This window comes from Narcine bancroftii, chromosome 2 (genome assembly GCF_036971445.1).
Source record: "Narcine bancroftii isolate sNarBan1 chromosome 2, sNarBan1.hap1, whole genome shotgun sequence".
Lineage (NCBI taxonomy): Eukaryota > Metazoa > Chordata > Chondrichthyes > Torpediniformes > Narcinidae > Narcine > Narcine bancroftii.
Genome location: NC_091470.1, coordinates 113,821,065 through 113,965,243, shown reverse-complemented (window position 1 = coordinate 113,965,243; position 144,179 = coordinate 113,821,065). Strand labels below are relative to the sequence as shown.

Genomic DNA, 144,179 nt, shown 5'->3' with positions numbered 1-144,179 from the left:
TACTGATTCCATATATTCTTTAAAAAAAAAATATATCCATTGTCTTGCCTTTCCCTTCTTCTTCCATTTCTCTATGTTCTTCTTCTTCTTCTTCCTCTGGGTTGGTCATCTGTTGTTTCCTTGTTTTCTTTTAACTCTCTTCTTTCTTGTTCTCGTTGTTTTCTGTGTTCTCTTCTTGTTGCTGTGCTGCAGGTGTCTCTCTCAGCTGTGGAGATCGACTCCTCAGCTGTTCCCCCTCCCGTCAGTGTGTTTTTTTTCATGCGCAGTTGCGCACTTTTACTCGGCTCTGCGAGCCATTTTTGTAGTCCCGAGCTCGGGATTTCCACTGACCTTAGGGAGCAGGCTTCTATCTCCACGGCGGGCCTCCTCGTACAGGTAAGGCCTTCACCTTCTTCCGACGTTCTTTCTTCTTCTCTTCTTCCCGTTGCTTTTGACTTTTCTCTCTTCGCTACCATTTTCTTCCCACCTTTACTTTTACTTTGTTTTAATTTTTATTCTTGTACCTTTGTGTTTTGTGTATTTTTTTTTTCACTTTTCCAGAGAGGGCTGGAGTTCCCTGACCGGCCACTACTCCATCATGTGACTCCGGAAATGAATTTTCAATGGCATGTTGAAGTTCATGGTTTTGTATACTTGAAGCATGTTGTCAATCAGCTGGATGTAGTTTGGTGCTCTGTAGTTGCCAAGAAAATTCTCAACAACATCTTTAAATGCCTTCTATACTATTTTCTCTGGCCTCACTGGCAGATCTTTGAACCTGTCCTGAGTGCATGCCCAGGCTGATTAGACTGACCAAAACAGCTAGCTTTGCGGGCAATATACTAGTAGACTTAAAATATAAAAGGAATTCACCCAAATTGGTTGTAACATTGGAGTATAGAGGAATGAGAGAGGATCTCAAAGAAACATTTCAAAAGCTGAAAGGAATTGAATAAGATGTTTCCCTTGGTGGGTGAATCCAGGACAAGAGGGCACAGTTTTGGAATTAGAAGATATCCATTCAAAACGGATGAGGAGAAATTTCGTTAGCCAGAGGGTCATGGATTTGTGGAATTTGATGCCACATACGGCTGCGGAGGCCAGATCATTGGGGAGTTTATGGAGATCGAAAGGTAATTAATTAGAGTATCAAGGGATTGGGGAAAAGGCCGGAATTTGGAACTAGGTGTGAGAACGGTTTAGCTCAGGTGGAGTTGCGGACCAGACTTAATGGGCTGAATGGCCTACGTCTGTTCCTTTATCTTTATTTTGTGATTAAAAAAATGGTAATGTGATAGGAAATTTTTACAGTGATTTTTGTGATCAGCAGCCCAAAATCCATAAGGTACAACCAAAAGTGTTCAAGAAGCAAAACCTTCATTGTTCAGTGTTATTTACAATCACAGGCATCCCTTCTCTATCTTGACTACAGATGTCATAAGTCACCTCTGAACCCACAGAACTGGATGTAAATCATTCTCAATTCCTCAGGGCTGCTTCGATATAATTGGGCTGGTTTTGAAACCGGTATCTTTGGAAATTAGCAAGAAAAATGACGGGAATATCAATACCTCAAACAAGGCGTGTCACTAGAAAATGAAAAAGTGGTATTTATTGTACAAACATCTTGTGATTGTTTAGTAAAATGTAAATTTTAGACATATCTTCAGAGCTCTCCCACCCACTTCACTCACCAGAGCAAATCACACTGGCATCTTCCTTGTGGTCACAGTCATGTTGGCCTGAAGGAGAGGAGTGGCAGTCGGAAAGAAAGGATTCGCTTCCCGAGCATTTCACCTCATCCAGCCAGATTGCACCATCAGCCTGGGCAAAGGCCGACCCTCCTGCGGCCAATAAAGCAGGGCCGCAGCCCAACTGCCTGCAGACCACGTTGGCATCAGCCAGGTCCCAGGAGTCATCGCACACAGTGCCCCAGCTGTGGTCGGACAAAATTTCAACCCTCCCAGAGCAGCTGGTGTTTCCCCCAACCAGGCGCACCGGTTGTCTGAGTCCTACAAAACAGAGAATCAAGATTTAAGATTCCTTTACTGTCTTGTAATAATACAGAACATGTAATATACACACAATTTCCTTCTGCCTGCTGTAAGGCAATCAAAGATTTGCCATTAGTGTTGTACAGCATCCCTTACAATAAGAGAGAAAGAGAACCAAAAGAGAGTCCCTTTAGAATCACTGAGTATCCGTGGATTCGTCTCCAGAACTCCCGCAGCCTCTGCAGCCACACGGGTTCCTGTTCAATCAATCGGCAACACAAGCTCCAGATCCAAACCTCTGATTCGATCAGGAAGCCTTCTTGCCCAAGGCCCTTCTTGTCATCAGCATGCTCATGAATCTCACTTCCCTGAGTCCCTCAACTGCATATCATAGACCATTTAAAGCCAGTATGGAGCCACCAGCATTAGTACCGGGTGTGGACTCCTATGGAGCAATGCTGAATCCCCGTGCCCCCGGGTCCGCATACCAGCATCAGCACTGCCATTACATAGCAGCTCCAACAGCATCACAATATTCACTCACAGAAATTCAAAGGACTGCATATACCGGAATCTGGAGCGTAAGGTAAAATGCTGGAGGAACTCAGCAGGTCAAGCAGCATCTGTGAGGACGTGGCATATATCAAAACACTGTTCAAGAACAGTTTTGTTTTCACCTACTAACAGGCTTTTGAACCTCCTATACCACCCTCACCCTAACACCCCTCCAAGACTACAAAAGGTATATCTGCACTATTTTAAAATCATTAACTGCATCTGTGAATATTTATCTATCCTTTAATATCCATTATCTTTTTTTTCTCCTGACAATCTAATTTGTACATATTGTTTGTGAGAGTTTTTTTAGAGATTGGTGTAGATGCAGCAAGCAAGGACTTTAGTACATCTTTACACTGCATTATGTTTATGACAATAAACTCTTACCATTGTCATTAGGACTCCACCAGAGAATCTATTCCACCTAGAACCCCCCCCACTGAGAAGCAGGACCATAGAGATGATGCCACAGGATGGTGACCATGTCAGTGGACCAGCGAGGGGCTCATGGCTGAAGGACCCTGCAGGCTGTAGGCAGTCAAAGAACTCGAGAAGTGGGATCCATGAGGATGCTGAGGGTAAGAAGGGCTCTTGAAGGTTCTTGGGTGCTGAGGGCTTCCTATCATATCGGAGGTATGGATCTAGAGCTTGGGTTGCTGATGGTTTGAATTGAAGCCAGAGGCTGCGGGAGCACTGGAGGTGAATCTACGGACAGTCGGTGACTCCGGGGCGAATCGCTTTGGTTTCTCTTTCTCTTTTTGTTCAGGGCACCGGGCAATGCTCATGGTGATTCTTTGTTTGCCTTATGGCAGGCAAAAGTTAAAGTACATCATGCAAATTAAATTTTTAATGTATTATTATGTGACAATAAAAGAAACCTTTGAATAACCAGAGTGTCATACAGCATAGAATCAGGCACTCCATGTTAACACCCAGAGCCCAGGAAATGTACTATAGGTTAAAAAGTACCTGTTGGGTTCTGTTCCTGTTCCAAATCAGATTCTCGAGCGCAGTCTTTTAAACTATGGGATCTTGCAGACACTTGGGCTTCTGTTCAGAAGAAGAACATGCTGAAAACAATAGAGCTTTGGGTTTGAAATGACTCACCTACATTGTGGGGTTTAAACAGGAAGGTCTACAGATTATATGATTGTGGTGCAATCCACAAAGTGCTGGAGAAACTCAGCAAGTCATACAGCACCTATCAGAGGTAAAGTTATGTAACCAATGTCTTGGGCCTCAGTGCTTTGTCAAGGTACGAGCAAAAAGCAGACAGGTGCCTGAATAAAAAGATGGAGGGAGGGAAGAAGGGGCAGGGGTTGGATCACAAGCCAACAAATAAGAGGTCATAGGTGGACAGTGGAGAGACCCTCCAGCACTTTTGCGTATTACAGTGAGGGGACTATTGTGTTACCTTCACAAGTGACAGCAGCGTCCTCTGTGTGGAGACAGTTGTGTTTCCCCCACGGGCTTGACTGGCACTCCCAAATAGCCGACTCGTGTGAAAGACATTCTATGTCGTCCAGCCAAATGGGGTCGGAACCTGCTCCGAAATCCCTGGTGTCATGGTGAATGGAGATTACTGGTCCACATTCCATTTGTTTACAGATCACATTTACACTGATGGTGTCTAGTTTTTCTGAACACACTGTCCCCCAGGTTCCATTGTAGAACACTTCCACTCTGCCCTCACAAGAATGCCTTCCATTCACCAGCCGCATCTCTTTGTGTTCTGTAGGTGAAACAGGAAATCGCCATGGAATTCACAAAAACACAAGAATTAGGAGCAGGACTCAGCCAACTGTTTCTATGGTGTTCAATAAGATCATGGCTGAGCTGGCCATAGACTCATTTACCCGCCTGTTCCCCATAACTCTTAATTCAAGTTTTAAGTTTATTATCAACTGATTGTACAAGTACAACCTGACAAAACATAATACAGTGTTCCCTGGTCCTCGGTGTAAAAACACATAGACATCCATATAGACATAACACATATGCAGACAAATAATACATATTGTGTGTGTGTGTGTGTGTGTGTGTGTGTGTGTGTGTGTGTGTGTGTGTGTGTGTGTGTGTGTGTGTGTGTGTGTGTGTGTGTGTGTGTGGCATATAAAAATTAATACTGTTAAATAAAAAGCAATCTTGGAGGGATGTATGAGCAATTCATTCATCGTTCAGCGTTCTCACTGCCTGTGGGAAGAAGCTATTTCTCAGCCTGGTGGTTCTGTCTCATACTCCTGTATCTCTTCACCGGCAGCAGTAACTGTAAGATAGTGCATGTGATGTGATAGGAGTCCTTAATGATTTCCCTATACTTTTAAAATAAACAATCTCTCTGTGGCTTGAATATATTTAATGAGGATCCTCTACAGCTTCATTGGACAGAGAATTCCTCATATTCACTACTTGGGAGAAACATTTCCTCCTTATCTCCCAAAAATTTGGTCACTAATCCTAGTCTCACCTGTCAGTAGAAACAACCTCCCTGGTTCTATCTTATCTATTCATTTCATTATTTTATATGTCTTAAAAGATTCTTCAAAACTCCTATGAATATAGTTGCAAGTTACTCAATCTCCCCTCATCAACTAACTCCTTCAGTTTGATTGCTATCTTGCTGTAGATATATGGTGACTCCCGATGTTAGACCAGTTGTCCAGTCAGGGGAAAAGTGAACATTGCCTCACCTGAGCACATCACACCAACGTCTTCTTTGTGTCCGCAATCATGTTCTCCCCAGGGCGCAGAGTGGCATTCCCAGAGGTACGATTCATTCCCCATACAATTCAGTTCATCCAACCATATTGGACCCAATCCTTGCCCATAGAAAGTAGGTCCCACCTGCAAAGCGTGTCCACAACCTAATTGTCTGCAAACCACGTTGGCTTCATTCAAATCCCAGGAATCATCGCAGACTGAGCCCCAGGCGCCATCATAATAAACCTCCACTCGGCCGATGCAAGGGCTCCTTCCGCTGGATAACCTCAGCTTCATGTGTCCTGTTGGATGTCACCAGAATATTATTCCATCATTCTTAACCATGGCTTCACCCCAGATAGACAAATATTACTCGCCTTTCACCACCCTATTAAATAGAGTCTAAACATATCCATCTCAGATCATGTGCTGCAATTACATGAAACTCACACACTATGACCCCAGAATATTGTGTGCAGTTATACTGATAATTGAACTTATCCAAAAATTGGCAGCGCTGCCACTGGTGTGGATCTGGGGGAGTGGGAGTGGAGTCACAGCTCAGGTTCCTACCAACCGGTCCCAATGTCGACGGCTTCATACAGACTTTAAATGGCCTGTTAACTTTTTTTTTAAATCCTGCAACCATGGAGGTCAGTGCCAAAGATGGCAAATTCTGAGCAGAGTGGCGAACCATGAAGGGTTGCAGATTCTGGGGGAGCAGTAGACTCATGCAGGGCACCAGAAACAGGAAGAAATACCCACCGTTGAGGAAAAGCTGAGGAAATTACCCTTTGGGACAATGACCACGGCAGTGGACCAGCGAAGGGGTCAATGGTTGAAGGACCAATAAAGGCAGAGGCCAGTTGGTGCTTTGCCATTGAAGGGCCCACACAGGCTGCAGGCTGCCTTTATTGGAATGCTGCCTACTTAGCCTGCCCCCCTCATCCCCCTGTACACCCATGACTGCATGTCCAAACACTGCTCTAGCTTAATTTGACACCACCATTAAAGGCTGGATCTCTAACAATGACACGGTGGAGTAGAACAGAGAAAGATGACTTGGGGACAGGACAACAACCTCTCCCTCAGTGTCAACAAAACCAAGGAGGCGATCATAAAGTTGTGAACGAGGAGTAGTGCTCTCTCCCCAGTCTGCATCAACGATACTGAGGTAGAGATTGTAGACGAGGCATAAACACTTCCAGTGACTTGTCCTGTTGACCCATGTCCACGCAATAACCAAGGAAACGCATTAAAAACCTGAGGAAATTTGACATTCCACCAGCATCTCTTATCATCTTCCCCAGGTGCATCACTGTTTGGTAACTGCTCCACCCAAGTCTGCAAGAAATTGCAGAGGGTTGTGAACGCAGTTCAAACCATCACACAAATCCCCTTCCCTTTTATGGAATGAGTCTGCCTTGGAAAAGCAGTCAATGTAGTTTCCTCGACCACACTTTTTCTTCTCCCTGCCATCAGGAAGATTTGCAACTAAGTTAAGTCAAATCACCTTTATTTGTCATTCATACCACATGGAAAAGACGAGATAGCCTTTCTCCAGGACCACGGAGCAGATTTTACATAAATATAAGTTAAAATATTAAGACGTACACTATCTACATATGCTCTGGGAATTCCGGAACCTGATGGCTTGGGGGGAGAAAAAAAAACTTGCCCAACCTGGACATAAGGGCTCAAGTGCTACGGTACTTCCTACCAGATGGCAGAAGGGAGAACAGTTTACATGAGGGGTATGTGGAGTCCTTCACAGTGTTTATTGTTTTGTAGGTGTTCATCATGGTAGGAAGAGAGCCCCAATGATCTTATCAGATTCAAGGACAGTTTCTTTCCTGTTGTTATCAGACTCCTAATGAACCCAAAATAGTAAAATACTTTCCCTTTGCTCCACACCAATTGATCTCTTTCACTCTCTCCACAATTTTGCACTGGTTGTACCAGTATACTATGTATGAGAAGTCCAACTAGTCTGCCTGTAAATCACTGCCTCTTTGCTACATATGACAATAAATTTGAACTTAAACTTTAAATTTAATCTGTATGAAACTCATATTTAAGATGCCAGAGATTTGAGTAACCAGATGGAACTCATTCATTATGAATCCAGGACATTTGTCTGACTTAGATACTACTTGATAGAATTCACATTTTATGGTTCCAAGACATCTGTCTGCAGAGTGGAACACGGTCCAACTCTAGAAATTACAACAACATTCTGTACAAGCCAGAAAACCTGCTAAGAATTGTCTAGATCGGCCATTCTCAACCTTATTTTGGGTATGGCCTCCTTTGGATTCTCCTCAAAGGTTATGAGCCGCCTTCCCCATGAAGCAGTCACATTTTGGTTTCTCCTGTACTGACAGCATAAAAATAAATATTTTATGTGAGATTAAAAGAAAACAAAGCTTTTGCTTCAATGTTCTGCAGCCTTAGGGCTCTGTTGAGAATGGCTGGTCTAGAGCATCCCCAGACCCCTGTTTAGTTCTAAGATAATGAACCAGGTCTTCACCTGAACACAAAACCCCAACACTGCTGGTGTCATTGAGGGAGGGACTGAACGTGAAGGAGCTGCAGTTCCAAGTCTGCTTCTCATGTCCTTCACACTGGACGTGATTCACCCACACGGGCCCCTCGCCGTCTCCATACTTCGATGAATTGTAGGCAGACAGCACATGACCACAGCCCAACTGCATACAGACCACATTTGCATCATTCAGGCCCCAGAAGGTGTCCTGCACCAGACCCCATCTGCCATTGGAATACATCTCCACTCGCCCGTCACACAGACTTCCTCCACTGTTCAGTCTCAGCACCGATCTTTCTTCTACAGAAAGGAATGAGAGAAGAAGTAAACCGCAAATACTTCCTGGAATAAATTACATCTAGAAACACAGAAGACTGCAAATGCTGGAATCTGAGGCTAAACACAATCTTCTGGAGGATGTCAGCTGGTCGAGAATCATCAATGGGAGAAAAAGAATGATTGATGTTTCGGGTTGGAAACCTCCATCAAGACGAGAGAGAGAGAGAGAGAGAGAGAGAGAGAGAGAGAGAGAGAAGTAGGACAGGGTCATGTGGACCAGGGGGAGGTGAAGCTTGATGGATAGAGGAAGGAGATTGGCTGATGCCAGACAGAGGGTGAGAGAGATAAGTAAAACAAAAGGATCGGGTGCAGGAAGATGAATCATATCTGATGGAGTGAGTGTTTAGAAGATAAAGGCTTCCAGTACTGGAATCTGATAAGAGAGGGTGACAACAGTGCTCTTAACATGTTCTTTTTGGACAGTAGCTTCATGCCAAAAATCTCTAATCAATGAAGTGTCCACAATGGAACAATTTCCCAAGTGAACTCAATTTGACCAAAAGAATAATCTCAGTTATACAGCTCTTATGCATAATTTGTGCCCAAAAAGTGGATGCCAATGGATCCATTTTCCCGACAGGAGTAATTGAAATGATGAACAGGCTGTGTGGACTCACCTGAACAGATGACACTGACATCATTGGCATGTGTGCAGGAGAACTTTTCCCAGGATGAATTGGGACAATCCCACACTTTGGACTCGTTCCCCCAGCACCTGTAGTTCTCCTTCCACACTCGGTCACTGCCCTCTCCAAAGTGAGCGCCTCCCAGCACTGCAACTGCTCTCCCACACTGAAGATGTCTGCAGACCACCGTAGCCTCTTCCAATCCAAAGTACATATCACAAATTGTCCCCCAGTGGCTTCCATGTAGGACTTCCAACTGGCCAGAACATCTGCCACTCCCGCCAACCAATCGCGGCCCATGGTTCCCTGTTTTGAAAGCAAATGCAGATGCAATTACATTTTGTAATCATTGCAACTTACACACGTAACAGTGCAAACAAAGAAAAGAGTCACTATTTCCCATTGGCAGTTTATCAATTTATCACTCGTTAATAATTATTGATCCTTATTCAAAAGCTAGCATTGGATTACCTATGATAGATTTTACTTATTTATCTCTTCCTGCGGATCGTATGATTGCTTTTCTTACACTAATGGCTAGAAGATCTATACTATTAAATTGGAAAGAGGTAAATCCTCCCACTGTTTTCCAATGGTATACCCAAACTATACTATGTTTAAATTTAGAGAAAATTAGAAACTCTGTCTATGAATCCCCTTCTAAGTTTGAGTTAACCTGGCGACCATTTATTCAATATTTTCATTTGTGGTGAGTTGATCTGGCTCTGTTTTCTTTTTATGATTATGTATGATAATTGGGCTGTAAGATGAGATCGGAGTGATCGGCGTGGTTTAGCTATATCTGTAGGTTTTTTTTTAAGTTTTTTTTTAAATTCAGATTTGTTTTTTCTTCTTTTTTGGGTTTTTTTTTCTCTTTTTTCATATATTGTTATTAATTATATCTTTTTTTTTAGAGATAGTTCACACCCTAAACTGATCAAAAAAAATTTTTTATGATATATTTTTATTCTGTAATATTATTGTTTAATATCTCTGTATTAATTCATTACTTACTATGTATTTTTTTATATCTCTTTGAACTGTATGTGTTTATACATTATAATAATAATAAAAAGATTGAAAAAGAAAGAAAAGCTAGCTGATAGCTCAAAGTTGACAGCTACTCCTGAGAAAATAAAAACAGAAGAGAGAATGTTGTCCATTTTCCAAATGGTTCGAATATAACAGGGAGGCAGAAATTATTCAGTTGATTTGAGCATTGGCATTTTTTTTAAAGCTTTGGACATGTCACAATGAAGGACGTACTTGCTTTGATATGAGTATGAATACAGCTTACATTAGGGACATTCAGTTTATCTTTCCTTGCAGACAGAAGAATTAGCATGCATTTATTGCGAGAAAATTTATTAGCGGGTTAAGGTCAGATTTGACAACGAATCCAGAGCAAGGCTAGTCAGGAGATGATATTATTCATTCTAGGGCCATTGTCCATTTCTGTTGAGGGTTTCTGAGCTCCATATCCCCACTAAACTCTCCTCCAATACATCTATTGATTATCTTAGGACCTTTAGTTATTGTCTCATCTACTAATGAAAATAAGTTGTTCCTTTTCACTCCCATAATTTTGTAACTATCAGTCAAATTTCCATTCAGTTGCCAAAAGAAGTATAGGTCCAGCCTGGAGCGCCTCTCCTTATCCTAATCATTCTCAAGCCCTGAGAAGAATCTTTCATATCTCCTTCCCAGGAATTCTACATCACAGCATTTTTGTTGAGTGCTGACCTGAATTCACGGTGTTCAGGTTTGGGAAAACTAATTTGCTACGTGACCTCCCTGCTCTTGTATTCTTCAACTTGGTCAATGAAGACAACTATTCCATACACATTCTTTACTAAATGTCCTCTTGCTGTCGACATGCACTCAGATTCCCTAGGTCCCTGAACCTTTCTTAATAATCCACCATTTATCTCATATCCCCTTGCTACCTTTTAGTCAATTCTTTGACATTTGCCACCTCCAAATGCCACTAACATATGAACAAAAGATACAGGAGCTGGAGTTGGCCGTCCAGCCCGTCGAGCTTGCTCTGCCATTCAATGTGATCATGGCTGATCTGATGATCCGCTCATCTCCATCTACCTGCCTTTTCCCCATATCCCCTAATTCCCCAACTCTGTAAAAATCTATCCAACCTTTTTTAAATATATTCACTGAGGTCTCCTCCACTGATTCAATGGGCAGTGAATTCCAGATTCACCACCATCTGGGAAAAGCAGTTCCTCCTCATCTCCATCCTAAATCTAATAACCTATTTTTTTTTTAAATTTTTCACACTGTGAACCATATCAACCAAAATATGTACAAACATTTCTCATTAAATTTACTCAGTGGTCTTTTCTCCCCTTTTATCCCCCTTTTATCCCCCTTCCCTCCCCTCTACCCACCCCCCTCCAAAACCCATAAATATTCAACATATACAATACAATAAAACTATAAAACAATATCTTCACACAAAGGAAAATAAACCAAAAAAAATGTCATCTATTGATTACACACCGAATCTAGTCATTTTGTCTTCTTATCATTTTCATTCTCATTTTAGCGGATAGAGGTCGTAGGCAAGCTCTGATAAGTTCCATGTATGGTTCCAAAATTTGTTCAAACATTGTGACTTTATTTTTTAAATTATATGTTGTTTTTTCCAGTGGAATACATTTATTAATTTCCATGTACCATTGCTGTATACTCATGCTCTCTTCCATTTTCCAAGTTGACATTATACATTTTTTTGCTATTGCTAAGGCTATCATAATGAATTTTTTTTTTGCATTTTATCCAATTTGAGGCCTAATTCTCTACTTCTTATGTTACTTAAAATAAATATCTCTTGTTTTTTTGATATGTTATTTTTTTGTAATTTTATTTTGTATCTGATTTAATTCTTCCCAAAACATATTTAATTTCGTACATGCCCAAGTTGCATGTAATGTTGTTCCCATTTCCTTCTTACAGCAAAAACATCTATCCGATAATGTTCAATCCCATTTTTTTAAATTTTGAGGAGTGATGTATACCCTGTGTAACTAATTATAGTGTTTCATGCGTAACCTTGTGTTTATTGTATTCTTCATAGTTCCAGAACATAACTTTTCACATACTTCATTTTTTATCTTTATGTTTAGATCCTTTTCCCACTTCTGCTTAGGTTTATAGTTTATTTCATTTTCCTTATCTTGCAGCTAATGTACGTGTTGGTTATAAATCTTTTGATTATCATTTTCTGTAATCACGTATTCAAAGCTGCTTCCTTCAGGTAATCTCAAGCTGTTTCCCAATTTATCCTTTAAATAAGCTTTCAATTGATCATATGCAAACATTGAACCATGAGTTATTCCATATTTATACTTCAAATGTTCAAATGTTAATAAATTATTTGCCAATATAGTTTTCTATTCTTTTGATTCCTTTTCTCTCCCATTCTCTAAAGGAAAGGTTGTCTATTGTAAAAGGGATTAGCGTATTTTGCATCAATAGTAATTTTGCTATTTGATCATTTGTTTTTTTCCTTTCTAAGTGGATCTTCTTCCATGTATTAAGTAAATGATGCAGTACTGGTGAGTTTTTATATTGCACCAGCTTTTCATCCCACTTATAAAGTATATGCTCCGGTACCTTTTCCCCTATTTTATCTAGTTCTATCTTAGTCCAGTCTGGTTTTTCCCTTATCTGGTAAAAATCTTATAAATACCTTAATTGTGCGGCTCTGTAAAAATTTCTAAAATTTGGTAACTGCAAACCACCTTGATTTTATCTCTCTGTTAATTTATTTAACGCTACCCTTGGATTCCTCCCTTTCCACAAGAATTTCCTTATTATTCTCTTTAGTTCCTTGAAGAATTTTTCTGTTAAGGGAATTGGTAATGTTTGAAATAAGTATTATATCCTTGGGAACACGTTCATTTTAAAGCAGTTTACCCTCCCTATCAACGTTAGCGCTAATTCTTTCCAATGTTCTAAGTCTTCCTGCAATTTCTTTATTAGTGGCTGATAATTTAGTTTGTACAAGTGGCTTAAGTTATTACCTAACCTGATCCCTAGGTATCAGATTGCTTGTGCTTGCCATTTAAATGGAGATTCTTTTTAAAATTCTGTATAGTCTGCGTTACACATTGGCATCACTTCACTTTTCTCCATATTCCTTCAATTTCTTAAGTAATTATTTTATTGATACCTCTGGTTCTGTTAGGTATATGATTTCATCTGCAAATAAGCTGATTTTATACTCCTTCTTTATTTTTATCCCTTTTATTTTATTTTCTATTCTTATCAGTTCTGCCAAAGGTTCTATTTCTAAGGTAAACAATGAGGGGGATAGTGGACATCCCTGTCTAGTTGACCTATTTAATTTAAAGTGACTCAATACATATCCATTTACTGTTACTTTCGCCAACAGTCCATTATACAATCCTTTAATCCAATTTATACATTTTTCTGGTAGATTGAACTTCTGTAATACTTTAAATAAGTAATTCCACTCTACTCTGTCAAAGGATTTTTCTGCGTCTAGAGCAACAGCCATTGTTGGTTTCTTATTTCCTTAAATTGCGTGGATTAGATTAATAAGTTTGCAGACATTGTCTGCTGTTTGTCTTTTCTTAATAAATCCAGTTTGATATTGTTTTACTATTTTAGGTACACAATCGGCCAATCTGTTTGCTAATAATTTCACTATTATCTTATAGTTTAGGTTATGTAGAGATATTGGTCTATATGATGCTGGTGTTAATGGATCCTTCCCCATCTTTGGTATTACTGTAATTATTGCTGTCTTACATGAATCTGGCAAATTTTGTGTTTCTTCTCTGGTTCATTGTTTCCAGGAGAGGAGTAATTAATTCTATTGGAAATCCATCCTCTCCTGGTGTTTTATTGATTGGCAGCTTTTTTTAATATATCCTGTATTTGCTCTATTTCAAATGGTTTTATTAGTTTGTTTTGTTCATTTTCTTGCAATTTCGGCAGTTCAATTTTAGTTAAAAATTCCTCTATTTTATCATCTTTCCCCTCGTTCTCAGTTTGATACAATTGTTTATAAAATTCCTTAAAATTTTCATTAATCTCTGTTGGATTATATGTAATTTGTTTGTCCTTTTTCCTTGATGCCAGTATTGTTCTTTTAACTTGTTCTGTTTTAAGTTGCCAGGCTAATATTTTATGTGTTTTTTCTCCCAGTTTGTAATACTTTTGCTTTGTTTTCATTATGTTTTTCTCCACCTTGTACATTTGCAATGTTTCGTATTTAATTTTTTTGCCTGCCAATTCTCTCCTTTTTGTTATATCATCGCTTTTTACTAATTCCTTTTCTGTACTTACTATCTCCCTTTCCAACTGCTCTATTTCCCGATTGTAGTCCTTTTTCATCTTAGTCACATAACTTATTATCGGTCCTCTAATTAAGGCTTTCATTGCATCCCATAATATAAATTAGTTTTTCACTGATCCTGTGTTTATTTCAAAATATGTTTTAATTTGGCGTTCAATAAACTCCCTAAATTCCTGTCTTTTAAGTAGCATGGAGTTTAACCTCCATCTATATGTTCTTTGTGGGATGTCCTCCAGTTCTATTGCTAATAATAGGGGTGAATAATCTGATAGTAGTCTGGCTTTATACTCAGTCTTCCTAACTCTCCCTTGAATATGGGTTGACAACAAAAAAATATCAATCCTTGAGTAAGTTTTGTGCCTACTTGAATAATATGAAAATTCCTTCTCTCTTGGGTGTTGCCTCCTCCATATATCCATAAGTTTCATTTCCTGAATTGATTTAACCATAAATTTGGCTACTTTATTCTTTTTGCTTGTCTTTTGTCCAGTTTTATCTAATATTGGGTCCAAATTAAGGTTAAAATCCCCTCCTATCAATATATTTCCTTGTGTGTCTGCCATCTTCAAAAAAAATATCCTGCATAAACTTTTGATCCTCCTCGTTAGGCGCATATATATTGAGCAAATTCCAAAATTCTGAGTATATCTGACACTTCATCATTGCATACCTCCCTGCCGAATCTATTATTTCCTCCTCTATTTTGATTGGTACATTTTTGTTAACTAGTATGGCTACACCTCTAGCTTTTGAATTATAGGATGCTGCCATTACATGTCCTACCTAGTCTCTCTTTAGTTTGTTATGTTCTGCTTCAGTCAGATGTGTTTCCTGCACAAATGCTATATCTATTTTTTCTAAATTTAGTAGCCTCTTCCTTTTAATTTGGTTATGTATTCCATTAATGTTTATAGTCATATAGTTCAACATGGCCATCTCATATCTTGCATACACCTCTTTTCCACCTCTTCACCACCTCCATCCCCCTTTTTCCCATTTTCATCTCTTAGTTTTCTGTTATTACACTTAATGTACAACAACACATTTAAGACATAAAGTACCCCCACAGTTACCACATCCACTAATACCTTAACCCCAAAAGTTCCCCCTCCTCTCTGAGTTGCCCCATACCCCTTGCTGGGCAACCACAACTCCTCTTTTCATTTGGATTGCAATCTTGTTCACAGTGTCAACTGATTTTGCAGTGACGGTTATTCCCCCTCCACCCAGCCCTCTCCATAAAACATTTTTTTAAAACACATATAACAAAGGTCTCTCTCTTCTTCCCCCCCCTACTCCCTTCCTTCCCTTCTCTTTTCCCTCTTTAGTTCTTTACATATACATTGTTTTTACATCGTTATATATACTGTATCACCGTTCTTCATTTTTGTTACATCTCTTCATTTCTTCTCCTGTCCTGCAAACGTTCTGCAAATTCTTGCGCTTTCTCTGGATCCGAGAAGTCTGTTTTGCTCCCCGGGTATAAATATTTTAAGCACGGCTGGATGTCTTAATATGAATTTGTAACCATTTTTCCATAAAGTTGATTTTGCTGTATTAAATTCCTTCCTCCTCTTTAAGAGTTCAAAACTTATGTCTGGGTAAAAAAATATTTTTTGACCCTTGTATTCCAATGGTTTATTATCTTCTCTAACTTTTTTCCTTGCCCTTTCTAGTATACTTGCTCTTATCGTGTATCTCAAAAATTTTACTAAGATGGATCTTGGTTTTTGATGTGCCTGTGGTTTCGGAGCTAATGCTCTGTGTGGCCTTTCTATTTCCATTTCTTCTTGCATTTCTGTCGTTCCCAGGACCTTTGGGATCCATCCTTTTATAAATTCCTTCATGTCTGTGCCTTCTTCACCCTTCTTCAGGCCCACTATTTTTATGTTGTTCCGCCTACTATAATTTTCCAACGTATCAATTTTCTGAGATAACAACTCTTGTATCTCTTTAATTTTTTTGTCACTTCCTTCCAATTTTTCTCTTAAGTCATTCACTTCCATTTCTACAGCCGTTTCCCGCTCTTCCACATTCTCTACTCTTTTCCCTATTTCTGTCATTACCAGTTCTAACCTTTGCATTTTATCTTCTGTTCTTTTCATCTTCCTTTTAATTGCATTAAACTCAAATGATAACCATTCTTTTAGTGATCTCATTTGTTCTTCAAAAAAGACTTTATCTATATTCTGTTCATCAGTTTTACCTTTTATTTCTCTTTGTCCATCAGTTTTACCTTTTATTTCTCTATGAAGATCTTGGTCTTCTTCTTCCTCTTCTTCTGTGTCTGTATCTGTGTTTGTGTCTTCTCTTATTTGTGTCTGTGTCTCTTCTGTTTTTCCTCATGAGCTTTGTCAGAACTTTTCTTGCTGGGCCTCTTCTTGCTGGTTCACCCCTCCTGGGTTGCTCGTCTGTGGTGCTTCCCGACGTTGGTCTTCTTGTTGATCTTCCCTCCGTCTGTCTTCCATGTCTGTTTCATCGTTCGCTCTTCTACTGTCTTCCCTATCCTCCAGCTGAGAGCCCTGGTGTCGGGCGTCACTCAGCTGCTCACTCTGTGAAAGCCTGCTCTTCTTCTGAGCCCCTATCCTGCCAGTGTCCTCTTTCTCTTTTGATTGCGCACTTTTGTTTGGTTCCGAGAGCCATTTTTGTAGTGCACCGGCTGGTGGGTCGCGACTCTTTAGGGAAGGCACTAACCTCGAGAGTCGGGCACTCCTCGCCACCACAGCGTCCTGTTCCTTTGTGCAGGTAAGGCCTTCTTTTATCTTCTCCGGCAACTTTTCTACTTTTTTTCCAGTTGCTTTTACTTTCTCCTTCTTGGAAGTCATTTTCTTTCTCTTCTCTGAATCTTTATCTTCTATTTCTTATATTTTATTTTTTTTTATGCTTTGCTGCTTTTTCCTAACTTTTTTTCCTATTTTCCTGGAGAGGGCTGGTTTTCCCGACCGCCCACTACTCCATCACGTGGCTCCTCTCTACTACCCTGAATCTTGAAACCATATTCCTTAGTTCTAGTCCTCCCACCAATGGGAACAACTTACCTACCTCTATCTTATCTATGCCTTTCATAATTTTATACGTTTCTATTCAATCCCCTCTCATTCAAGTGAGCACAGCTCCAAACGACTCAATCTCTTCTTGTAGGTTTCCTTGAGAAAATTAATTTGCTATATGACCTCCCTGCTTTTGTATTCTTCAACTTGGTCAATAAAGGAAAGTATTCCACACACATTCTTAACTAAATGTCCTCTCACTGTCAACAAGCACTCAGGTTCTCTCAGTCCCTCAGCATTTCTTAGCAACCCATCTTGCTGCATTCGTCACCTCTAAATCCCACTAACCAGCCCATTGCTGACATTTTTAAAGGATGTAGCCGTGGCTGCCAATTCATTAAATATTGAACTGAAGAACTAGTTCAAATCAACAATATGGTGGGTCTGAAGCACCGTTCCCTCTAAGTTGTGTACGTGCACAAACGTTTTGCAACCAGCGCACAACTTAGAGGGAACAGTGCTTCAGGCCCACCAATATTGTTGACTTTGAACTAGCTCTTAAGGAAATTAATGTACGCACAAAAGGTTATGAGAGATAGGCTGTGCCAAATTATCTTGAAACAATTTTAGGTTTACATTTGCAGAAGCATCCTGCTCCAGTACCAGCTGCTGCTGAACTGTAAAAACTGCAGAACTTAATTTTCTCTCTCTCTCACACACACACACACACACACACACACACACACACACACACACACACACACACACACACACACACACACACAGAAAAGCCTGTTTGACTCTCTCTGCTTGCAAAACCACATGACCCTCTTAGAACTGCCAACTGCCCTCGGACAGCCTGCTGCTCCAAACTTAATCCTCCGAGTTCTTTCTTCTTTTGATTTTCAAAACAATAACCCATTAGTGAAGTCTCTATAGGCACTCCCCACAGCTTTTGAAAAGGCCCTTGGAGCCGGGCCTGTCTGGCTTGAGCAGAGCTCTAGTATTTTAAATGAGATCTGTTTTGAAGTGTTTGTATGTGGCCTACACTAAAAACCTGCCACAATTTATCTCCTTTAAAGCATATTTATATACAATATAAAAAACAACATCATCTGTTACACATGCAAATGATTTGACTTGCCTACAGTGAAATTGGATGTTCTCGCCATGTCTTGTGGGTTTCCTCCGGTTGCTCCAGTTTCCCCCCACCCTTCAAAAATGTACAGAAATTGTGGAGGGTTGCAGGTTCTTTGGTGTATTTGTGGGGGTCATGGCTCATGGGCCGGAAAGGCCTGTTACCGTATGCTTAAATTTAAATTTAACCTGTAAAAAGCAAGGGCCTGGGTACAGAGAGAATTTTGCACACTGCACACAGATGTCCTGACATTAAAGCTCCCTTCCCTTCTACATTTACCACAGTTTTGCTTTCAGTAAGGAAGGGAGTTGCCCATTGATCCCCTGTGAGGACTCACCAGAGCAGATGACACTGGCACTGTTACTGTTGGTACACTCTGTGTAATTTGTTCTTGAGAGAGGGCAATCCACCAAAGTTGTCTCCTTTCCTGTACATTCAAAAACATTGTTGTGTGCAGGGATGATGCCTTCTCCAAAGTAAGCTCCTTTTGGCACGGCCACTGCAACCCCACACTGAAGCTGACTACAGACCACGTTAGCATTGGCCAGGTCCCAGTGAAGGTCGCATATCGTTCCCCAGGTTTCACCGAGCAGGACCTCCACTCTGCCCGAGCATGGGGAATGTCTGGATACCAGTCTTAGAACTTTGTGACCTAAGTTAATACAATAATGAACAATTGTTTTCATCAATACTTAAACATATATCTGATCCAATAGGTGGCAAGTTGTTCTGTTCCAGTGCATAACAAATGTAGTCATACAATATACAAATGGTTCATCAAGTTTCATTCTTATATCAATCCCATTTTATTCTCGCCAAATTCCCAGGCTTCACTACTCATGTAGACATCAAAAGAAATTTACAGGGGCTTTAATTACCAAATGTCTTTAGGATGGAAACTAGAATACCCAAAGGAAATAAGAAATAGGAGCAAGAATTGACCATTCAGCCCATCAATGGCTATCCACCAGTGAATGAGATCATTGCTGATCTGATGATGGGCTCATCTCTACCTACCTGACTTTCCCCGCCCCCCCCCCCCATATCCCTTCATTCCCCAACTATGTAAAAATCTATCCAACCTTGTCTTAAATATATTTATTGAGGTTGCGTCCACTGCTTCAATGGGCAGCAAATTCCACAGATTCACCTACGTCTGGGAAAAGCAGTTCCTCCTCATCTCCATCCTAAATCTACTACCATGTATGGTCAAAAAGAGAACATGGAAAGTAAACAGGCAGTACCAGAGGTCAGGATTGACACAGGATGTCTGGAGTTGTGAAGCAGCCACTCTACCTGCTGCTAATGTTCTTCTTCCTCCAATACATTTGGTTGTAGTGAGAATAGCCTGATCACATTATGAGTTGACACATAGCTGGTTGTCTTCTTATAGGCATGCATAATCGTCCAGCAATAAATAGAGAGATTATAGCTCTAAATAAACCTACCACCATTCTACCTGAAACAACTTTGCATTCCCTCTGTTGCTGAGCACCAATCTGTCCTCTGATACTGAGACAGGCCAACAGGAGGCCACTCCACTGGCCACCGCCATCCTCACTTGTCTCCAATGACGGAGACAACTGTCCTGTGCTCACAATCTCCTGTTACCCACCACCACACAAAGTTGTGTTGGATTGTAAACATTTTCTCCAGTAATTCTGTTTCTCAACCAACATATTAGTCCAGTCCTTCATCTCTTTATGTGAACAGATCCTGACATCAGTTTAAAACTTCCCTTCATTGAAAAAATATTGTCATGGTTGAATTGAAGATCTTTTTGTGGGTTCTCCAGTTCTCTACATTCACCATCTCTGCCAGCTCACCACTTGTCCCCATGAATCTTCTTTACAACAGACTGGAGAATTGTACCGTTAGCTTCGTCTCCACACGTCCCAGTGTTAAACTATCCCCCTGCACCTGACGGTCATAGTGGACTCTCGTCTGTATTTTGTGCTTTTGAAGGAAGAGTTCTGTTTATTATCACGTCTCCCAATTTAATGCCCTATTTGTAAACATGTGACTTTTGTACATATTTGTTGTGAAATAAAACCACGAATTTTGTACTTGGAGTTATCCATATAATGTTAGGGTAAAGTGAACCTTATTTGTAAGTGACATTCGGCATCCTAGTGTTATTATAAACTACATGATGAGAAATGAAAGGAATGTTTTACCTGCGCAGATAACGCCGGCACTTTTGTGGTGCGGCCAGGAGTAAAAGTTCCATGGGTTTGATTCGCACTGCCGGAGTGCGGCCTCCGACCCTTTGCATGCCACAGAAAAAGTCACGAGGAGTCCAGTCCCTTCCCCAAAGTAATCCCCCGCCGGAGAACCCTAACCCTTCACCGCAACCCAGCTCCCGACATACGACAGCCACGTCCTCCAGCTCCCAGAGAGAATCATCCACGGTCCCCCACCTTCCCTTGTAGTGGCACCGGCTGCCTCCATTGATTAATCTCAGCCTCACGCTCTCTGTGAAACACCGAGGATATCAAACAGGCATCCTCTCCAGGTACACAGTATTGGGCAAGTAGCCACAGAGCACACAGGTATTACACATCCGCATAGATCCCCCAACAAAGCATGATTTCACACCACTGCAGACGACAGTTACGGAGCTACAGAGTCATGCAAGACAGAAAGAGACTTTTCGATCTTATGGTATTTGTTAAATGTAGTGTGAGAATCTGTCTCTATCCTCTCAGAAAGTGCGTTGCAGGTTCAAACAATCCTCTGTACAAAAACAGGAGGCTACTCCCTGCTTCAAGGACAGTTAAATGGAGGACAGTCCCTGCTACAAGGAGAGTAAAAAAGGTTAGTTGCTGCTCAATGGACAATTTAAGGGTGCCTACTCCCTGCTCGAAGGAGAGTTAAAAGGAGGCAAGTCCCTGCAACAGGGAGAGGAAAACAGAATACTCCTCCTGTTGGGAAGCTCTGGGAAGAATTGGAGTGAAGCACGAAGGACTATGGTCGCTGTGATAGTAGTGAAAATGTAGAAATGCTGGAGAAGCTCAGCCCAACCAACTCACAGTGTCCAGAGTGTAAAGATATATAACCAACATTTGGGGCCTGAAGTCTTCCTCAATAATATGAACAAAAAGCAGGCAGGCGCCTGAATTAAAAGGCCGTGGAATTGGATGTGGCTCATTCAGTCAAAATAATCACCGTGAGTTGGAGGGCTCACAGTGAAACATTTGCAGTAAGGCTTTAGAGGTAAAAATACAGTTATTGGGCCACATTTGTTTTGGCCGAAAGACTTTTGTGGGGTAGATTAGTGAGGAAAATTGTAATTTGCAACCAAATATTTTGTAGCTAGATAAAGAACAGGTCATATTCCTGGCACAACTGGGGCCCGTTCTACCCACAAAATTCAGGCCAAATTCCACACAGATTAACCAGCACTCTTGGGATAATTTAAACATTAAATTAAGCAAGCGCCACGTTTGATATGGATCAGATTTTAATACTCCACACCAGACTTCACACCATCCAGGATATCCACATGAGGTGGTGTCTTAAGAAAGCAGCCTCTATCCTCAAAGACCCCCCCCCCCCCCCCCCCTATCGGGAAGGAGGTTCAGGAACCTGAAGGCGAGCATTCAGCGGCATAAGTTCAGCTTCTTCCCGCTGCCATCAGATTCCTGAATGATCAATGGACCATAGACACTGTCTCACTTTCTCCTATTTTTTTTGTACTATTTATTTAATTTATAGCACCTGTGATGCAGCGCAAAGCAATTAATTTCGCGACGTGTTCTGATTCTGAAAACAAAGGGTAAAGGCATGGAATTGCTGGAGGAACTCAGGCGGTCTCACACCATCCGTAGGAGGTAAAGATACATAACGCATGTTTCAGGCCTGGACCTTTCCTCAAGCATCTGTGTGTTTTTACGATAATCGCAGCGTGGGCTGACTTTCGGGCTTCTCTCTGGTGGATATAAGAGCATCAGCTCTGGTTTTCGTTCCATCGGCACTGCCTCGCCTGCGGTGAATCTCCGGCATTTGGAGTTCTCATTTCAGATTTCTAGCATGTGAACGATAAATGTTTTATTTATCTATCGTCATCGAAAAGGATAGTTCAGAGAAGAGAGATGAGATAGAAGGTGACGATTACCTGATTTATCAGTCTGAAAATTCCCAGGTCTGTCTGAAATGAAGGACACGGAATTCGAGTTAATTGGTGGCAATAAAACAACAATACTGTCAAAAGGAAATTTAAATCAGGAGTGTCGCTTACTTGGATCTCGCGGTGAGAACAATATAACTAGTACTTATTATGTGCTTAAAGTGTGGGAAGAATCATTTTGATGGACTGACCACTTTCGGGCTCTCACGTTTAGCGCCACAAGATTGGAGGGCACATCGAACATTACAGCCCATGATGTTGTGCCAACCCAAAGAGTTTCTTCATAACGCTTTAATTTTTAATCCACCTGCCTCTTTAAGAGTCTCTTAAATGGTCCTATTGTTCCAGCCTCCACCACCACCACCCCTGGCAATGCATTTCAGGCACCCACAACTCTCTGTGTAAAAATCTTACCCCTGATGGCTCCCCAAAACTTCCCTCCCTTCACTTGGGTTTCTTGAAGAGTCGAGCAATAATTTACTCCGCGTATCTGGCCCGATGTCAGCCCTCCTGACTCAGGTCATTTCGCCAAAGCTATATCCGCCTGTTCAGAGCACATCAACGAGAAGCTGGAGGGTCGGCCACATCTCTCTCGATAAACGGGTCCTGACCCCAAAATGTTGGCTGACCGTTTCTTCCCACCTGAGCCGCTCAATGCCCCCAGTTTCTCTTTATTTGCTCGACATCTGCAGACAATGCGACGGCGTCGGGGAATTCCTGTAATAAAACACGTTTGGACCATTTGTTGACCTTGCGCTGATATCTTGAAACAGTGATGAGGCCAATCCCTCAACCGCAGTCGCTTGGTGCAATTCCCAAATAATGTGGCGTGTTTGCTAAATAATGTAGCCTTTGTCCAAAAAACGACAAGCGAACCCGATCTCTCACTAAACCGTCTGAAAACGTGTAAGGTGAAGAAACGATTTGAGGCGCTTCCTGGGTCCGTAGACCAAGTCTGCATTTTGTGACAAGGGACTGAAGATTATAGCGTAAAAATGAATCTGGAAACGGAGAAGTATAATATAAAGGAAACGAATCATATCAAATAGAAATGATGAAAATCAAAAGAAAAAGCCGGAAAACTCTGCAGGTCGAGCAGCGTCTGTGGCAAGAGAAACAGTTAACGTGAAGGCGGACTCGGAATCAGATGTTGAGAGTCGAGCTTCATAATTAATCAGAACAAGGAGAAAACAAGAACAGAATGGCTGGAAATGTTTGTCGAGCCAGGATTGAAAGGCGGGTGGAACTGGTTAGTACTTCAACTGGGTAATAAACATTGAAATCAACATGTCCACTCCTTGAAGTTCAGCTTTTAATTCTAGTCCAACAATCTAAATGCGGTACATGACATAAAACGTGGTAGTTCGGAGTTAAGCAGGTTAAGAAAATTACGCGCCGAGGGTTTAAAGGTGATTTAAACCTGACGATCCTCGCACTCAGACAACGACCGAGCTTCTCGGACTCAGCATTCCGTGCAGGAGGCTCCATCACGGCCTGATGAGTAGCTCCGACATGTTCTGGGTTTTTAAAAAAATTTCAACGACAGGGAGAACGAAAATTCTTCCCGATTCTAAATCCGAAATTTGATTCCAGAGCATCCACCGTCTCTCGTGTGTCGCCTTGTGGAACTGTCCACTTAAAAGTGTAACAAAGGAACAGTTTAGATGCTGGTCTTTTACGATTCCTTTGAATAATAAAAATTTAACAAAATAGCCGTATTTTTTGTCACTTGGCTACGGTTCTATCTATTCTAACGTATTTAAAATGCGTTTTCATTAGATCCATGAACCTGATCTTCAAGTGTCTGCAGACGCAGTGTTTTCGTAACTAATCGGATGGATAAAATGATACACATAAATATGCGCGAATAAACATGGAATGTGCTGAATGACAGTCCAAGAAAAGTCTCTCATTTCCAGGCGTCTCAACCAAGGACCATTTGTACTCAACAAATGGCCGCGCTGAAGGCGTGGGATAAGTAAATAAAAACCTTCACTAACCATCACCCGGCAATACAGAATCTGTAAAAACACTCGTCTTATCAAAATTCCTCAACTACAATACAGTATCAGGTGAGCAACTATTTGGCATGAATGATAACTCACAGCTCAGAGCCTGCAGGAGAAGCGAGATTAGGGTGAAGCGCGACATCACCCCGGGAATCGGTTCCACCGCGATAACAGTTTGCAGACACCAAGTGATGCCCCCAGCACCTTCTCACTCCCGCACAAATCTACTTCCTTCTCTCGCCCATCGAGCTCGAAAGGGAAACTATCCAACCAGGGTGGCTGAATTCAAAACATCCATTTGTCACCCCACTTTTCTCAATCTCTGTCCAACTGCCTCCACACTCTCAGTGGTTCTCGACCTTTTATTCACTCAAACACCACCCTACTAATCACAGAGCACCTATTCGCTTTAGCTGTCCCTGTCTTTACTTCTTCATCATCTATCTACCCTCTCAGCATATTCGTCTCCCCATCTTAAAATCCTCTCGATATATCTGTTTGACTCTATCATCCAGTGGGTGTCTCGGAAACGACCTGTCCCTTCATCTTTTTTTTCTGGCCCTCTCTACCTCCTATCATGTCTGTTTGCCGCTTTCTCTCTCTGTCACCCACGGTTCTTCTCTCTGCATGCCTTAATCCACGTTTCCCAAACTTTGTCTTCTTGTTTGTGTCTCCACTTCAAGTCGTCACGTTTATTGTCGTACAACCCGATGAAACAGCGTTCTCCGGCCCTCAGTGCAAAGCATGCAGACACACACCCAGTCATAACACACATACAGACAAACAAGTACTCAAATATACAAATAAATAAATATTGTTTCATTAATAGGAGAGTCTCGGTTGGTTAATGTGAGCAGTTCCTTCGGTCGTTTGGCATCCTCACTGTCCGTGGAAAGAAGCCGTTCCTCCTGTTTTTTTTTTCCCGATGTGTGTAAGGTGGAATGGGTCCTCATTGATTTTGGGTGCCCTCTTCAAAGATCCCGGTAGTTCACTTCCATGGGGTGGGTAGGGAGACCTCAGTGATCCTCTCTGCCACTCTTATCGACCTGTGGATTGACCATTCTATTTCTCTGAAGCATCTGTACCACTCGGATTCACCCAGCCAGGACACTCTCGTTAGAGCTCCTATAGAAGGCTGACATAATGGTAGCCAGTAGCCTTTCCTGCTTCAGCCTTCTCAGGAAGTGCAGAACTGTTGCACCTTCCTGACAAGTGAGATGTGTGTCCACAATAGGTCACTAGCTAAGTGAACTCCAAGGAACTTGGTGCTTTCCACTCTCTCTACTACAGTTCTTGGTGTATAGTGGAGGGTAGTTGTTCCTGATCCTCCTGAAGTCCAGGACCATTTCCTTCAACTTGTCCAGATTGAAATTCCAGTTGTTACTCTCACATTTGTAATGGATTATAAATATTTGGGAGAATTTTGGTAAGATTAGTGGGTTACATACATACACACATTTTAAAACGGTTCTTATTTGAAAGACTGAAGAATTCATATTCAATAACATTGCAGGATATCTGGAGAATGTGGTGCACATTTCACAAGTAGGTGCTAATTGAACTTGCGTCATAAAATGAAAGACCAATGTTTTGGAGGAGACAAACTGGCTCTGCAAAGTGCTTTCAGAAAGGTCACTCTTGGGGTTTGTTTATCTAAGACAACATCTTGAATAAGAACTCCTGTTGTTTGCTAGAGAAGGTGGGGGGGTTTGTTGCAAGTGAGAGAGTCACATGGGCTTTTTGGCAGTCTCAGTTGGAGAGAGAGAGGGAGAAGAGAAGCCCTCTCAGCTTTTGTGTGTGTGACACTGAAAACAGCTGAAACAAGCAGAGCTGATGGAAACAAAGTTCCAAAGCAGTGGATGGCTGGAAGTGCAAACTGTCTGATGTTTCTCTTGGAATAAGTTGAAAAAAGGAACTCTGTGGTGGCCTGAAAGAAAGAGGTTACCATCTGGAAAATCCTGATGGGGCAAGTTTCATCACCAAGACACTGATGGTGTACTTCAGTTGTGGAAATCCTGGAACAATAAATCTCTCTCTGCAAACCCTACAAGAACTTTCCTGAGCGGTAAACATTTACTTTTTCGAGTACCAAAGCCTGGTGAACTTTATACGTGTTAAATTCTGTGCACAGTATAAGAATTTCCTGCATCCAGAGAACTTGGAAGAAGTAAGATTGAACCGTGAACCAAATAACTTTTCTTAAATTTACACACACATTACATACATATGCACTTAGATTAGAAGGGGGTTAATTTGGGTTAGTCAAGTATAAGGATAAGTTAAAGTTTGATTCTGTTTTTGTGTTTAAAATTGATTAAAAATAACTTTTGTTTTAAAAATCACTTGTCTTGGAGAATGTCTATTGCTGCTGGGTTTTGCGGTCCTTTGGGTTCGTAATACAATTCAAAAGATTTTCCACCTCTTCTCTGTCATGCAACTCATCGTTGTTGCTGATGAGACTGTTGGAGCTGGATCTGGTGATGAAATTATGGGTCAGTAGTGGGAACAAGAGCGGGCATGCTTCAGTCTTTCTCCTTCATATGATCCCATGATCATTGGTCTCTATAAGGAGTTTGCTTCTATGTGTCCGCATTGCCCTTTTTCACTGTTTTGTGCTTATCTGCCTTTTATCTCTTCCCGAAATCCTTCTGTAATTACCAGTGCTTCTGCACTTTGCCTCTGCATACTTGATATCTCCTGCTAGTTGCATTTTTTGAGTGAATCATATATCAATGGATGAATAAATTAACTTTTGGCACCTTTTTCAAAGGCTCTTCTTCTTCAACAGTGGGTAGTTGGAAGAACACCACAGGACAGACAGCACCCAGCAAGAAATGGACAGTCAACATTTTTGGGTTCCGGGTGGAGTCACATGGTGGAGTAGTGGCCGGTCGGGAAAACCAGAGCTCTTGAAGAAAATAAGAAAAAAAGTGAGGAAAAAGCAGCAAAGCATAAAAAAAATAAGAAATAGAAGATAAAGATACAGAGAAGAAAGAAGATAGCTTCCAAGAAGGAGAAAGTAAAAGCAACTGGAAAAAAAGTAGAAAAGTCGCCGGAGAATATAAAAGAAGGCCTTACCTGCACAAAGGAACAGGACGCTGTGGTGGCGAGGAGCGCCCGACCCTCGAGGTCAGTGCCTGCCATGCGGAGTTTCAACCCGCCAGCCGGTGCACTACAAAAATGGCTCTCGGAGCCAAACAAAAGTCTGCAATCAAAGGAGGAGGAGGACACCGGCGGGAGGGGGCTCAGCAGAGGAGCGGGCTGTCACAGAGCAAACAGCTGAGGGACGCCCAACACCAGGGCGCTCAGCTGGAGGACGACAAAGCCAACAGAAGAGGAAGCGATGAAACAGACAGGGGAGATAGACAGAGGGATGACCAACAAGAAGACCAATGTCAGGAACCACAGCAGACGAGCAGCCCAGGAGGGGAGGATCAGCAAGAAGAGGCCCGACAAAGAGATACAAGCAGCTCATCAGGAAAAACAGAAGAGACACAGACTCGAAGAAGACTCAAACACAGATACAGACACAGAAGAAGAGGAAGAAGAGGACCAAAATCTTCAGAGAAATGAAAGGTAAAACTGATGAACAGAATATAGATAAAGTCTTTTTGAAGAACAAATGAGATCATTAAAAGAATGGTTGTCATTAGAGTTTAATGTAATTAAAAGGAAAATGAAAAGAACAGAAGATAAAATGTAAAGGTTAGAACTAGTAATGACAGAAATAGGGAAAAGAGTAGAGAATGTGGAAGAGCGGGAAACGGCTGTAGAAATGGAAGAAAGTGACAAAAAAAATTAAAGAGACACAAGAGTTGTTATCTCAGAAAATTGATACGTTGGAAAATTATAGTAGGCGAAACAACATAAAAATAGTGGGCCTGAAGAAGGGTGAAGAAGGCACAGACATGAAGGAATTTATAAAAGGATGGATACCAAACGTCCTGGGAATGACAGATATGCAAGAAAAAATGGAAATAGAAAGGGCACACAGAGCAAAAATCAAGATCCATCTTAGTAAAATTTTTGAGATACACGACAAGAGAAAATATACTAGAAAGGGCAAGGAAAAAAGTTAGAGAAGATAATAAACCATTGGAATACAAGGGTCAAAAAATATTATAAGTTTTGAACTCTTAAAGAGGAGGAAGGAATTTAATACAACGAAATCAACTTTATGGAAAAAAGGTTACAAATTCACATTAAGACATCCAGCCGTGCTTAAAATATTTATACCCGGGGAGCAAAACAGACTTCTCGGATCCAGAGAAAGCGCAAGAATTTGCAGAACGTTTGCAGGACAGGAGAAGAAATGAAGAGATGTAACAAAAATGAAGAACGGTGATACAGTATATATAACGATGTAAAAACAATGTATATGTAAAGAACTAAAGAGGGAAAAGAGAAGGGAAGGAAGGGAGTAAGGTGGGGGGGGGGGGGAAGAAAAGAGAGACCTTTGTTATATGTGTTTTTAAATGTGTTTTCTGGAGAGGGCTGGGTGGAGGGGGAATAACCGTCACTGCAAAATCAGTTGACGCTGTGAACAAGATTGCAATCCCAATGAAAAGAGGAGTTGTGGTTGCCCAGCAAGGGGTATGGGGCAACTCAGAGGGGGGGGGGGAGGGGAACTTTTGGGGTTAAGGTATTAGTGGATGTGGTAACTGTGGGGGTACTTTATGTCTTAAATGTGTTGTTGTACATTAAGTGTAATAACAGAAAACTAAGAGATGAAAATGGGAAAAAGGGGGATGGAGGTGGTGAAGAGGTGGAAAAGAGGTGTATGCAAGATATGAGATGGCCATGTTGAACTATGTGACTATAAACATTAATGGAATACATAACCAAATTAAAAGGAAGAGGTTACTAAATTTATTGAAGAAGGAAAAAATAAATATAGCATTTGTGCAGGAAACACATCTGACTGAAGCAGAACATAACAAACTAAAGAGAGACTGGGTAGGATACGTAACGGCAGCATTCTATAATTCAAAAGCTAGAGGTGTAGCTGTACTAATTAACAAAAATGTACCAATCAAAATAGAGGAAATAATAGATCTGGCAGGGAGGTATGCAATGATGAAATGTCAGATATACTCAGAATTTTGGAATTTGCTCAATATATATGCGCCTAACGAGGAGGATCAAAAGTTTATGCAGGATTTTCTTTTGAAGATTGCAGACACCCAAGGAAATATATTGATAGGAGGGGATTTTAACCTTAATCTGGACCCAATATAGATAAAACTGGACAAAGACGAGCAAAAAGAATAAAGTAGCCAAATTTATGGTTAAATCAATTCAGGAAATGAAACTTATGGATATATGGAGGAGGCAACACCCAAGAGAGAAGGAATTTTCATATTATTTGAGTAGGCACAAAACTTACTCAAGGATTGCTATGTTTTTGTTGTCAGCCCATATTCAAGGGAGAGTTAGGAAGACTGAGTATAAAGCTAGACTACTATCAGATCATTCACCCCTATTATTAGCAATAGAATTGGAGGAAATCCCACCGAGAACAGACAGATGGAGGTTAAACTCTATGCTACTTAAAAGACAGGAATTTAGGGAGTTTATTGAACGCCAAATTAAAACATATTTTGAAATAAACACAGGATCAGTGAAAGACAAATTTATATTATGGGATGCAATGAAAGCCTTCATTAGAGGGCAGATAATAAATTAGGTGACTAAGATGAAAAAGGACTAAAATCGAGAAACAGAGCAATTGGAAAGGGAGATAGTAAGTACAGAAAAGGAATTAGTAAAAAGGGATGATATAACAAAAAGGAGAGCATTGGTGGACAAAAAAATTAAATACGAAACATTACAAACGTACAAGGTGGAGAAAAACATAATGAAAACAAAGCAAAAGTATTATGAACTGGGAGAAAAAAAAATTAGCCTGGCAACTTAAAACAGAACAAGCTAAAAGAACGATACTGGCATCAATGAAAAAGTACAAACAAATTACATATAATCTAACAGAGATTAATGAAAATTTTAAGGAATTTTATGAACAATTGTATCAAACTGAGAACGAGGGAAAAGATGATAAAATAGAGGAATTTTTAACTAAAATTGAACTGCCGAAATTGCAAGAAGAGGAACAAAACAAACTAATAAAACCATTAAGTGCAAAAAAAATTCATTATAACCTTAGCGATAGTAAAAAAAGGTATAATGTCAACTTGGAAAATGGAAGAGAGCATGAGAGTACAGCAATGGTACATGGAAATGAATAAATGTATTCCATTGGAAATAATAACATATAATTTAAAAAATAAAGTCACAATGTTTGAACAAATTTGGGAAACATACATGGAACGTATCAGAGAGAGCTTGCCTACGACCTCCATCCCCTAAAATGAGAATGAAAATGATAAGACAAAATGACTAGATTCAGTGTATAATAAATAGATGACGCATTTTTCTTGTTTATTTTTCTTTGTGTGACGATATTGTTTTATAGTTTTATTGTATTGTATATGTTGAATATTTATGGGTTTTGGAGGGGGGGGTGGGTAAAGGGGAGGGAGGGAAAGGGGGGTAAAAATGGGAGAAAAGACCACTGTGTAAATTTAATGAGAAACGTTTGTACATATTTTGGTTGATATGGTTCACAGTGTGAAAAATAAAAAAAATATTAAAAAAACACATTTTTGGGTTCCAAAGATTTTCAAGTAAAGACCCAAAACAATGACTTAAGAGTCAGAACCTAAATCATTGATTGCCCCTTTCTCTCTGTGGACGCTGCCTGAGCCAAAGATTCCAAGGAAATGTTGCATTTCTCCAAGGAGGCTTTGAGCACACCCTTTATATCTTTTTTTCCATCTGTCTGGCTGCAAGTGAGCTCAGTATAAAGCATCTGTTTCAAGAATTTAATGTTAAGCATGTGACTGATGTGAACTGCCCAAAGTATCCGACTGTCGATAACACGGACCCTATTACTTGATATGTTGTACACAAACGCTGTAGAAACTCAGCAGGTCACATGGCATCCATAGGAAGTAAAGAGTAACCAACATTTTGGACCTGAGCCAACCGTCCCTTCACCCACCGTTTTTATTCAGGCTCCTGACTGTTATTTGCTCATGCCTTTATAAAGGGTTCAGGCCTGAAATGTTAGTTGCCTTTTACTTCAGTGGTCCTCAACCATTTTATTTCCACTCAGAATCAGATTCAGAATTGTCATGAACAAGTCACAAAAATCATTGTTTTGTGACATGCTGTGCCATAGGTGCTCTGTGGTTATGAGTGGAAATTAAAAGATTATTGCACTTGACCTCAGCATCTGCAGACTTTCTTGTTTAAGTACTGGATATGTTGGCCTGAATAGTTCACGTCCTCACACGTTGAGAATTTTGTGGAGATAATATTGTTGGCAATTTATTTCCAGTGCCATAAGATGCCAACAGTAGGTCATCTGGGTGCTAAGAGGTGGGTAGGAAATCCTGGTGTCTGGCAAACCACGAGTTCTGTGGAGCTCCAGATTTTCAAATAACTTTTTTTTCCATTTGACTGAAGGCTACTCAGTCACATTGAAGGTGGTGGTGTTTCATTGTCAATGTTTGCCTTTGCTCAGAGCCAGTTCCCAAGCAATGAAAAGTAGTACACATCATCCAGTCTTGAACCTTCATTGTTGAATGGCAGTATGGACCAGCAGGGTAGGACCTTTGTCAGGTAGATGTTGTGCGGAAGCCCATCCTCTCGTATCTTCCCTATGACAGCCACCACTGTTTTTTCTAATATATTCTGCTATTGAAAAAACTAACATTCAAAATGAAAGCAATGAATATTCGAAATAATATCCCCCTTTTTATCTTTTGCTCCTTTCTCCCATTTCAACTCGAATGTAAGTTTTGTACACTTATCACATGATATCACACATCAGCAACTTTTATACAAAATATACAAAATACTGAATTTGCTAGTTTTTCATCAGATAGCCCTCTCCCTTTTTGAATGATCTTTATCATGTGTAACAGTTTAATCTGCCTGCAATGCACTCTGCATCAGCCTCTGCTCCAGATCACTATCAGTGGATTAACCTAGAGTATTGAGTGATCAGAATTTAATGGAGCAAAATCTGCAACCCGAATCCAGTGAAAGCACCCAGAAGAGACGAGCACTGTTCTATGTAAAGTCAGAACTGCATTAATCAGGCTCAACTATAGTGGAGTTCCCTCTCCACTTGCAGAGGAATCCCACCCTCCCCATTTGCCTGCCTGTGGGACTGTGCTCCTCCCCCTGCCCCCCACTATTTTATTCAAGCACCTGTGTATATTTTGCCCATACCTCAATGAAGGGCTCATGCCCGAAACATTGGTTCTGTATCTTTATCTTTGCTATATAAAGTACACGGTTTGACTTGCTGAGTTTCTCCAGCGTTGTTTCACAGATAATTTTTTTTATGTATACACACTGGTAACTTAATTTCAATTTAATTGACCCGTGAATTTATGATATTGTGGACATGCTGGGATCAATGTATTTTTTAATTCTCCATGCACCTGGGGTTTCTGATCGTCACCACAATTTCCTGGTTCAGTGTACTACAGGAAGAGCAGTGTACATTCATATTCATTGTCCCACAAAACCCTTTTACCTCCTCATCAGAGTCTTCTTCTACACAGGGGTGGCCAACCTATTTTTTAATTTAGACATACAGCACGGTAACAGATCATTTCAGACAACGAGACTGTGCCACCCAATCAACCTACATTCCTGGTATGTACTCGTGGGCCAAAATGGCCTGTTACCATGCTGTATGTCTAAATTAAGAATTAAAATGTTGGCCACCCCTGCTCTACAGCTTCCAGAGATGAGGGAGTGGGGGGGCAGTCAAGGGATGAAGAGGTTGGTCTATGAGGAGCAATTGAGTCATCTGGGACTGTTCTTGCTGGTATTTAGAAGAAGAGATAATCTTATAGTAACATATTAAATCATGAAAGGCACAGATAAGTGAGGTAGGTAAGATTTTTACGTTGGTAGGGGAGATTTGAACCGGGGGGACATAGTCTCAAGATCCACAGTAGTAGTAAGGATGGAGATGAGGAGGAATTGCTTTTCCCAGAGGGTGGCGAATCTATTGAATTTTCTGCCCATGGAGGAAGCAGTGGAAGTGACCTCAGTAAATATACCCAAGACAAGGTTTTAAAAAAAAGTAAAACATGAAAGTCTGCAGACACCGTAATTGAAGTAAAAACACAATGCTGGAGAAACTCAGCAGGTCAAACAAGTACTTTATAGAGCAGAGTATCATAACCAATGTTTGAGGTATGAATAAATGCCAGCAGGTGTCCGAACAAAATGGTGGGGCAGAGGGCACAGGTCCAAAGGGAGGAGGTGGATAAGGGAGGGAGAGCACAGCAGCAAACAGGGTGAGGAAGAAAGGTTGGATGGATTTTTTACATAATTGGGGAATTAAGGAATATGGGGAAAAGGCATGTAGGTGGAGATGAGCCGATTATCAAATCAGCCATCATCTCATTGCAAGGCGGAGCAGGCTTGATGAGCTCCTGCTCCTATTCCTTATGTTCCTTCCAGTGGCTGAAAAACTCAACTTGTGTTACACAAAGGATTCCCTCCATCTTGGGGAACAATGGCTATGATCTCCTTTGCTTAACATCTTGAAGAATAATACACCTTAATTGACTTGATTAAACTCCGTCAGTCAAGTCTAGCCTTTGAGGTTTATCTCTATTTGTTTTCAGATGGAACTTAAAGCTACGATCTTCACCAATGAGTCCATAGCACAGCCAATAACATCTTTAAATTTATTCACAATATAAACTACTCTTCACTTCCAAACAGCTCCTGCTGGTATAAAAACAAATCTATGGACCCATGGAAAACTCTTCTGTTACAAAAGTAAAACATTAAGTCAAATCAGAAAAAAATGTCTTCTTTTCTCTTCTTTGGCTTGGCTTCGCGGACGAAGATTTTATGGAGGGGGTAAATGTCCACGTCAGCTGCAGGCTCGTTTGTGGCTGACAAGTCCGATGCGGGACAGGCAGACACGGTTGCAGCGGAAAATTGGTTGGTTGGGGTTGGGTTTTTCCTCCTTTGCCTTTTGTCAGTGAGGTGGGCTCACTCACCTCACAGAAAAAAATGTATAATTTGTTTAAATGACATTTTACAAAGATAAAAGAAATAAAATGACATTTTAAAATTTTATTATAGAATGCAATACTTGAGCAACTTAATTTTTTTTTAAAAACACTGGAAAGAATCAGAGTAATCTTCCTGTTGTTTACACAGGCCTTGTTCTCTGACCTTTGAAACTTGTTTCATTGAGAGCTTGATTTCTTACATAAAGCATTGTATTGGTCATTTCCATACCTTCTTTAAAAGAGAAAATCCAAAGGTTGAGAGATGGACTGGATATCACAATGTATGATTTGATTGTTCCATTTGCTTCACAAGAAAGAACAAGTGTACCAGAAGATGTCTGAGTAAAGGTTAATGGAAGTTCCTTCTTTACAGCTCCTAAAGTTATTGACTTGTTCCTCAAATGAACTTTGAGTTCATTTGAATGAACCTTGAGAAGTTCATTTGAATGAACCTAGCCCAATTGGGCAAAAAAAAGTTCTGGTGCAAGCTTCCCAACACAATCAGACTAATAAACCACAAAGTTCTGCAAGAATATCATTCTTGCTACCTGCATAAGTTACAAGTAACATTTGTACTGTACAAATAGCATGCAGTAATCATCTTCCACAAGGTCAAATCCAACCATCTTTATCAAGTCAAGTTTATTGTCATGTGATTGTACAAGTACAACCCGACGAAAGAGTGTTCTCCGGTGCTTGGTGCAAAACACACACACACTCAGACATAACATAGATACAGATGAACAGATACATATGCAGAACAAGTATTCATCGATACAAATAAATAGAGAGTTAGTGTGAGCAGTTCTTTTGGTCATTCAGCATTTTCACTGCCACGGGATGAAGTTATTCCTCTGTCTAGTGGTGCTGGCTCTGAATATGAAGAGCAGAAGTCTCTCTTGTTGGCGATGGCCATTGTCCAGTATTTTTCTGTGCCACAACTATCACTTGACACTTCTGGTCTCAGTTTTGGTGCATGCTGACATGCACTGGCACATCAAACTTCTGGTCCAGGTCACAGCACCAATCCAATTCTATCTGACCAGCAAACCATTCTGCTCCCACCACTGATGGACTTCCAACACAGTACGTACTGCACTGACGAGAATTAAAACAAAACTTCAATTCTAAAATAAAGTATAGAAGATGCTGGAAATATTCAGCAAGTCTGGACTACTATAGGATGTTTGTTTCTATGTCTCTTACACAGATGCAGCCTGACTTGCTGAGTACCAATATTTAGTTATTTTCAGAGGGACTGGCTGGCAGTGTTGCATGCGACTGAGACTAAAACCTGCAGTGATTTTCATGTTGAAGCCAAGACTTTCCAACTGTCTTGCATGTGAGACAATAGTTTAGTATCTGGAGGTAGTAGATACTTATATCTGCCTAGATCGCTGTTACCCAACCTCCAGTCAAATAAGTCATGCAATGAAAGAAGTAGTACTGGTGATGAGCCATTCATACTAAAGAGAGCATGGAGTGAGCATTAAACTGAAGAATTGGAGCAGCTGATCAAAGGTCAGAGAACAAGGCCTGTGTAAACAACAGGAAACTACTACAAGTTGTCTGTGTGTGAGCTGTGGCTGTGTAGATTGCACTCTTGCTACTGTCTCATGAAGTACTAATGTAACGAGATAGAAGTGGCAAAAAACTTGCACCATCAGCTGCAGGATCAGCTGCTACCCCTCCACCATCAGACTCCTCAACAACAAACTCAACCAGGCTCATTCAAGGACTCTTTTGCACTTTATTGATTTTTTTCTTTCTGTATTGCAGTTTGCTTACATTTCTTATTTGTTTACATGTATATACCGTTTTTTGCAGTACCAGTAAGTGGTAATTCTGCCTCACCTGCAGAAAAAAAGAATCTCAGGGTTGTATGCAATGTCATGCATGTTCTCTGGCAATAAATCTGAACTTTAACATTGCACTCAACAAACGTGAATGCTTAAAAATACCAATTGACACTGCAGTGCTCCATTGTGCAAGTGTTTGAAGTTGTCATCTTCAGGGCACAATATTAAACCGCAAGCCAGGCTATCCACCCAGTACTAGACAATTATTTCCAAGAGGCTAATTCTTATTAATGGTCATTTAATTGTTTTGAGACATGAGATCATATTAAAAGACAACACAGAAATTGACGTTATGTGTCTTGATTTGAGGCAGCACAGTTGACTGACATTACTTTATGCACCATGACTTTTTTTTTTGCATTTACTTTAAAGCCAAAATGTTAAAAAGCTGTTAGTGATTAACATTGTTGTTTTAAAATGTTAGCCTTCAGTTTCCACCTTAGTTACACATGCTCCGATTTTTATTGAAGATTTTGGATATTATTGCTGGACCTTTCTATACCCAATTCCACCCCCTCCCCCCACAGCCAGGCTGGAGATCCCGGTCCCACCACGGCCGCCCGCCCGAGGGTATCCAGCCCGGCCCCAGACCCACCTCCACTGCCCGCCCCAGCGTCACCAGGCCGGGATGGACCCAGGATCTCCAGGCCGAGCCCCAACTCCACCGCCCGCCCGAGGTTATCCAGCCCGGGCCCCACCTCCACCGCCCGCCCCAGGGTCACTAGGCCGGGCCGGGCCCCAGGGTCTCCAGGCCGGGCCGAGCCCCAGGGTCTCCAGGCCGGGCCGGGCCCCAGGGTCTCCAAGCCCAGCCGGACCCCACCTCCACTCCAGGTTCTCCAGCCCGGCCACGGACCCACCTCCTCCGCCGCCATCTTGCGAAGCCAATTTCACCGCCGGCGTACATCGGGCCGGCGCCGGCCGTCCACTTCCCTGATAGGCTGCGGCATCCTGACGGACGGAGCGTGCTGGGCGCCCATTGGTCGGGAGGCCCCGCCAGTGGGCGGGAGTTCCGGTGTAGTGGACGAATTTCGGGTGGCGGCGATGGCGGAGCCGCGAACTCCGCGCTTCAGTGACAGAGCGGTGCAAACCCTACTGCAGCAGGTGAAGGCCCGCAGGGAGATACTGTTCCCTTGCCAGGGCAAGAGTGAGTCTAGGGACAAGGTGCACCAGGCCTGGATGGAGGTGGCCCACAGCGTCAATGCCAAGAGCGAGGTGCCCAAGACCTGGCTGCAGTGCCGCAAGAAGTTCAACGGGCTTACCTGGGCTGCCAAGGTAAAGCGGTGGCTTCAGGCAGGGCTGCCCCAGCTCAGGCCCCCCGCTGTGGCATATCCAAATAATGATCCCGTCTCGGCTTTACTCTCCGGCCCATCCCCCCAGACAGACCCTCCTCCCCCCCCCGATGCCTGGGGCCCCCCTCCCCCCCGATGCCTGGGGCCCCCCTCCCCCCCGATGCCTGGGGCCCCCCTCCCCCCCGATGCCTGGGGCCCCCCTCCCCCCCGATGCCTGGGGCCCCCCTCCCCCCCGATGCCTGGGGCCCCCCTCCCCCCCGATGCCTGGGGCCCCCCTCCCCCCCGATGCCTGGGGCCCCCCTCCCCCCCGATGCCTGGGGCCCCCCTCCCCCCCGATGCCTGGGGCCCCCCTCCCCCCCGATGCCTGGGGCCCCCCTCCCCCCCGATGCCTGGGGCCCCCCTCCCCCCCGATGCCTGGGGCCCCCCTCCCCCCCGATGCCTGGGGCCCCCCTCCCCCCCGATGCCTGGGGCCCCCCTCCCCCCCGATGCCTGGGGCCCCCCTCCCCCCCGATGCCTGGGGCCCCCCTCCCCCCCGATGCCTGGGGCCCCCCTCCCCCCCGATGCCTGGGGCCCCCCTGCCCCCGATGCCTGGGGCCCCCCGATGCCTGGGGCCCCCCCGATGCCTCGGGCCCCCCGATGCCTCGGGCCCCCCGATGCCTGGGGCCCCCCCGATGCCTGGGGCCCCCCGATGCCTGGGGCCCCCCCGATGCCTGGGGCCCCCCGATGCCTGGGGCCCCCCGATGCCTGGGGCCCCCCGATGCCTGGGGCCCCCCGATGCCTGGGGCCCCCCGATGCCTGGGGCCCCCCGATGCCTGGGGCCCCCCGATGCCTGGGGCCCCCCGATGCCTGGGGCCCCCCGATGCCTGGGGCCCCCCGATGCCTGGGGCCCCCCGATGCCTGGGGCCCCCCGATGCCTGGGGCCCCCCGATGCCTGGGGCCCCCCCGATGCCTGGGGCCCCCCCGATGCCTGGGGCCCCCCCCGATGCCTGGGGCCCCCCCGATGCCTGGGGCCCCCCTGCCCCCCGATGCCTGGGGCCCCCCTCCCCCCCGATGCCTGGGGCCCCCCTCTCCCCCCGATGCCTGGGGCCCCCCTGCCCCCCGATGCCTGGGGCCCCCCTCCCCCCCGATGCCTGGGGCCCCCCTCTCCCCCCGATGCCTGGGGCCCCCCTCCCCCCCGATGCCTGGGGCCCCCCTCCCTCCCCCCCCCATGTCTGTGCCACTCCGCACAGTGCTCTGCAATCATGTCTTTATATAATTATTTTTTGAATGCTACTGTGGAATTTCCATCCATCAAATCTGCAGGCATTGTATTCCAATTACAACCAAGTGTTAAGTGAAAAGATTGTTTTTCTTCACGTTGCTCTTGATTTGCTTTCCTTTTACTTTGAACTTGTGACTTGTAATTTGGCAATTTCCAGTGGGAGCAGCCACCCACTATCTATTTAAAAACTCCCTGCAAATTTTTCCCCCTCGAAAGAAAATAGTTCTAATTTTTCAAATAAAACAACATTTATGTGACAATTATTTAGTGTGGCGGTTAATGTAATACTATTACAGAGTAATAGTATCTGGCACTGTCTGTCAGGAGTTTGTACAATTCTCCCTGTGCCTGCATGGGTTTCCTCCCACCTTTCAAAATTTATGGGGATTGTAGGTTAATTAGGGTATTTGGACAGTACGGGCTCATGGGCCAGAAGGACCCATAACTGTTACCTGTCCAAAATAAATTAAAACCAGACAGGATGTATCATAGGAACAATATCAATAAAATGTGATCGAGTTTCTGATAGAGCATTTAAATTAGGTGACCAAAACTTTAGACCAAGAGTTGGATTTTAAAGATGGAAAGTGTAGCAAAAAAAATCAAGATTTTTGGATTAAAACGTAAGACTTTCTGAACTTGGTATCTGAGGTTGGTGGAATGATTCAATTAAGTTCTCAAGAGAAGAATTGGAAGTACACAGATATTTTGGGTATTGGAGAAGGGGTGAGACCAAGGAAGGGTGTGAAAGCCAAGATGAGAATTGTAAAAGAGGGTTTGATGATTAAGCATAATGTGTGAAGTGGATTTGGTGCAAGGTCTGTAGAAGGGGCTGTGCGATAGTACCATTGTCTTGACAATTGCAGCCAAATTGGTTGAGTCCTGACCTCTAGTACCCTTTGCTTGAAGCTTTTCTGTTTTCACTGATCACTTTTGGCCATTGTAAATTCACACGAGTGAAGAAGGTGATGGATAATCAATGTGATAGAGAACAAGTGGCAAGGAAATGGGATGACAAGGAAAGCCAGCAGAGGGTAAATGGAACAATCACTAGGATTCAGTTCCAGCTTCTCAAATGCACCCTTGAGAAGCTTGGGGGAAGGATCATTAACATTGTTGTTGCAGATAATGCTGTACACTGTACTTTACACAGTGGGTCCAGTTCATAAGACTTGGGCCATTCAGCTCTCCCATCCAAATTGACCCCATTCTCCTGCCTTCTCCTCATAGCATTTGACGTCCTTGCTAATCAATAATCTATCTACTTCTGCTTTAAATATACCCAATGACATGGCCTTCACAGCTGTTTGTGCCAACAACCTCCCCTGATTCACCACCCTCTGACTGAAGAAACCTCTTCTCATCTCTGTTCTAGAGGGTCATTGTTTTATTCTGAGGCTGGGCCTTCTGGTCCAAGGTTCTCCCACTTCTAGAAACATCTTCTCCATTTATGGTTAATTGGCTGCAAAATTGTCCTGAACATATTTTTTTTTAATTTTTTTAAATTTTTTTTATTTTTCACACCATAAATCACATTAGCCATGATATACACTATTTCTTTTTCACACATATACAGTGACTTTTTCTCCCCCCCCCCTCCCTCCTCCCAAGCCACCCCCCCCACCCCCCCCTCTCATCCATTTTAGGTATACAATCTAGGTTGCATTAAGCCAGTCAGACAATGTTGTCATTCAACAAAAATACACCAGAAATTCTACTGAGTCCATTCTTTTCTTTCCTTCTCCTTCCATCAACCTAGGTAATGTTTGTCCCTGGCAGGTTTTCGCTACTGTATTTAATGTAAGGCTCCCATACCTGTTCGAATATTTCAATATTATTTCTTAACCTATATGTTATTTTTTCTAATGGAATACATTTATTCATTTAAATTTAGTAGTTTCTTCCTTTTAATTTGGTTATGTATTCCATTAATATTTAAAGTCATATAGTTCAGCGTAGCCATTTTATATTTTGTTTATCTTCTCTTTCCGTTTTTCCATCATTACCTTTCCTCCTTTTCCATTTCTGTTTTCTTATTTTCAACTCTTTATAAGACAACATTCCTACAACATCCAACATTTTCCTTATTCTCCTATTTCTATCTTCTTTATCCCCAATCTCCCCTTCCCCTCCTGAGTTGTCCTTTATCCCTTGTCGGACAACCACATCTCCCCTCTCCATTTGGATTTGCGAATCCACTCGCAAGCGTCAACTGATTTTGCAGTGACTGCTATTTCCCCCCACCCAGCCCCCCCAGAAAAGATTTCACTTTTCATATGTCACAAAGGTCACTCTTTTAATTCCCTCCTTATTCTCTCTATTCCATTACCTTCCCTTATTAATTCTTGTCTATACTATCTATATTTTCCTCTAAGTACAGATACATTCACGTATGCACATTGTCTCTATTCACTCTTATACCTCTTTACCCGCATACATATCAATCGTGATCATTTTTACTCTCATTACCCGTCTTCATCCCTCAGTCTATTTTTGTAATTGTTCTGCAAATTTTCGTGCTTCTTCTGGATCCGAGAATAGTCTGTTTTGTTGTCCTGGAATAAATATTTTCAATACCGCTGGATGCTTTAGTATAAATTTATACCCTTTCTTCCATAAAATCGCCTTTGCTGTATTGAACTCTTTTCTCTTCTTTAGGAGTTCAAAACTTATATCTGGATAAATGAAGATTTTTTGCCCTTTATACTCCAGTGGTTTGTTGCCCTCTCTTACTTTTTCCATTGTCTTCTCCAGTACCTTTTCTCTTGTAGTATATCTTAGGAATTTTACTACAATAGATCTTGGTTTTTGTTGTGGTTGTGGTTTAGAGGCCAATACTCTATGTGCCCTTTCTATTTCCATTTCTTGCTGTAGTTCTGGACATCCTAGGGTCTTAGGGATCCACTCTTTTATAAACTCCCTCATATTCTTGCCTTCTTCATCTTCCTTAAGGCCCACTATCTTTGTTATTTCTTCTGTTATAATTTTCCATTGTATCTATTTTTTGAGCTAGTAGTTCTTGTGTCTCTTTAGTTTTTTTATTAGATTCCTCCAATTTCTTTTTTAAGTCTTCTACCTCCATTTCTGCTGCTACTGCCCGCTCTTCCATCTTGTCCATTTTCTTTCCCATTTCTGTTAAGGTCATATCTATTTTATTCATTTTCTCTTCTGTGTTGTTTATTCTTTTTCTTAAATCATTAAATTCCTGTGTTTGCCATTCTTTAAATGACTCCATGTATCCCTTAATAAGAGAAAGTACCTCCTTTATCTTGCCTTTCTTTTCTTCTTCTATTTCACTGTACTCTTCCTCTTCTTCTTCCTCGGGGTTGGCCATCTATTGTTTCTTTGTTGCCTTTCCTTCTCTTCTTTCTTGTTTCTATTGTCTTCTGTGGTCTCTTCTTGCTGCAGGTGTTCTGCAGCTGTCGTTGCCGGCTGTGGAGATCGACTCCCCAGCTGGTCCCCCCTCCCGTCGGTGTGTTTTTTTTCATGCGCGGTTGCGCACTTTTACTCGGCTCAGCGAGCCATTTTTGTAGTCCATTATTTACCGACCTGAGGGAGCGGGTTTCTCTCTCCGCAGCGGGCCTCTTCGGACAGGTAAGGCCTTCACCTTTTTCCTCCGTTGTCTTCTCTTCCTCTCTTCTTACCGTTGATTTTGATTTTTCTTTTTTTGTCGCCATCTTCTTTCCACCTTTATACTCACTTTTCTGTAACTTTTATTTCTGTGCCTTTGTGTTTTCCTTTGTTTTTCCCGACTTTTCTGGAGAGGGCTGGAGTTCACTGTCTGGCCACTACTCCATCACGTGACTCCCCTGTCCTGAACATATTAATGACAGATGAATAGAACCTCCTTTTTCCACATGAAACCCACTGCAGATTGCTGAAATTTGGCCTGCATCACCTCTGGATGCATCTGGATGCTACATTGCAACAATGAAACACTAACTCACTCCCACTATTTCTGCAGGAGAAGTTGGCTCATAAAACAAGGAAACGAACCAGTTGTGGGGAGCGGCCAGCCTCCATTCTAGACCTCACTCTGATGGAGCAAGAAGCCCTGGACATCATTGAGCCAAACAGCAGGAGAAACTTCGAGAATGACAAGGCAGGAAGCCAAGTACCACAGGGTGAATTTCTGTTTCTCTTATCTGCTCTTTTAAGTCATCACACATGCAGCACGATCACCTTAGAGCTATCTGTATGTTTGTTATTATTTACTAGTTGCCATCCCAAGACCCACTAACTTTGCCATCTCTTTCCCCCCCGCAGATTTGACTCGTTACCTGGATTTTATGGGTCAGGAGATGGAGGGCGGTCACTTTGCAGAAGATGCACCTTCACCAGACCCATCTTTCCAATACATCAGTGGAGATATGGACCTCTCCAGTGAGATAGATGGTCAGCTCAATGGATCTGCACACAGCGAAGTATTTGACAGCAATGAACAGCAGCTAAACATAGTGGAAAGGACCATACTAGAGACAGATGACCCAAGTTCAACCTCCGGTCCTAGTTGTGTTGAAGAGGACAAAGATGCTGATTTAACTGGGCCTGCCTTTAAAAGAAGGATTTTCCATGAGCATCATCAGTTGCTCAAAGCTTTGGACAGTCTGCCAAAGAGCTGCCTCACCCTGTCTGAGAGTGTAGAAGAGTCTGCTTCCATATTTTGTGGGGTTGTGGCACAGGGTATCACCACTCTCCAGTCAACCATGGAGCGGGTGGCCAACTCCATGGATGCAGCAATGAAGCCTTCGGCTCTGGAGCCTGTGGAACCTACATTGGCATCATTGATTGAGGCTCAAACCGGAGCTATTCAGGCTTTGACATGCACCATTTCCACAAGTCTGGAAAGGCTAGGTGGACGGATTGATAGAGGGTTCAACCATGTTACAGACCTCCTGCAGTCTGCCCTCCCACAGGCCAACGGCAGCATTGAGTCGCCACTTCATGAAAGTGGCCCAGATGGAGAGGGTGACAGCTTGTCTGTTCCTTTGCCATCTTCTCAATCCCCAATGTGTCTATCGACACCTCTAAACCTGCAGTCAGCAGGCAGATCCACTCGGGTTCTTTGGGACCAATGCCCTTAACATCTTTTGAACTCTGAGGTACAGTTCCTTCTGGTCCTCTGGACAGAAGTGAGATTCATATTGGAGCAACTAAAAATAGCAAAACATGACGATAAAGGTAACTTTGAAATGGCATCTGGGTGAACGCTGCTATTTGTATAAGCAATAAAATGTTTGTCAGTCCAACGTTTTCGGTTGGATATTTCTAACCATGGTGCTGCCATCTCAAAAGTTGGGGTCATCCGTGTTGGTCATTGAAATATACAGCACAGAAATGGGCCGATTGGCCCTACTCATCCATGCCCACCAAGTTACTTGCTTGAGCTAGTTTCATTTCCCTGCATTTGTCCTACATCCCTCTAAAGCTTCCCTATCTACGTACCTATCCAAATGACTTTAAAACATCATAATTGTATCTGCCATTGCATCTTCTAGCAGTAGCTTTTTTCCTAATATCCACCACTCTCTGAGATATCTCTCGTCCCTTTTAAATCTTAGTAAAAACAGAAATGCTGGAGCAGTCTTGCAGCATTCATAGGAGATGAAAATATATTAGCAACATTTCAGGCCTGAGCCCATCTTCAAGGTGTGAGCTAAAAACAGACTGGGGGCCTTTATTAAAAGGTTGGTGAAAGGGAGGGGCTAAAGTAGAGACTAACTGACAAAAGGTGTTAATTTGATATGAGGGCAGGAGAGTGGAGAGGTGAGAATTGATTGGGGGAGGGGGGTAGATTTAAATCTTTGTGGTTGGTATCAAGCTGAAAATAACTCTCTGGGTTTACAGACCTTATTGGCAGTATGAATTCATCTTCCCTCCCAAACCTTGACATCGTCTCCACTTTCACTCCATACATTTCCCATTTCCTCTATAGGGTGGCAGCGGTTAGTGCAACACATTTACAGTGCCAGTGACTCCAGTGTTGTCTGTAAGGAGTTTGTACGTTTTTCCCGTGCCTGCGTAGATTTCCTACTCGTGCTCCTGTTACCTCCAACCCTTCAAATTATATGGGGGTTGTAGGTCAATTGGGTGTAATTGGATGGCACAGACTTGTGGGCCGGAAGGGCGTGGAACCATGCTTTTTGTCTAATTTTATAATTTTTAAAGTTTCTTCGGCATAGCACTTCGTTGAGGATCCTGAAGGCTTTGAAGAGCCTAACAGTAAGAACCAAATCTGAGGCAAGAAGCTTTTCAACGATAAGATAACATTGAATTTGCAGAAGGTGGGAAATGATTGTCCTGTCTGTTAGATTTTGTTGCTTACACAGCTAGTGAACACAACAGAATCTTTATTGAGGGGCAGGAAGATATCAGCAAGGGATATACAGGAGACTTAAACACACTAATTTGTGGAATGTGATATTATTGCAACTTGCAACAGATTCGTCTCCAAATATTGTTTTTCTACATGTTTCACAACTTCCAAAGGATGACAGATAAAACAATTATTTCAGTGCTTAGTACTGATCATGACTTAATGAAGACTGTCCCTCCTGTATAATAAAACAGTAATGTATTTTCAGTGGGATTGATGTCTGTGCTGCTTTATTCACAGTGGTTGTGAGTCTGTGTGTGCGTGCGTGTGTTTTTTGCATAAATATAGTATTATGGATGTTTTGTAGAATTTTTCCTATTGCCTTGCAATGTGGTTTGTTGGGCAGATTCCCCAGGTGTATGGGTACATAGTAGTCTGGATCTCTGTGTCATGTTTGTTAGAATGAGCAATGACCTGCAAAAGCATCAACAGGGGGTGAAGCAGGTTGATCCTGACCCCATTTTCTTTTCCAAAGCCATCAAAGCCTAATTTCTTTGCCGCTTCGGATTGAAGTGTACCTTCAGAACAGTGCTGTGAAGTTAAATCGTATATTTCAACGAATGACCTGTGCATGTTTTAGATTGGACATAAGTCTGATGTGAAGAGACTGTGGAACATAAGCTATACCATAGACCAATGGACTGTAGATTTCCAGATAATATATTTGACTTTAGTTCTGTTTATTTTGTGTTTCTGAGCAGCTGTTGAAAATTATATATTCTCACGCTGTATTGAGTTGAACTTCCCACTTCAATATTGTACAAGCAAGTTAACTAGTATTCAACAAGTTGTTAACCTGTCTAAATATTTTTGCAATCTACAGGCACAGAATAAGACTGACCTTTTAATCTGTCACTGTTCAGTGGTTTTGGATTAATGATTTAATGTGTGTGCCCTGTAAAAATTGTAACTAGGGACTCTGACATGTATTTAAAAATACATAGAAATGCCAAGGAACTCAGCTGGTCTCACCGCATCTATAGGAGATAAAGATATATTGTTGACGTTTCAGGCCTGAGCCCTTCTTCAAGGAAGGATGCTGCAAGGCCGGCTGAGTTTCTCCAGCATTTTCTGCAATCGCAGCATCTGCAGACTTTAGTATTTCAAAGCTTTAAAACTGAATTCTGTCAATTTGATCTTGCTGTAATCATTATTACAGTTGATACTATAATCTTTTAAACTGATGTGGAATATGCTTTTGATTAATGCTTCATTGTAATACTTCTATCTCAAGTGTGCAGGTTGTATCAATATTTGGTTGGAACTGCAGTGTACATGATGGAGGTTATATTGTATCTTTTAGTGATATGCCACATAAACTTTACCTTTATACACTACTGAGATCAATACTGTTATCTTCTATTCCGTGTACAGTATAGGAAGATTTGTGATACTTGGTATTTCTGACTACTGATATTGTATTGCTCAATTATAAATTAAACTTTCAGTGTGCATTTTCAAGATTGTACTTTAATCAGAGTGTTTGTTTTGGAGCAAATGTTAATTTATGTTGTGATTTTCCTTCATTCTGATAATGAATGTTATGATTCTATTGTAGCAATGTCGACATTGTAGCAGACTCCTCAGTCAACTATGAAATCAAATCTATAAGACCTGGTGAATTCATGATGCTGGCTGTTATTGACAGTTGCTATTCTTTCAATTTTGTGGATTGAGTCTTTTCTGGTTTACAATTGGGGGATTTTTTTTGTGACATTTCATTTGCATCTTGATTAAAAATTAGTCATGTGGTTGATGAGAAAAGGTTTTACTCATCAGTGACAAATTAATTTTTGAGGTGAAGGCTGTGAGGTTTTGTTTTTGGGAATTGTAATCAGGCAAGGAAATGTGCATTGCAAAGGGGATATTGGAAAGTGTGAAGGTTCAGAAGGAGTTGGTGGACACAAGAATCATTAAAAGGAACAAGCCAGTTCAGTAAGGCGGTTCAAATATGGAAAGATTTCCTTTATTAGTTGGGACATAAAATATCAGGACCGAGAGAAAGATAATGAAGTATGTAAGGATAGTCTAAATGTGACTGTTTAATGCCCACGTGGCATTCTGTCACTGCCAGTATGTTTGCGGCTGTGGAACAGAGCTCACTTAGTGGAGACTTCATTGAGGGCCTTAGAAAATTGAGTTTTCCTTAAAGAGAGGTCAAGAACCATGAATCTAGATCAGTGTAAAGAGGAAAATATTTTTTTTCATCCAGAGGTCATCAAGGGTCTGGAACTCACTGTCTGTAAGGGTGACAATGCTAGAATACCCTCACTGCACTTCAAAATTGGTTATGCACTTGAGGGAGCAGGAAGTTGCAGGGCTATGAACCAACTGCTGGAGAGAGGATTGGATCAGATGGCTATCAACTGGCACAGATATAGTGGATGGAATGCCTTTCTTTGTCAAATTTTCGGTGACTCTTTTGAAAGTTGTAGCATAGATCATGAGATTGGTCAGGACTGCCAAAGAAACCTTGATGAATTGCCCTCGTCTGTATTGCAGGTGGTGTTCACTATGGGCTAGTGGTTTTTTTTTAAATTTTTTTTATTTTTCAAACCATAAACCACATTGACCAAGATACATACATTTTCCTTTTCAGATATATACAGTGTTGTTTTCTTCCACCCTCCTCCCATCCCACCCTCCCTACCTTCCCCCCCATTCATTTAAAGTACAGAATCTAAGATACATTAAACCAGTCAAACAATGTTGTCACTCAATAAAAATAAACAAGAAATTCCACTGAGTCAATTCTTTTCATTTCCTTCTCCTTCCGTTATTTTAGGTGGTAGATGTCCCCGGTAGGTTTTCTCTATTGTGTTTCATGTATGGCTCCCATATTTGTTCAAATATTTCAATATTATTTCTTAAATTATATGTTATTTTTTCTAATGGAATACATTTATTCATTTCTATATACCATTGTTGTATTCTCAAGCTATCTTCTAATTTCCAGGTTGACATAATACATTTTTTTGCTACGGCTAGAGCTATCATAACAAATCTTTTTTGTGCACCATCCAAATCAAGTCCAAATTCTTTGTTTTTTCTGTTACTTAGGAGGAAGATCTCTGGGTTTTTTGGTATATTGTTTTCTGTAATTTTATTTAATATCTGATTTAGATCTTCCCAAAATTTTTCCACTTTCTCACATGTCCAGATTGCATGAATTGTTGTTCCCATTTCTTTTTTAAAACGAAAACATCTGTCAGATACTGTTGGGTCCCATTTATTTAACTTTTGAGGTGTAATGTATAGCCTGTGTATCCAGTTATATTGTATCATACGTAACCTCGTGTTTATTGTATTTCTCATAGTTCCAGAGCATAACTTCTCCCATGTTTCCTTTATCTTTATGTTTAAATCTTGTTCCCATTTTTGTTTAGTTTTACCATTTGTTTCCTCATTCTCCTTTTCTTGCAGTTTAATATACATATTTGTTATAAATTTTTTGATTATCATTGTATCTGTAATCACATATTCAAATTACTTCTCTTTGGTAACCTCAGACTGCTTCCCAATTTGTCCTTCAAGTAGGATTTCAGTTGGTAGTATGCCAACACTGTATCTTGAGTTATATTTATCCTCCTTTTGTTCAAAGGATAGTAATTTTTTTCCTGAAAAACAATTTTCTATTTGATCTTTTTTTCTCCCATTCTCTAAAGGAAAGGTCATCTATTGTAAAAGGGATTAACTGATTTTGCGTCAGTATTAGTTTTGGTAATTGGTAATTTGTTTTATTCCTTTCTACTTGAATCTTCTTCCAAATATTGAGCAGATGATGTAATACTGGAGAATTCCTACATTGTACCAATTTTTCATCCCATTTATATAATATGTTCAGGTATCTTCTCCCCTATTTTATCTAGTTCTAATCTAGTCCAATCTGGCTTTTCCCTTGTTTGATAAAAATCTGATAGGTATCTTAATTGTGCGGCTCTATAATAATTTTTAAAGTTTGGCAGTTGTAAGCCTCCTTGTTTATACCATTCTGTTAATTTATCTAGTGCTGTCCTCGGTTTCCCCCTTTCCATAAAAATTTCCTTATTATTTTCTTTAATCCTTGAAGAATTTTTCTGTCAAGTGTATTGGCAATGCCTGAAATAGGTATTGTATCCTTGGGAAAATGTTCATTTTAATACAGTTTATCCTTCCTATTAGTGTTAGTGGTAAATCTTTCCAATGCTCTAAATCGTCCTGTAATTTTTTTCATTAGTGGATAATAATTGAGTTTATATAGATGGCCGAGGTTTTTATTTATTTGTACACCTAGGTATCTTATTGCTTGCATTTGCCATCTGAATGGTGATTCCTTCTTAAATTTTGAGAAATCCGCATTATTCATTGACATTGCTTCACTTTTATTTGCGTTAATCTTGTAACCCGAAACTTCTCCATATTCCTTCAATTTCTTATGTAATTCTTTTATTGATATTTCTGGTTCTGCTAAGTATACTATAATGTCATCTGCAAATAAACTGATTTTATATTCCTTGTCTTTTATTTTTATCCCTTTTATTTTATTTTCTGTTCTTATCAATTCTGCTAGTGGTTCTATAGCTAACGCGAACAATAAGGGTGATAGTGGGCATCCCTGCCTTGTGGATCTGCTTAAGTTAAATTGCTTTGATATATATCCATTTACTGTCACTTTCGCCAATGGCCCCTTATGTAATGCTTTAATACAATTAATATACTTCTTTGGTAAACTGAATTTTTGTAATACTTTCAATAAATAATTCCATTCTACTCTGTCAAAGGCCTTCTCTGCGTCTAAAGCAACTGCTACTGTTGGAGCTTTATTCCCTTCTACTCCATGAATTGTTAATAAATTTACAAATATTGTCTGTTGTTCGTCTTTTTTTTAATAAATCCAGTTTGGTCTAGATTTACTATTTTAGGTACATAGTCGGCTAATCTGTTTGCTAATAGTTTAGCTATTATCTTATAATCTGCGTTAAGTAAAGATATTGGTCTATATCACGCTGGTGCGAGTGGATCTTTCCCTGTCTTTGGTATTACTGTAATTATTCTGTTTTGCATGAATCTGGTAAACTTTGTGTTTTGTCAATCTGGTTGATTAATTCCAGGAGGGGAGGAATTAATAAATCTTTAAATGTTTTATAGAATTCTATTGGGAATCCATCCTCTCCTGGTGTTTTATTATTTGGTAGTTTTTTTTTATTATCTCTTGTATTTCTAGTATTTCAAATGGTTCTGTTAATTTATTTTGTTCCTCTATTTGTAATTTTGGTAGTTCAATTTTAGTTAAAAATTCATCTATTTTGTCTTCTTTCCCTTCGTTTTCAGTTTGGTATAATTGTTCGTAGAATTCTCTGAAGTTTTCATTAATCTCCGTTGGATTATATGTGATTTGTTTGTCTCTTTTTCTTGATGCCAATACTATTCTCGTAGTTTGTTCTGTCTTAAGCTGCCATGCTAGAATTTTGTGTGTTTTTTCTCCTAGTTCATAATATTTCTGTTTTGTCTTCATTATGTTCTTCTCCACCTTATATGTTTGAAGTGTTTCATATTTTATTTTTTTAATCTGCCAATTCTCTTCTTTTAGTTGTGTCTTCCTTCATTGCTAATTCTTTTTCTATATTTACTATTTCCCTTTCCAACTGCTCTGTTTCCTGATTGTAGTCCTTCTTAATCTTGGTTACATAACTTATTATTTGCCCTCTGATGAACACTTTCATTGTGTCCCATAGTATAAACTTATCTTTCACTAATTCTGTATTTATTTCAAAGTACATTTTAATTTTTCTTTCAATGAATTCTCTAAAATCCTGCCTTTTAAGTAGCATGGAGTTTAATCTCCATCTATACATTCTTGGAGGGATGTCCTCTAACTCTATTGTCAATATCAAGGGTGAATGGTCCGATAATATTCTAGCTTTATATTCTGTTTTTCTTACTCTGTCTTGCATACGAGCTGATAACAGGAATAGGTCTATTCTTGAGTATGTTTTATGTCTACCCGAATAATATGAATATTCCTTTACCTTTGGGTGTTGTTTCCTCCATATATCCAAAAGTTGCATTTCTTGCATCGATTTAATTATAAATTTGGTAACTTTGTTCTTTCTGTTAATTTTTTTCCCAGTTTTATCCATATTTGAATCCAAATTAAGGTTGAAATCCCATCCTATTAGTATGTTCCCTTGCGTGTCTGCTATCTTCAAAAAAATATCTTGCATAAATTTTTGATCTTCTTCGTTAGGTGAATATACATTGAGTAAATTCCAAAACTCCGAATATATCTGACATTTTATCATTACATATTTCCCTGCTGGATCTATTATTTCCTCTTCTATTTTAATTGGTACATTTTTACTGATTAATATAGCTACTCCTCTAGCTTTTGAATTATATGACGCTGCAGTTACATGTCCTACCCAATCTCTCTTTAATTTCTTATGCTCCATTTCAGTTAAATGTTTCTTGCATGAATGCTATATCAATTTTTTTCTTTTTTCAGTAAATTTCGCAGTTTCTTCCTTTTGATTTGGTTATGTATTCCGTTAATATTTAAAGTCATATAGTTCAACGTAGCCATTTCATACTTTGTTTATCTTCCCTTTCCGTTTCCTCATCATCGCTTTTCCTTCTTATCCATTTCTGCTTTCTTGTTTTGAACACTTTATAAGACAACATTTCTAAAACATCAAACATTTCCCTTATTCTCCTATCTAAAATTTCTTTAACCCCATTCTCCCCTCCCCCTCCTGAGTTGCCCTTTACCCCTTGTTGGGCAACCACATCTCCCCTCTCCATTTGGATTTGTGAATCACTCGCAAGCGTCAACTGATTTTGCAGTGACCGTAACTCCTCCCCACCCAGCCCCCCCCCCGGAAAAGATTTCAATTTTCATATATAACAAAGGTCACTCTTTTAATTCCCTCCTTACTTCCTCTGTTCCCTTTCATTCTCTTATTCTTCTTTTCTTTGGCTTGGCTTCGAGGACGAAGATTTATAGAGGGGGTAAATGTCCACGTCAGCTGCAGGCTCGTTTGTGGCTGACAAGTCCGATGCGGGACAGGCAGACACGGTTGCAGCAGAAAATTGGTTGGTTGGGTGTTGGGTTTTTCCTCCTTTGTCTTTTGTCAGTGAGGTGGGCTCTGCGGTCTTCTTCAAAGGAGGTTGCTGCTCGCCGAACTGTGAGGCGCCAAGATGCACTGGCGGTGGTCAATGTGGCAGGCACCAAGAGATTTCTTTAGGCAGTCCTTGTACCTCTTTGGTGCACCTCTGTCACGGTGGCCAGTGGAGAGCTCGCCATATAACACGATCTTGGGAAGGCGATGGTTCACCATTCTGGAGACGTGACCCACCCAACGCAGCTGGATCTTCAGCAACGTGGACTCGATGCTGTCGGCCTCTGCCATCTTGAGTACTTCGATGTTAGGGATGAAGGCGCTCCAATGAATGTTGAGGATGGAGTGGAGACAACGCTGGTGGAAGCGTTCTAGGAGCCGTAGGACCCATGATTCGGAGCCGAACAGGAGTGTGGGTATGACAACGACTCTGTATACGGTTATCATTGTGAGGTTTTTCAGTTGGTTGTTTTTCCAGACCCTTTTGTGTAGTCTTCCAAAGGCGCTATTTGCCTTGGTGAGTCTGTGGTCTATCTCGTTGTCAATCCTTGCATCTGATGAAATGGTGCAGCCGAGATAGGTAAACTGGTTGACCGTTTTGAGTTTTGTGTGCCCGATGGAGATGTGGGGGGGCTGGTTGTCATGGGGGGGAGCTGGCTGATGGAGGACCTCCGTTTTCTTCAGGCTGACTTCCAGGCCAAACATTTTGGCAGTTTCCTCAAAACAGGACGTCAAGCGCTTAAGAGCTGGCTCTGAATGGGCAACTAAAGCAGCATCGTCTGCAAAGAGTAGTTCACGGACAAGTTTCTCTTGTGTCTTGGTGTGAGCTTGCAGGCACCTCAGATTGAAGAGACTGCCATCCGTGCAGTACCGGATGTAAACAGCGTCTTCATTGTTGAGTTCTTTCATGGCTTGGTTCAGCATCATGCTGAAGAAGATTGAAAAGAGGGTTGGTGCGAGAACACATCCTTGCTTCATGCCATTGTTAATGGAGAAGGGTTCAGAGAGCTCATTGCTGTATCTGACCCGACCTTGTTGGTTTTCATGCAGTTGGATAACCATGTTGAGGAACTTTGGGGGGCATCCGATGCGCTCTAGTATTTGCCAAAGCCCTTTCCTGCTCACAGTGTCGAAGGCTTTGGTGAGGTCAACAAAGGTGATGTAGAGTCCTTTGTTTTGTTCTCTGCACTTTTCTTGGAGCTGTCTGAGGGCAAAGACCATGTTAGTAGTTCCTCTGTTTGCGCGAAAGCCGCACTGTGATTCTGGGAGAATATTCTCGGCGACACTAGGTATTATTCTATTTAGGAGAATCCTAGCGAAGATTTTGCCTGCAATGGAGAGCAGCGTGATTCCCCTGTAGTTCTTATCTATACGCTATATATTTTCCTCTAAATACAGATACACACATCTATACATACACACACATCTATACATACACACACATCTATACATACACACACATCTATACATACACACACATCTATACATACACACACATCTATACATACACACACATCTATACATACACACACATCTATACATATATATATATATATATAAATAAAAACACACCCATATACACACATACATATAGTTCATGGTCATTTTTACTCTCATTACATGTCTTCATCTCTCTGCTTGTTTTGTAGTTGTTCTGCAAATTTTCGTGCTTCCTCCGGATCCGAGAATAGTCTGTTTTGTTGCCCTGGAATAACTATTTTAAGTACCGCTGGGTACTTTAACATAAATTTATATCCTTTTTTCCATAGGATCGTTTTTGCTGTATTGAACTCCTTCCTCTTCTTCAGGAGTTCAAAACTTATGTCTGGATAGAAAAAAAATTTTTGACCTTTGTATTCCAGTGGCTTTTTCTCTTCTCTTATTTTCTTCATTGCTTTCACCAATATATTTTCTCTTGTTGTATATCTTAAGAATTTTACTAAAATGGATCTTGGTTTTTGCTGTGGCTGTGGTTTCGGGGCTACTGTTCTATGTGCCCTTTCTAATTCCATTTCTTCCTGTAATTCTGGTCTTCCTAGGACCCTGGGGATCCAATCTTTTATAAATTCTCTCATATTCTTGCCTTTTTCATCTTCCTTAAGGCCCACTATCTTTATATTATTTCTTCTATTATAATTTTCCATTATATCTATCTTCTGAGCTAACAGCTCTTGTGTCTCTAACTTTTTTATTAGATTCTTCTAATTTCTCTTTTAAGTCCTCTACTTCCATTTCTACGATTGAGCTTGTGCTGGGTGGTGTGGATCCTTAATCATTGCTGCTGCTCTCCGATGGCAGCGTTCCCTGTCGATGTTCTTGACGGGAGGGTTTTACCAGTAATGTCCTGGGCTGTGTCCAGTGCTCAGTTTCCCCACCCCATAAGAGTACTAATTTCTTTATTTACTCAATGGTATCAAATTCAAAATTTTTTTGAAATCTGATTTCCATAACCCCTTTCTCCTGCAGTCTTTCTATTGGGTGTTGACACGTTTAACTCTGAAGAAATCATTTCATAAAGTAAGTGTTATATTGTTCAATGATTTCCTCTCTCTGATTCACACGAATGATTTTGTGTTGTGTTTCTGTGGCCTATTTGTTCATTCTTCAAACACACCCGTAAATATAAAAGAATAATATTCCAATGCTCTTTGCGTGTTAACGGGGGCTGGAGAGTGTTCAAACACAGGGAGCAAGGATGGGAACTGTTTTACTGAGTGGGCCGCTTGGATGAACGAATGGCGGCGTTGTCCGAGGCATCTACATCCCGTGAGTGATGCAATTGAACACTTGCACCTTCTCCCTGCCATCGCCAGTTCCTATCACATGCCAAATATGTGCTGGCGGGTGAAGGCACGAGCGTACCCTCACAGCCCCCCCCCCCCCCCATAGGTATAAAGTGGGAGAAAGCGACTGAGCAGTACAATATAATAAATGAAATTCATGAACATGGTTAACATAAAGACATCGTGCTGGAGAAACTCAGCAGATCAGTGTCCTTCATACAGCAAAGATAAGGATACATAACCAACGTTTCGGACTTGATGACCTGCTGAGTTTCTCCAGCATTGTGTATGTAGTTCAGCTGCGGTGGTTTTCTCCAAGAAGATGGTTGATTGAAGGTCGGTGTTCACGCAATGGGCTAAAGCGTCCCTTTCTCACTTGGTGCAACTAAAATTTGTCAACCTATTTAGACGCTGTTACTTTTCATTGAAGTAAACTTCAAAGAGAAAGTGCATGAACAGGAATTGGAGACATTGTCCGCTTTATTGGATACCAACAGTCCAGTTTTACGGACCAATGAGTCCGCTTTTTCTCGGTGGACAGCAGGGTTGGAAGACAACACAGGAAAACTGCGAGCTGGATGTTTCAGTGAGCACCTCCATCTGACACCAAAAATATACGTACATCAACGCGGGCATAGCTCTGGAGCTTCACTTGGAGCTGGTGTACTTGGTCACCCCCCCCTTTGTCCCTTCGGACGCGGCGTGCTTGGCCAACTCCCCGGGCAGCAGCAGGCGCACAGCGGTCTGGATCTCCCGGGAACTGATGGTCAATCTCTTGTTGGAATGAGCCAGACGCGATGCGCTCGAACATGTCGTTGACAAACGAGTTCATGATGCTCATGGTCTTGGATCGGGGTGAACCTTATAGATGTAGATGAATTAACTCTCCTTCCTTAGCCTCCTGGGCTTTTTGGTACCCTTGGCTGGCGCTTTGTTTAGAGTTTTCTTGGCGCCCTTCTTCGACAACCACTTCTCTTCAGGCATTTTATTTGCTGCCGATTAGAGACAACTCAATATTGCACCGTCTCCCCACTTGTATAACCAGCACCCACCGTCTTACGCTGATAAAGCATCGAGGAAGGTCGAGAATGCAATTGGGTGCTGGTGACATAATTTGTGCCTTTGCCCCTGTGATTGGGTGAAGCCACCAAAACCGAACGAGCCAATGGCCAATTTCCACGCTGCAATCCATCAGAAAAACCCATCTTCCAGCCCTCTGCAGCCGCAATTCGGATTGGAACTGTGGCTTGATTGAGATTTTGATGCCACTCGAAACTTTGGAGTTGAGTTTTGCGAAACAGGCTGTGGAATTGGCAACTCATTGAGGTTAAAAATGTAGAAAGATGATGATGGATGCTAAGAATGCAACAATGAGACACGAGAGCAGAATTAGGGTTTCAGCCCATTCAGCCTGTTTCATTCCCCACTCAGCCCCACTACCCGGCCTTCTCCCCATAACCTGACTAATCAAGAACTTATCAATCTCTGCCTTAAATATACCCAATGACCACAACCACCCGTGGCAACAAATTCCACAGATTCACCACCCCTTGGCTGAAAAAATTCCCCCATATCTCTATTCTCAGCGGACACCCTTGAATGGTGAAGTTGTGCCCTCTTGTCCTGGACTCTGCCACAGTGGGAAACAACCTTTCTACATCTACTCTGTCGACACCTTTCAACATTCAAAATGTTTGAATGAGATCCCCCCTCATTCTCTGAAATTTCAACAAATATGGGCCAATACAACATTGTATACAAAGTACACAAAAGGTAAATGAGCTGATTTTTAAGAAAAAAACTCTTGTTTTCCCTATTCTATGTTTTTATTTTTTAAATTTTGACATACATCACGGTAACAGCCCATGAGCCCAATTACACTCCATTAACCTAAAAACCTTGGTACATTTTTGACAGTGGGAGGAAATCGAAGTCCCTGGGGAAACACACACTGGCACATGGAGAATGTACAAATTCCTTGCAGACAGTGCAGGGTTCGAATCCCGGTCCTGATCGCTGGCGCTGTAAAGGTGCTGAGCGAACCGCGGCACTGCCCCCAAAAAATTATTTAATATATTTTTTTTAAATTATGAACAATTTATATGGGGGTAGGGTGAGTAGGGAACCTCTCAACAACAGTAGGCCCTGAATTCTGAAGTAGGGTTTTGACAGAAACATGGGGTGTGAATTTCACTCGCTGCCACCATCAGGAAAGAGGTGTAAGTACCTCAAGACTTGCACCACCAGGTTCAGGAACAGATGGAAAGCCTCCGCTATCAGACTCTTTAGCAACAAACTCAGAAGGCCTTTTCACACCATGGGTAAGTGGTGACCCTACTTGGACCTGAGTGAAATTCCTGGGAAGGTAAAACCTCCTGGGCCTTTCACACCATGATCCAAATTCCCAGTAATTTAGGGGGATCCCGTTCCCAGCAATAATGTAGTGAGTGACACATTATGCCCTAGAGAAAGTCTACCGAAAGTTGGAAGATGGTGTGTATTTGTAGGCCCTCACAGGATCAGGAGTTCCTGGTGGCCGGGGGCCACAAAGAACTCTGGGAGGTGCTCGACTTCAGAGCTTGGGTGATTGTAACAGCACACCAACCGGAATTATTGAAACTCCTGTGAAGATTCTGTAGCGGTGGCTACATTGCTCCTACAATAACACACACGATCAGATGGGTTGAGCTCAATGAGCTGACTGGTTTATTGCAGGCTGCTGGGCTGCACTTATACTCCCAGCCCGGATCTGGTTGAAAACCGTACTGGAGGGTGTCTTGGGTAAACTTATACCTCTCATTTTGTTCGTTTTAGATTGGTCACAGTGTTTGAGCTACTGAAAGAAAATAGACACACGCACACCGAGAATAATTCAGTTTATACAAGTCTTTATTACTAAATTTAAAGCTGAATTCACACTACAATATGCAAGCCTGGACTGGTCCCAACTGCCGAAGCGAGGCAACAACTGCACACTTGTAGTAGGTTGTCGGGGCGCCGGTAGCAGCTTCTCCACCTCCCTCGACCGGGACATTAGCTGGATTCTTGAAGTTCTTCTTGCTGAGAGATGTTGCCACCTCTTGGAGAGTATCAAACTTCAGCAGTGGGACCATGGCTTATATTACCCAAAAGTAGTTTACTTCAGATCTTATCTCTTTGAACAAAATGATTTAATCATCTTCAAGGTCTCCTGACTGTCTGCGACCAACAAAAGACAACTGCATCTCTTGGCCTCATGGTTGAAGTTGGATAATGTCTACTGTTTCATATGCATCCCTGGGCCCTATAGTGTAAAATTTAGATAAGTCTTCCTATTCAACTGCATCCTGGGACCCATGGTGGAATTTAGATGTGTCTACTAAATATGCATCCTGGGCCTCATGGTGGAATTTAGATTATGTCTTTTGATGCAACTGCATCCCTTCTTGCATAAGCTAGTCTAAATCCTCCATTACAGAGGGCACTGACGTCACCTGGGCATCATGTGGTTCCTACAGTGTGGGTTTCTGAGCCCCGTGCTGGAAGGAAGGGAAACCTCCGACGGCACCATTTTGGCCGGCTGCCCCGCCGTGTGGCTTACAAGCGGGGTCGGTTTGTCTGCCTTGTGGTGAGCCGCCACACGGCCCCCCACCCCCACCCCCAGAACTGGTACCAATGTCCTTTTTTGCTAGGCGGCTTCACTTCTTGGGCTGGGCAATGACCACAGGCTCTGTGGGATTGAGGTGCACTGGCTTCAGCCTGTCCATGGAAAACAGCTCACACCTGCCACCCATGTCAAGCGAGAACATTGAGCCAGAATGCTGTACAACCCTGTACGGCCCCTCATACAGTCGCTGCAGAGGTGCCATGGTCGTGACCCACCGAACGTAAACATACTCTGTGGAAAGCAATTCGCTGGGAACATGAGATGAGCAGGTGCCATGCCTGGGTGGCGGTGGTGGTTCAAAGGGGTCCAAGTGTGCCCTGAGGTGAGGAAGTAGTTTGTGCGGTGACTGCTGGGGATTGTGAGGTGTGCTCGAACTCCTGTACAGGCACCCTGGTGTGCCTGTGCACCTTGGACATCTGGCAATGGGTGCATATTCTGGCCCAGCCCACGATCTGGTTCCACAGCCCATGATATATGAACCGTTCTGCCATCAACCGGACCGTGGACCTGATGGATGGATGTGAAAGGTCATGGATCTGATGGAAGACCTGCCTGCGCCACTGCTGGGGAACCACTGGCTGCAGGGTGCCCAAGGAGATATCACACAGGATGGTTCCTTTGCCGCTCTGAGTCGGGAGGTCTCGGAACCGCAGGCCATGATGGCGGTCTTGAAGGCCCTCATCTCCTCATCAGCTTCCTGGTTCCAGGTGAGCTGGTCAAAGTTGTGAGAGTGCATCCGCAACCACATTGTCCTTCCCCACCTTGTGACAAATGTCAGTGGTAAACTCCGACACGAAGGAGAGGTGACGCTGCTGGTGGACCAACCAGGGATCTTTTGACATCACAAGTGCCTGGGTGAGGGGTTTGTGGTCTGTGAAAATGGTAAAAGTCCTCCCCTCCAAAAAATAGTGGAAATGCCGCACTGCCAGGTACATGCCCAGTAACTCGCGGTCGAAGGCACTATACTTGTTTCGCTTAGCTCTGATGAGAGCAAACAGTGGCTGCATGATACACGCAGCTCCCGGGATGAAGCAGTTATAAAAGTTGACCATACCCGCAAACTCCTGCAGCCCCTTGAGGCTGTCCAGGCATGGGAACTCCCTGATGGCAGCAACCTTTGCAGCGGCGGGCGTGGCTCCTTCGGCCGTGATGGTATGGCCCAGGAACTGCATGAACCCAGAATTCAGGCAGTTTTATGACTATAGCGCTGTTCCCAGGCTCGCTCATGATGGATTCAAAGATGCTTGAACCAGTCGGGGTCACCAATTGTAGCAGTGGCTACACTGCTCCTGCAATAACACACACAACTAGATGGGTTGAGCTCAGTGAGCAGACTAGTTTATTGCAGGCTGCTGGGTTGCATTTATACTCCCAGCCCGGACCTGGCTGAGAAACGCGCTGGAGGGCGCTGACATCACCTGGGCGTCACGTGGTCCCCCAGCGTGGGTTTCTGAGCCCCGTGGTGGAAGGAAGGGAAACCCCTGATGGTGCCATTTTGGCCAGCTGCCCCGCCGTGTGGCTTACAAGAGGGGCTGGTTTGCCTGCCTTGTGGTGAGCCGCCACAATTCCATTAAATAGTTCTATTGGTTCAGCTCACAGACAACTTCTGTTGTGCTTTGTTCATTGCACCACTCGCTACTATATATATATCTGTGTGTGTGTATATGTATCTATATTTATTTATATCATACACACACACACACATATATACATACATAGAGAACAATTAACAATTTGGTAAGACCAAGAAAAGCATACACAGGTATTTAAATAGAAAATAGACACTGATGGTCTGAAAGCTCTGGTGCAACCCAACCTACTGATTAAGCTTTTCTGGAAGGACAGCAAACTGAATGATGATGAACTGCTTCTTAAACAGACGCATTCTTAAATATCGGGTAAATGTGACCAGGTGACCAAAATACTTTAAAATTTTAAGAACAAAAACTATTGCTGCTTAAGTCAGAACTTTATAATTTAAGGTAGCAAGGGTCAGCAGAGTTGAACCTTTATGGTTTGGAAACTATATTGTGAATGATTACATTTTTGAATTTGAATATAGTCTTTAGAAATGCAAGAGGAAAATAGCAGAATGAACTTATTTATTAGGCAAATTGAGGTTGACAAGCTTAAATGCTGAAAGGATGACAGCACACGTTTCACCTGCTTGGCCATTTGCCAATTCTGACCTCCAGGAGAAGAGCAATTACCCAGATATGTGGCCCTACCTCATTTTTTCAGGCCATTATTTTCACATGCCAGTTCACAGGAGAGTTCCTGGGAAAATTTTCTAGGAGTCCCCATTTTAAATGGCAGTGTGAAAAAGCCAAGAGACTCATTTAAGAACTCTAACTTTGAAATTGTTTATTACTGAACATTTTTTCTGTATTTGCAGTTTGTTTACATTTCTGTTTTATGCATCTATTTCTTGAGTGCAGTTTTCATCTCAACAGGCGGTCACTGCACTGTCAAGTAAAAGTCTTGGTTTTTTTTTCACCTCATCACATAAATGTTTTTGTTTGTTATGTCTTTGGTAGGAGAGAAGTACCGAAGAATCTCAAACTTGGCTGAGCTCACAAGGAAGGGGATCTATAAACATTGAGCAGAGTCCTAAGGGGCACATAGTTTTTTGAAAAAAGGTTGAGTATGGCATTACCGATAAGTGGAAATTCTGCCTAGCCTGCAGGAAAATGAAACTCAGGGCTTTACGTGATGTTACGTATGTACTTTGACAATAAATTTGAACTTTGAGTAGAATATTTGTTTTGGGCTTGGCCAGATCCAATAGATTTTTTAAATTTAATATGTAATTGTAAATTGTGTGGTGTATCTCATGTTGTTGGTTTTAACCCCATAACTTGTGAACGTGTAGCATGCTTTCTGTTCTTTTTCTTTAGACATACAGGCCCTTTCAACCTATGAACCCGTACTGCCCAATTAACCTATATCCCCCCCCCCCCCGGAATGTTTCAAAGGGCAGTAGGAAGCTGGAGCCCCACAGGAAAACCCATGCAGACACGGGGAGAATATACAAGATACTTACGGACTGCACAGGATTCAAACCCAATTCACAAGTTAGTTAAAGAGAACACCAGTTATTACTTTCAGCCGGGATGGGAGTGGCAGAACCCAGCAGTATTCTCCTGATACTGTTTTGCTCTGAGTGCCCACTCATTGTGGGCAATACAAAAGGGACTTGTATACAATTCAGTGCAATTATAGTTATCCATATTTATTTCATTTGCTGAGACAGCCTTCTTCAGCAGGTGTGGGACTTCATCTCAGCAGCGTTATCTATCAGCAGATGTTACAATAAGGAATTGACAGAATTTAGGAGGCAGGTTTGAGCTACTTCCCTTAAAAGGAGTTATTTTCCCCATTTTCAATTAGCTATTTCTTACATCATTTTCTTTAAAGCATTCTGGAGCTACGTTAGTCCAACACAAGCTTATACAAACTCATTAATAGTTAACAAATACTTGCAATTTTTTGAATCTGAACTTCATCAATACAACCAGTGAGGAAGGTCTCCATGGTTCACCTATAGAAGTTTTCGAGTCTTCTGTGACACACCAAACTCCTTAAACACCTTACAAAATATAGCCCTTCTTATGTCTGAGTTACTTGGGAGGCTACTTAAAAAATGTAGAGCTGCGAGTGGTATAACATGGCTCTTTGACCCCCCTCCCCCCACCAAATATAGCGATTATAGCTCTTTCATGCGGCTCTTAAAAGAGCCTTTTCCCCTACTATGCAAAAATCTATCCTACCTTGTCTTAAATATATTTACTGAGATGGCATCCACTGCTTCACTGGGCAGTGAATTCCATGGATTCATTGGGATTCCAAACATGAAAGTCTAAAGAACATAAAAGACTCAAAGAGAATAAAGTTGATCAGATCCGTTGTCCGTCTCTGTCACCTGCGCTGCCCCCGCCCCCGCCCCCGCCCGCAACTTAAACTACCATCGTAACCACGAATGCGCACGATCTATGGGACATGCTCACCCTCGGCACGCTGGATCGCGAACGCGCAGAGCCCCAGTCACGTTGCCCCCCCCCCCCCCAAAAAAATAATGATCAAGCAAACACACGACACAAGGCACAGCTCGTCCAGGGGCTCTGGAAAGAGCCGTTGCGGGGCTGAGAGGCGAGGAGGGCTGGTGGATGTCTACGACGGACACGGTGCCGTCCGGTCGACGACCGATCATGGAGCTGGCAACTGCAGCTGAATCATCGATCCGCCGCACTGGGTTCTGCAGGGAGCGCCGGACCTGTCACAGAGCCACGGTACCTGGCGGCGCTCCTGGTCTCCGACTGCCGCTCGTCCGACGTTCCACCCCGCTTTCCCTCAGATTCTGACGATGCGGGACACTGGCCAATCGGCCTTAAATACCTGGGGAAGATTGATCCTAAGCGCGGATTGGTTGAGGGTGCCTGTCATTTAGATTGAACCCGTATCTGATTGGATAACTAGCACGCGGGAACCGGTTCCCTCAGAAAAGTTGTGTCTGGAAACCCCCATCATTCATCAGACCAACAGGTGGATGAGCAGGTTTTAATTCTGTGCATGTGAGTGCTTGCTCCTGGAATCAGTGGTGTCACAACGGTAACCTTGCCTTCCAGTTAGCCAAACTTAGAAGCTGATTGTGAACATTAGGAAAGTGAATCAAGAACACAATCCAGCCCTCATTGGCGGGCTCAACAATGGAGAGTGTTAAGATCTCCAAATCCCTGGTGTCAACATCTCCGAAGACTTATCCTGGAGCCTCCATGTCCATCCTATCCTGCCAGCTTGACATCAATTCTGAGAACATCCTTGTCCATGTAGAAAAGTTGTTTCCCATGGTGGAAGAGTCGAGGACAAGAGTCCGCAACTTCAGGGCAGCGATTCAGAGGAATTTCGTCAGCCAGAGGATGGTGAATCAGTGGGATTGTTGCTGCAAGAGGTTGTGGAGGCCAGATCATTGTGTGAATTTATGGTGAGAGCCTGCCTTGAATGCTAATTGATTGGAACCCACAGTGCAATCACAAGAACACAAGGCTCATCAAGCCATTGAATGCAGTCATGACTGATCTGATGATAGGCTCATCTCCATCTACCTGCCTTTTTCCCATATCCCTTTTCCCCTACTGTGTAAAAATCTATCCAACCTTGTCTTAAGTACTGAGATGGCATCCACTGCTTCACTGGGCATTGAATTCCATGGATTCAATGGGATACCAAACTTATGAAAGTCTAAAGAACATAAAACACTCAAAGAGAATAAAATAGATCAGATCCGTTTTGGTGTTAGGTGAGTGTACATATGTGTGCTTGAGCACGCCCGGAACTCGGGTCTGTCTCTGTCACCTGCGCTGCCCCCCCCCCCCCCCCCCCACACCAAACACTGAAAGGACCATTTGCGCTGGAGCAGCTTCTAGATTTGTCATTTGCTGGGAGGCTCACCATGCGCGCACCTGATTTTCACTGGTGGGTCATGAAAAAGGACCCGCAAATATGGCGATTATAGCTCTTTTATGGGCCTCTTAAAAGAGCCTTAGTGGCATGCGGTGAGGCTGTGTTCGGGATGCTCCCCGCGGATTCGGCACGCAACCTAACCAACTCACATAATCGCGAATGCGAACCTGTCTATGGTGAGAGAGAACACGCGAAGCCCCAGTCGCGACTGGTTTATTTTGTATCCTTAGATACGATGAATAAAGGGTTTTTGAAATGTATAAACGGTCCTTGTTTGGGCGCCTCTGCACCTGCCTACATTTTGCTCAGACCTTGATGAAGAGCTCAAGATCAAAACGTTGGTTCTGTATCTTTATCTTTGCTCTATAAAGGACACTGTTTAACCTGCTGAGTTTCTCCAGCATCGTGTTTCTACTTCAACCACGGGGTCTGCAAACTTTCGTGTTTTACTTCTTCTTAGCATCTGGTTGCTCACAACTTCAAGAAACAGGATCACTCCCAGGGATTGACCTGGACCTTGCAAGAGACCAGTGTGATACAGTCTGGGCTGAGCCATAGCTCGGGCTGCCGGGGGCTCCCGCCTGCATATCTAGCTGGTCTCCCCCTCAGCATGCAGGAAATATGCACCATGTCTCCACTCAGCACAACACAGCTCCAAGCTGCAATCAGACGAGGTGGGGAAACCAGGACTTGGACAAGAGGTGTAGGCTGCAGCGACACCTCCTCGCCGCGGCGCGGCAGTGTCGGACCCCTGCACAGACGATACGCGTGACGTCACTCAGCGCAAAGATGGCGGCGGAGAGGCTTGGATTCCACGAGATGGGACTGGAGGGAGCGGTTGCTCGAGGTTCGGAAAGGGAGAGAGGGGGAGGAAGGGGAAGAGAGCGGGTTTAGGAGAGAAGGAGCAGAAGGGAGCAGAGGAGAGAGAGGGGGCTGGGAGAAAGAGAGAAAAGGGGGTTGGGGGAGAGAGAGAGAGAAGGGGGTTGGGGGAGAGAGAGAAGGGGGTTGGGGAGAGAGAGAAGGGGGTTGGGGGAGAGAGAGAAGGGGTTGGGGGAGAGAGAGAGAGGGCTTGAAGGGGACTGGGCGGGAGCCGAGGTGGAGAGGGGCTTGAAGGGAGCTGGGGGAGAGAGGGGGGCTTGAAGGAGGCTGGAGGCTTGAAGGAGGCTGGAGGCTTGAAGGAGGCTGGAGGCTTGAAGGAGGCTGGAGGCTTGAAGGGGGCTGGGGAGAGAGAGAGAGAGGGAGGCTTGAAGGGGGCCGCGGAGAGAGGGGGGACTTGAAGGGGGCCGGGGAGAGAGGGGGGACTTGAAGGGGGCTGGGGAGAGAGGGGGGACTTGAAGGGGGCTGGGGAGAGAGGGGGGACTTGAAGGGGGCTGGGGAGAGAGGGGGGACTTGAAGGGGGCTGGGGAGAGAGGGGGGACTTGAAGGGGGCTGGGGAGAGAGGGGGGACTTGAAGGGGACTGGGGGAGAGGAGAGGGGGTGGCTGGGGGAGAGGAGAGGGGTGGCTGGGGGAGAGGAGAGGGGGTGGCTGGGGGAGAGGAGAGGGGGTGGCTGGGGGAGAGGAGAGGGGGTGGCTGGGGGAGAGGAGAGGGGGTGGCTGGGGGAGAGGAGAGGGGGTGGCTGGGGGAGAGGAGAGGGGGTGGCTGGGGGAGAGGAGAGGGGGGGTGGCTGGGGGAGAGGAGAGGGGGGGTGGCTGGGGGAGAGGAGAGGGGGGTGGCTGGGGGAGAGGAGAGGGGGGGTGGCTGGGGGAGAGGAGAGGGGGGGTGGCTGGGGGAGAGGAGAGGGGGGGTGGCTGGGGGAGAGGAGAGGGGGGGTGGCTGGGGGAGAGGAGAGGGGGGGTGGCTGGGGGAGAGGAGAGGGGGGGTGGCTGGGGGAGAGGAGAGGGGGGGTGGCTGGGGAGAGGAGAGGGGGGGTGGCTGGGGGAGAGGAGAGGGGGGGTGGCTGGGGGAGAGGAGAGGGGGGGTGGCTGGGGGAGAGGAGAGGGGGGGTGGCTGGGGGAGAGGAGAGGGGGGTGGCTGGGGGAGAGGAGAGGGGGGGTGGCTGGGGGAGAGGAGAGGGGGGGTGGCTGGGGGAGAGGAGAGGGGGGGTGGCTGGGGGAGAGGAGAGGGGGGGTGGCTGGGGGAGAGGAGAGGGGGGGTGGCTGGGGGAGAGGAGAGGGGGGGTGGCTGGGGGAGAGGAGAGGGGGGGTGGCTGGGGGAGAGGAGAGGGGGGGTGGCTGGGGGAGAGGAGAGGGGGGGTGGCTGGGGGAGAGGAGAGGGGGGGTGGCTGGGGGAGAGGAGAGGGGGGGTGGCTGGGGGAGAGGAGAGGGGGGGTGGCTGGGGGAGAGGAGAGGGGGGGTGGCTGGGGGAGAGGAGAGGGGGGGTGGCTGGGGGAGAGGAGAGGGGGGGTGGCTGGGGGAGAGGAGAGGGGGGGTGGCTGGGGGAGAGGAGAGGGGGGGTGGCTGGGGGAGAGGAGAGGGGGGGTGGCTGGGGGAGAGGAGAGGGGGGGTGGCTGGGGGAGAGGAGAGGGGGGGTGGCTGGGGGAGAGGAGAGGGGGGGTGGCTGGGGGAGAGGAGAGGGGGGGTGGCTGGGGGAGAGGAGAGGGGGGGTGGCTGGGGGAGAGGAGAGGGGGGGTGGCTGGGGGAGAGGAGAGGGGGGGTGGCTGGGGGAGAGGAGAGGGGGGGTGGCTGGGGAGAGGAGAGGGGGGGTGGCTGGGGGAGAGGAGAGGGGGGGTGGCTGGGGGAGAGGAGAGGGGGGGTGGCTGGGGGAGAGTGGGGGATTGGGGAGAGGAGAGAGGGGTGGCTGGGGGAGAGAGAGGGGTGGCTGGGGAAGAGAGAGGGGTGGCTGGGGGAGAGAGAGGGGTGGCTGGGGGAGAGCAAGAGAATGGGGGATGGGGGGAGAGAATGGGGGATGGGGGAGAGAATGGGGGATGGGGGAGAGAATGGGGGATGGGGAGAGAATGGGGGATGGGGAGAGAATGGGGGATGGGGGAGAGAATGGGGGATGGGGGAGAGAATGGGGGATGGGGGGAGAGGATGGCGGATGGGGGGAGAGGATGGCGGATGGGGGGAGAGGATGGCGGATGGGGGGAGAGGATGGCGGATGGGGGGAGAGGATGGCGGATGGGGGGAGAGGATGGCGGATGGGGGGAGAGGATGGCGGATGGGGGGGAGAGGATGGCGGATGGGGGGAGAGGATGGCGGATGGGGGGAGAGGATGGCGGATGGGGGGAGAGGATGGCGGATGGGGGGAGAGGATGGCGGATGGGGGGAGAGGATGGCGGATGGGGGGAGAGGATGGCGGATGGGGGGAGAGAATGTGGTGGCAGAAATGGTGGGAGAGGTGTGTGGAAAAGGGTTCCGAATAGGGGTGATTGAAAACATTGTATTTGTGTTCTTGTATGTGTAACCTTGTTTTTTTTCACACTCTGAAAAATAATTAGGCAATCGCCAAACTGAACTGGACCCATCCTTCTCCAATCCAGGAAAAGGCCATTCCTCTGGCATTGGAGGGGAAAGATCTTCTGGCCAGAGCACGAACTGGGTCTGGGAAAACTGCAGCTTACGCTATTCCAATCATTGAACATCTTCTCAATACAAAGAAGGTGAATATCTACATCTGTTCTCCAAGTTTAAGGATCTTTATGCTTTTATGAATTTACAAGGTCCAGTATAGTGAAATTAACATTGTTTTGGTTTAATGTGTTTTTGTCATTTAAATCAGTGATTTTCAAACCATATAACAATTATAGTACGGAAATAGGCCATATCGGCCCTTCTAGTCTGCATCATTTTAAGTGAACTCCACTAATTCCACCTACCCGCTCCCTGTCCATAACCCTCCAACTCATCCAACCTCCTCTTAAATGACAAAATTGACCCTGCTGCAACCACCTCTTCCGGAAGGTCATTCCACTCAGCCACCACTCTCTGAGTGAAGAAGCTTCCTCTTATGTAACTAAAGGATTATGTTAGTAAAGTGGTATGTGAGTGGAAAGAAAAAGTTTAAAAACCACTGTTTTAATCATACCTAATTGACTTATTATGTGCACGGTTTCATAACTCCAAAGGAAATGGATCAATGACAAATTTTCTCAAGCAAAATATTTTAGTGACAAGAGCAGTGGTTCTCAACCTTTTATTCCCATTCTGATATCACTTTAAATAATCCCTTACTTATCACAGAGCACTTATGGCATCGGGATTACAAGGTGGAATGTGAGTTTAGGGAGGCAGTTTAAAAACCACTGGTTTAAAGCATTTGGTCAAATTCCAAAAATGTTCACAGGCAATGAGTTGGAATATTGGAGGCAAGAGGATTGTAGTTGCACAAGGCTGATTTGTTGGTACTTTCCCATCCTGGAGATCATCCTCAGCAGGGACATATAGCATGGTTACAGGCCCTTTCAGCCTCAAGTCTGTGCTGCCCAATTGCACCCAATTAACTTACAATCCTGCTACATTTTGAAGGGTGGGAGGAAACTGAAACACCCGGAGGAGAATGTTAAAACTCCTCACGGGCAGTACCGGATTTGAACTAGTGTTCCACTAACTGTGCCACCCCAAGGAAAACTGAGAATTTTGCACATGATCACTATGCATTCAGTCTTGAATGAATTCTGGGTTGTATGTTGGTTAGTGAGATAACATTACATCTACTTGCTGCTCAAGGGAAGTAAAATATGAATCTCAGCAAATCAAACAGTGTACTTCATGTAGCAAAGATAAAAAGATACATAACCAATGTTTCAGGCTTAAGCCCTTCATCAAGGTATGGACAAAATGTAGACAAGCACCAGAATAAAATGGTGGTGGGCACCTACCTACATTTTCCTTATCCCTTGATGAAGGGCTCAAGCTTGAAATGTTGGTTATGTATCTTTATCTTTGCGATATACACAGTTTGACCGGCTGAGTTTCTCCAGCATTATTTTTACTTGAACATTAAGTTTTGACCAAAATAGGGCATGAGTTGCAGTCTGGTCAAATGCACCACATGAGAAGGAATGTGTGGATTAAACAGGCAAGACTTTTTGCTCCCCATTACATGAGATATCAATGATCTGTGATATCAGTATCAATATCAGAAAGGATGTGACAATATTGAAGAGCTGAAATGGATATTGCTGGGGACAAGATGTTTTAGATTCATAGTCATAAAGTCACCCACACTTGTCCCACCTACCTGCATTTGACCCATATCCCTTCCAACCCATATTATCCATGTGTCCACTTTGTTTTTAAACATTACAAAAATACCTACCCCAACCAATCCCTGCCCTCCTCCCCATCCCCCATTTTGTTTGGGCACCTGCCTATGTTTTGCTCATACCTTGACAAAGGGGCTGAAATGTTGGTTATGTACCTTTTCCCTATGGACGCTGAGGTTCTCCAGCAATTTACTGTATTTCCTTTAGTAATTTAGTGGAAAATTTGTAGGTGAACCAATATCTGTGGTAGAGCAGGAACTGCTTAATCCCATGTGTCTCTCCTCAGTCCACCTGTGAACAGGCGGTGCGAGCCCTTGTCTTGGTTCCCACGAAGGAGTTGGGTCAGCAAGTCCAGCAGATGATCCGACAACTCGCATCATGTTGCACGTGGGACGTTCGAGTTGCTGATGTCTCAGGACAGGCGGACATATCAGCTCAGAGGTAGAAAGAAACAAGTTTTGGTCTGTGAGGGCATGTCTCTCATTTGATACCTTGTTGCATTCACCTTCTCACCATTGATTCTCTCCTTCAGACCCATATTAATGGAGAAGCCTGATATTGTAATCGGCACCCCCTCCCGTGTCCTGCTGCATCTGGAGCAGCGTACCCTCAGTCTTTGTACCTCATTGGAGATGCTGGTGATTGATGAAGCAGACCTACTCTTCTCATTTGGATTTGAAAATGATTTGAAGAATCTTTTGGGGTAAGAACTTCTAATATTAAAAAAAAATTAGAGGTATAACATGATAACAGTCCATTCGGCCCACAAGCCCTTGCCACCCAATTAACCTACACCCCCCCCCCTCCCCAAACATACATTTTGAACAGTGGGAAGAAATAGGAGCCCCTGGGGAAAACTCACATAGACATGGGGAGAACGTACAAACTCCTTAAAGACATCGTGGGATTTGAATCCTGGTCCCAATTGCTGGCGCTGTAAAGGTGCTGCATAGGCGCTGTGTTGACCATGATGTTAACCGTGCTGCTCCAATAACGTTGGGGTTCCTGACTGAATTGTATGCGTCTTGGACTTTGTTGAAGTCATTTCCATGAAAATTGATTTGTTCAATTTCATGGTTATTTATCATCGTTCAATTGTAAATTACAACTGGCCAAAACCGCTTTCTTCAGTCCTCAGTGTAAAAACATGCAAGCACATATATAGACTCATAGCGCACACTTTCACAAGTGATTTATATGTAGCTCCTGTACAAAACTAAATATTGTTAAATAGTAAAGTCTTGGAGGGATTGTATGAGCAGTTCATCAGTCATTCCACAGTCTCACTGCCCGTGGGAAGAAGCTGCTTCTCAGCCTGGTGGTGCTGGCTCTGATACTCCTGTATCTCTTCCCCGACAGGAGGAGCTGAAAGATGCTGTGTGCATGGAGGAAGGGGTCCTCAATGATTTTGCGCACCCTCTTCAGGTCCTGGTAGATCAAGTCGATGGGGGGAGAGGGAGACTCCAATGATCCTCTCTGCCGCTCTTATTGGATTGACCTCCAATCCAATACTCTATAACAACTGTACCATACCGTGATGCAGCCAGCCAGGGCACTCTCGATAGAGCTCTTCTAGAAAGTTGATATGATGGTGATGCTTTAGTCTTCTCATGCAGTGCAGTTGCTGTAGCACCTTCCTGACAAGTGTGTCCACAATAGGTCACTAGTTAAGTGAACTCCTAAGAACTTGGTGTTCTCTACTTTTTCCACTACAGTGCTATTGATGTGTGATGGAGAATGGTTATCCCTAGTCCTCTTGAGGTCCCCAGTCACCTCCTTTGTCTTGTCCACAGTTTTGGCCTTGTGTGAATTTATATGTGTAAATGAGATTCTGCCATAGGCAGTCTCCAGGTGGGCCCGAAATTAAGTTAGATTATATACCTAATACAGTAAGAAGGGTTCTTTTTGGGATCAGTCTTAACAAGTTGGCTTCAACATTCCTACAACCATGTAAAGTAGAAGAGCTCAATTTGCAGTGTATAGAATTGCAACAAAAAGAAAGATTGATTACTACCAAGTGAGGGAAGCATTAGAGCATTGTTGTGGTTTCATTCAGGAGCCTGATAGCTGTGGGGAAGAAACTGTTTTAAAGCCTGTGGTGGGCCATTTCACTTTCAGGCCTGATACAGATGGAACATCTATAGAGCAGTGGTTCCCAACCTTTTTTCCCCACTCACATACCACTTTAAGTATTCCCTATGTGATCAGTAAGGGTTTGCTTAAGGTGGTATGTGAGTGGAAAGAAAAAGTGAAGACCACTGTTTTAATCGTACCTAATTGACGCGTTATGTGCAAGGTTTCATAACGCCAAAGGAAAAGGGCCAATGGCAATTTTTCTCAAGGAAAGTATTTCAGTAACAATTGGGTGTGGAGCAGTGATTTTCAACCATCCCTTCCCACTCACATACAACCTTAAGCAATCTTTTACTAATCACAGAGCACCGATGGCAAAGGGGTTACTTAAAGTGGGATGTGAGTGGAAAGAAAAAGGTTGAGAACCACTGATCTAGAGGTATTGATTTAAGGGCTGTACACAAGAAGTAATGAATGACATAAAATAATGTTTGCCAATGACAGTCATGACCAGCAACATGATGTTGACCTAAATAATTTATATTTTAATAATATTAAGTGTGGACTAAAAATTTGCCAGGAGCCAGGCTTCCTCTTCTGATGTTCTTTGATGTCATATCATGGTATCTTTGTGTCTCTCTGACTGAATGCTCAGTTCTCTGGAGTGAGTTCTGAACTCTTAGCCTTCCAACTCAGATATGCGTTCTCTCCACTGAGCCCCAGTGTTTGTTTTCCTACAGTGTAAATTATATATCTCTTTTAGCATCCTTCATTTCAGAAAGCATCCATCTTAGTCTCTATGCAGGAATGGTCTTTCCACTTCTTTTACTATGAGGAGAAATTTAAATCCATGAGTACGTCAGTGTCAGGATTAGAGCTATGGTCTGTGAACCAAATGCTGGATTTAATTTGCTCTGCATCACGTCAATTGTTTATGTCACATCTTTTGGGCATTGTTGTTTAGACCCATCATTATATTCTCACTTGCAGACATCTCCCGAAGATTTATCAGGCATTCTTGATGTCAGCTACGTTTAATGAAGACGTTCAAGCCCTGAAAGAGCTGGTACTTCATAACCCAGTAAGAATTCATCTAAAAACTGTTGAGCATCTTATTGTCCTTGTTTTAATGGTGGGAAAGGTATATCCCGCGTTACGAATACTCGCACTGTAAAAGCAAATTACACAAATTTGCTTTTATGAAGAAACCTGTGTTTGCTATCAGAAAGAAATTTGAATGGGTTTTTGCTTTATGCCATTTTGACTTATGAAAGGTTTCATAGGAGTCCTCTACTTTCGTAAAGTGGGGTATACCTGTAATGCAGAGGAATCAGATTTAAAAATATGAGGTACACATTCTAAGCATACATGCAAGGGCTGAGATTTTCATCTTTCTCAGGTGAACAATAAATATTATTTTATAATGTTCAAGGATATTGTCATCTGATTGTCCAAATACAACCCGACGAAACAGATGATCTTTGGACCACAGTGCACACATAGTACACCCTATGCACACATGACATATACATAACGATCCAAAATAAATATATAACAGTAAAACCTTTGGTATTGGGCACCTATATGAATTGGTAGATGCCGGACAAGTAAATTTTATGATTGCTTGAGATTGTGTGTGGCATGATTGGCAAACTAATGGCGAGGTGCACCAATTTTAAACTTTTGTATTTTTTTACTTATTTATTTTCCCCTTTTGCCTGCTGCTTGAGGCTACTGGGTGCTTGGATTCCAGATAATGAGGGTTTTACTGTTAAAAATAATTTACGGGTTTCGAGGATTATTCAACAGTCTCACCACCTGTGGGAAAAAGCTGTTTCCCAGTCTGACAGTCCTGGATTTATGATCTTGTACCTCTTGAAGTAGTGTCTCGAGGAGTTACGTGATGGAGTAGTGGCCGGTAGGGGAACTCCAGCCCTCTCCAGAAAAGTTTAAAAAAAAGGTAGAGAAAAAACAAAGTCATTAACACAGAATCCATAACAAATTGAAAGTGTGGAGAAAATGGCAGCAAAGAAAGAAAAACCAAAAACAACGGGAAGAAAAGAAGAAGGAAGGACGTCGGAGGAGGAAGGCGAAGGCCTTACCGGGGGAGCAGGCCCGCTGTGGAGAGAGAAGCCCGCTGCCTGAGGTCAGTCAAAACCCCGAACTCGGGACTACAAAAATGGCTCACAGAGCCACAAGACAAAAACAACACCGACAGGAGGGGGGACCAGCTGAGGAGTAAATCTCCACAGCCGAAACAGACAAGTATAACACAACAGCAAGACTCTCAACAGGAAAACATAGAAAATAATGAGAACAAGAAGGAAGAGAATAAGAATAGGAAATCAAAGAAACAACAGATGACCAACCCAAAGGAAGAAGACCAACACCAAGACATTTTTAATAAAAATAAGAACAAAAATACCCAACAAAATAAAATAAACAACCCAACAAGAAAATCAGAAGAGATAGAGGTAAAAGACACAGACCCTGGAGTGGACTCAGAAGAAGAGGAGGGAGAACACAGAGAAATGGAAGGGCAAGTACATGGATATATTTTTAAAGAATATATGGAAACAGTAAAAGAATGGCAGACACAAGAATTCAGTGAAATTAAAAGAATAAAAAGTACAGAAGAAAAAATGAATAGATTAGAGATGATCATGACAGAAATAGGAAAAAGAGTGGACAAGGTGGAAGAACGAGAAACAGCCATAGAAATGGAGGTAGATGACTTAAAAAAGAAATTAGAAGAATCTGATAAAAAAAATTAAAGAAACACAGGAGCTGTTAGCTCAGAAGATGGATATAATGGAAAACTATAATAGAAGAAACAATATAAAGATAGTGGGATAAGGAAGATGAAGAAGGCAAAAATATGAAAGAATTTATAAAAGAATGGATCCCCAGGGTCCTGGGAAGACCAAAATTACAGGAAGAAATGGAAATAGAAAGGGCACACAGAACATTAGCCCCTAAACCACAACCACAACAAAAACCAAGATCCATTCTAGTAAAATTCCTAAGATATACAACAAGAGAAAATATATTGGAGAAGGCAATGAAAAAAATAAAAGAAGACAAAAAACCACTGGAATACAAGGGTCAAAAAATTTTTTTCTATCCAGATATAAGTTTTGAACTCCTGAAGAAGAGGAAGGAGTTTAATGCAGCAAAAACGACCCTATGGAAAAAAGGTTATAAATTTATGTTAAAATACCCAGCGGTACTTAAAATAGTTATCCCGGGGCAGCAAAGCAAACTATTCTCGGATCCGGAAAAAGCACGAAAATTTGCAGAACAACTACAAAACAGACAGAGAGATGAAGAGATGTAACAAGAACAAAAATGACAACAAACTATATATAAAAAGGGAAAGAAAGGGAAGAAAGGAAGTAAGGAGGGAATTAAAAGAGTGACCTTTGTTATATATGAAGATTAAAATCTTTTCTGGGGGGGGGCTGGGTGGGGAAGAATAACAGTCACTGCGAAATCAGTTGACGCTTGCGAGCGGATTCGCAAATCCAAATGGAGAGGGGAGATGTGGTTGCCCGACAAGGGACAAAGGGCAACTCAGAAAGGGGAGGGACTATTGGGGTTAAAGGAATTTTAGATATGAGAATAGTGGAAATATTTTATGTTTTAGAAATATTGTCTTATAATGTGTTCAAAAAAAGAAAGCAGAAATGGATAAGGGAAGGTGGTGATGAGGAAACGGAAAGGAAAGATAAACAAAGTATGATATGACTATGTTGAACTATATGACTTTAAATATTAATGGAATACATAACCAAATCAAAAGGAAGAAACAAATTTACTGAAAAAATAAAAAATTGATATAGCATTCGTACAAGAAACACATCTAACTGAAGTGGAACACAAGAAATTAAAGAGAGATTGGATAGGACATGTAACAGCAGCATCATATAATTCAAAACCCAGAGGAGTAGCTATATTAATCAATAAAAATGTACCAATCAAAATAGAAGAGGAAATAATAGATCCAGCAGGGAGATATATAATGATAAAATGTCAGATATGTTCAGAATTTTGGAATTTACTCAATGTATACTCACCTAATGAAGAAGATCAAAAATTTATACAAGATATCTTTTTGAAGATGGCAGATACGCAAGGGAACATACTATTAGGAGGGGATTTTAACCTTAATTTGGACTCAAACATGGATAAAACTGGAAAAAAAAACTAACAGAAAGAACAAAGTATCCAAATTTATAATTAAATCGATGCAAGAAATGCAACTTTTGGATACATGGAGGAAACAACACCCAAAGGAAAAGGAATATTCATATTATTCGGGTAGACACAAAACATACTCAAGGATAGACCTATTCCTGTTATCAGCCCACATTCAAGGGAGAGTTAGGAAAACGGAATATAAAGCTAGACTATTATCGGATCACTCACCCTGTTATTGGCAATAGAGTTAGAGGACATCCCACCAAGAATGTATAGATGAGATTAAACTCCATGCTACTTAAAAGACAGGATTTTAGAGAATTAATTGAATGACAAATTAAAATGTACTTTGAAATAAATACGGAATCAGTGAAAGATAAGTTTATACTATGGGACGCAATGAAAGCGTTTATCAGAGGGCAAATAATAAGTTATGTAACTAAGATGAAGAAGGACTACAATCGGGAAACAGAACAGTTGGAAAGGGAAATAACAAATACAGAAAAAGAATTAGCAATAAAGGAAGATACAACTAAAAGAAGAGAATTGGCAGACAAAAAAATAAAATATGAAACACTACAAACATATAAGGTGGAAAGAACATAATGAAAAAACAGAAATATTATGAGCTAGGAGAAAAAACGCACAAAATTCTAGCGTGGCAACTTAAGACAGAACAAACTAAAAGAATGGTATTGGCATTAAGGAAAAAGGACAAACAAATTACATATAATCCAATGGAGATCAATGAAAACTTCAGGGAATTCTACGAACAACTATATCAAACTGAAAACAAAGGGAAAGAAGACAAAATAGATGAATTTCTAACTAAAATTGAACTACCGGAATTACAAACAGAGGAGCAAAATAAATTAATAAAACGATTTGAAATAGAAGAATTACAGGAGATATTAAAAAAAAAACTACTGAACAATAAAACACCAGGAGAGGATGGATTTCCAATAGAATTCTATAAAACATTTAAAGACTTATTAATTCCTCCCCTCCTGGAAGTAATCAACCAGATTGATAAAACACAAAACATACCAGATTCATGCAAAACAGCAATAATTACAGTAATACCAAAGACAGGGAAAGATCCACTCGCACCAGCGTGATATAGACCAATATCTTTACTTAACACAGATTATAAGATAATAGCTAAACTATTAGCAAACAGATTGGCCGACTATGTACCATAAATAGTAAATCTAGACCAAACTGGATTTATTAAAAAAAGACGAACAACGGACAATATCTGTAAATTTATTAACTTAATTCATGCAGTAGAAGGAAATAAAACTCGAACAGTAGCGGTTGCTTTAGACGCAGAGAAGGCCTTTGACAGAGTAGAATGGAATTATTTATTCAAAGTACTACAAAAATTCAGCCTACCAGAGCAATATATTAATTGGATTAAAGCATTATATAAGGGGCCATTGGCGAAAGTGACAGTAAATGGATATATATCAAAACAACTTAACTTAAATAGATCAACAAGGCAGGGATGTCCACTATCTCCCTCACTGTTCGTGTTAGCTATAGAACCACTAGATAAGAACAGAACTTAGAACTGATAAAAAACAGAAAATAAAATAAGAGGGATAAAAATAAAAGAGAAGGAATATAAAATCAGTCTATTTGCAGATGACGTTATAATATACTTAACAGAACCAGAAATATCAATAAAAGAATTACATAGGAAATTGAAGGAATATGGAGGAGTATCGGGGTACAAGATAAACGCAAATAAAAGTGAAGCAATGCCAATGAATAATGTGGATTTCACAAAATTTAAGAAAGAATCACCATTTAGATGGCAAACTCAAACAATGCGATACCTAGGTATACAACTAAATAAAAATCTTGGCCATCTATATAAACTAAATTATCATCCATTAATGAAAAAATTACAAGACGACTTAGAGCATTGGAAAGACTTACCACTAACACTGGTAGGAAGGATAAACTGTATTAAAATGAATATTTTCCCAAGGATACAATACCTATTTCAGTCATTACCAATTCACCTAACAGAGAAATTCTTCAAGGAGCTAAAGAAAATAATAAGGAAATTCTTATGGAAAGGGGGGAAACCGAGGATAGCACTAGATAAATTAACAGAATGGTTCAAACAAGGAGGCTTACAACTACCAAACTTTAAGAATTATTATAGAACTGCACAATTAAGATACCTATCAGATTTTTATCAAACAAGGGAAAAACCAGATTGGACCAGATTAGAACTAGATAAAATAGGGGAGAAGATACCTGAACATATACTATATAAATGGGATGAAAAATTGGTGCAACGTAGGAATTCACCGATATTGCATCATCTGCTCAACATTTGGAAGAAGATTCACGTCGAAAGGAAAAAAACAAATTACCAACTACCAAAACTAATATTGACGCAAAATCAACTAATCCCATTCACAATAGACAACCTTTCCTTCAGAGAATGGGAGAGAAAAGAGATCAAAAGAATAGAAAATTGTTTTTCGGGAAATAAATTATTATCCTTTGAACAAATGAAGGATAAATATAATATAACTCACGATACAATGTTTGCATACCACCAACTGAAAACCTACTTGAAGGACAAATTGGGAAACAGTCTGAGGTTACCAGAAGGAAGCAATTTTGAATATGTGATTACAGACACAATGATAATTTAAAAAATTGTAACAAACATGTACATCAAACTGCAAGAAAAGGAGAATGAGGAAACAAATGGTAAACCTAAACAAAAATGGGAACAAGATCTAAACATAAAAATAAAGAATGAAACATGGGAAAAACTATGCTCCGGAACTATGAGAAATACAATAAACACGAGGTTATGCATGATACAATATAACTGGATACACAGGCTATACATCACTCCTCAAAAGTTAAACCTAACAGTATTAAACAGCTGTTTTCGCTGTAAAAAGGTAACGGGAACAACAATTCATGCAATTTGGACATGTGAGAAAGTGGAAAAATTTTGGGAAGATCTAAACCAGATATTAAATAAAATCACAAAAAGCAATATACCAAAAAACCCAGAGATCTTCCTCCTAAGTAATATAAAAAATAATGAATTTGGACTCGATTTGGATGGAGCACAAAAAAGATTTGTTATGATAGCCCTAGCTGTAGCAAATAAATGTATTATGTCATGCTGGAAATTAGAAGACAACTTGAGAATACAACAATGGTACATAGAAATGAATAAATGTATTCCATTAGAAAAAATAACATATAATTTGAGAAATAACATCACAATATTCAAACAAATATGGGAACCATACATGAAATACAATAGAGAAATCCTACCGTGGACTTCCACCACCTAAAATGACAGAAGGAGAAGACAATGAAAAGAACTGACTCAGTAAAATTTCTTGTTTATTTTTATTAAGTGACAACATTGTTTAACGGGTTTAATGTATCTTATAGATTGAACTTCAAATAAATGGGAAAGGTTGTGAGGGAGGGAAGAAAAAGGGGGAGAAAATGACACTATATATTCAAGAGAAAAAATGTCTGTATGTATCTTGGTCAATATGGTTTATAGTGTGAAAAAAAAAGTAGCGTCTCAAAGATCTTGCAGAATGGATGGTAAGAGTCCTCAGTGATTCCCTAAGCCTTTTTTAAGCCCTGCTCCTTGTAGATATTGTCAACAGAGGGAAGGGGAGGGAGAAAGTGGTTGGGATAGTTTCACCTGGTCTTAAACCTCTTTCTTTCTAAACAAGTTAGCAGGATTTCCTTCTCTACTTGTATGTAGGGCTTTAAGTGTGTATGTGGGTTTGCATTCTGTGAGATGCGGAGATGTTTTGTTGTTTTGACTTCTGCTTCTGTGATCCATCTAATAGATTGTGCACTAATCTTGATAGTCATGGAAATAGTTTTCCAAATTGGCCTTTAACTCCTTGACGCTTGTGAATGCACAGAGAGAAACTAAGTTTAAAGTTGGATGACGTTCTCATTGGCCGTCTTACAACAGATCATTGGTAGAGGTAGATTGTTAAGTTATGACGTGTAATTCCTCTCTGATCTCATATCCTTTAGGTAGTTCTGAAGCTTCATGAGTCGCGACTTCCAGACAGCTCCCAGTTAACTCAATACCACATCAGTTGTGAAGAGGAGGAGAAGTTCCTACTGATCTATACATTACTCAAGCTTTCCCTTGTCCGTGGCAAGACCATTGTTTTTGTGAATTCCATTGACAGATGTTACCGGTTGAAATTATTCCTGGAGCAGTTCAGCATCTACTCCTGTGTCCTAAATTCAGAGCTACCAATTCATTCCAGGTGGGCTATCGCTCATGTACATCCGCCACTGTTTTGCTGCTTTTCTCTCTCGCACTCCCACCAGGTTAAGCTTCAACAGGGGCAAAGTCGCATGTGCATAGAGCAATGCAGTCCATACAGTAGAAATCCGGACTGCTTGGGCATTGGGTTGGTTTGGATTTATAGATTTTCCAGAACCTTGTGCTGTGCGTCTGTGGCGCTTACACAGTGCATGCTTACAAGGCATGCATGTACACTAGAGCTGAGAGTTACTGAGAAGTCTCAGGTCAATTTCAGGCATCTGGATTTTTGGTCTTTTACTGTATATGAAGAGTGAACTGAAATCAGCTATGAATGCTCAACACTTGCACTGTTCCATCTGATTTAAACATGAGTGAGTTGAATAACCAGAAGGTGTAGGGTCCTCTAATGTGATATGGGGAAGAAGGGAACATAAGGAATAGAAACAGCAGCCATGTTTTCCTTGCTTAATCCCCATTTTCCTTGATTCTTCCAGTATCCAGAAATCTCATTAATGTCAGTCTTGAATGCAATGATTGAGCATCCAGCTCAGCAGTGGGGTATGTAACCAAACTGTCCTCTCTCTCCACCAGAAGAGGAGCCATCTGGCACTGCAGTCCCCTCTCCAGCCGGGCATTAAGGCAGAGAAAAACCCGGACTGGGATTGAGGGAGTTTACAGTAAGAGATGGATGTCACGGTGACAGTGTAGAAGTATTAGTATCATTGCTGAGGTGCCTTTCTTTCCATCTTACTTCCTCAGGTGTCACATCATTGATCAGTTCAATCGGGGATTTTACGATTACATCATTGCCACAGATGAGCACGACCTGACAAATTCCAATACAGATGGGTTAAAGAAGAAGAAAAAACAAGGCAAAGGAGCAAAGTAAGTATTATTAATAATAGTCACAGTGTAGAGACAGGCCATTCCTCTCACTGAGTTTATGCTGACCATCAGTCATTCGTTTATACTAATCTGATACTAACCTTGTTTTATGTGAGAGAGATCTGATATGTTTCTGCAGAGTTGCATCTGAGGGAGGTAATGCATGAGCTGGGGGAGCAGAAAAGTGGGAGATATAATTCAGTTACAAGAAATGTGAGGCATCACATTTGATGAGGACAATGAAGGCCAAGGGCATCTGAGTGGTGGGGTTTTGCCAAGTACAGTAGAATCTCTGTTATCCGGAATTCAAGCAACTGGCAGCCTCAAGCAACCGGCAAAAAAATCCCAGAAAATAAATAGATAAAATAGTTTAAAATAGGCGCCCCCCACCCCCCCCCCTCCCCAAGCCATTAGTTCACCAATCACACAACGTGCAATCTCAAGCAACTGGAAAATTCACTTATCTGTCATCTGCCAATCTCCATAGGTGCTGGATACCATGGGTTTTACTGTACAAGGAGATCTTGGGATGCGTATTTTAAGTCTTCGGAGGAGAGCATGTCATATCAATAATGAAACATCCTAGCCACTTACGTTTATCAGCTGATGTAATTAATAAGAGAAGTCATGCCAGCTATGTATAAAATTATACCATGGTGTAAGTGCAGTCTACAGGTCTCACCACTTTGGAGGAAGGATGTAAGGTGCTGAGGAAATGTTTGGTGCAAGTTGGCCTTGGGCCAGAATCCAGTGCTCCCTTTGAACAGCAAACTGAACATCCTGGTATCATTCTGCTCAAAATAATGATTCGTTATTGCACTTTACTTCAAGCCCACTGATCCCCTGGGTTGGCTCAGTTTGTAACATTTTCCTTTATCTCTACAACTCATGAGGAAGGGCTTTTTGATCCTGATAGATGATGGTGGGGAGACATGGATAGAGTTTCTGGATGTTCTGCACTAACCTGCAGTAGGTGGGATTGGTCGAAATGGCTTTTCTTCATTCAGAATTAGCACAACAGAATGAATAAGCATGCCATTTATTTCCATGACTTTATGAACGTTTAGGTTGCCTGAAATTGGTTTTATAAGCCTTAGACTTTCTTCTTTGTAGCTTCAAATTTCTGTGCTTGATGCTGGACTTTTGTCCATCAAGGTTCAGCTTGTTGTGCATCTGGGGTTGCTTGATTTTGATCATCTGAAGAATTTTACTTACAAATGGGGTTTGAACAATTATGTTCTATGTGTATTAACTGACCAGCTCATTTCTTAGCTAGGACAAAACCAATATGTTTGAATAGAACTTGAATGAGGAGAATGGGTTAGATTGTAACGTAACCGTCATACATGAAGGCCTGCTTGGTCTGACCAGATGTGATTGGTGTAGATATGTCTCTTTGAATAAAATATTCTTTCATGTTCACAATTATCAGAGAATCTTTCCTCTGATTTCAGAGCAAGGGATTGTGAATATGGAGTCTCCCGAGGGATAGATTTTCAGAATGTGTCAAATGTAATTAACTTTGACTTCCCACTCACAGTGGAATCATATATACATCGCGTTGGAAGGTAAGTTATTAGATTCAAGATTCCTTTATTGTCCTGTAATAAAGCAGAAAATGTGATATTTCACAAAATTAGCTTAGAGTTCTCTCCCCCCCCCCCCCCCCCCCCCCGAATCACTGGATTCACCTCCAGCACTCCCACAGTCACACAGTCTTCAGTCTAAACCATCAACAACCCAAGCTCCAGATCCAAACCTCTGAGACGATCAGGAAGTACTCAGTGCCCTCGCGTCCTGGTTCCTATACCTGGTACCCCTTCAGCCAGTCTCGAGCCATTCTCCAGCAGTGCGCAGCCTGGTGCGAGACACTTGACCACTTTTGCCAGCAGCCCGCAGCCTGTGTGGGTTCACCAACAGTTCGCTGTTTGTGTTCTTCAGCCTTGGAGCCCCCCACTAGTCCTCTGTTGGTGGAAGACATCTCTTGCCCATTTCCCATCCAATTGGAATCTTATCTCTTCCCAATTATGTCCTTGCGACTGTATGCTCGCCTTTGTTTGCTTGTGAAGACACAAGGTAGTAGTCACTGAAATAAACTACTTGGTTGCTCTGTCCATGAAAGAGTTTGTTTTTAATGGATGCTGATGTTAATAAGAATGGATCATACTCCACTTCTTCCCACAGGACTGCTCGTGTGGATAACCAGGGTACAGCGCTGACCTTCGTGTCGCACACAGAATTGCAGCTGCTACAAAAAGTGGAAGAAGCACTAACTGAAGGTTCAGACAAATAACATTTAACCTGAAATGGTTCAAATTATTGCCTAAGGTGCTTTGTGGGGGATGGTTCACTTCACTAGAGCAAGGCAGCATCATGTGTATATCCCATGCAGAGCTTTGCTCATCATGTTGAGATTCATGTGGAGGGCATGATCAGAAACAGTTGCTCCTTTGTAAGAAACACTGACTGCAGTCAGTGTTCACACAGTTCCTAGCATCTCAGCTTGGATTTTCCTGACCATCCAATTCATGTCAAGATAAATATCCACAAATTCATAACTGAAAGTGCTCTTGTCTTTCCCACAATTTACATTGGGGTTGATCAACAACTTGCTCTCACCATTGCAAAACATCCTTTTTAAAAAAATTTAATTTCTTTTGCCATTCATGTAAGCATAGCCATATGGAAACAATAGTAGACAAATATTAGTATAAAATTCATTGTACATGAGGGTATAAAAAGCCCCAACCCCTCCTCCTTAAACAAAACCCCAAAAATGAAAATAAGAAAAAGCAGAGAAAAGAAATATAAAGAAAAGTAAGAAAACAGGAATAGAAACCTGGTTGCCAAAGGACACCCCTCACCACACTGCTCTAATCATTTATATCTTTTAATACTTCAAGGTTAACAAGGTTTTAAGTTTGGAGAAAACATCTATAAATTAGTCCCCTCAATTTTTAATATGGGTGCCAAATTTTCAAAAATACACCCTATTTATTTCTCAGATTATAAGTATTCTCAAGAGGAATGCAGCAATGCATTTCTGCATTATTTACAAAACAGCCTTAAAAATAAATGTCAATCTTGTGATACAGTATATATAAAAAAAAAGTTAAACTGGAAGCCTATGCTATGAAATGTGTATACTATACCTGGAAGTTAATGGCATGATTTTCCTGTGGACTAAACACTTTCCTGCCTGGATGGCAAAAACCCAGGAATTATGTCATGTTGTGGAGAATTGCAGCTCAAGCCTTTGAACACATCAGTGTTGCTTCCCTATTCCCTGTCTTTGATCCTCCATTTACGAGAAAGGCTCAGAAGCAGAATGCATGCGATCTCTCAGCAATGCTCAATAATAGATTCGTACTGATTCTTTTGTATCAACAGAGAACATGGACTGTGCTTTGAAGCCATACAGATTCCGGATTGAGGAGATTGAGGGCTTCCGCTATAGGTGCAAGGTAAGGTTTCTGTGGCACTTCTTTTCTGGCCTGGTTGATAGTAGATTTTCATGTTGAATTTTCCCTTAAGAAGTACTAAAGTGTGGTGGCCATTGCTGAGGCCCCAAGGAATTGATGTGTCCTTGATGCATTGATGGTCAAGAAGGAAATGTGTAGCCCAGTCATATTGCTGTACAGTGAATATCAATACCACAGATTGGAGACCTCTTCAGAAATAACTGCAGTGTTGGAACTTTATTTCCATTCAGTTGTTTAGTTACATTTGACCATAGTCCTGAGGTTTGGTTAAAAGGAAGGGACATCAACTCTTTAAAACCAAAGTTTTATGTCTCACTCTAGAACCTGGAGCATAGAAATCCAGGCCGACACTTCATTGTATAACTGAGGGAATGGTGAACTTTAGGAGATGTCTGCAACATTAATTTGAGGCCTCTTCTCTCTCATGGGCATTAGGGATCCTCTGGCACAAAGAACGGCAGTACAGTTACTCCTGAGTCCTGCCTAAGCTGCTCTCTATCACACCATAGCAAAACAAATGAGAATATCGATTTTGATATATTTGTATTGCTAATCGTTGAAGATCAGCTTTGCTATTGACTGCCATCTTTCCTCCATTACAATAGTAATCCCATTTAAAAATTACTTCCTTACCTGAAAATCCTTTGACTGTGGAGCTGTAAGTTCATGCATTTATTTCTCCTTTCTAGGATGCTATGCGTTCAGTCACAAAACAATCCATTAAGGAAGCTCGGCTCAAAGAAATCAAGCAGGAGCTACTCAACTCTGAGAAATTGAAGGTGATAGACAGTGGGTTCTCAAACCTCTGTTACAGTGCTAGTGATCCAGTATTGGTGGGATCATTCTGTTCAAGTTTATTATTGTCTGACTGTGCATATACAGCCAAATAGTTTTTCTCTGTAGCATGGAGCACACACAAATTCAGATATATACTGCACATAATAATTAAATATATTCATAAAGATATCATTTTAAATAAATATATATAAATAATTTGGGATAATTTACTCAGTTACACAATACTGTTCATCAATCTCAGCCTGTGGGAAGAAGCTATTCCTCAGCATGGCGGTCCTAATTTTATGCTCCTGTACCGCCTCCTTGATGGTACTGGGTTAATGATACTGGGTGCTGGATAGAAAGGGGCCTCTATAATTCTTTGAACCCTATTTCAGCAACACTCCCAGTGAATGTAATCAATAGAGGAAAGGGAGACAGACCCCAGTGATTATTTCGGCCATTTTGATGATCCTCTGTATGGACCTGGTCCGATGCTTTTCAGCCACCGTACCACACTGCCAGACAGGACTCTCTCAATTATGTCACTGTAAAACGTGGTCAAGATGGAGGGGGGGGGGGGTGGGGGGTGGTAGCCTTGTCCTCAAAAAAACCTCCTTGGGCAGTGTAGACGCGCCTTTCTAACTAATGAGGTGTTCTGGGACCAAGTTCGGATGCCCTATCCACTACCCTCTTTCAATGTTAGCAAGCCAGTAGGATTCAATCCTCTGTTTCAGTGTTGGTGAACCAGTATTCAATGGGATCTAATTTCTCTGTTACTTTATTAGTGATCCATTTGTCGGTGGGACTGTTAGTGAGCCAGCGGATTCTCCAGTGTTACTGAACCAATACCCAGTGGATCTCATTCCTCTCTCAGATTTTTATATATTGGCATGGGAAAAGAAGAGTGGAGTGGAAATAGTTTTTGAAAATTAAACTCTGGTTTAAAGTAATATTTATGAATTCCCTTGCAATCTTTTATAGACATACTTTGAGGATAATCCGCGAGATTTACAGTTGTTACGGCATGATAAACCTCTGCATCCGGCAATTGTGAAGCCTCATCTGAAGAATGTACCAGATTACCTGGGTGAGTTACCTGAGCAGTGATGCAGCTCTTTAAAGTGACTAACTCATGAAAAAGAAAGATCAATTAAAATGAACATAGATAAGCATAAATTGTAATTGAAAAATAAGCTAACTACACATGCTGAAGATCTCAAAATAACAGAAAATTCTGAAAATGCTCAACAGGTGTGATTGCACCTGTGGAACAAGCAGGGTAAATATTTCAAGTGTTTTTATTCTGAAAATAATTTGATTCTGGAATATTTTAACTATGTTTCCTGTTGTAGAACTAGGTCACTTAAAACTAGGAGTTTGCCCATTTAAGACCGAAATGAGATAAAATTGAGTTTTTGGAACCTTCTTCCTCAAATAATCATCGAAGCAGAATTATTTTAAGACATAGCTGGATAAATACTTCATAATCAAGGAAGTGAAATTCTACTTTGAATAGAGGGATATATGGAGTTGAAGTTACGGTCAAAAGAGCTATGATATAAAGTGCGGAGTCGAGAGGCTTATTCCTAACACTTATGTTTCTGCAGGATAAAGGTTATCCCTGGCACCAGAACTCCCTTGCTATTTCAGTCTTGGTTCCTTGATTTTAAATCTTATCTGAAAAACACTCAGTGTAGCACTCCCCATTCCTGTTGTGAAACTTTGGCTTAATTGCATGGTCAAACAACTGGAATTTTAATTTCTAGCTTATTAATAGGATAACCATGCGCAATGGTTGCTGCTATAGCCATCATTATTTGGGTTCTACTAGCTGTTACAATGAAACTGGAAGAATTAAAATTGATTGCCTTTTTTCATTAGTTGAAACAGTTATTGATGACTTTATTTTAATACTAGTTCCACAGTCACTCAGAGGAATCATTCATCCCCTCATCGGGAGGCGCAAACGATGCAAATGGAACTTCTCGGCTTGCAAGGTAAGAGAACTCAGTGGAACTTTAGTGACATGTTACTCATATGTTACTCAGAAGCGTGTTGTATTTTCACTCAAACTATCTGCTCTAACTGAACAGTAAATGACTTTACTGACCTCGAGCCATTGTGTTTACTCATCATTTCTCATCACTGCAGCAACATCTGTTGACAATCTACCTGTTTATTTTCTAGATCATGACCCCTTTAATATTAAAGTATGCAGGGTACAAATATAGTTCAGCTGGGCTTTGCCTTTACACCACAGAATTGTCTTCGGATTCTATTTACGTCTGCACATTGTTATCTATTTTTTGGTGATGAAGAATAATTTTTAAAAAATGTAAACATTCAGCATGGTCACAGGCCTTCCCAGTCCACGAGCCCATGCCACCCAAATACCCCAATTAACTTAACAATCCCCTGTGCATTTAGATGCTAGGGACCAAGGTTCAATATCAAAAAAAATTCTCAAAGATGAGCAGCCAATAAAAATGAAGTGGATATTGTCTTGTTGAAGCCCAAAACATAAACAGTAAGTTGGGGTTTGAATCCAAAGGTTAGCCTCCAACACCTTGTTTGTTGAAAAAGGAACACCATCTTTGGCATTGATTGTAAATTCTTCATGTCTTAAAAGGATTTTGTAGTGCATATGGTTGGAGATTTACTGCTGCGTATTAATGAGGTAAATGAGGATGAGCAGAACATCGGATATATGGGCAGGGGAAGGTTGTTTGACCCATTTTCTACTCAGTAAGATTATGGTAGAATTTCTGTATCAATTCTTCTTGTCCCAGTTGTTTTGGCTTTAATTTTCAAGTGAAGCATTTGGTGCATTCGGGGTCATCCATTTCTGACCAATTTGTCACAAATGATTGTAGTTATTTCTGCAATACCTTCCCTTGTAGAAGCTTTTCTCTCTTTGATTGGATGTTTACTATGTCCTTGCATAGACACATAACTGGCCCAGCCACAAAAATTTGGAGGCTATAATGGGTCAGAGGCTGGGATCCTTCTCCATAAATCACTTCCAAACTGGTAAAAAGTTTTTCTATGAGGCACACATCAGGAATTACGTGTAAGATCACCCCACTTACCTGGAGAGAAGTCAATCAGGACTTCATTTCCTAGGACAAAGTACCCCAGTTGATTGGAACCCAAAACCAACTCCCACCATTAGTGCGTATTGACTGCAGAACACTACAATAATACTGCAACAACACCTAAATCTGTGACCCTGGGCACTTTGGAAAATGTGGCAGGGACATGGGATCACTAGCATAGAACATAACAGCGCAGGCCCTTCAGCCCACGATGTTGTACTGATGCATATTTACCCTCCAAAAAAAAACAATGCTCCCAACCTCTTAACCCTTATTTTTTATTTTATCTATATGCCTGTTAAGAGTCTCTGCCCCTATTGTTCGACTCCACCACCACCCGGCAATGCATTTCAGGCACCCACAACTCTTGTTTTAAAAAAAAATGCTCCTAATGTCACCTCTAAACTTACTTCCCTTCATTTGTACAGATGCTCTCTGCTGTTTGCCCTAGGATAAGGGTGCTACCTGTCTACCTCATCTATGCCTATTAGAATCATGTAGACCTCTATTAAGTCACCTCTCATCCTTCTTCGCTCCAAAGAGAAATGTCCCAACTCTGCTCACCTTACCTCATAAGATTTGTTTTTCCAATCTAGGTAACATCCTGGTAAATCTCTGCACCCTCTCCACAGCTTCCACATTCTTCCGATAATAAGGTGAACAGAACTGAACACAATACTCTGTGTAGTCTCACCAGAGCTGCAACATTACCTCACGACTCCTAAACTTAACCCCTTATCAATGAAGCCCAGCATATCATAGGCCTTCTTAACTGTCCTATCAACCTGTGTGGTGACCTTAAAAATAAACTATGGTTTGAACACTAACAAAGGCAAACTGCCCTCCAAATCAGACACACCATTCTGACTTGGAAATTTATCATGCTCTTTAACTCCAGCCCAACAACACTGGCTTCATCAGAAGACTTCAGGAAGGTTCACTCCCATCTTCTCATGGGCAAGAGGGAATGGGTAGTAAATTAACAATGCCCACTTTTGCAAATGATCTAATAAAAACAAAAGCTGATGAGCATTGTTAACCCTTTGGACTCTGGCCATTTTTGACCTTTCATAATGTGTACTCCAGACTGGGTCTATGGTTAAACTACAGTTGAACACCAGTATGAACTAGAAGAAAAAGATTATGCAATTGCTGTTTTGTAAAGCTGGATGTTTTCTTTTCAGACAAACAAAAAACAGAATCCACTGAAGTATTTTACATACACAAAGAAGAGAAAGACAAAGAGTGCCAATTGAAGAAGAGTGCAGGAACTGAAAGAGGATTTATCAATATAGAATCAGTTTTATCTGCACACCAAACAATCAGCCTGAGGTCTACCTGGGTGAAGTCTAAAAGTGAGCTGCATTTCTGTCTTCTATCAGCAAGGACAATGACAGACTGAAAAGTTTATCAATTTGCATAGGAGAGGACACTTTTAAGATCTATTATATTTTTTGGCCTCAATTGGTGCCATTAAGAAAATTGCATGGCTAGCATCGCGGTTAAGAGCAATGCTATTGCATCACCAGAGATTAGGGTTTGAATCTGGTGCTATCTGTAAGGAGTTCGTATATTCTCCCCTTGTCTGTGTGGGTTTCCTTCCACATTCCAAAGCTGTACATGGTTAGTAGGTTCACTGATCACATGGCTGTATTTGGGCCATGCTGTATCACTAAATTAAATTAAAATGCTTGCAGTTGATGCAGCAGTGTTGTGCCTTATTTATTTAATTCCCTTAAAGCAGATTTTCAAATGTGATCTTGTTGGTTTAGTGAGTGAGCTGCCATTGAAGATTCAGAAAACTGGGAGTTCACGGGAGATGAGAAGGGCTGACTTGATGAAAAGTATTTCAGGCAAGGAAGAGCAGGAGTATCATCTTGGCTACAGGGTCCTACTGCCCATTTCTTATATCAACAACCTCATACAGGCTTTAAACAGGGCCAGCAGTGTGTTTTTATTAAATCATACAACCATGGAGGTCTGTGCCCAAGATGGTGGCTGCTGTGCTGGGCAGCCTACCACAAGGGGTTGCAGACTCTGGAGGAGCAGTGGACCAGCACCGGGCACCACAAATAGGGATGATATCCCACCCGATGAGAGGGAGAAGCATGGGAGATGACCCTACAGGGAGATGGCCATGGCAACAAACCAGTGAGGGGCTCAGTGGCTGAAGGACCAACACAAGCTGTGAGCTGCAAGGGATGGGAACCAGGTATCAGAATCAGGATTCAAGTGGCTGATGAGGGCAAGAAGGGTTTCCAAAGGACCTCGGTCAATGAAGGCTTCCCGATCTTATCGGAGGTTTGGATCGGGTGCTTGGGTTGCCGATGATTGTAAGGCTATAGAGGCTGTGGGAGAGCTGGAGGCAAATTCATGGACACTCAGTGACTCTCTTCTGTTTCTCTCGTATTGTTAGGGGCACTGGGCGATGCTCATGGTGACTTTTGTGGCAGATAAAAGTTGAAGTATAACATGTATATTAAATTTTTATGCATATCGTGACAAGAAAAGGAACTTTTCTTGCCCACCAGACAACCCTCCCCATTACAACACCTTTCAATATACATAATATTGCAATGGCAGACTGATACTGGTCTCCACATCTGTAACTTAATGAGGAAAAACTATATTATGTACACATACTTGTGCTCTTTTAAAGAGATCTTGTAGGGTTTCTCAACTTAAATGTAGGCACCGCTGTGAAAGAATAAGGGTTAATGAACTGGGTGAGAATGTAACATTCGTGAGAATGTGATTGCCTTCTAACATGACCTTCCATGTGCGAGCACCACAAAGAATGTAGTAAAAGTAAAATGCAGACATCACAAGGGAACATGTTATTGTAAAAAGAATTGCTAACTGTGTGAAACTTGTAGGGTCTCATGCCCAAAGGTGTGTAAAAGTAGGATGATCACTTTGTTTGCTTTGAATGGGGCTCGGTGTAGAGAATGAGTTACTGAACTCTATCCCTTACTCCTGCTAACATTACAAAGGTTGAATAAAGAAACTTGATTCTGTTGTGTTCTGCTGTTTGTTTTATTATAGTGTGGGCTGACTTTCACACAGCTTTCCTTGCTATCAGGCTAAATCCAGCCTGTAATTTTCAATGATAAAATAAATAAATTTATCAGCCTGAAGACTGCTGTATCCATTTTTATAAAAACTTAAGACTGTTATATGAAATCTACGTGGAAGTTATGATCTCCCATCTTGCCTTTCCAAGATGACAGACTAAGTTCATCAGAGAAAACCAATTGATATTGAAGTGATGCAGAATGCGTTACTGTCACCTTCTCAAGCATATAATACAAGAATAGGAGAACTACAAGGGGCAGAATGGTCATTTCCTGTTTCTGTTATGATATAAAGGAGCTGAAGCCCAATGCCTATTCATGTGAGACTGGTTCTGTATTGAAGTCACACTGGAAATCAACACATGGGGGCTGGTAAAAAGTGACCAACTTGTTCAGTCACGCTATCCACTGATTCTGGATTTCACTGCAGCAGCAGTGAGGATCTTGGAGGACATTTGGTCATCTACATGGTCCAGTATACTTAAATCAATATAGCTACTTAAATTACTATATCTTGAGGAGTTTGAGGTTCAAAGACTCAAATATTTCTACAGGTGTACCATGGAGAAGGTTCTGTCTGTTTGCATCACTGATATGGAGGTGGCAATGCACAGGATAGGAAAAAAAAACACCAGAGGGTTGTTAACTTGACCTGCAACATCACAGGCATCACTCTTCACTCCATCAAGGACATCTAAAAGAGGCAGTGTTTTAAGAAAGCAGCCTCTATCCTTAAGGAGTCCGCACCTCTCAGGTCATGCCCTCTTTGTTATGCTACAATTGGGGAAAAGGTACAAGAGCCTGAAGACGAGTACTCTGGCACAAGGGCAGCTTCTTCCCCACTGCCATCAGATTCCTGAATAATCAATAAACCACAGACACTGCCTCACTTTGTCTTATTTTCTTGCACTTTTTAATTTATTTATGAAATGTAATTTATGGAAATGTCTGCACTGTGTAGTTGCAGTAAAACTAATTTTGTGACATGTTCATGACAATGTATACTGATTCTAACAAAATTTAAAAGTACCCCATTCGTTTGTCATAATTACTTACTTTATTCCTCCTTCCTATATTATTTATGAAAGAGGGTAGAGAAGTAATTTTAACTCAGCTCTGAAAGAGTTCAACCTAGAACATTTCTCGGCAGAAACATCTGTATTTTCTATGGGACAGTGGGCAGGCCGGAGACTGCCGGCAGCGGTACGCGTGCGCAGAGCAAGAGAGCTGGGCCAGCGGCACTCGTGAGATTTGGGGAACTGCGCCTGCGCACTCTGGAGAGCCGGGGGAGCGTCACCAGCCGCGTCACGTGACCTGAGCGCCAACCGCCGCCACGGAGCCCCGCCGCGTGACCTGCAGGCCCGTTCCTGATTGGCTTGTGGCGTCGCCGCGGGCTCTTGGCCGCCGTTTGAAAATAACACAGGGGTGGGTGGAAGGAGGATGGTAATGAGTAGCCGTGCTGATTTTTATTCATAACGACGGAGGAGCGGCCGTGTCGGCGAAGGATGGATGGCGGGCCCGTTCAGGTGAGCGAAGCTCAGCAGGTTGAACAGCCATAGAGCAAAGCTCGATGTGCAGCACCAACCTTTGGGGCTTGAGGCCCTGATCAAGGGGTGAGCAAAGTGTCCGCAGGTTCTTGCTCTATAAAGGGCACTGAGTTTCTCCAGCGCTGTTTTTCCGAACGTCTTTTATCCGTGGGTCTGTGCTACTCTTTTCATTCAAGTCACCTGCAAGCCAAAGGTCAGGTTATCGACGAAGTGCTGCTAGCATCACGTGACCCAGCACGGCCTTCCGCGCGTAGCCGTGTCGCGTGTCCCACGTCACCCAACACGACCTGTGTAACCGTGTCCCACGTCACCCAGCACGACCTGCCGCGCGTAACCGTGTCGCATGTCCCACGTCACCCAACACGACCTGTGTAACCGTGTCCCACGTGTCCCAAGTCGCCCAGCACCGTCTATCGTGTGATCAAGGGCTCAAGCCTGAAACGTTGTTGATGTATCTTTACTCAGCTGCATAAAGGCGTTGTTTGACTTGCTGAGTTTCTCCAGCATTTGTGTTTTTTCACTTAACCACAGTGTCAACAAAATCCTGTGTTTTTACCACTACTTTTGCATGGTCGGCGACTAAACTGGGCTCTCCTGGTGCGGAGAGTGGCGAGATATTAAAAAAAATACAAGAGTTGTCAAAGGGTGGACAAACCCTTTTGTAAGATAATGGCTGTGAAGTGTGAGAAAGGCATCCCTTGCATTGAAGCTTGGTCTGGCCATTCAACACAACAGAACCTACCCCAGACGTCTTGGTCCTCATTATCCCTCACTGGATCCAGGAGGGAGATTCAATATTTTATTGTTGACTAATTAAAAACATGGTTATCCAACTGCATGAAAACCAACAAGGTCGGGTCAGATACAGCAATGAGCTTTCTGAACCCTTCTCCATTAACAATGGCGTGAAGCAAGGCTCCGTTCTCGCACCAACCCTCTTTTCAATCTTCTTCAACATGATGCTGAACCAAGCCATGAAAGACCTCAACAATGAAGACGCTGTTTACATCCGGTACCGCACGGATGGCAGTCTCTTCAATCTGAGGCGACTGCAAGCTCACACCAAGACACAAGAGCAATTGTCAGTGAACTACTCTTTGCAGACGATGCCGCTTTAGTTGCCCATTCAGAACCAGCTCTTCAACGCTTGACGTCCTGTTTTGCGGAAACTGCCAAAATGTTTGGCCTGGAAGTCAGCCTGAAGAAAACTGAGGTCCTCCATCAGCCAGCTCCCCACCATGACAACCAGCCCCCCCACATCTCCATCGGGCACACAAAACTCAAAACGGTCAACCAGTTTACCTATCTCGGCTGCACCATTTCATCAGATGCAAGGATTGACAACGAGATAGACCACAGACTCACCAAGGCAAATAGCACCTTTGGAAGACTACACAAAAGATTCTGGAAAAACAACCAACTGAAAAACCTCACAAAGATTAGCGTATACAGAGCCGTTGTCATACTCACACTCCTGTTCGGCTCCGAATCATGGGTCCTCTACCGGCATCACCTACGGCTCCTAGAACGCTTCCACCAGCGTTGTCTCTGCTCCATCCTCAACATTCATTGGAGGGAGGAGTCACGTGATGGAGTAGTGGCCGGTCAGGGAACTCCAGCCCTCTCCAGAAAAGTTTAAAAAAATACACTAAACACAAAGGCACAAGAATAAAAATTGAAACAAAGTGAAAGTAAAGGTGGGAAGAAAATGGTAGCGAAGAGAGAAAAGTTGAAAGCAACGGGAAGAAGAGAAGAAGAAAGAACGTCGGAAGAAGAAGGTGAAGGCCTTACCTGCCGAGGAGGCCCGCCGCGGAGAGAGAAGCCCGCTCCCTAAGGTCAGTGGAAGTCCCGAGCTCGGGACTACAAAAATGGCTCGCGGAGCCAAGTAAAAGTGTACAACAACAGAAAACGAGAACAAGAAAGAAGAGAGTAAAAAGAAAACAAGGAAACAACAGATGACCAACCCAGAGGAAGAAGAACAGAGAAATGGAAGAAGAAGGGAAAGGCAAGACAATGGATATATTTTTTTTAAAGAATATATGGAATCAGTAAAAGAATGGCAATTACAAGAATTTAGTGAAATAAAAAGAATTAAAATAAGAAAAAATGAATAGAATAGAGATGGTCATGTCAGATATAGGAAAAAGAGTGGACAAGGTGGAAGAACGAGAAACAGCCGTAGAAATGGAAGTAGAGGACTTAAAAGAGAAATTAGAAGAATCTAATAAAAAAGTTAAAGAGACACAAGAGCTGTTAGCTCAGATAATAGATATAATGGAAAATTATAATAGAAGAAATAATATAAAGATAGTGGGCCTTAAGGAAGATGAAGAAGGCAAGAATATGAGAGAATTTATAAAAGATTGGATCCCCAGGGTCCTAGGAAGATGAGAATTACAGGAAGAGATGGAAATAGAAAGGGCACATAGAACATTAGCCCCGAAATCACAGCCACAACAAAAACCGAGATCCATTTTAGTAAAATTCTTAAGATATACAACAAGAGAAAATATATTGGAGAAAACAATGAAGAAAATAAGAGAAGAGAAAAAGCCACTGGAATACTAAGGTCAAAAATTTTTTTTCTATCCAGACATAAGTTTTGAACTCCTGAGGAAGAGAAAGGAGCTTAATACAACAAAAGCAATTCTATGGAAAAAAGGATATAAATTTATGCTAAAGTACCCAACGGTACTTAAAATAGTTATTCAAAGGGCAGCAAAACAGATTATTCTCTGATCCGGAGGAAGCACGAAAATTTGCAGAACTACAAAACAGGCAGAGAGATGAAGACATGTAACGAGAGTAAAAATGACCACGAACTATATGTATGTGTGTATATGGGTATGTATATAATATATATATGTGTGTATGTATGTATATATGTGTGAACATGAGTGTATCCGTATTTAAAGGAAAATATATAGAGTATAGATAAGAATTAATAAGGGAATGAACGGGAAGAGAGGAAGTAAGGAGGGAATTAAGAGAGTGACCTTTGTTATATATAAAAATTGAAATCTTTTCTGGGGGGTCTGGGTTGGGAGGAGTTACGGTCACTGCGAAATCAGTTGACGCTTGCGAGTGAATTCGCAAATCCAAATGGAGAGGGGAGATGTGGTTGCCCGACAAGGATAAAGGGCAACTCAGGAAGGGGAGGGGATAGTGGGGTTAAAGAAATTTTAGATGGGAGAATAAGAGAAATGTTTGATGTTTTAGAAATGATTTCTTATAAAGTGTTCAAAACAAGAAAGCAGAAATGGATAAGAAGGAAAGGTGATGATGAGGAAACAGAAAGGGAAGATAAACAAAGTATGAAATGGCTACGTTGAACTATATGACTTTAAATATTAACGGAATACATAACCAAATTAAAAGGAAGAAACTGCTAAATTTACTGAAAAAAGAAAAAATTGATATAGCATTCGTGCAAGAAACATATTTAACTGAAATGGAGCACAAGAAATTAAAGAGAGATTGGGTAGGACATGTAACAGCAGCGTCATATAATTCAAAAGCTAGAGGAGTAGCTATATTAATCAGTAAAGATGTACCAATTAAAATAGAAGAGGAAATAATAGATCCAGCAGGGAGATATGTAATGATAAAATGTCAGATATATTCGGAGTTTTGGAATTTACTCAATGTATATTCACCTAACGAAGAAGATCAAAAATTTATGCAAGATATTTTTTTGAAGATAGCAGACACGCAAGGGAACATACTAATAGGAGGGGATTTCAACCTTAATTTGGATTCAAACATGGATAAAACTGGGAAAAAAATTAACAGAAAGAACAAAGTAACCAAATTTATAATTAAATCGATGCAAGAAATGCAACTTTTGGATACATGGAGGAAACAACACCCAAAGGAAAAGGAATATTCATATTATTCAGGTAGACATAAAACATTCTCAAGAATAGACCTATTCCTGTTATCAGCTCGTATGCAAGACAAAGTAAGAAAAACAGATTATAAAGCTAGAATATTATTGGACCACTCACCCCTGATATTGACAATAGAGTTAGAGGACATTCCTCCAAGAATGTATAGATGTAGATTAAATTCCATGCTACTTAAAAGGCAGGAGTTTAGAGAATTCATTGAAAGACAAATTAAAATGTTCTTTGAAATAAATACGGAATCAGTGAAAGATAAGTTTATACTATGGGACGCAATGAAAGTGTTCATCAGAGGGCAAATAATAAGTTATGTAACCAAGATGAAGAAGGACTACAATCAGGAAACAGAGAAGTTGGAAAGGGAAATAGTAAATATAGAAAAAGAATTAGCAATGAAGGAAGACACAACTAAAAGAAGAGAATTGGCAGATTAAAAAAATAAAATATGAAACACTACAAACATACAAGGTGAAGAAGAACATAATGAAGACAAAACAGAAATATTATGAACTAGGAGAAAAAACGCACAAAATTCTAGCATGGCAGCTTACGACAGAACAAACTAAGAGAATGGTATTGGCATCAAGAAAAAAAGACAAACAAATCACATATAATCCAACGGAGATTAATGAAAACTTCAGAGAATTCTACGAACAATTATACCAAACTGAAAACGAAGGGAAAGAAGACAAAATAGATGAATTTTTAACTAAAATTGAACTACCAAAATTACAAAGAGAGGAACAAAATAAATTAACAGAACCATTTGAAATACTAGAAATACAAGAGATAATTAAAAAAACTACCAAATAATAAAACACCAGGAGAGGATGGATTCCCAATAGAATTCTATAAAACATTTAAAGATTTATTAATTCCTCCCCTCCTGGAATTAATCAACCAGATTGATAAAACACAAAGCTTACCAGATTCATGCAAAACAGCAATAATTACAGTAATACCAAAGACAGGGAAAAATCCACTCGCACCAACGTCATATAGACCAATATCTTTACTTAACGCAGATTATAAGATAATAGCTAAACTATTAGCAAACAGATTAGTCGACTATGTACCTAAAATAGTAAATCTAGACCAAACTGGATTTATTAAAAAAAGACGAACAGACAATATTTGTAAATTTATTAACAATTCATGCAGTAGAAGGAAATAAAGCTTCAACAGTAGCAGTTGCTTTAGACGCAGAGAAGGTCTTTGACAGAGTAGAATGGAATTATTTATTGAAAGTATTACAAAAATTCAGTTTACCAAAGAAGTATATTAATTGTATTAAAGCATTACATAAGGGGCCATTGGCGAAAGTGACAGTAAATGGATAAATATCAAAGCAATTTAACTTAAGCAGATCAACAAGGCAGGGATGCCCACTATCACCCTTATTGTTCGCGTTAGCTATAGAACCACTAGCAAAATTGATAAGAACAGAAAATAAAATAAAAGGGATAAAAATAAAAGACAAGGAATATAAAATCAGTTTATTTGCAGATGACGTTATAGTATACTTAGCAGAACCAGAAATATCAATAAAAGAATTACATAAGAAATTGAAGGAATATGGAGAAGTGTTGGGTTAGAAGATTAACGCAAATAAAAGTGAAGTTATGCTAATGAATAATGCGGATTTCTCAAAATTTAAGAAAGAATCATCATTCAGATGGCAAATGCAAGCAATACGATACCTAGGTATACAAATAAATAAAAACCTCGGCCATCAATATAAACTCAATTATTATCCACTAATGAAATAATTACAGGACGACTTAGAGCATTGGAAAGCCTTACCACTAACACTAATAGGAAGGATAAATTATTAAAATGAACATTTTCCCAAGGATACAATACCTATTTCAGGCATTGCCAATGCACTTGACGGAGAAATTCTTCAAGGAGTTAAAGAAAATAATAAGGAAATTTTTATGGAAAGGGGGGAAACCGAGGATAGCACTAGATAAATTAACAGAATGGTATAAACAAGGAGGCTTACAACTGCCAAACTTTAAAAATTATTATAGAGCCGCACAATTAAGATACCTATCAGATTTTTATCAAACAAGGGAAAAGCCAGATTGGACTAGATTAGAACTAGATAAAATAGGGGAGAAGATACCTGAACATATTATATAAATGGGATTAAAAATTGGTAGAACGTAGGAATTCTCCAGTATTACATCATCTGCTCAATATTTGGAAGAAGATTCATGTAGAAAGGAATAAAACAAATTACTAATTACCAAAACTAATACTGACGCAAAATCAGCTAATCCCTTTTACAATAGATAACCTTTCCTTTAGAGAATGGGAGAAAAAAGGGATCAAAAGAATAGAAAATTGCTTTTCGGGAAATAAATTACTATCCTTTGAACAAATGAAGGATAAATATAATATAACTCAAGATACAGTGTTGGCATACTACCAACTGAAATCCTACTTGAAAGACGAATTGGGAAGCAGTCTGAGGTTACCAGAGGGAAGTAATTTTGAATATGTGATTACAGATACAATGATAATCAAAAAATTTATAACAAATATGTATATTAAACTGCAAGAAAAGGAGAATGAGGAAACAAATGGTAAAACTAAACAAAGATGGGAACAAAATGTAAACATAAAGATAAAGAAGGAAACATGGGAGAAGTTATGCTCTGGAACTATGAGAAATACAATAAACACGAGGTTACATATGATACAATATAACTGGATACACAGGCTATACATTACACCTCAAAAGTTAAATAAATGGGACCCAACAGTATCTGACAGATGTTTTCGTTGTAAAAAAGAAATGGGAACAACAATTCATGCAATCTGGACGTGTGAGAAAGTGAAAAAATTTTGGGAAGATCTAAACCAGATATTAAATAAAATTACAGAAAGCAATATACCAAAAAACCCAGAGATCTTCCTCCTAAGTAACATAAAAAAACAAAGAATTTGGACTTGATTTGGATGGTGCACAAAAAAGATTTGTTAGGATAGCCCTAGCCGTATCAAAAAAATGTATTATGTTTTGCCTGGAAATTGGAAGATAACTTGAGAATACAACAATGGTATATAGAAATGAATAAATGTATTCCATTATAAAAAATAGCGTATAATTTAAGAAATAATATTACAATATTTGAACAAATATGGGAGCCATACATGAAACACAATAGAGAAAACCTACCGGGGACATCTACCACCTAAAATGACAGAAGGAGAAGGAAATGAAAAGAATTGACTCAGTGGATTTTTTTGTTTATTTTTATTGAGTGACAACATTGTTTGATGGGTTTAATGTATATTAGATTCTGTACTTTAAACGAATGGGAGGGGAGGTAGGGAGGGTGGGATGGGAAGAGGGAGGGGGGGAGAAGACGACACTATATATTTGAAAAGAAAAATGTATGTATCTTGATCAATGTGGTTTATAGTGTCAAAAATTAAAAAAAAAACATTCATTGGAGCGACTTCATCCCTAACATCGAAGTACTCGAGATGGCAGAGCCCGACAGCATCGAATCCACGCTGCTGAAGATCCAACTGCGCTGGGTAGGTCACATCTCCAGAATGGAGGAACATCGCCTTCCCAAGATCGTGTTATATGGCGAGCTCTCCACTGGCCACTGTGACAGAGGTGCACCAAAGAAGAGGTTCAAGGACTGCCTAAAGAAATCTCTTAGTGCCTGCCACATTGACCACCGCCAGTGGACTGATATCGCCTCAAACCGTGCATCTTGGTGCCTCACAGTTTGGCGGGCAGCAACCTCCTTTGAAGAAGACCGCAGAGCCCACCTCACTGACAAAAGACAAAGGAGGAAAAACCCAACCCCAACCAACCAATTTTCCCCTGCAACCGTGTCTGCCTGTCCCACATCGGACTTGTCAGCCACAAACGAGCCTGCAGCTGACGTGGACATTTAGCCCTCCATAAATCTTCATCTGCGAAGCCAAGCCAAAGAAAGAAAAGAATTAAATGTGCCACATTTTATCAAACCTAACTTCAGTTTTCACAACATTACATCTAATCTTGTTGAGGTTACAGCATGATAATTGTGCTCTACGTTTCGCTGGTGAGACCTCATTTAGAATACTGTGTGCAGTTTTGTGATCCCTATCTGAAGCCGCTTTCAGGTGCTCGGATGCAGATAATGCGCCGGCAGACGCAGCTGGCGGGAGTGCAGCTGGTACATCCAGGTGGCCACGGAGAAGATGCCTTTCTGTCACCTGAATGTGCCAGCTGAAGGAGAGCCACATCTGAGCGAACGCCAGCTCCTGTGGACTGTGGCAGTAGTCCCACTGCTGCTTTCAGGTGCAACGGAGACTATACCTACAGGAGGAGGAGTTAGATAAGTGCCTGGCTGGGTTCTCTACTTTCAGGTGGCCTCCCAATAGCCGCATAGGGGTAAAATATGTGGCTTTACATCGGTGTATTTTGGACACCTGAAAGTGCCTTGAGAAGGGATGTGATGTTGTTGGAGAGGGTGCAGAGGAAATTTTCTAGGATCATTCCTGGAATGCAAGGGCTAACGTATGAGGAACATTTGGCAACTCTTGTATTGTATTCATTGGAGTATAGAAGAATGAGAGGGGATCTCATAGAGACATTTTGAATTTTGAGAGGGGATCTCATAGAGACATTTTGAATTTTGAGAGGGGATCTCATAGAGACATTTTGAATTTTGAGAGGGGATCTCATAGAGACATTTTGAATTTTGAGAGGGGATCTCATGGAGACATTTTGAAAGGTTTTGACAGAGTGGATGTAGATGTTTCCCTTGGTGGATGACTCAAGGATAAGGGGTCACAGTCTTAAAATTAGAAGTTATTCATTTAAAACAGAGAAGTGAAAGAACTTCAGAGGGTCATGGATCTGTGAAACTAACTGTCGCATACAACGGTGGGGGCCAGATATTTGGGAGAATTTAAACAGGAAATTGATAAGTATCTAATTAGTAAGGGTATCAAAGATATGGAGAAAAGGCTGGAATTTGGAACAAGGTGTGAGCATAGTTCAGCTTAATGTAGAGTCACGGAACAGACTCGATGGGTCTAGTGGCCTGCTTCTGTTCCTTTATCTTGTGATAACTGGGAGGAATAGAGTCTTTCCATCTTAGCAAAATAGATTTTCTAGCCGTTAAAATAGCAAAAGCTATCACATGGCTATCCGACACCGATAACCAATGTTCTCTATCACCACACCAAATAAAGCTGTGATGGGATGAGGTTGAACAGTAACCGAGAAAATACAGGGAAAATGCATTAAACATGTCCTTCCAATAATGATCTTATGTTGAACAGGACCAAAATATATGAAATAAGGAAGCAACCCCATTACAACATCTGACACATACAGTGCTGGTAGGAGAAAAATCTTAGCTTATTTATCTTTGCATAAATGTGTTCTATGTACTATTCTTTGGCTTGGCTTCGCGGACGAAGATTTATGGAGGGGGTAAAAAGTCCACGTCAGCTGCAGGCTCGTTTGTGGCTGACAAGTCCGATGCGGGACAGGCAGACACGATTGCAGCGGTTGCAGGGGAAAATTGATTGGTTGGGGTTGGGTGTTGGGTTTTTCCTCCTTTGCCTTTTGTCAGTGAGGTGGGCTCTGCGGTCTTCTTCAAAGGAGGTTGCTGCCCGCCAAACTGTGAGGCGCCAAGATGCACGGTTTGAGGCGTTATCAGCCCACTGGCGGTGGTCAATGTGGCAGGCACCAAGAGATTTCTTTAGGCAGTCCTTGTACCTTTTCTTTGGTGCACCTCTGTCACGGTGGCCAGTGGAGAGCTCGCCATATAACACGATCTTGGGAAGGCGATGGTCCTCCATTCTGGAGACGTGACCCATCCAGCGCAGCTGGATCTTCAGCAGCGTGGACTCGATGCTGTCGACCTCTGCCATCTCGAGTACTTCGACGTTAGGGATGTAAGCGCTCCAATGGATGTTGAGGATGGAGCGGAGACAACGCTGGTGGAAGCGTTCTAGGAGCCGTAGGTGGTGCCGGTAGAGGACCCATGATTCGGATCCGAACAGGAGTGTGGGTATGACAACGGCTCTGTATACGCTTATCTTTGTGAGGTTTTTCAGTTGGTTGTTTTTCCAGACTCTTTTGTGTAGTCTTCCAAAGGCGCTATTTGCCTTGGCGAATGTACTATATTGAATTGAATAAGTGAATGACGAGCACAAATGGAAGAGGAATGGGCCAATTTTAAACATGGTCCATGTATCCTTTTTTCTGCATGATCAAGAGATAAGATAAACAGACATAATTCAATATTATTAGCTGTGATGTTCATTTTTATTCTAGGATACATTGTAATTACTTTGTTTCTGTACAGTATATTTCTTGTTTTTACACTTTGTTGGATGGATGTGTCTATCCTGACTACATAAATTCAATAACATTTTTTATTGTGCAATAAAATAGAAAAACACAACATTTCCTTGAGTTTACTGTGAAGCAGACAAAGATTCGCTATCGGCAAAAATTGCCAAGGGTCCCTTCGAGCCAGAGAAAGAGAAGCAAGAGAGTTCCTCCCCCCCCGACCCCCCAGAGTAAGTGAATATCCATGGCTTTGCCTCCTGCAGCCACACAGCCTTCAGCCAGCCTCCGAGCCCCTCAAACCTAGCACCCCTTCAGCCAGCCTCCGAGCCCCTCATACCTAGCACCCCTTCAGCCAGCCTCCGAGCCCTTCATACCTAGCACCCCTTCAGCCAGCCTCCGAGCTCCTCGTACCTAGCACCCCTTCAGCCAGCCTCCGAGCCCCTCCTACCTAGCACCCCTTCAGCCAGCCTCCGAGCCCCTCATACCTAGCACCCCTTCAGCCAGCCTCTGCGCCCCTCATACCTAGCACCCCTTCAGCCAGCCTCCGAGCCCCTCATTTGTTTTCTCCCATGTTCACCATCTCTGCTTCTCCTTCCCAAATAGTGGGGGTGGTCTCCCATTTTCCTGGTGCCCTACGCCAGTCCTTCGCTTCCCCAGAGACTGCAACCCCTCATAGATGCAGCTGATCATAGGCGCCTCCCTCCTGGCCAGACCCCACAGTTGTAGGTTTTTAAAATACAGTTTTTCACCTTGGTTCATATGATCAATCAACACATTCATTTTCCCATGCCCTCTGTGAGTGTGGTCTTTCTGTAAAAAAGACTTTAGGTATTTACTCAGGCCATTCTCTTGAATGTACCAATCTAAATTTTTTGCACCAAATAACACTAGGGCAGTAGGGGGGATGACTGGAATGAGAACAATTTTGTGTTATCCACTATTATACAATTTGGTGATGATCACAAGAAATTTTCATAAGGAACTGGCATCAGAGCTCTCTGAGAATGAATATAATATTGAAAGTGTTCAATATAAATAATGTTCAGATTCAAATAATGGTTACTTTACAGCAGTGGTCTGTAAAACTATTTGCAGGTATGGCAGGTAACAATACAGATAACTTCTGAGGACTAATCATTCGAGTACAATGTTCTTCACATACTAGATATTAACATTTTTACTCCTGCTTATGAGAACAAATGTAAGCATTTCTTAATTGCCTTGTTTGTGTTCAAAATGGGGTGAATGGCCTCTTGTACTGTAATAGTTTAAATATTGGGATATTTAGTTTCTTTACATTGGGCATGAGGTAGTTGTTGAACATCTTGATATTTGTATCCTTTTGAGCTATTTGGTTGTATTTGAAATATAGTTTTATGTTGGTTATTATTTTTACATTTGAAGGATTTTGAAATGCAAGAGACTCTCCCAAGGAAGGAAAGAATGGCAAGGAGGAATGCACCTGGTAAGGACACAAGAATTCAAGGATAAGTTAACTATACAGTGCATCAAACATGTTTTTCAATGTTGTGGTTTATTAAGCATCTGAAATCCAGTGTCCCCATATCCCCTTTTGTTAAAATCTGCAAAACTCTTAATTGAATATGCAATTGACATACAATTGAATTCCAAAGATTTACAGCTGTCCATATAGAGGCATTTCTCACCAGTCCCAAGTGGCTAACTCTTTAGACAATCTTTCCTCGTTCTTAGGAACAAGAGTGGCAGCGAAATCAACACAAAAAGTGATTGTAGAAATGAGCTGCTTACAACACTGTTATATTGGAAACCTAGTCTGAACCCCTGTCTTTCAGGTGCTTCTCAATACAACTAGCTCTCCCCAGGCCAGAGATCCATCTTATTGGCCAGCAACCACAATTATTATTGAAAAATCTCTAGATTGGAATGAGATGTGCAGTCAAACAAACAGAAGGGGAGACTGCTGTATCCACCCAATCAAGTAGGAGCTGATGAGGCTGACCATAGAATCTAGGTTATTTATCAACACCTGGATTATCTGCTACTAATGACCAGCAATACCCAACTCTTGCTGTGCTGACCAAATGCACCCCACATCTTGCTGCTGAACAACTGCAACAAATGCATAAACCATTATGTCTCTGTGGATTGCACTAGATCCCTAACACAATGTAATATTGAAATATATTTTTTAGAGTATGGGTGGGTGTTGGGAACATGTAGGATTACCTTTTGAGGATTTGCTCTCCACAATCAGTGCTCTATGGGATAGCAGCGTTTCCTCTTCTGGGTAGAGTCGAAAACTGCAGATAGTTCTCCAAACATTGTCATGTACCGTTTCAGCAAGATTTTCTTACCTGTGGAATGAAATTCCAGTTTCATTGTGTTTTGAAGTCTATTGAATTACTTTGAAATTTAATTGCAGTCAAGTGGTCACAGATGTTAAAATAACTACTCAAATCATTTCTCAGTGCAATTGTTGTAGTAATGTAAAGAAATAACTTCCCTTCTGATTAACAGGCAAAAGGAAACCAAGAGCTGTTGCTTTATGTGAAATAAAATTATCATCAGTTGAAAATCTAAATCAAAAAACTGAACAGATTTCTTCTAGACAGCCATTACTTGCAAAAAATAGGTGCAGTCCAATGCAAGCTTCAGATGAAAGGAAACTGTTGAAACGCAATAATCTAGTGAACTCTCAGCTTGGAGCGCAGCAAATGTCTGTCCATCGAGAGGAAACATTTGAAATTGAGGATATGCCAATTACAGCACCTTTGGAATTGGACTTGCATTCTAAAGACCTAGCACCAAATGATCAATCTTGTAAACATGCTAATCAGGAAAGAGAAGGTAATGTGCAAATCTCAGTGCATTTTCATTGAGGAGGATTTTGCTTGAACCTTGACAAAATAATGATGAGAACCAAGAATACAGCTGAATGATGAAATGCCAACAGTTGTTTTGGTCATTGAGGTTGAGGCGGTAGAGTGGGCATGTGCTGTCAAACAGTGGTGAAAATTCTGAAAATAAATTGGCATCTGTTTTGGATGGAACACCATGAACCAGGAATTAATTTTTATTCAATTTAAAGTTGCAACATGATATCAGACCCTTCCATCCATGAGTTTGTGCACATTATCCAACAAACCCCATTCTTTTTTTGGAGAGTGAGGGAAAATTGGAGCACCTGGAGAAAGCTCATGCAAGCCAGGGGAAAATGTACAAACTCCTCACATACAGCGCCGGATTTGAACTGTAATAGCGTTGTGTTAAATGCTACACTAACCATGCCAGATTTCTTAAAATTTGGAACTTGTTAATTCTTAGTGGAAAGCAAGTCCATGGACATCAAATATCTCTAATACTTTTATCTAAGTGTTGAATTACTAAGTGGTGAATCTAAATAGGTTATTCTACTGCAGAGGGAGTTCCTGCTAACTCAAAACTTGTCTTTACTAACCATGTACAGTTGGCACAAGTCACACTCCATCGTTTTGGAGCAGCTTTTTTTCTCCTTCCTCCCTAATCCACTGGTATGATGGTCATTTTTTATTATTCAATTCTGCAGTTTGAAGGTGACCAACACATTAAACATGACCCTGCAACTTCTGTTTTCTAAGCATAGTAATTAATTACAAGTAAAAGTTGAAAGTCTGCAGGCACCATGATTGAAGTAAAATCATAATGCTGGAGAAACTCAGCAGATCAAACAGTGTCCTTTATATTTCAAAACTAAAGATGTATCATCAACATTTGAGTTTGTAATTTTACTTTTTAGTAACTAATTATGTTGCTCTGACCAAGTCTTTTTTTGGGTTCACTGCATTTTTTCTAAGCATGGCTGTTTTTAACCAAACCTGGCTATTTTCTTTTCTGTCATATCTCCTGTACAAACAGTTTGGAGAGGTGGTGAGGTTTGGACTTCCTTACCAACAACACCTGGAGGTTGTGCTGCTTTCAATAGTTTGGATTCTGGGAAAACTGCAAATGGAAGTCAGCAATCCAACTGCCGTGCTTCAGAAACCCCTTCCCCTCCACTGGACAGTTCGATGAATGTTGCAAACCCATGGGAACCGCCAGCAGAAATGTTTAACCCGGACTCAGCAGGTAGGGCTAAAATTAGACAAGTTCCAAATCTTGCCCTGGGTTCGGGATATTTACGGATGGTTGTGGGTCTATAGTACAGCTCTGAATTTCTCCCGGGCAGAGACATTTAATCTATTTTAATAAATGTTTGAAAGTTTTCTTTTAACCATAGAGGTCATTGTGTACTGCAACATCACAGGGCTTGTTAAGCTGACAAGTAGGCACTAAGGATAAAGAAATATTTTAACAACCCCTGCATCGCACCCCTGATACTCTTTGTTCAGGATCAGTTTGAGTTTAACATCCATCTGAGGTCTATAAGTAAAGTATTAACAAAATTGCCATGCCTCATTCAGTTTGAATTGATTTTGAGATTATTTTTTCACCTTTAATTAGATACTCGTACAACTGAGTGAATTAACTTGCTTTTTGCTCCCTTAAAGGTAAATATTAAGTTCTTAAAAGTTTAACATGAAATATAAATTTTTAATGCAAACAATTAGTATTGAGAGAGTGTTACCTGCATTCTCGCAGATACTATTTGAAGACAGTTACTCAACAAAATGCTTCACTGTAGGTGCAAAGGCAGTTTGTATTACTGCAATTAAGTATGATATTTTATTTCCAAGTACCAAAATATTATCAACATCAGTACCTATGCAAGTGAACTTCATGCCCTCAAATAAAATGTGGGAAATTGTCTTGATAGTATTGGAGAAATTGATACTGAAATCCCTTAAACCTAAAAGTCCCTGCACTTAATATGTTCAGTTATTGAAATATAGCAGTATAAAAATATTTGAGAAATTATATTAACGGTGTTTTTAACTAGTTTTAATGTCAACATGAGAATTTTGTTTCAGAATCCTTCTAACTACTACCCAACCAGCCTCCGGATCGAACACATCATCTATTGGAATTTCCGTCACTTACTACAGGATCCCACCACCAGACACCTTTTTCCTGCTCCTCCTCTCTCGGCCTTACGCAGGGACCGCTCCCTCCACAATTCCCTACCCACCCATCACACCTCTGGCATCTTCCCCTGTGTCCGCACGAAGTGCAACATGCGCTCACACCTCCACCTTCACCACAGTCCAGGGCTCGAGACAGGCTTCCATGTTAAGTAACACTTCACTTGTACATCCAGAGGACTTGCTTACTGCATCCGGTGCACACTTTGTGGCATTATCCACATTGGAGTGACCAGTTGCAGACTGGGAGATCACTTCGCTAAGCATCTTCTCTCTGTCCGCACCCACAGCGACCTCCCAGTGGCCAACCACTTCAATTCTGGGTCACACACTTGCGTCCGTCCATGGCCTTGTGTACTGTCCCTCCCTGACCACCTGCAAATTGGAGGAACAACACCTTATTTTCTGTCTGGGCACCCTCCAGCCAGATGGTATGAACATTGACTTCACTGCTTTCTATTAAACCTGCTTGCTTTTCTCCCCCTCCCCATTTCCTGCCTTTCCAATTTTTTCACCTACACAACCCTGCCTTTCCAAACCCTCCCCAGTGCTGCTGTCCCCTCCCTCCCTTCTCCACCTATTATCTCCTGTCCTGCCACGCCTTCCCCGTCCACCTCTTATTCTGAAGCTAACTGGCATTTTCTCATACTTTGAAGAACTCAAGCCTGAAACGTCAGTTATATATCTCTGCCTATGCGACATAAAAGACTGTTTGACCTGCTAAGTCACTGCAGCATTGTGTGTTTTTACTTTAACCAAGGTGTCCATAGAATTCTGTGTTTTACCCTTGTTTCAGAAAGTGGTTATTAAAAATCGACATGAATACTTTAATACTTTTCCAACATGAATTCAAGAATGGAATTACTATCAAGGAATTGCTAAGTATCAAGTAAAGTCATCTTTACACAAAGAACAATATTATATTCTCTTGTATATTCTAATTTTGCTTGAATAATATTTTAATTTAAATATAAAATAAACTGCAAATAATGCAATAATGACAGATGTACAGGTGGTCGATTTTCAATCAATAAGGTGGGGGTGGCGAAACTACAGCCCCTGAGGCCTGTTGCCCAGGGTGAATTTTAAAAATAAAATAGAATATGACTAATTAGAACATAATCTTTAACAATAAATTGAACTATATGTACATTGCTGCCTTAGTTTCAACAGTAGATGTCACTGCCATTTTGAACAACTACAGACTGATGTCAATTTACTCATTGATGGAAACATTCTCCTGTAATGCTGGACACGGCCAAGAAAGACTCAGCCACCACATTGAAAGTCGTTAATGGCTGTTTTTATTCAAATTCAGAGTGCGCCCCTTTAAGTGCAGCAGGAGCTCGGTCAACTCGTGCATTGTGACATCATAATCGCTGCTCCAGACGCACACTGGGCAGGAGACTTGAGGCAGGGAGAAACCCTGACAGAGCCATCTTCGCATGGCTGCCCTGCCACATGGCGTTGCATGCGGGGCCAGTTCGCCATGAGAGAGTGCGCCACCACACAACCTCCCCCAGAACCGACTACGCGTCCTGCTGCTGGGGAGGGGGGTTGGGGGGGGGCGGCCCCGGCCTTTGGACCACAAGCCCCTCACTGGCCGTGATAAGTCTAAGTGCATTGCCTTCAAACGGTCCATGGTGAAAAGTTTGTCTTTACCCCCTATGTCCAAAACGAAAGTCCTGCCGGACTGCTAGAGGACCTGGTATGGGCATTGTGAAGGTGCCGTATGTGGTCTGTGCTGAACAAATACGAATTCCGCCGAGTCTAGCTCTTTGGGACGATATGTCAGCCGGACACCATGATGTGAGGGAGGCGGGATGGGGGGGGGGGGGCTAGCGAGGATAGTTTCTTACGGAAATCTGCCAAAAGGTTTGCATGTTCAGACGTGACGTTGGGCCCAGGGCCAAAGAACTCACCGGGCAGTGAGAGTGGCAAGTAGAAGACCAGTTCCGCAGAAGACGCCTGTAGGTCCTCCTTGAGTGCTGTTCTGATGCTGAGGAGGACCCAGGGCAGTTTGTCTGCCCAGCCTGGGCAGGTGTGAGCCATGAAGGCGGATTTCATATGACAATGAAACCTGTCCATCAAACCATTTGCTTGTGGGTGGTAGGCTGCGGTGTGGTGAAGTTTAACCCCCAGGAGGTTCGCCAGCTAAGCCCAGAGCGCAGAGGTGAACTGGGCACCCCTGTCATTGGTGATATGCACTGGGACTTCGAACCTAGCGATCCAATGACTGACAAGGTTCCTGCGCAAGTCTCTGAGGAAGCCTCTTTGATGGAAATGGCCTCCAGCCATCTCGTGGTCCAATTGACAGTTGTGAGAAGGTAGCGCACTTCTCTGGACATCGGCAGGGGACCTACAACGTCAATGTGGATGTGCTAAAATCTCCGCACTGCCGGGTCGAATTGCTGGATTGAGGCCTGTGTATGCTGGTGGACTTTGGAGATGACAGTTCCTCTCCATCTCTGCCACTTTTTTGAGCCCGTGCCACACAAACCGCTCTCACCAATCGCACTGAAGTCTTCACCGAGTGGTGGGCTAGGTCGTGGACTAAGCTGAAAACCCTTGACCTCCACTGCAGTGAGACTACTGGGCACAGCAAGCTGGTGGCGACATTGCAGAGCAGCGTGTCCGGGCTGTTGGGCAACTGAATGTCCTGGAGCTCGAGGCCAGAGATGGTGGTCCAGAGAGCCTGCATCTCTGTCCAGCTTCTGGGCCTGTGCCATCTGTGTGTAGTCAAGGCCGGGGGCGAGAGTGTTGATCACCAGACAAGAGAGCGCATCCGCCATGACGTTGTCTTTGCCTGCCCTGTGCCTGATGTTGGTGGTGAACTCCGACAAGTAGGAGAGGTGGCGTTGCTGGCGAGCTGACCACTGATCGTTGGCCATCTTGAGTGCCTATGTGAGGGGTTTGTGGTCCATGAACACCGTGAAGGGCCTGTCCTCCAGAAAGTATTGAAAGTGCTGGATGGCCAGGTACAGCACCAGGAGCTCCCGGTCGAAAGCGCTGTACTTGAGCTCTGGCGAGCGCAGCTGTTTGCTAAAGAAGGCCAGCGGGTGCCATTGTCTGTTGAACCATTGCTCGAGTACACCCCCTACTGCTGTGGCTGAGGTGTGTGCCTCTGAGCGTGGGTGCACCAATAGAGTCGTGTTGGCGACGGCCTCCTTTGTTGCGGCAAAAGCGGTCTTTGCCTCCTCTGACCAGGTCAGGACTTTCTCCTTAGTGGCATTCAACATGAACAGCGGTCGCATGGTGCAGGTGGCGCCGGGGATGAACCGATGATAAAATTCACCATCTCCATGAACTCCTGCAGACCCTTGAGGGTCTTGGCCGGCTGGCTCATGATCGCGCAACCTGACTGAGGGCTGCTTCATTCTCCCTCTTGGTGCACCAGAGCGTGTCCGCTCGGGCTGTGACTCAGCGTGGATCCGTGAAGTACTCATCTGCCAGGAGTAGTTGGATGTCCCTGGGCATCTGCTTGAGGAAGATCTGATGGAATAGGAAACAAGGTTTGTGATCCTCCGCCAGCATCTCGTCCATTAGGGCCGATGGTGTGCAGTCCCCAAGCCCATCGAGGTGCAGGAGCCTGGAGGCACGCTACTGAGGGGAGACCCCGAAAGTGCCAAGGAGCAGGTTCTTGAGGGCAGGATATTTACCTTCTGTGGTTGGGTTGTGTATTAGATCGTCCACCCTGGCTGCTGTTTCTTTGTCCAGCACACTCACAACATAATAGAAAATCATGGCGTCTGCTGAAATGTTCCTCAGTTGAAACTGCGCCTCCGTCTGCCCAAACCACGTACGCGGGCGATGGGTCCAGAAGGGGGGCAGTTTGATGGCAATGGCATTGAACCCAGAACATGGATCCGGCAGAGATCAATGAGGTCACCAATGTTGTGCTGGACACAGCCAAGAAAGACAGCCACTACATTGAAAGTCGTTAATGATTGTTTTTATTCAAATTCAGCGCATGCCCTTTTAAGGGCAGCATGAGCTCAGTCACCTTGTGCATCATAATTGCTGCACCAGGCTTGTGCTGGGCATAGACTTGAGGCAGGGAGAAACCCTGACAGCGCCACCTTCCCATGGCTGCCCTACCACGTGGCGTTACACGCGGGGCCGGTTCGCCATGAGAGAGTGCGCCGCCACACTCCTTTGTTTTTGGTTTAAAAAAGCATTCACCTCAGTTGATTAAACATGGTGGAATCAAAAAGATGGAAAATAGCAAGGGAGTGCCAAAAATTTTAGACATGGTGAGAAAATGAATACTTTTTCACAGAAGGCGAGGGGAAGTGTGTTTTAATTTGCAAGGGATCTGTTAACTTTAATAACCTATCTTTAATAGCACATCTGCAGATTGTGCATTGCATCATAATTATTAAGGTAGACACTTGGGCCATAAACTGTATTCTCTGAGAGTTGAGGAGGATTGTGGGAGATGCCTTGTCCCTTTCTTGATCTTTTAACTTTTTACTTTGCACTGCTTTTTGAATGAGAGTTTTGAAGAGTTTTATTTTATTAATTTAAATTAAATTTAAGAACAGCAGAACCAGAAATGCCTACTGTATACATGTGAGCATAAACTAATGTCAACAGTTAAATTGTTCAGTAGTGTCGTATAGTTATTTTTGAAAATGAATTTTTGATGGCACGGTGGCTTTCTGTACTTAAAAACACAATTTTTCTTTCAGTGGTTGAAAACTGCTGGGGTTAATATTGTTTGGCTAGCGACTCCTTGTGTTTTTTTTTTATTTGTGGCCCACAACCAAAAAGGTTTGGCTACACTTGCAGTTAGGCCTCCACTGAAGTGAGCTGTTCAAGACTATGTTGAAGATAGTTGCCCTTGGCTTTGGTCCCTTCCATGATTAAATTTAAGTATTATAAAAGCTAAGACCATTACATGACTATGTAATTACAAGACCATTACATGACTATGTAATTACAAGACCATTACATGACTATGTAATTACAAGACCATTACATGACTATGTGTGATTATTTGATCTTTGCTTCCGTCAAACATAGCACTACTGGGACTACTTTGCTGATTGTTTAGTAGGACCAGTTTTAACTTTGCTACAATGTGACTAAGTTGTTACCACATCAATGATTTTCATTGATCAGAAGGAAACACTTCCTTCTGTGATGTCATTTTCCCACAAATTTGAAAGTGTATTTGATGCTTTGTCTCCTAAGTAATTCATCAAAACCATTTACTGCTTCAGTTAACTACCCAAGAAAGATGAGGTCATTTATATTTTCCTAAATTTGTGTTCCAGGAAAGTTCTCTGCAGAGAGAAAAAGATTCTCACGGAGAGAGTCTTCTGTTGGAGTTCGAGGATCTCCAGAGACCAATAGCCTTATTTGCTATATTGCCAAACAGAAGATGCAGGTATATTTAAATCACAGCTATTGTTTGAAGTGATTGTTCAAATTCTTTATGGTGTTGATGTTGTCTGGATGACAGGAGAAATGGACCTGCAACTAACTTGCACTGGCCAACCTTCCAATGCTTTTTTTTAAACAGGGGAAGACAATACAAATTAATTTATTGTATGGGTTTTTATTAGGAATCTCAGAGAATTTCATTACTGAAAAGTAAGATGGAAGCATTCCTGGGCACATTTGAAGCTTGCAGACAGGATGATAACAAAGTTCCTGCAACAGAGGTGCCACATCTCTCTGGTTTATGGCAATTAGGTAGGTAAAAGATGGACAATATAGTGCTCAAGTACACTTGTTCATTAGTGTATGTTGTTAGTATATGAATGAAGTAATTTGTGCTCCAAGACTGGAAAGGATTTAAAAAAAAAAAAGCATTACACTTGACCCCAGTATCTAAAGGTTTCATGGCTGAACTCTTGTTTAATATCATAGAGATCTGTGTTAAAGCTTTGAGTTTAGCTACCTCACTAGTTCTATTTATACTAAATACTTGGTATGCCCATGATGTGCATTTGGCCTGCCTTCTGGATTACAATTATCCAGAGAAGAAATAGTATCTCTCCATCTGAAGAACTACTCTGAGCCCCTTCGCTTACCATTCACTTTAACCTTCCCCGTTTGCGCCAGGAAACCTCCCAGCAAGGATTTTAGTCCTAATCTTTTTAAGATGCAACCTGTCCTTGTTCAGGTAAAACGTAAAAGTCTGCAGATGCTGTCATTGTAGTAAAAACACAGAAATACTGGAGTAACTTAGTTGGCTCACAGTGTCTATAGGAGATAAAGATATATTACTAATATTTCAGGTCTGAACCTACGATTTCTTTTATTCAGACGCTTGGCTGCTTTTTCCATGTTTTGAAGGGCTCAGGCCTGAACTGTTATTAATATATAATGCATGGAATGTTGCATATTTGGATTTGAAAAAGGCCTTTGACAAGGTTCCACACATAAGGCTGCAAAACAAGATGAGAGTCCACGGAATTACAGGAGGGATACTAGCCTAGTATTGGCTGGTCAGCAGGAAACCGAAAGTCGAAATAAAGGGATCCTATTTTGCTTGGCAAGAAGTTCAGCAGGGGTCAGTGTTGAGGCCACTTCTTTTTAATGTTGTCTATAAATAATTTGGATTATGGAATAGATGGCTTTGTGGCTAAATTTGCAGAATGTACCAAAATAGGTGATGGGGGATGTGGTGCTGAATATAAGGAAAGGTTGCAGAAAGACTTGGATGGATTAGGAGAATGGAAAAAGAGGTGACCGATTGAATACAATGTTGGAAAGTGTACGGTCATGCACTTTGGTGGAAGTAATAGATGGGCAGACTATTATTTAGATGAGGAGAAAATTCAAAATTCTGTGTTGCCAAGAGACTTGAGAGTTTTCATTCAGAATACCCTAAAGGTTGACCTCAATGATGGTATTCATTTCTAGAGGAATAGCATACAAGAGCAAGGATAAAATGTTGAGAGAATAAAGCACTGGTGAGACCTCACTTGAAGTACTGTGTACAGCAGGGGTGGGCAACCTGTGGACTGGGTCTCGCCTGTGACCCAAATTTATCTGGCTCGTCACCCAATGCGTTGCCTGATCAGCCTCAGCTCAGCAAAGGAAATATTTTGTGCTATATAAATGCCGCCTGTTCCTTCGGGGCCGTGAACCAGGCAGTGAAATGACTGCGTTTATGCAGAATGTTCATTGAAGTATCTCCACACCATTATAACAGGAATTAATCATCCACTGCTTCACTTTCTGCCCCTGGAAAAATAAATCACCCTAACGCTCTCAAGAACCCACTTCACCCTCAAGATGGGCCTGAGATGAGCTGTGCATCAGTGGCTAGTTGTCCTGCTTTTGGTCCCAGGCTACTCAATATGGAGCCAGGCAACCAACAGCGAACCTTTTGGTGCGACCCCCAAAGCGCCCCCTCCCCTTTCCTGAGCTGCAGCCACCCACCCCCCCCCCCCCCCCTTCCTGCTCTCCTGAGCCACTCAAAAGGCATAAAGCCAGATGTCCCTGTGTGGGACGATGCAATGTTCCTTCATCTGACTCCAGTGGCAAGAAAATTTCAATCAGCACAAAGCAAATTTTGTTCACTCGGAAATGGAATTTACCTCACCTCCTTGGAGTTCAAAATACTCCCTGGAGTGCAGAGAAATTAAATAAAAATGGGAGATCTAGATCAGAGGCAAAAATTGATAGGAATATACACAACAGCTGCTGAGAAAGATTTAAGATGCTATATTTGACAAATTTATGTCCTCAGTTTTGCAACAAAAATAACTGTTACTGATTATTTGGAAAGCTCCTGAGCTATCCTGAGCAACCAAGTTTAAATGACAATTTACAGCATTCCAAACACCTGTCTGAAATATTTATATCCAGCAAGGGATGATTTTATCACTCCTGCTAAGTAGTTTGTTTTACCAGTGGCACAACTCCTTAAGATGACTTGCTATTGGCATCAACAACTATGTCACCTAATATTGAAATGCTTTCAAACAAGATCAAGTTTCCTATTGATTGAGCTGCTGTCTGTTTTAGGGTAAATTACTTGTTTTTATTGTGACTAATTTTTCTTGACTTTTTTAAAAAAAAATGGTGTCATTTTAATAACTAACGTGATTGTTGGTGCATCTCAAGATTTGAAGATGCTTTCCCTGACCTGAAATGCATTATTGTAGTACTTTGGAAGGAATACGGTTGATTTCAATGCTTTAACGTTTGATTTTTTTTTTGATAAATTATTGTCAGTTATGTTCATTCATCGCACATTACATGCTCCAAGCAGAGCAATCGAAAACTTAAATACAGAAACCCAACATTATGTAATTTATTTCATTTATGGTAGCATCAGTGTGGCCCACTATCCAACCGCTGACACAATCCAGCCATGGCGAAAGCTTGCCTGCCCCTGGTATACAATTTTGGGTGTCTCATTTGAGAAATGACATGCTGACATTGGAGAGGGTTCAGAGAAGGTTGACTCGAATGATACCAAGAATGAAAGGATTAGCTTGTGAGGAACGATTTTCGGCTCTTGAACTGTACTTGTTGGAATACAGAAGATGAGGGGGGACCTCATTGAGGCATTTTGAATGCTGAAAGGCTTGGACAGAGTAGATGTGACAAGTATGTTTCCCATGAAAGGGGATTCTTGGACAAGAGGGAATAACAAGAATAAAACAAATGGAGAAAAATTTCAGAGGGGCATGAATCTGTTGAACTTGTTGTCACAGGCACAGGCAGATGTGGAAGCAAGGTCATTGGGTGCTTTTAAGGCAGAGTTTGAGACTCGATGGACCAATGTCCCTACTTCTGCTCCTATATCCTGTTATCTCTCCTTGTCGAATAACACCTTGTCATTCTTGTATTTTAGGTTCAACTCCTGAAAAGGTGCAAGATTGTTTTTCGTCTACGAGCTGCAGTAAACCACCACCAAAGAAAAAAGTAACTTTTGGTGGAGAGCTGAGTCCCGAGCTGTTTGATGGAAGATTACCATCCAATACTCCTTTACGTAGAGGAGAATCGCCAGTAAATCAGAAGGTCACTTTTCATAATGATCCTCCCTCTGTTTTAAAACAAGGGTCAAAAGCCTTTATTGGCTTGGAAGAGACAAAGGTAAACTTGCCTGTTTTTGTGATTTATTTTTCTCTTTTCCCAGAACCCTAATTTATGTTGGGAGTTCAGATAGATCAAGTGAGTGACAGCATACATTTTTTAAAGTGAAGCTAAAAAGACATTGGGAAGCATGCGGATCATTGACTAATGTCAGTATGCTTTGGGCATATTTTTTTCATCTTGTATCCCCTAGATTTGTAGCAGCTCTATATTCCTTGGATGGCCATTTTGATATCACCGTAACTTTATTGTCATGAATAAGTCCTAAAATTCAGTATTTTGTAGTAGCAGCATAGTGCAACTTCTTCTTTGGCTTGGCTTCGCGGACGAAGATTTATGGAGGGGTAATGTCCACGTCAGCTGCAGGCTCGTTTGTGGCTGACAAGTCCAATGTGGGACAGGCAGACACGGTTGCAGCGGCTGCAGGGGAAAAATGGTTGGTTGGGGTTGGGTGTTGGGTTTTTCCTCCTTTGCCTTTTGTCAGTGAGGTGGGCTCTGCGGTCTTCTTCAAAGGAGGTTGCTGCCCGCCAAACTGTGAGGCGCCAAGATGCACGGTTTGAGGCGATATCAGCCCACTGGCGGTGGTCAATGTGGTAGGCACCAAGAGATTTCTTTAGGCAGTCCTTGTACCTTTTCTTTGGTGCACCTCTGTCACGGTGGCCAGTGGAGAGCTCGCCATATAACACGATCTTGGGAAGGCGATGGTCCTCCATTCTGGAGACGTGACCCACCCAGCGCAGCTGGATCTTCAGCAGCGTGGACTCGATGCTGTCGGCCTCTGCCATCTCGAGTACTTCGACGTTAGGGATGAAAGCGCTCCAATGGATGTTGAGGATGGAGCGGAGACAACGCTGGTGGAAGCGTTCTATAACTGGTGTTATAGTAAATGGCATATAGTAAAAATATAACTGGGACTTTTGATTGATCTGCATGAATTAAAGTTTTCATGTTACTTACCAGCATGAAATTATACATATTAAGGGAAAAAAATCAGTAATATTTCATTGCTTTATGTTCATCCACGTTGGATGAAATAGACAGCACAAATGCTGTTAGTCTTGACCTGCTGGTTGCATAAGGCATCTGAAAGATTCGTATTGTTACCTCTTACTTCTGCAACCTGCTCCTTTTTCTTGTTAGATAGAAAGGTAGAGCTCAGGCGGAACAACGTGAAAATCAGTTGTGGCAATGTCCCACAATAGTGAAGATAAACACTTCCTAGCATGTTGCCATTCTGTCTGTCACTGAGTTCACTCATGTCTCCCCTCTAATAATGACCAGAACTTGTTTGATTTGTTCACTGGCTCAAGGAAATGAGATTACTCATAAAATGGATCTGGTGGAAGTGGCAATGAGTCTTGTGTGAACGATTCTGAGGCCCTGTTTACTCGTCAACAAAATGTGAGCACAAAGTGTGAGATTAAGCACCGTGCGCCCAATATTTCTGAGATGACATTGTGGAGATGATTAAACTCAGCAACAAGGACTTGAGAAAGTGGGATGGGATTATTCCTTGATGTTTTTGTATCTCATCTAGCATTAATGTACAGCATTTGCAATAAACATTTATCTAGTTGTGTGTTTTTAAAAATGGTAAATATCTCAACTTTAGCAATTCTGTCTAATAAACCTCTTGGATGTGCTTTTGTTAAGACAAGCTGGAGTCTCTTTAGCCTTGGCCTACATATCACAAGTATGTGATTGTAACAGAAAACCAGTTGCTTGTAGTCTTGGTTACAACCTACTCCTCTTTAATACAAGAGAACATCATTAGATCTCTTGTCTGCAGGGAGAGCATGTGAGACACTTTGACAAATGCTGCCCATTATTTTCTGAACCTAAAAAAGAATAGCAAAAAAAAAGTCCTGAAGGATGTATCCTGAATTTCAACTGTCTTCTTGAAGGACATTTTCCAGCAACCATGTAGATTAATTTATTTGTTCTAATGCCTAATTAGTAAAATTAACTGTAAACATGAATAAAATGTTAAATGCAAATATTTCAAACTATGATTAATTTACTATTCATTTTTAATTACTCCATAACCATAGTTATGTGAAGGGAAAGTACCAGATGACAAAGTTGTCATTAACCAACCCATGTTTATTTCAGAGCTTTCACTTTCTCTTCTACATGAAAAACTATTCTTTGATCAATTTTTGTGAACACTTTCCTTTTACTTATCAGTATACCCATTGTTTTTCTGATTTGGATGTAAATTAAAGTATTTTGGTTTTTCTACTCTTGGAATTAAGCACACAATAAAATCCCAGCTGGGTAACATCCAGTTAATTTAACAAGCAGAAATTAGTTCAATCTTCCTTGTGGTTCGAGTACAATGTCAATCTCATAATCTTGACCCAAACCACCATCTCTAAGGAGGAAGTCAGGAAAACACAAACCAGTCCTCATTGAGGGGACAACAGTGAAGAGGGTGAAGAACTTCAATTCCTGGGTGTCAACTTCTTTGAGGATCTATCCTGGGGCCTCCATGTCGATGTAGTCACGAAGAAGGTTTGCCAGCATCTACACTTCATGAGTTTTAGGAGATGCAGTATAACACCAAAGACTCTTGGAAACTTCTACAGGTGTACCATGGAGGGCATTCTGTCTGTTGCATTACTGTCTGGTATGGAGGTGCCAATGCTCAGAACAAGAAAAAGCTCGAGGGTTGTTAACTTGGCCATTATCATCATGTGCATCAGTCTGCACTCCATTGAGGACACCTTTAGGAGGTGGTATCTTTAGAAAGCAGCCTCTATCCTCAAGGACCCCTACCACCTAGGCCACGTCTGTCCTCTTCACTCTGCTACCGTTTGGGGGGGGGGGGAAGGGGGTTAAAAAGTCGAGCACACAACGGCACAAGGTCAGCTTCTTCCTCTCTGCTGTCAGATTTCAGATTTATTGTCAGAATACTTGCATGACATCTCATGCAACCTTAAGATTCTTTTTCCTTCAGGCAAGGCAGAATTTAATGGTCGTGGGGGGGAGGGGGGGTGGGGGGGAAATCTGACAGCGTACACGTAAACACAAAGAAATGTAAACTGCAATACAGAGAGACAAAAATAAATCAATAAAGTGCAAAAGAATCCTTAAATAAGTCCTTGATTGAGTTTGTTTTTTTTAAATATTTTTCACACTGTGAACCATATCAACCAAAATACATTCAAACATTTCCCTCTTAAATATACACAGTGGCATTTTCTCCCCTTTTTACCCCCTACCTTCCCTCCCCCCTTCCCACCCCCCTCCAAAACCAATAAACATTCAACATATACGATCAAACCATTAAAAAAAATGTCATCACACAATGAAAGTAAACAAGAAAAATGTGTCATCTACTTTTACACACTGGATCAAGTCATTTTGTCTTATCATTTTAGGGGGTGGAGGACTGAGGCAAACCCTCTCTGTTGTGTTCCATGTACGGCTCCCAAATTTGTTCAAATAATGTGACTTTACTTTTTAAATTATGTTATTTTTTTCCAATGGAATACATTTATTCATTTCCATGTACCATTGCTGTATTCTCAGGCTCTCTTCTGATTTCCAAGTTGACATTATACATTTTTTTTGCTACAGCTAAGTCTATCATAATAAATCTTTTTTGTGCTTCATCCAGTTTGAGACCTAATTCTTTACTTATATTACTTAGAAGAAAGATCTCTGGATTTTTTGGGGTTTTTTTTGTGATTTTATTTAATACCTGATTTGGATCTTCCCAAAACTTTTTCACTTTCTCACATGCCCAAATTTCATGTATTTTTGTTCCCATTTCCTTACAGTGAAAACATCTATCTGAAAATGTTGGATCCCTTTTGTTTTTAACTTTTGGGGCGTGATATATAACCTGTGTAACCAATTATACTGTATCATGCATAACCTTGTGTTTATTATATTCTTCTTAGTTCCAGAACATAACTTTTTCCATGTTTCTTTTTTTTATCTTTGTTTCAATCTTTTTCCCACTTTTGTTTGGGTTTATAGCTTATTTCATCATTTTCCTTCTCTTGCAGCTTGATGTACATGTTCGTTATAAATCTTTTAATTATCATTGTGTTTGTAATCACATGTTCAAAGCTGCTTCCTTCTGGTAATCTCAGTTTGTTTCCCAATTTATCCTTTAAGTAGGTTTTCAGTTGATGGTATGCAAACATTGTACCATAAGTTATTCCATATTTGTACTTAATTTGTTCAAATGTGAATAAATTATTTCCCAAAAAACAATTTTCTATTCTTTTAATTCCTATTCTCTCCTATTCTCTAAAGGAAAGGTTATCTATTGTAAAAGGGATTGTCTGATTTTGCGTAAATAATAATTTTGGCATTTGGTCATTTTTTTTTCCTTTCTAAGTGAATCTTCTTCAATATATTGAGTAAATGATGCAATACTGGTGAGGTTTTGTATCGTACCAGCTTTTCATCCCACTTATAAAGTATATGTTCCGGTACCTTCTCCCCTATTTTATGTAGCTCTATCTTAGTCTAATCTGGTTTTTCCCTTATAAAAATCTGATAAATACCTTAATTGTGCTGCTCTATAATAATTTTTAAAGTTTGGTAACTGTAAACCAACTTGGTTGTACCTCTCTGTTAATTTATCTAACGCTATCCTTGGTTTCCCCCCTTTACATAAAAATTTCCTTATTATTCTCTTTAGTTCATTAAAGAATTTCTCTGTTAAGGGAATTGGTAACGATTGAAATAAGTATTGTATCCTTGGGAAGACATTCATTTTAATGCAATTTACCCACCCTATCAATGTTAGCGGTAATTCTTTCCAATGTTCTAAGTCTTCCTGTAATTTCTTTATTAGTGGCTAATAATTTAATTTGTACAAGTGGCTTAAGTTATTATCTAACCTAATAACTAGGTATCGGATTGCTTGTGTTTTCCATTTAAATGGTGATTCTTTTTTAAATTCTGTATAATCCACATTACTCATTGGCAATGCTTCACTTTTATTTGCGTTGATCTTGTACCCTGATATTTCTCCATATTCCTTCAATTTCTTATGTAGTTCTTTTATTGATATTTCTGGTTCTGTTAAGTATATTATGGTCATCTGCAAATAAACTGATTTTATACTCCTCCTTTATTTTTATCCCTTTTATTTTATTTTTTGTTCTTATCAGTTCTGCCAATGGTTCTATTGCTAAAGCGAACAGTGAGGGAGATAATGGACATTCCTGCCTAGTTGACCTACTTAATTTAAATTGGTTCGATACATATCCATTTACTGTTACTTTTGCCAATGGTCCATTATATAATGCTTTAATCCAATTAATATATTTTTCTGGTAGATTGAACCTCTGTAATACTTTGAATAAATAATTCCATTCTACCCTGTCAAAGGCTTTTTCTGCGTCTAAAGCTACAACCACTGTTGGCTTCTTATTTCCTTGAACTGCATGAATTTGATTAATAAATTTACAGACATTATCCGCTGTTCGTATTTTCTTAATAAATCGAGTTTGATCTGGTTTTACTATTTTTGGTACACTGTTGGCCAATCTGTTTGCTAATAATTTTGCTATTATCTTATAATCTGAATTAAGTAGAGGTATTGGTCTATATGATGCTGGTGTTAGTGGATTCTTCCCTGTCTTTGGTATTACTGTAATTATTGCTATCTTACATGAATCTGGCAAGTTTTGTGTTTCTTCTATCTAATTCCTCCTCTCCTGGAAGTAATGAACCAATAAATCTTTAAATGTTTTATAGAATTCTATTGGGAATCCATCCTCTCCAGGCGTTTTATTGTTCTGCAGATTTTTTTTATATATCCTGTACTTCCTCGATTTCAAATGGTTTCAAATGCTTTTCAGTTTGTTTTGTTCCTCTTCTTGCAATTTCAGCAGTTCAATTTTAGCTAAAAACTCGTCTATCTTATCATTTTTCCCCTCGTTCTCAGTTTGGTATAATTGCTCATAAAATTCCTTAAAGTTCTCATTAATCTCCATTGGATTATATGTAATTTGTTTGACCTTTTTCCTTGATGCAAATAGAGTTCTTTTAGCTTGTTCTTTTTTAAGTTGCCAGGCTAATATTTTGGTTTTCTCCTAGTTCATAATACTTTTCATATTTTCATTATGTTCTTTTCCATCTTGTACGTTTGTAATGTTTCGTAATTTTTTTGTCCGCCAATTCTCTTCTTTTTGTTATATCATCCCTTGTTGCTAGTTCCTTTTCTGTACTTACCATCTCCCTTTCCAACTGTTCTATTTCCAGATTGTAGTCCTTTTTCTTCTTAGTTACATAACTTATTATCTGCCCTCTAATGAAAGCTTACATTGCAACCCCTAATATAAATTTGTCTTTCACTGATTCCGTATTTATTTCAAAGTACATTTTAATTTGGCGTTCAATAAATTCTCTAAATTCCTGCCTTTTAAGTAGCATGGAGTTTAACCTCCATCTATATGTTCTTGGTGGGATGTCCTTCAGTTCTATTGCTATTAACGGGTGAATGATCAGATAGCAATCTAGCTTTATATTCAGTTTTCCTAACTCTCCCTTGAATATGGGCCAAAAACAAAAACATATCAATCCTTGAGTATGTTTTATGCATACTCGAATAATATGAGTATTCCTTCTCCCTTGGGTGCTTCCTCCTCCATATATCATTTCCTGCATTGATTTAACCATAAATTTGGCCAATTTATTCTTTTTGCTAGTCTTTTGTCCAGTTTTATCTAACATTAGATCCAAATTAAGGTTAAAATGCCCTCCTATCAATATATTCCCTTGCGTATCTACAATCTTCAAAAAAAATCTTGCATAAACTTTTGATCCTCTTCATTAGGTACATATATATTGATCAAATTCCAAAATTCTGAATATATCTAACACTTTATCATTACATACCTCCCTGCCGGATCTATTATTTCCTCCTCTATTTTGATTGGTACATTTTTATTAATTAATATAGCTACACCTCTAGCTTTTGAATTATATGATGCTGCCACTACGTGCCCTATCCAGTTTCGCTTTATTATGTTCACTTCAGTTAGATGCGTTTCCTGCACAAATGCTATATCTATTTTTCTTTTTTCAGGAAATTTAATAGCCTCCTTCATTTAATTTGGTTATGTATTCCATTAATATTTATAGTCATATAATTCAACATGGCCATCTCATACCTTGTTCACACCTCATTTCCGCTTCCTCACCACCACTATCCCCATTTTCAACTCTCAGTTTTCCCTTTTTAAACTCGATTAATGACAACACATTTAAAACATAAAATACTTCAACAACTCCCACATCCAATATTCCCTTAGCCCCAAATGTCGTTTCCCCCCTCCCCCCCACTCTCTGAGTTGCCCTTGCCGGGCAACTATAACTCCCCTCTTCATTTGAATTGCGATCCTACTCGCAAGCGTCAACTGATTTCACAGTGACGGTTATTCTCTCCCACCTAACCCCCCCCCCCAGAAAATACGTTTTTTTCCCACATATAACAAAGCTCACCCTCTTTTTTTTCCCCCTTCCTTTCTTCCCTTCTCTTTTTCTTTAGTTCTTACAAATATATTATTTTTACATCTTTATATGTATTTTATCGTCATTCTTGTTACATCTCTTCATCTCTCCTTCTGTTCTGCAGGTGTTCTGCAAATTCTCGTGCTTCCTCTGGATCCGAAAACAGTCTATTTTGCTCCCCAGGGATAAGTACTTTAAGCATCACTTGATATCTTAACATAAATTTATAACTTTTTTTCCATAGGATTGATTTTGCTGTATTAAACTCCATCCTCTTCTTTAAGAGTTCAAAATTTATGACTGGGTTTAAAAAAAATAAAAATAAAAAATTGACCCTTGTATTCCAATGGTTTTTTGTCTTTAATTTTATTCCTTGCCCTCTCCAGTATATTTTCTCTTGTCGTATATCTCAAAAATTTTACAAAAACGGATCTTGGTTTTTGTTGTGACTGTGGTTTCGGGGCTAGTGTTCTGTGTGCCCTTTCTATTTCCATTCCTTCCTGTATTTCTGTCATTCCCAGGACCTTTGGGATCCATTCTTTTATAAATTCCTTCATATCTGTGCCTTATTCATCTTCCTTTAGGCCCACTGTCTTTGTTGTTTCGCCCACTATAGTTTTCCATTATATCCATCTTCTGAGCTAACAACTCTTGTGACTCTTTAACTTTTTTATCACTTTCTTCCAATTTTCTTCTTCAGTCATTCACTTCCATTTCTATAGCCGTTTCTCATTTTTCCACATTTTCTAATCTTTTCCCTATTTCTGTCATGACCAGCTCTATTCTACTCACTTTTTCTTCTGCACTTTTCATTTCTCTAAATTCTAATGTCGACCATTCTTTTATTGCTCTCATTTGTTCTTGAATTTTAAAAAAAAATCTATATTTTGTCCATCTGTTTTACCTTCTGTTTCTCTGTGCATATCTTGGTCTCCTGTGTCTGTACCAGTGTTTGTGACTTCTTCTCCTCTTCCTTGTATCTGTGTCTCTTCTGACTTTCCTGATGAGTTGCATGTCTCACTTTGCTGGGCTTCTTCTTGCTTGGATTCTTGCTGTTGGTCCTCTTCTGGGTTACTCATCTGTTGGGCTGCTCTTCTTTCCTTTTACTCCCTTTCCTGTTGCTTTCCTCTTCCAGCTGAGAGCCCTGGTGTCGGGCATTCTTCAGCGGTTGCGTTGTGTTTGTCCGCTCCTCAGCTGAGACCCCTCCCATCGGTGTTCACCTTCTCCTTAGTAAGCGCACTGCGGTCCAGCGGTCAGGGGGGTCGCAACTCTGCGGGATCGTCACCAACCTTGGAGAACAGGCTCTCTTCTTCATGATGGCTCCCTGTTTCTTCATGTAGGTAAGGCCTTCTCCTTTCTCTTCCGGTGTCTTTTCTTTTTCTCTTTTTCCTGTTGTTTTCTTCCTTTTCTCCATAACTTTATCTTTTATTTGTTATGTTTTGTATTTCTTGAACTTTGTATTTTCTTCATTTTATTTCTTCTTTTCTGGAGAGGGCTGGTATTCCTCTACCAGCCACTACTCCATCACGTGACTCTGATTGAGTTTCTTGAGTCTGATGAAGGGGTAGTAGTTGTTCCTGAACCTGGTGGTGTGAGTCTTGTGTCACCTCTATCTCTTTCTTGATGGTCACAGCTCGAACAGAGTGTATGATATGGATCATTGATGATTAGTGTTGCTCTCTGATGGTAGTGCTCTCTGACATTAATGTTCCTTGTTGATATTCTTGATGGTGGGGAGGATTTTACCTGTGATATCCTGGGCTGTGTCCACTTCCTTTTGCAGGGCTTTATGCTTGGGTGCATTACTGTCCCTATACCAGACTGTGATGCAGCTGGTCAGCACACTTTTCACCACTCATCTGTAGAAATTTACCAGGGTTTCTGATCTCATGTCAAACCTCTGCCAATTCCTGAGGAAGTACAAGTCCTTTTTTCACTATTCCATCAGTGTGTTTGGTCTAGGAAAGATCCTCTGAGGTAGTGACTCCCAAGAACTTAGATTCCTGAACGAACAATGAACTACAGATGCTGCCTCACTTTGACTTTTTCTTGCATTATTTTTTATTTTTTGGTAAGGTGGTTTATAGAAATGTTTTCAGTGAGATGCTGCTGCGAAACAACGAATGACATATAATGACAATAAATTCAGATTCTGAAAATTAAAATACAGTAAAATCCATGCTATCTGAAATTGAAGCAACTGGCAACCTTAAGCAACAAAAAAACAAATCGGGGAAAATAAATACGAAAGTTTAAAATTAGTGCGCCTCACTGTTCTCCAGTCCAAAGTAAACAGTAAACTTGCTTATCTGGCATGTACTAATCCCCGTAGATATTGGGTTTTTCTAGTTTTTGAAATAAAAAGGACTTTGCTGGAAACATTGCAGGTCAGGTAGAATCTGTGGTGAAAGAAACGAAGTTACCATTACAGGCCAAAGAGCCTTCATTAGAACTGTTGAGCATTTCCAGCATTTTCTGTTTTTATTTCAATTTCTAGCACTTGTAATTTGATTTTTTTTTTCTGATTACAATATTTGGAACTGGTCTTGCCAGAACCTCACAACATCCCTCTGTTTATTATCTGTTAATTTTTATTCATGATATGGTTCACGTTCTATTCGCTCTGCTGACTGTCTGTTTGCTGTCGGTGAGTGATGTGCAATGATGTACTGCATTGTTTATGTTGCTTATTTTGTTTTAGTATTGCAATAGATTTTTGTTTGAACATTCCATATTTCAAACATACATTAGTCAGTTCAGTAATTCGTGCAGCGATCAGGAGTATTTCTCTCTGTTTAACTTTACAGTTTAAAAAAAAATATTTTATTAAAATATTAAACACCACAAACTACAGAAAATCAGATTGATTACAAAATGAAATGAATACTAATTTCAAGTAAAATACTTTAAAGAAGGTGCTAATTGTGACTTTAAAAAATTTTCTGTTTTTCAAGATTCACTGGAGAGTTGATCTATTTTTCCTTATTCAGAATCACTTGTTTCTGAACAATTTTTCATTCTTAATTTAACAGGATGTTGCTGTTAAAGTTTTCAGTGCCATTCTGTGTCCCAAGGAGTTTCCAGTTATTCTTCCCCCAGGAGTATGCTAATTGATGAAATCAATTAAAACTTTATTTTAAATTAGACTCCTTTTGGCCCGCGAGCCTGTGCCACTCAATTACACCCAATTGACCTGCACCCACGGTAAGTTTTTGAAGAGTGGGAGGAAACCAGAGCACCTGGAGGAAAACCATGCAGTCACAGGAGAGCATATAAACTCGTTACAGACAGTGCCAGATTAGAACACCGGTTGTTAGCGCTGTGATAGCATGGCACTCACCACTACGCTAACTGCCACCCCAATGCTTACCGTGCTGTCTGTTTAACCATCTGTTAAAGTTATCTCTTCTTGAGACTGACAGAATATTTAGGAATATTTTTGGGAGATAAATTGGTAAAATTAGAGTAGGCGACGTACATGCACACACTTTAAATCAGATCTTATTTGAAATACTGGAGATTTCATATCCACGGTGACTTTACAGAAATTGTGAAGAATGTTGATGGAAATTTCACAAATGGATGTTAATTGAACTATTGTCTTTAAAGTAAAGCACAGACACTGTCTCCTGATAGCTCTTTGACAGAGTGCACACAAGAGTCACTGATTGGTTTTTCTTGTTTACCTAAAAACAACAGATTGACCAAAATATGAACTATTGTTTGCTGGAGAAAGTCAGGGTTTTGCAAGAGAGAGAAGGACATGCTGCCTGGCAGTTTGAGTCTCAGAGAGAGACAGAAGGGAGTCTTTGACTGTGTGTGATACAGAAAGCTGTAAAAAGCCAGGAGAAGTTTGTTGGAACTGAAACAGAAGCTCCTGAGTGGCGGATAGCTGGAAGTGCTATCTGTCTGATGTTTCTCTTGGAATAAGCGGAACAGAAATAAACTCTGGTAGCCTGAACAGGTTATCATCTGGAAAATCCTGATGGGGCAAGTTTCATCAGTAAGACATTGAGATGACTAATGGTGGTATCTCAGTTGTGGAAATCCTGGAACAATACATCTCTCTCTGCAAACCTACAAGAATCTTCCTGAGCTGTAACCATTTACCTTTTGAGCACCAAAGCCTGGTGAACTTTATACATGTTAAATTCTGTGCACAATATAAGAATTGCCTGCAGCCAGAGAACTTGGAAAAATGAGAAGTGAGATTGAACTGTGAACCAAAGAACTTTCTTAAATTTACACACACATATACATGTGCGCTTAGAATTAGAAGGGGGTTAAGTTAGGTTAGTTAAGTTAATAGAGATAAGTTAAAGTTTGATTCTGTTTTCATGTTTAAAGATAATTAAAAGCAACTTTTTAAGTAACCATTTGTCATAGTGAATATCTATTGCTGCTGGGTTTTGGGGTCCTTTGGGCTCGAAACAAGACAAAAAGGATACTGCAGATGCTGGAATCTGGAAGAACAAACCATCTGCTGGAGGAACTATGGGTTGATCAGCATCAATGGAAGAAAATGACCTTTCAACATTTTGACAGAACCTTTCATCAACACTGAGAGTGTAGGGGGGAAATGGCCCCCTTTCAAAAAATCTGCACTCTGTCTTGATGGTGCTTGACCACCCCTCCAGCCAGAGTTCCTTCTTTATTCTTGTTGGTTGTTTTACATTCAGCAAAAGTGCAAACAGCCCCCAAATATATTTAAGGCAGAACTCTGTGTCGGTGTAACTGGGTCAATTTTACATTTCTATCTGAAACAAACATCACATGTTTCACTTGATTCATTGCATAATGTGGTCAACTGTGTAGACAAAAACAGATGAGATTAGTTAGTAGATTTTGGAACCATCTAACTAAAATTTCAGTATCCCAAGTGTATAGAAGCATTTAACCTTCATCATAAATCAATGATCATTTGTATGAAATTTTAAAAAAAAATGTAATCCACTACTATTTTGTGGGGTGAGGATATTGTCATAATATTCCAAGTTCTCACTTTTGCAAGTTTGTACTTTCAGTTCTATTTGTGTCTCTGATCAATGGATTCATTTTTTCCTTTTTAAACATTCAAGTTGAATAACAATCTTCAATATGAATAAACTGCAGATGCTTTACATCTGAAATAAAAATAGAAAAATGCTGGAACACTCAGCTGGTCAGAAAGCAGCTGTTAAATGAGAAATAATTAATATTTCAGGTTGAATACCATAATTAGAATTAGGGAGGAATGGTTGGTATCATGGCAGAGTCACAGAATGATTAAAGAGACCAGGTAAGAGGATTTTTTCGGGGGGTGGGGGGTGGTGAAGAGAGAAGGGGTGGTAGAGAGAAAGCAAGCAAAGGGTGAATAAAAGCTGCAAAGTACAGGTTGGTGCTTTTGCTGAACTCAAAAGAAGAATGCTGGCAATACTCAGCAGATCAGACAGTAATCAGCACCAAAGTGGTGGAATTCCTGAGGAAGGGCTCAGGCCTGAAATGTTGATGCCTTTTACTTCCTATGGATTCTCCATTTTTCCAGCACTTTTGTACATTGCCCTAGATCCCAGTATCTGCATATTTTCTTGTTTAATGCAGATCAGGCAGAGTACCGAAAGAGAAAAACAGCTTTTTTGGGGGCAATATTACACTGGAACTGGCTAGTATGATGCAAATTTTATAAAATGTGGGTTATTTGAAATTGATGAATTTGGTGTTACTCAGATGGAAGGCTGTATCTCTTTATGATGGAACCATTGCAGAAGGCTATAGAGTGGGATGGAGGGACAAGTGATTGCTCAAAGTTGTCTGCAGACTGAGCAGAAGTGGTGTATTGCAAAAATATGTAAGATCTTGGTTTAGTATTCTGTTTGCAATACATCTTGCTTAACAGTGCAATAATTACATTGAAGTATTCTGAAATGCTTGTACTCTTCCATCTTTCAATGACTATTAAACTTTTAAGTCAATATATATATTCTGGTTTATATTATGCATATTTTGTCCACAGTTGCTAAGTGCCCAACAATGTTTTTGAATGTACACAATCAGTAAAAAGATATGTCAATGTAACTTTTTCACATCAGAACACTTCCAGTGATGTGACTTGCAATGGAAGCTTCCCTGTGAATGACCATGGTGACAGTGTCTCAATTAAACTGCAAACACAGTTTGAAGGTAAGTAAAATCTGTTTAAATCTTTTTTTTTATGACTAATTTCTCTGGGACTTCTGATGCATAACTAGCAACTTTGTTTCATTACAGAGGTTTTGTAAGAACAATGTGAGCATCCAAAATCCAGAGAAATTACAGCAAGTCTAGATTATAGGTCAGATCTACAACACTTTATAGATTAACCCATTAACCTCATGTTTGTAAGGCAATGTAAAAATGTTGATTCTACTCATACAGGTATACTTGCTTTATTCAGTATGTTATCATAGGAAAAATTCTTCATGAACATGTATGTAGGATGAGAGAGTGAATTTAGAATATGTGCATTTTATGCAGCGGTAATAATAGCATAGGTTTGCTTTGTCAAATAGTTATTCCTACATTTTGATTTCTTCTTCTTTGGCTTGGCTTCATGGACGAAGGTTTATGGAGGGGTATGTCCACGTCTGCTGCAGGCTCGTTGGTGACTGACAAGTCCGATGCGGGACAGGCTGGCACGGTTGCAGCAGTTGCAAGGGAAAATTGGTTGGGTGTTGGGTTTTTCCTCCTTTGTCTTTTGTCAGTGAGGTGGGCTCTGCTGTCTTCTTCAAAGGAGGTTGCTGCCCGCCGACCTGTGAGGTGCCAAGATGCACGGTTGGAGGCGATATCAGTCCACTGGCGGTGGTCAATGTGGCAGGTACCAAGAGATTTCTTTAAGCAGTCCTTGTACCTCTTCTTTGGTGCACCTCTGTCTCAGTGGCCAGTGGAGATCTCGCCATGTAACACGATGATGCTATTATTTAGACTTTGCTTGCCTAAGTAAGAAAAATAATTTCCAAGGTAGCTTTGAAAATAGTTGAATGCTGACGATTTAAAATATATGGAGGACAGGTAAAATGTTGAAATGGTGGGACAAAATCTACAGCTGGGTTTAGTAATGATATCTAACATGGAGTGGAATGAATGAGGAAAGGTGGCCTGGTTAACTGCAGTGTGCAATCTGGATGGTTGAGGAGAATAAAGTTTTCATGGTGGAGGGAAGGAAAGAAATGACATCCTGGGGAAACTAAGCAGTTTGGTTCTGGGCGCATTACTAGAGGCAATGCAAATAGAGTTCCATGTTGGAATTCTATGTTCATTGTAAAGAGCCTAGGATATTTTATGAACTGAAATGTTGGCTTTCTAGTATTAAAGAATATTTCCATAATTTTTGGGAACTGAAATGTGCCACAGTATATTCAGCTGCAATCACTTTAACATATAAGTAGCCAACACTTTAACTGCTCTAGTGACCACATGGCATGGTGCAAAGCTAGTCACATTAGTAAACTTGATTTGCTTTCTAAATTTATACTGTTGATCTCATCCAGGGCATCAGTTGAGTTGTCACACTTATTTTTAGGGCCCCAGGTTATGTTTTTTCTTTATTCGTGTGACCTCTGCTATAAAGAGATCTAGGGGAAATATTAATAAAACTGACATACGTGCCTAGAGATGTAAATAATTATAAATCCTGTACTCCCTAGTAATTTTAACAATCAATGGTTACCCGAATGTTCTTGTAAATGCAACTAATTGCTAGTTCAAGAACAGTAAAAAAAAAATCATCCAGCACTAGGGGAAACATTGAAGCAAAGGGAACAAAATATGTCATTTTGTATGTACTTTTTAAAAACTAGATGACCTGGAACTTGGTGCTGCTGGAACACATAATGTTGATGAAGATATATGTCACCCAGTACCCAGCAATTTTGAATCTGTACGTCCACTGTCAGAATATAAACTTGAACTGGATAATCGGAAGAGTTGTAAAAAAAATAATGAATATACTTGTGTGGGTTTGTCAACAATAGTTCCAGAGCTAAGCAAAGCTCTCCCACTTACAATCAATTCCTCTGGGTCCCATGGGGAAAGAAGCAATGCGAGAAAGGACAACATTGTCTGCAGAAATCTGACCAAAAAGAAAACTAATTCTAGTAGCAAGAAGTTGTCACAAATAAAACCAGAGCTTGGCAAAAAGTTTGCTGAAGTTAATGATTTTAAATCTTCTGAAATGGAAACAGAATTAGAAGTGGAATCCAATACAAAACGTATGCCTTGTATACTCAATGAAATGTCAAAAAGCAGTAATGGATTTCTTCATCAAAAGAACACTGATCTCTCTAGCCATGACAGGGGACAGGCCAATGTTCGGTATCTGTCCAGTGAGAGAAATGAAACAGAAGACAAAGAGGCATGCAGTGAAATGCTCAATGCTGAAGTAAGCTCTAATTCAAGTAAGAAACCAAAGGAAGAGCTGAAAACTACAAATTGGGAACAAGAGCCCAAGAAAGAAGAACCACGCAGGTCGACTCGGATCAAGAATAATGTAAAGAATATTTTGAACGGCTCATCTACAGTAAGAACTGTTTTTTTCCATTAAAAAAAAAACAATTACATTGTCTTTTATAAATAAGCTTTGATTGATTGTAAATTGCATTTTGATTTAGGAGAAGACAATAGTGGAATTTTAACTTATTCATTTAATATAAATCAGTATAAATGATATTGATTTTGTTGGGTATTTCCAAAATATGTAAAATATCTCATTGATTTGGAGGCCTTAGAAGACTATTCCAATCTGGTGAATTGATACTTCATCATAATAGCTATAACTTCATGACGACTTCCTGTATTTCTGCAGCTATTCAATCTCTGCTAAGCAATAGAACATGAAGTTACTCAAACAAAAAGAAAAATAAAAGAAACTGAAGAATAAAGCAGAAGTAGATCGTTTGAATTCTTGTTCCTACTCGACCCATTTTCTTCCATATCTCTTGATTTTTTGCACATGAGGAGAAATAGAGCCTATTTATCAAAGCCAAGAAAGTAGAGAGGCCTCTGAAGATGCTTTGGTTGGCACATAGCCAAGAGAAGTTTGAGGAATAATTTATGGAAGGAATGGCGGGGGAGGGAAGGATTTGAGTTGGAGATGGGATGTACTGAGAATAAGAAGTTGTCATAAACTGTGGATGTATTCATGAGATGGGCTGGGAGGGATGTCATTATTTTAAAAGATAAAAGAGATAGAACAAAATTTGGTTCTGCAAGTGTGGGGGGTGGGGGGGGGGGAGTACTAATACTGTAGGAAAGTTTGGGCTCTGGACTGTGCAAGTGGTAAATGAGTTGTTGACATAGTGAGAATGATCAGTAATGTAGAACTTGTATTTATAGTGGAAAAACATCCCAAGGAACTTCAGGACTAATATCAGTCATGATTTGATATTGACGCACATAAGATATAGGAACAGGTGACCTAATTTTTGGACAGGTGATTACTTTTTGAGCATCTTAAAAGGCAACATGGACATGTGAAGGCCTTTCAGTCCATGGAGCTCAGACAGGTAATAACATGGCAACCAGAGGAAAGGCAAATGAAACTGGGCAAGCGGCCAAAATTGGAGGAATTCTCAGAGGTTTGCAAAGCTGGGAAAGTTGTAGTGAATAGGAAAAGTCTACAGAGGACTTTGAGCAGAGGGTTGAGACTTAAAAGTTGAAACAAAATAACCATTTGTATAGGGCATTGGATATTCTCAGAGTAGCCCAAAATACACGATCAATGAATGATATTTTTGAACTATAGTCATGTTAAATGAAACCTTGTTAGTAGTTTGCATGTAGTAAGATCCTGCAAGAAAGTGTTTGTTGTTGGAGGAATGGATATTAAGCAGAACACTAGAAGTGCTTTCTTGTTCTCTGTTTACTACAGGATCTCTCAATTAAACCTGGACCAAGAGAAGGGGATTCAGTTAAATATTTCATGCTGTAGACATCCCTCTTGTAATGCTTTTGTCTTTCAGTGTTGTTACTTGTTAATCTATAGTCATGCAGTTAAGTGGTCCTCAAGCTTTTAATCCTTTGGATGCTGATCTTGTGTCAAGCCTAATCTTGAACATCATTAGCTAAAATATTACATTACTGTCAATATATTGTCAATAAATCTCGTGCCTCAGTACAAGTTTGATGTTGTGCATCACTATGCTCCTCCATATGGTAAAAGGAGGAGAATAAAAATGATGTGAAAAAATGTTTTGCAGGCCACGAAAAGGAAATTTAGGCCAAAGTTGAAAAAGGACATTTATGGAAAACGTGAATATGCATCGAGGGAGCCGGTACTGAGCCCAATTGCAGAGGTTATGGATATCTGGTCTGAAGCAACAGATTTGCCTGACAGTGATGCAGTGTTGAAGTGTGAACCTTCAAGAAGAACCAGTCTGATTTATCCTGAGGGTAAGTAACATTTTATGAAATTGAAGATTGCCCCTCTCAACTAAAGCAAGAAGGTACAGTGGTAAAAGGCTCTATGTTGAAGTATCCTTTTGTGTTGAAAAATCATTCTCATACACTTAGAGGACCTTCCATATTTTCAATTGGATTTATCTTTTGACTAGATTGATCAAATGACATAAATGAAGTGTTTGTCCGACAGAGCAGTTTATCGGGACAATTTTGAGCAAGATTACTTGTAGCCCTTGTACTTGATAAATGTATACTTCCAGTTGCAGTCTGGGCAACTCTGGAACGGTGCCCAGACGGCCTTGTTTTACATACCCTGCTGTTTTTAATGGGAGCACTTTTCTGTATTTGAAATCCTAAAAGCAGGGAAAGCCTAGGATTGAAACTTTTTGCTTCAAATGATTCCCCTTTTACCACTTTAATACAAGAAGTGAAAATGAAAGTAATTTCTCAATGTCATGATTCTATGAGGCACAACAATTCCCTTTGTAATTTGGCTGCTTGAAGGATTTAACTGTGGTCAACACAGTTGGGTGGCTGGAAGTCTGTGTCACTAGCTTGTCTGCCATTTTGACCAACATGGGGCTTGTTTTTCAGGAAATCACAAATTAGTATCAGAAGTTATTTTTTTAAGCTTTGAACTATTTCGAAGATTGCAATAGCAACATTTTTAAATTACATTTGTCAAACTAAATGGCGCAAGATTTTTCTCAGTGGTAGAAGGGTGATATATGTCTCATGTTTTTTTTTTAAAAAAAAAACTGTCTTAATCGGTATATGCCATAAAACTAACAACTTCATGCTTTGACACTCAATTTATTGAGTTAGTTGATTGCAATTGTGGGGAACTAAAATTAGATTCATTGCTTTGGTTCAGGAAAGCACAGCCTAGATTCAGGTAATGATCTAGCTTCTGTAGCTTGTGGAAAGTGTTTGAGGAAACCTCAAAACACTAAAGATTTTGAATAGAAGTTCTGTAAATTTGTTTATAGACTGATTTCATTTGGCTGTAGGCAGTTTTTCAACATTAAAGGCACTCTATGAATATAAATTGAGGATGGACAAATGTTTAGTAAATTAAAAAATGTACGGTTATTAGAAATGATGACATCTCTGTTCACTGTTTCTATCCATTTTTACATTAGTCATATTTAACTTTAAGTCAATGCTGCAGGATGGAGATTGAAAACTTGGCTGAATGGTGCACCAACTACAGCCTTACACCCAATGTCACCAAAACCAAGGAGCTGGTTATTGACTTCTAGATGGTAAAAGCAGAGGTGTACAATTCAATGATCATTGAGGGATCAGTGGTGGAGAGGGTGAGCAAAGTTAAGATTTTGGTCATCACCATCTTCGAGGATCTTCCCTAGACCCAACAAGCTAATGACATCATGAAGAAAACATCTCAATGCCTACTTCCTCAGGTGTTTGTAGATAATTGGTGTGACACCAGAAATCCTGGCAAATTTCTACAGATGTGTGGTTGAAAGTGTGTTGACCGGCTGCATTACCGTCTGGTACTGGGACACCAATATCCTAAGTGAAAATCCCAGCAAAAGGTAGTGGACACAGCCCAGGACATCACAGGCAAAACCCTCCCCACTATCGAGAACATCTCGAGGATGTGCTGCTGTCAGAGAGCAGTAGCAGCAGTCATCAAGGATCTGCATCATCCACTACATGCTCTGTTCTCTGCTACCATCAGGAAAGAAGTATAGGTGCCACAAGACTAATGTCACCAGGTTCTGGAACAGCTGCTACCCCTCCACTATCACATTCCTTAATGATAAATTCAGACTTATTTAAGGACTCTTACTTTTGCACTTTTTTGATTTTTTTTTTCTTCTTCCCCCCCCCCCAGTATTGCAGTCAGGCTGTTTTTGTTTAAATCTATCTTGTACAGTTTTTTCGCACCACCAATAAGTGGTTATTCTGCCTTGCCCACAGGAGAAAGAATCTCGGGGATGTTTGTGATGTCATGTATGTACTCTGACAATAAATCTGAACTTTGAACTAAATAGTTCCAAAGCATTAACTAACTGTTTTGTTGCATCCAAACAGGTGATATTGGAAGGGAAGGGAGGTGCAGCATGTCAAAGGCTGTGTGCCTTGCCAAAGAAGGGGCTACTGCTTGTTCTCTCAGCAAGACTGTTGGGCAAAAAAAGCGAGGACAAAGACCAAGAAAGAGAGCAATACCCTGCTTTGAGGAGGAGCAGAATATCCTGTCAGATGCCAGAAATGAAACTCAGGAAGGGAATGCAGAAGGTCATTGGCTTGTGGTCAAGAACTCAAATCATTTGAATTACAGCCTTGAAAGTGATGATGGTCAATCACCCCCTTTATTTGAAAATAAAAAGGACATGACATTTGAGGCGAATGTGTTGAAAAATTCAATGGATGTTGCTGAAGATGGTTCACTTACAGTCACAAGAAGAAAATTATCAATAAAGATCAAAAGCAGTCCTTTTTCTAAAGTGCCTGATCAGGCAAGTAGTAAACAAGAAATAACAGGTGAGCAAAGCCCATCGGAAGGACAGTGTGCAATGGAAACTGGACATGAAAAATATTCTGAGGGAGTTCATGCTGTTGATTACATTGGTGTAAGTTCTTTTGTGGAATCTGCAACGAATATTGTTAAAGGCTTTAATGACGGAGAAGACCAAACTGACCCAAGCGAAACAGAGAAATCATCTTCTGGCAGTGTATCTGAAAAGTCTCGATTCTTGAGAAGTGAACCAATGACCAACGCCCTTGAAGAAAAATTTGTCGTCTCACCTCCAGACGTTTGGGAAGTATTTCGAAGTATACCCAGCCCCAGAAAAAGCAAGTTCTTCAGTGCAAATGATTTGCCATATGTGTTGGAATCAGACCAGTTCCAGAAGGTTAACAGACATTGTGTGGTTGATGTGGGAAATGAAAATGCAAAGCAAGATGAGGACCTTTCAGTACGAGAGAAAAGAAAACCATTTTTATCCAATCAAAAAATGCTTATTGATGAGGCAAATGAACCCCAAGAAAAAAGCAGTTGTGAATCTCTGCTGTTTAGTTTTGGCCATCCATATTTATTTGGGGAAATGAACACTAATATATTTGAGACAGCTGATCAGCTTGAAACCAACCCAAAGTGTTCAGATGGCTGTCTTCAAAATGTTCAATCTAGAAAGAAGGTGAGACGTAGTACCCGACTGTCTGGCTGCATGAATAAGGCTGGACTGACTTGGATAGATTCAGCCAACCCTGAACGTTTGGAGAAGAGAAGCAAGGGGGTGAGATTGAGTAGAAGATCATTTGGTCTTGTTGAGTCAGAGAATAAATTGTCATTTGCAGAAAAAGTTCAGTGCAAGGCTGCATCACAAGCAAGAATAAGGATGCTCCGTCGAAGGTCAATATCCTGTAGCAGAGAGAAAGCCTTTGAATTGGAAGAACCTTCCCGGAAAAGCATTATATTGGACTAGGGTTATTCTCAAGAACAGCATAGATACTTTAGTTCATCTAAAATAGTTCTTTTTATTTGGGAACTGTGTTAAATGTGTGAAATGTTTCTATTGTGCCTGCATGAAAAGTAGTGTAATTATACATTTGTTGTGCCTGAAGCCAGTATAACCATTAATGTGAAGTACTCATGGCCTTGTGTATGCAATATAAGTGGAAAAAATTTAAGGGGTGAATTCTGAACCGTGCAGACTATCTTAAGCTACACTTCCACACCCGAATGCAGTTTCATTGGCCACAGCCCATTTGTAGATCAATGTGGTGATTTCAAAAGATGCTGAAGCAATGCAAGTCTGTGATTGAGCTGAAAATTAAACTTGTATGAAGTAATTTTTGTTAATTGCTCTTGACCATTACTACAGCGATGAAGCAATAACTGAAATGTGTCAAAATATGCAGGTTAATTTGTTCGTTGCTGGTTGGGACAGTTGTATATTTAGCTTCCCTGAAGGCACTGACTCATGTTCTGTTTAATTTGAACACCCAATAGTATCTTATTTAACTAACTATTCCTAATGTCTGAGCCTAACATGTGTGATAGCAGGTTAATTAGAGAAGGAAAATGCAATCTAGATTTGCTTCTCATTCAAACTTGAAGAAAAATTTTGAACTGTAGATACAGGTTAGAAACAGGAGCCTTGGAGGACTTTTTTTCTAGTGCCCCTTGCTCAACTAGTGGTCATCTTTAATAGCTGTCTCTCTAGACTAGGAGAGGAGAACTAATGACAAAAAGGAATTGAATCAAATCTGTTATGATCCACACAGCCAAGTTTTATACAAAGCATTGACTTTGGGCACAAGGCCATTGGGGAGTTATTAATTTGAATGTACAATCTAATGTTGTTATCCAATTTCAAGTCAATTATAATTCTTTGGCTCCCTGTAAGGAAGTGAAGAAATGAGTGAACTGAGTGAAACAAGACTATTTTGATAGGAATTTCTTTGACTAAATTTGGAACAACCTGAAGTGATACCCAACTTGGTTATGTAGAAGAGTTCTTCATGACTTCTTTGGTGAAAGATGTAGCAGATGCTGACTTTCAACAATGGTAAATCGACAACTATATAATCAAAATCTAAAGATATTTAAGTTTGTCCATAGAGTACAACAACTTTTGGATGTGTTTTCTGTTGCAGAATAAGATGATTTTGCTTTGTGTGAGTGAACCACTTTTGCCTGCTCTTGTCATTTAAAGAAAAATCAGTTATCATTCAAATAAATGGGCATCATTGATTATTTGTCTGCCTCATTATTATTTGCCATTGCAGTATTCAGATACCACTAAAGATTTCTGCCAGTAATCTGACCCAAATATGAAGCAGGTAAGCTTTTGCATATATTACCAAATCTGTTGACTGAAACAAAAGTGCCTGGATGATTTTATTTTGGTACTTGTGCTGGTCCAAATTTGTTGCTCCAGTCATCACCTGTGTGTGTAACCAAGCCTCTGTTGTATACATGAGAAAATGTGAAATTGAGTATTTCTTGGGGTGCCAATCTATAACCAGTAGCAGAAGGACTGGATTAAGGAGATGTGAAAAACAAAAAAAAAACTAGACTGCTTTGTTTGGTAAAAGAATGTTGAGGCAAAAGATTTCAGGTAGAATCTTCACCTTAAATTTTGAGGATCATGTTTACCTTGAGATGACTTTTTAAACTGAGTCATTCAAAGATGTATTTTAGATTGAAAGAAGAATCCCAATATTTTGTACCTTGACTGATATTCTTGGCAAATGCTATCAAAATTGACTGGTTTCAATTCTGGGGGCAAAACAGCTGTTTGTATTATCTCCAAGATAATGAACCTTGCAAATTAAATATAACCTTGCTTTTACAGCATTTAAACTGGCTACCAGCTCAATAGATGTTTACGCTTCACAAGCCTCCATCAATGTATCCTATTGCTTAACTCTCAGATTTAAATTTGGGCATAGGTCATTTTGGTCCACAAGCCCAAGCTGCCCAATTTACACCCAATTAACCCACACTTCTTGGTATGTTTCAAATGGTGGGAGAAAACTGGAGCCCCTGGGGAAACCCACACAGACATGAGGAGTACATACAAAATGCTTAGACAACATGGGATTTGAACCCTGGTCCCGAACACTGGACACTCTCGAGCTCTCCAATACATTAATTCTGGTCATCTTCACCATTCCTTCTGGCACATTCCCATTATAGGCACATCTGGATAAGCAACAGATTTGTTAGTACAGGTCGAGTACCCTTTATCTGAAGTTCTGAGAATCAAAAACCAAACTTTTTAGCACTGACATTTCACAAGTTGAAAAAAAATCACCACCTGCCTTGCCCACGTGGAGCTCTGATGCTCTGTTGGTGTCAGTTTGGTAACAGCAGAGCTCTGTGGTACAAAACAAAATCTTTGCTTCTGGGCCGGGACGATGCCAAACTGAGCTGGGCCCAAGTCTTCAGCATTGGTTGAAGCCAAATATTCTGCTGATGCTACTGTGCTGCTTAGTTCTTCTTCCGGGGGGGGGGGGGGGGGGGGAGTACTGTACTGTAACTAGTTGTGTCTTAACTGAAAGAGTTGGTTCGGTGATTCAGAATGCAATTTTATTTTTTATCCAAACCATGCTTGTACTTTTTAACAGTGCCACAAGATGGCAACATTATACCAGATCATTCAAGCAATGTTACTTGACAGAAACTCTAGAAACAAAAGAACTTTGGGTAATTGCTTGGGATTGAAAGTGTCATGTGTAAAGTTGAAGGAATGGGCAGGGAGGGGAATAGTGCTCTGACCCTGAATCTAATCTGACTAGGTGTCAAATAATGTCATTAATTTCTTTTGTTTCTTAGGGAAAGCTTTAAAATAAATCCAGGACTCCACCGCTCATCCAAAGCAGGGTAAATATAATCTTGCATTGAAATCTAATTGCTTGTATTATTTCTGCAGAAGTCATCTTTTTAAGACCTCAGTCACCAGCTTGCTTCATGTCCCTGAAGCAAAAGACTTCAAAACACATGCTGTATTTATTTAGGCAGACAAGGGAGTTTTAATGCTGATGAATTTATTTTTAGTGGTTTAAATGGATAATCATATAAAAAATGCTTTAACAAAAAAATCCCTGGTACCGGCATCTATGGGGATTGCACATGCTGGGTACTCGAATTTTCCGGTTGACTGAGAGACTCTTACAATGCCTAACTAATACATCTGCATTAAGAATAAATAGTTTAAAAGGGAAAAGACGGTGCCAAATGTTGTAATTTGAAAAAAAGATCAATATTGTATTTCTTATTTATACAAGGTTCACTTTAATTAGATGATTCCTGTAACTTATAAAATTTAAATTTGAACCCCAGTCATTGGCACAGTAATAGCATTGCGCTAACTGCTACACTAACCATGCTGCAGTCATAATTACCCCCCACCCAGGTTAACAAAGACTTACTCATATACTTAATAATATACTAATAAAGATGAAGGCTCTTACTAGGCAGGGATAGGGAGACACCTTGGGAGAGTCACCCAGTGGTGCGTGGTATTGGCTGGCTCTTTATCCTGGCTGCTGCCATTTTATTCAAACAAAACTTTATTGAAACAGCTACTACAGGTGGAGTGTGACCAGGGCACTCTGTTGGCCAAATGTTTGTTCTCATCTTCACTGAGATGTTGCTTCAGAGAACATTTGCTTTTACAATTTTAAACTTTTTATTTATTTTAAATATTTAAAAATTTATTGTTTGTTTTGCCAGTTGCTTGGAATCCAGATACTGGGGATTTTGTATAGCGGGCCAGGCAGCATTTAACCATATAACAATTACAGCACAGAAACAGGCCAACTTGGCCCTTCCAGTCCATACTTTCTCCCACCTAACCCCACAGACTTGCACTCAACCCATAACCCTCCATTCCTTTCCCGTCAGTATACATATCGAACTTCTTAAATGTTAATATCGAACCTCCCTCTGCCACTTCATATGGAAGCTCATTCCATACACGCACTACTCTCTGAATAAAGAAGTTCTCCCTCATGCTTCCTCTAAACTTTTGTCCCCTAACTCTCAGCTCATGTCCTCTTGTTTGTATCTCCCCCTTTCTTAAAGGAAAAACCCTCTCCACGTCAACTCTATCTACATCCCTAATAATTTTAAATACCTCAATCAAATCCCCTCTCAACTTTCTATGCTAGAGAGAGAGAAATGAGCTAATGTTTTGGGTCATTGACCTTTTAATTCCTCATGCATTGAATTTCACCACCCCACCCCACCCCCCCAAAAAAAAAGCACTAGAACTGAAATACAGTCATTGGTTGAGGTACAAACTTATTTCAGCCGTCAGTGCAAGGTCTTCAAGTGCATGTCCCATGTACCTATGGTCCATGGTTTCTACCTGTCTGGAAATTCATAAGTTGCAACTCCTTCACCCCAATTTCACAAAGGTGTAGATAAACACATCATAGGGCAACCTCATTTGTGCATCATTAATGTTGAGGAAGAAATAGATGGCATGTTAGAGCAGCATGTACAGTGTTCAGTGGCATTGAGCTGGAAGTTCAAGAAATTTGAGGTGGTTATGTCCATGAGAAATTCTGTCTGAAAAGGGTCAGATCCGGCAGGATAGAATGTATTGAAGTCTCCATAATATGTGATGGATTTCAGTGTCAAGTAAGATCATTGCTTCCTGATATCACTAGATAACAATTTTTTTTCAAAGTATTGGGGTTTATGATAGATAACTTTAAGACAAACACAAAGATAATTTCAGATTTGCTATAAGTTGGAGAAACATTAAACTAGCTTTGATTGAATTTAGCATGTTTAATTGCATAATGACGCTGACACATTGAGTTAGTTCAACTAACCTAAAAATGTTTTGCCGCTGATTTTCATTTGTATACGGTATCTGATGCATCTCGTGTCAGTGTCCAACAAGAGTCGGCCAGCATTGACTGCATTTGCCCTGATACTGCTTTTCCATGGTTGCAATGTCCTGGTGAAGCCTTTCGTCACTGACTGCACCACGATCGACAGGGAAGAAGTTCAAGTCCGAATGCAGAAAATGAATTTTCATCGACATGTTGCACTTAATAGTTTTGTTTGCTGAAACATGTTAAAAATATGATGAAATAAAAAAGGGTTTGTGATAGAAAAAGTTTACGGTGATTTTTGTGATCACCGCCCAAAATCCATAAAATACACCAATAAGTTCAGGAAGAAAAATGTTCGTTGACTGGTGATTTTGTGCTCTATCACCCAGCAAGTTCTTAACCGTCTTTAGCTTTGCAGTCATGATGCTTTGCCCTACAAGCTGTGATTTGCCTTTGTTCAAAGCCGGGTGGTTATACCTCACAGGAGACATCAGGTCTTGGAATCTGGAGCAACAAACAATCTGCTGGAGGAGCTCAGTGAGTTGAGCAATGTCAGTAGGAGAAGAATTGCTGACATTTTGGACAGAAGCCTTTCATCAAGACACTTTATCTCTCCACAGATGCTGCCTGAAATACTAAATATTTCCAGGATTTTCCCAGTTATTTCAGCATTTTTTGAGGGGGGGCTTTTGAAGTATTTGATGACGTAACAGTTTGGGTCAGGCTAGGTGAATAAATTATTTTACATTAATTGTTTTCAAATGTTAAAA

The 144,179-nt window shown here is 41.3% G+C and overlaps 3 protein-coding genes across 6 annotated transcripts in view; 2 read left to right on the top strand and 1 right to left on the bottom strand.

The window, feature by feature from the left end:
• LOC138752923 (scavenger receptor cysteine-rich type 1 protein M130-like) overlaps positions 1-42,209 on the bottom strand; it is a 53,291-nt gene extending 11,082 nt beyond the window's left edge. The window contains exons 1-10 of the mRNA XM_069915534.1: positions 42,149-42,209; positions 37,183-37,389; positions 22,331-22,363; positions 18,551-18,865; positions 8,733-9,047; positions 7,762-8,076; positions 5,222-5,533; positions 3,946-4,263; positions 3,501-3,581; positions 1,674-1,991 (exon numbers count right to left, since the gene is read on the bottom strand). Of these exons, the coding sequence (XP_069771635.1) occupies positions 1,674-1,991; positions 3,501-3,581; positions 3,946-4,263; positions 5,222-5,533; positions 7,762-8,076; positions 8,733-9,047; positions 18,551-18,865; positions 22,331-22,363; positions 37,183-37,389; positions 42,149-42,209 (2,275 nt within the window). The remainder of the gene's footprint in view (positions 1-1,673; positions 1,992-3,500; positions 3,582-3,945; positions 4,264-5,221; positions 5,534-7,761; positions 8,077-8,732; positions 9,048-18,550; positions 18,866-22,330; positions 22,364-37,182; positions 37,390-42,148) is intronic.
• A 22,817-nt stretch (positions 42,210-65,026) lies between these two features.
• ddx56 (DEAD (Asp-Glu-Ala-Asp) box helicase 56) lies at positions 65,027-91,253 on the top strand. Its single transcript, XM_069918036.1, is given in 15 exon segments — positions 65,027-65,068; positions 65,070-65,084; positions 67,655-67,816; positions 69,708-69,862; positions 69,954-70,124; positions 72,485-72,575; positions 79,751-79,992; positions 80,754-80,879; positions 82,334-82,447; positions 83,064-83,158; positions 84,270-84,343; positions 85,051-85,140; positions 86,123-86,228; positions 87,059-87,138; positions 89,421-91,253. Coding segments are annotated over 15 exon segments (1,635 nt in total). The 3' UTR covers positions 89,493-91,253.
• A 1,388-nt stretch (positions 91,254-92,641) lies between these two features.
• cdca2 (cell division cycle associated 2) lies at positions 92,642-139,807 on the top strand. Of its 4 annotated transcripts, XM_069918033.1 has the most exons (12): positions 92,642-92,836; positions 103,187-103,314; positions 104,489-104,549; positions 105,584-105,913; positions 106,961-107,170; positions 113,403-113,515; positions 113,694-113,823; positions 116,945-117,186; positions 130,737-130,827; positions 132,483-133,201; positions 134,880-135,072; positions 137,143-139,807. In XM_069918033.1, the coding sequence occupies exons 3-12, from the start codon at positions 104,498-104,500 to the stop codon at positions 138,534-138,536; spliced, it is 3,474 nt and encodes a 1,157-aa protein (XP_069774134.1). In that variant the 5' UTR covers positions 92,642-92,836; positions 103,187-103,314; positions 104,489-104,497; the 3' UTR covers positions 138,537-139,807. The 4 variants fall into 4 exon arrangements, with proteins under 4 accessions (XP_069774134.1, XP_069774133.1, XP_069774135.1 ...); XM_069918032.1 differs by lacking the exon at positions 103,187-103,314; XM_069918034.1 differs by lacking the exons at positions 103,187-103,314; positions 106,961-107,170 and having other exon boundaries at positions 92,643-92,836.
• Positions 139,808-144,179: the final 4,372 nt, after the last annotated feature.

Coding starts and splice junctions, on each gene's coding strand:
- cdca2 (XM_069918032.1), top strand. CDS start 92,816: ATGGATGGCGGGCCCGTTCAG. Junction 104,550..105,583: donor GGCAAGGAGGAATGCACCTG/GTAAGGACACAA, acceptor TCTGATTAACAG/GCAAAAGGAAACCAAGAGCT. Junction 133,202..134,879: donor TTTTGAACGGCTCATCTACA/GTAAGAACTGTT, acceptor AATGTTTTGCAG/GCCACGAAAAGGAAATTTAG.